Source organism: Pagrus major, chromosome 20 (assembly GCF_040436345.1).
Source record: "Pagrus major chromosome 20, Pma_NU_1.0".
Classification (NCBI taxonomy): domain Eukaryota; kingdom Metazoa; phylum Chordata; class Actinopteri; order Spariformes; family Sparidae; genus Pagrus; species Pagrus major.
The window spans coordinates 10,496,408-10,614,720 of NC_133234.1; the positions used below are offsets into that span (position 1 = coordinate 10,496,408).

At 42.3% G+C, this 118,313-nt stretch overlaps 7 protein-coding genes across 12 annotated transcripts; 4 read left to right on the plus strand and 3 right to left on the minus strand.

The window, feature by feature from the left end:
• Positions 1–1,150: 1,150 nt before the first annotated feature.
• arhgap17a (Rho GTPase activating protein 17a) lies at positions 1,151–35,706 on the plus strand. Of its 5 annotated transcripts, XM_073489135.1 has the most exons (22): positions 1,151–1,704; positions 11,958–11,997; positions 16,935–17,039; positions 17,249–17,281; positions 17,720–17,796; positions 18,489–18,600; positions 19,344–19,420; positions 19,992–20,109; positions 20,905–20,973; positions 21,172–21,253; positions 22,287–22,414; positions 24,746–24,857; positions 26,203–26,284; positions 26,452–26,532; positions 26,616–26,729; positions 26,933–27,024; positions 28,637–28,784; positions 29,089–29,373; positions 30,066–30,214; positions 30,866–31,399; positions 31,499–31,520; positions 33,145–33,233. In XM_073489135.1, exons 1-21 carry the CDS (start codon positions 1,652–1,654, stop codon positions 31,501–31,503), a joined length of 2,496 nt encoding a protein of 831 aa, XP_073345236.1. In that variant the 5' UTR covers positions 1,151–1,651; the 3' UTR covers positions 31,504–31,520; positions 33,145–33,233. The 5 variants fall into 5 exon arrangements, with proteins under 5 accessions (XP_073345236.1, XP_073345234.1, XP_073345235.1 ...); XM_073489133.1 differs by lacking the exon at positions 31,499–31,520 and having other exon boundaries at positions 33,145–35,706; XM_073489134.1 differs by lacking the exons at positions 17,249–17,281; positions 31,499–31,520 and having other exon boundaries at positions 33,145–35,706.
• A 3,100-nt stretch (positions 35,707–38,806) lies between these two features.
• Positions 38,807–80,413, minus strand: grid2ipb (glutamate receptor, ionotropic, delta 2 (Grid2) interacting protein, b). The gene is made up of 26 exons (XM_073489854.1): positions 80,317–80,413; positions 79,078–79,223; positions 75,715–75,968; positions 74,865–75,194; positions 73,734–73,888; positions 62,049–62,327; positions 58,735–58,820; positions 56,117–56,186; positions 52,673–52,825; positions 52,343–52,498; positions 51,543–51,694; positions 51,238–51,372; positions 49,874–49,959; positions 49,449–49,599; positions 48,438–48,739; positions 45,971–46,720; positions 43,753–43,905; positions 43,247–43,334; positions 42,684–42,761; positions 41,976–42,172; positions 41,734–41,889; positions 41,574–41,660; positions 41,363–41,492; positions 40,936–41,054; positions 40,088–40,252; positions 38,807–39,853 (listed from the first exon to the last, which is right to left on the minus strand). The coding sequence occupies exons 3-26, from the start codon at positions 75,958–75,960 to the stop codon at positions 39,782–39,784; spliced, it is 4,296 nt and encodes a 1,431-aa protein (XP_073345955.1). The 5' UTR covers positions 75,961–75,968; positions 79,078–79,223; positions 80,317–80,413; the 3' UTR covers positions 38,807–39,781.
• On the plus strand, positions 79,969–82,521 carry zdhhc4 (zDHHC palmitoyltransferase 4). The gene is made up of 7 exons (XM_073489855.1): positions 79,969–80,089; positions 80,377–80,506; positions 80,595–80,668; positions 80,792–80,970; positions 81,544–81,669; positions 81,775–82,019; positions 82,108–82,521. Exons 2-7 carry the CDS (start codon positions 80,384–80,386, stop codon positions 82,405–82,407), a joined length of 1,047 nt encoding a protein of 348 aa, XP_073345956.1. The 5' UTR covers positions 79,969–80,089; positions 80,377–80,383; the 3' UTR covers positions 82,408–82,521.
• Positions 82,522–83,370: 849 nt separating this feature from the next.
• On the plus strand, positions 83,371–86,785 carry pgp (phosphoglycolate phosphatase). Its single transcript, XM_073489788.1, has 2 exons — positions 83,371–84,225; positions 85,383–86,785. The coding sequence occupies exons 1-2, from the start codon at positions 83,631–83,633 to the stop codon at positions 85,706–85,708; spliced, it is 921 nt and encodes a 306-aa protein (XP_073345889.1). The 5' UTR covers positions 83,371–83,630; the 3' UTR covers positions 85,709–86,785.
• A 534-nt stretch (positions 86,786–87,319) lies between these two features.
• Positions 87,320–92,518, plus strand: bricd5 (BRICHOS domain containing 5). Its single transcript, XM_073489927.1, has 6 exons — positions 87,320–87,387; positions 87,639–87,776; positions 87,864–88,013; positions 89,094–89,201; positions 90,423–90,573; positions 92,055–92,518. Exons 1-6 carry the CDS (start codon positions 87,334–87,336, stop codon positions 92,147–92,149), a joined length of 696 nt encoding a protein of 231 aa, XP_073346028.1. The 5' UTR covers positions 87,320–87,333; the 3' UTR covers positions 92,150–92,518.
• A 94-nt stretch (positions 92,519–92,612) lies between these two features.
• On the minus strand, positions 92,613–96,492 carry mlst8 (MTOR associated protein, LST8 homolog (S. cerevisiae)). Its single transcript, XM_073489926.1, has 8 exons — positions 96,397–96,492; positions 95,926–96,099; positions 95,499–95,550; positions 94,843–95,081; positions 94,576–94,728; positions 94,351–94,475; positions 94,075–94,238; positions 92,613–93,346 (listed from the first exon to the last, which is right to left on the minus strand). The coding sequence occupies exons 2-8, from the start codon at positions 96,052–96,054 to the stop codon at positions 93,228–93,230; spliced, it is 981 nt and encodes a 326-aa protein (XP_073346027.1). The 5' UTR covers positions 96,055–96,099; positions 96,397–96,492; the 3' UTR covers positions 92,613–93,227.
• A 574-nt stretch (positions 96,493–97,066) lies between these two features.
• Positions 97,067–104,546, minus strand: meiob (meiosis specific with OB-fold). 2 transcript variants are annotated; one of them, XM_073489924.1, is made up of 14 exons: positions 104,465–104,546; positions 104,023–104,137; positions 103,750–103,807; positions 103,445–103,576; positions 103,010–103,082; positions 102,639–102,834; positions 100,940–101,040; positions 100,684–100,736; positions 100,401–100,496; positions 100,113–100,205; positions 98,076–98,220; positions 97,781–97,967; positions 97,449–97,535; positions 97,067–97,362 (listed from the first exon to the last, which is right to left on the minus strand). In XM_073489924.1, exons 2-14 carry the CDS (start codon positions 104,077–104,079, stop codon positions 97,249–97,251), a joined length of 1,392 nt encoding a protein of 463 aa, XP_073346025.1. In that variant the 5' UTR covers positions 104,080–104,137; positions 104,465–104,546; the 3' UTR covers positions 97,067–97,248. The 2 variants fall into 2 exon arrangements, with proteins under 2 accessions (XP_073346025.1, XP_073346026.1); XM_073489925.1 differs by lacking the exon at positions 104,465–104,546 and adding an exon at positions 104,356–104,419.
• Positions 104,547–118,313: the final 13,767 nt, after the last annotated feature.

Consider the following 118,313-nt stretch of genomic DNA (forward strand, 5'->3'; position numbering starts at 1 on the left):
GATCTAAGGGCTTCCAGAGACTTGGATTAGAGCTTATACCAAAGAAGCTGTATGAAGCAATTCTACATATCTTTTTCAGTTGTTTTTTATTTATGTATTTTACATTTTAAAGGTGCACTATGTAGTTTTGGAGAAGAAATTCAAACTCAGAATTTAATATTTACATTAATAATGCAGTAATAACACAAACTCAGACCACTGTTTGAAGCTAGAAAGGTGGCAGGGTCCGCCAAATATAAACAAAGTAAACCAGTATGAAAACCAGTATGATTTTTTCAGTTAATCCAGGCACAAAAACAAAATGAGTTTGTCTATTTAGTTTGTGTAGGCATTGAAAAATGAATAAAAATTAAAGAAACATTTAAACAATTATTTCCCAAAACTACTACTATAAGTGGCTCCATACATCTTGTCCAGCCCAATCCAAGTCTCTGGAAGCCCTGAGATCCCAAATTGATTTGAAAAGACTATATTTGCTCCCTCGACGCACAGTTGAGCTCGTGCACCCACTTCAGACAGGGCGCACGCTTTTAACACTTTTAGCTCAGCAGTCACAGTAAAGATTTCGTCTTAAAAAAAGATTTCATAAACATCTTTTCAAATCAATTTGGGATCTCAGGGCTTGCAGAGACTTGGATTACGCCATTTTATGTTTTGTTTTGTTTTTGTTTTTTACATTTTAAAACAAGTCCCCATCTACTTCAGTTGTTTGACAGAACGCCACAGCGCTGTTCTGCCCTGAAGCTCCAGGAATGTTATGTTGTCTAAGGAACTTCACCTGACTTTCCATCCGCATGGGTGTGAGTAGATATGACTTGTCATGACATTTTCATTTTTAGGTGAACTTATCCTTTAATGTGTTTTTGGCATATAAATGCACCATTAAAGTTAAGCCTGTTCTCTAGTTTTATTAATCTGCATGAGCGCTACAAACACATGCACATTTATGAATGAACGAGTCAATCAGTTTTCGTTATTATGGCATTGTTTTTATAGCGGTGAATGATTTTCTTTCCCATGTGTGTGTGTCCGGGCTCCTCCTGTCAGTGTCCAGGGGGAGGTGTTGCTGTCTGGCAGATGCTGCGGTGCTCCAACGTTACTTCCTGCCGCTCTCTCCCCCTCTCCTCTCCCCCTCTCCTCTCCTCTCCTCCTCTCTGTGCTGGCAGTGAGCAGAGGTGAGCTGCTGCCGCCGCCGCCGCCGCTGCTGATCACTCGGCTCCCTGCTCCGCTCTGGGGAAGAAGAAAAAAACGGATTATCCAGCTCGGTAACGTTAGCTCGTCGGCTAACGGTCAACACAGCGACCGAGAAGAGCCATGAAAAGCCGCCGGAGCCGGTGAAAGTTAGCCACGGCTCACTTGGGGACTTTAATGTGCGGATACAAACCAAAAAGGAGGTTCGCGGATCATGCCGTCGTCCCCAACGGGAACTTTCCTCTAGAATTTCCACTTGGGAAAGGCTAGCTTAGGGGCTAGCGAGGCTACAAACTATTTTTAATTGGCTTTGGGCTCCATGGCTCTCGCTTGTTTTTCCCTGTCATAGCGACAGCCTGGGAAATTAAAAACTGGGGGAGAGGCCCTGTGAACTTCATGACAAACCAAAGCCCGGCTTTGAAGCGTTACTTCGGAAGGACGGACTGGCAAGGGAGCGAAAATGAAGAAGCAGTTCAATCGGATGAAACAGCTCGCCAATCAGACAGTTGGCAGGCAAGTACCGAAGTCAGCACTGTTCACTGAAGCTCATTAGCAGACTAGCAAACACACTTTTCCTTTTCCTCTCCCTCTCCCTGACGTGACTTCCAGAGCTTAACACAAAACCCTTCACCATACTTTTACTTTGCTTTACTTTCTAGCTGTTGCACAAGTAATCACACGAGCTGATAGAGAAAGTGATGGCAAGGAGGACTCTCTCAATGCTAATGGCACTGTGCATGTAAATACAAGCAGGATGGGGGGGGATTGCTTTCCTTTGGCGTGTGCAGGCTTCCACACTGCTGTCCTTCCCAAAACACTGACTCAGACAGCAGTGTTGGCACTGTCTGCAGGGGACATAAACAGCACAGAGGAGCTCAATGATGGTGCAATTTTCTTAGTCACTCTCCTTCAGTAGGGTCAGTCACTGTCTATCACTGGGAGGTCCCATTCTGTACAAAATAACAGAAGTGTTGGAAAACATAGTAAGGTATGTGGTAGGAATGTCCAGTATGGATATCTGAGATGTTCCCACTCTGCCAACAGATACCTATAGATTTTTGCAAGAGCCTTCTCAAACTGTAAATGTTTGAGGGTAAGGATTTTAGATGTCTTCTGTATGGGATTTGAGTTTGCTGTATGTGGTGTCAGCTACGAGGTCGCAAAAATGCTGGTTTCAGTTAAAAATATAATTGGGCTTACCCTGATTGTTTTCAGTTTTCAGTAGACCGCAACCGATTTTCGGTGCCACTGGGGAGTAAAAAAATTCTGGTATTGTAACAGATATTCTTGGTTACACATAACATGATCCCTCAAATGTGGTTTTCAAACACTTACTGTAGCCTACCTGTGTAATGCAGGCAGGTTATGTTGCAGTTTTACAAAAACCTTTGCCATCCATCAGTTCACTGAAACTGTAAGCTTCATTGGGAAGTTATCCTTTGTTAGCAACATTTAAGGCACATCAGTGCGACCAAAATCTTATCCTGGAGATGTGCACAATACATTGAAACAACCTAAAATTCCCTTAATTTGGCTGAACTAAATTTTTAATAGATTTTAGTAGAACCTTCTGAGTTTGAGATTTTATTTCATCACCAACAATGAGGGACATAAGATGCTCAAGCCTCCTCAGGTAGTCCACCAAGTGCTCGCTCGCTTTACATTTTACATAATTCCTCCGTCTGCGTAGCAGTCATTAAAGAATGTATTCACCTGATACCTCGCTGTTATCCATGTTGATAAGTTCCTCATCAGTAAATCAAATGTTTGGCATACTGTCACATTGCACCACTAACTTTGATCTTAACACTAACTGAAAATGGCTGTCACACACATGCACAAGGAGGTGGAGATGTGTCAACAGATTCTGTGTGGGCCTGACGAAGCCGACATCAGATCAGTTGATAACAGATACCAAATTCTAACAATGTATTGGTGCTTTACCAGCCAAGGTCCAGACATCTGCTGCCCAGGACATGTCTGCTCATACTTGCCCCTGTGCAGCTGAGTTCAGACGTCAACTGAGGGCAAAGAGATGAGAACGAGAATTGCAGCAGGACTGATACGCAGCAGTAGATGACAGACAGAAAGGTTTTACTTTCACTCTGCGCTGATATAATGGCACTAAGAGCATCCCCATTAGACGCCCAGCTTCAACCGCCAGACATCAATCGTAAAACACATTAAATAAATTAATGTGAGTAAGCTATGTATAAGTATCTGTCTGTGTCCACTCGCCCTGAATTAAAAACACACTGCAGTGTCTGAGCAGTTAAGTGAATGGATCCACTGTCTGAAAAAGAGTATATATCCGAACAATGACAGTGTGTTCTCCAGTGTTTAGGCTTGTTAACTGGGGCCGTTATGCTGTCGTGTGATGACACACAGTGTCCCTCTGTAACTGGATATATGAAGTAGCAGTGGCTTCAGCCTGGACAGAAGGGCGAGACGTGTCAGAGGATGTTTTCATCATGAGAGCTTTTGTTGTTGTTAGTGTCTGTATATGGGCGTCAACTGTGTTTGGCACCTCAGGCAGACAGCGGGTGCACCCTGTACTGGGCAGTAGCAGATGAAGCTACAGACATGAAAACAACAATGTGTCATTTTTAAAATGTCATCTAAAAATAATTAATTACCGAGACAAAGATAATCTTGCATCCCAAAATATTTAAAGGGAATACATAATGGATGACATGGTGCTGCTAGTAAAGAGTCGACCATCAGAAAGAAATAAGAGAGGCTTTGTAGAAAAATGAAGCTCTGTTCATTAAAGCAGGATGTGGCTCTTTATCCGAGGAATAAACATTTTTAGGAAACTACTTTGGTTCTCCGGTAACTTTTAATGAGCTTTAGTCTAGAGATGCACTGACTCACTTTTTTTTTCAGTTCTGATGCAATTCTGATACCTGAATATGAATATCTGCTGATACCAATGCTTTATTTGTATTTTAAGTAAATCCTGAACAATATATCAGTCAATACAGCACTTTTCTCAACGTAACTTGAGCAGCTCTATTTGGAAAGAATTACTCATTCTAGAGATGATTAGGGTGATTGTAGAGGTAGAGGAGTGCTGGCCCTGCTTTGCTGGATAAATTGATCAAGAGTTATTATGGTTCGCTGTGCCTCCATGTCTTTCTTGGCTCCCATTTATCTGTCCAAGGACCCTTAAATCGGACTAAATTATGTTTTATTAGATGGACGTCTCTTTAATCATGGAAAATGAGACCAGCGCATGTTTTGCTTTTGTATGAAGCAGTAAAAAGCTGTAGCATGATGTGTTTGAGTTAGTATATTTTACATTGATATATAGTGCAGCCTTCTCAGTTAGCCAGTATTACAGGCCGATTGGCTTATCACAGATAAATCGGTATCAGTGTATATGTTTTCTAATATGTGGCGATATGAAACCTTATTTTTTTAAAGAGATTATAATGCAGAAAAAGATAATTTGGGTCATTTATAATGATTAATTTCACAGCGAAGTTTACTGTTTCAGTGCACTCGTATCATTTAAAGTTGCAATATGTAAGAACTTTAGTTTAAACCATTAAAAAAGCTAAAATTATCAATAAAATGTTAAAAAAGAAATAACAGTTTTGACGTTGTGTCAAAGACAACTATGTATTTTGGTGCAGAGATATCTTTTGAAGTAAGCATGCTAACCAGCTAGCCACTAGCCACTTTTTCATCTCATGAGGTAATAGTCCAGTAGTAAACAACACCACCACTCCCTCGGTGCTCCAAGCTCCCAGTCCAGAGACACTATATGGCTAGCTTAGCTAACTAGCTAATGGCAGCTACAATTAAGAGCAGTTGTTGGTTACTCTGGTAATACGCTGCCCCCTATTTGTTTGGAGTATTAATTCAACAGGTCGCAGATTCTTACATATTGCACCTTTTTAAGACCATAAAGTTTATTGCTATATTGAAATATCCTGCCTCCATAAGATATCTTTGTGTTTGATAACCACATTTGAGAAATCATTGCAAAATATGTGCGTATATCATCTGATATATTGATATGGAGTTTTTTACCCCCCAATATCCCTATCGGCCTCAAAAGTCGAGTGTTAGTCAGGCTTAAGTTTCAAGACTAAAATACCTTCCATCCAAGGGAATGTTGAGTTAGCCAACTGTTGCTAGCTCACTCACTTGCAGACTGTCTCGTGGTACTTTATGGTGGGTCGTTACTCGTAGAATTCTGGGTGGTATTTTTGACATATTATAAATCGCATGATTAAATGACTTATTCAGAACAGTCGATTGGATGTCTGAAAATGAAAATGATCACAGGTAAGCAGACAAATCAGGGGGCATTGTTAATAGACTGATGAAAACAGGGTGATTGGCAGAGATGCACTACATAGTAATTGCCTTCTTGCCTTCTCTAGTGTTTATTTGATGGCAACACCATCAGCAGAGTCTACAAAGAGATGTTTCTGCCTATAGCCAAAACTCAAGACCAAGAGAACCAGGGCAGCTGGAATACTCATAATTTCCCCTGTGCAATAAATTAGAACGGGAGAGGGTGTAATGGAGAAAACAGACATTTGTGTGTGTGTGTGTGTGTGTGTGCAGTAGTTGGTTGCTCTTTGGTATGCACAAGCAGGGTTAATTGCACACTCACATACATGCCCTGTTGTTAAATGAGTGATATGTCAGCGTTTGGATTAGGGCAACGTAAGCATGCTCTGCTTTGTCCATTAAGTGTGTGCCTGCATCTGCAAAAATTAGGAGTGCAAAGGCCCTCTGCGCTGCCCCCTGGGTTCCTGTGATTGTGCAAAGGCAGAACACTGTGTCCAGCGAGCAGCCGCTCCGAGGAGGAAATCTCTCCTTCTTCTTCTGCAAACAGGAAACTGCCTCCCAGAGTCATGCTAGTGGCTTTCTAGAGAAGAGAAGAGAGAGCTGGGGAGATTGATGTGAAGAGAGAGGTTGAAACTGAGGCACGGGGAAAAAACAGCATGTGATTGATGTCAGGGAACATGGCAAGGAGTTTTAGCTCTTTGTGGAAGCTTATTTCAGTTGTTATCTTTTAACTCTCTGGCCCTATGTGCAGGTTTACTGCAGGTTAAAGTGGTCAGATAGTAGCACATTTAAAGGAGATAACATATGAATAGGGTGTATAACCACTATCTGCATGAAGATAAACTAACAATCATGCAGAATGAAGTCCGAATTTCGCACTGTGTAGGGGATGCTTAAGAGTTTACATTTACTCTGCTTTGCTTGTGATAAGGACGTCATGTCCTACTGTCCAGAAATCAGCCTTAGATAAGTTTTTGATTTGGCATTAGAGGAAGGAATTTGGCCTGGTACAATCAAGTGTCAACATTCGTCACTCTAATGGTTGGTTGCTAGACTGTCCTATTTGCATGCAGTTGAGTCATGGTTATGCAAATTCAGTTCCGGCAATTGGTTTATCGACTTGCCATATCCATCATGCAACACACAGCCAGATCTCAGAGCCTTCTCTCCATAGCAAATGAAAAGGATCTGACAACTTGACATCCATCAACAGATCCAGTTTGCACCTCTAAGGCCGTGTTCAGACCGGCTGGAGCTCTGCATGAAAAACCCAGCCCTCTCAGGCCACGTCCACACGTATGTGGGTATTTCTTAACGCAAAGCTTTTTCTATGCGTTACGGCCTTATGTCACTGAAAACGGAGCTTTTGGAAAATGGCGCCCAGGGTGAGGATATTCATAAACGCCGTTTTCAGGTTTCATGTCTGGACGGCCAGGAACTGAGAGATTTTTTGGAACAATGACGCAGACACACACGTTTATCTGTGTTTATAGCATCATTGGAAAAAACGCAAACTCGAAGTATGTGTTATGAAATCGGAGTATTTAAGTTTATACACTGACAGAATGGATGTTGTTTGACATTATATTTGGAAAGACACAAGTCCGTGTACGTGTAGACTAGGCCTTATTCATTTGATTTGCCTGTCTGTTGACTGAACCATGCTGCTGTGCCGTGAGACATCATCCTACACAGGGCCGATCACGTGCATGTTTCCTCGCTATTGCACGACAGCTAAACTAGTTGGAGCAGTGATAACTTTCCAAAGCTGTAAAGTCCTGGCTGTTTGTATTCCAAACTGTTGTGCAGTGTGTGGGTGTCTGATAAGCCTTTAAATGCATTAATCTGTTACTCAAACTGGACTTCCTGTATTGCTTTTCGTTGTCTCACTGGTAATTAACAGGCTCTGACCAATGCAGGCCCTTTAACCCAGGTCTGTTTTTGGTCTAAATCCCTGCTAAGGCTCAGTTCAGCAGGTGACACTGATTGATCGATAACATTATACAATCACTTTGCAGTAATTAATCAGAGCAGCATGTTGCAAAATGTTGCGACAATAAGCCACGCCTTTATTACTTCAGCTAACTTCCACCACATTAGTGTGATCACTGCATCACTTCAGTTTATCTGGGTTGGTAAGGTAGTTGTTTTGCCACACCAGAGTAGCACCAGTCAGTGAATCAGCACAGACATTAGCTTACAACCACTCAGAATCTCTTAACTACAGGTGCCTTACTCTGAAGCTCACTGGTCACCAAACTGGGGTTGACAAAATCCTAAATCATTCACTTATCACCCAATGCACTGTACTAAGAGTACTCAGAGTCCATATCTAACAACAACAATCTTCTAACTAGCACAGTGTTTTGTGCTCTAATATATAGATTTATTGTATTTGGAAGTCCTTAAGTCACTCGAGAGGGAGTCTTATTGAAAAGAAACTTTTCCCACAGGGATCAGCAAAAAGGTCACTGTTGAATTAACCAGGATGGGTGACTCTGGGCGTTTCCCCTGTGTTTAACCAGGCCAGTGCCTTGAGGACATAGAGGTGTGTCGGCCGGGATCCCTTTGTGGTGCTGCTACAAACAGACGCAAGCTATGAGGCCGGGCTGTTTGTTTACAGTCGAAGTAATTTTTGCTATCATCCAAATTATAAAAAACGTCACAGGACTGTGGCAAAAATGAGGATGTTTACTTCCATCCTGAGATATGATTTAAACTGTCCCAAAGTAAATGCTGACTGTTATTAGAAAATGTTTTTTCTACAACAAAACTAGTTTGATAACTAAAAGAATTGCAGGTATGGATCATCTTCTCAGTTCTACACTGACACCTTCGTCAGAGATTGTCATGGTTTCTTCCCAGCTGTATTTTTTTTAGGCGGGTAGAAGGTTTAACTTTTCCTTTCCTGGAACGATGAGACACCCTTAAAATAGAGCCCTGTTAATTATCAATGATTTGAGTCATATTTCAACCAAAATGATAAATATTCGCTGATTCAGGTGTCTCAAATGTAAGGATTTTTTTCTTTTTTTGTCTTCAGCGACAGTAAACTAAATATATATAGTCTGTCGGTTGGACACAGACAGCTAGTCTATGACATCATGGGGTGTCTGGGACATTCTGAAGGACTGTTCTCACTTTTTTCTCACATTTTAGCCGATAGACAAAATGATGAATCATGTTAGATCATTGGTGTATAAATATCTGCCAGGAAGGAAGCATCCTGCTCTGTCATGACCTTTGACACAACAATACACATTGGATAAAAATGGCTTTAATTCAGTGTTTACCTATGTTCTGCCCGCACTTGCCCGGGTCTAATGTTAGCGTAAGAGCTCACATAATCAGCCGCATTAGGGAAGTAGTATGGGCTGAGTCACTCAATTATTCTCCAGCTCCTTTCATCTGGGTCCAGTATCCATTACCTTATGCCTTAAGCTGCCAACTGTTGCAACCCTTAGAGGCGGACCCTCCCTGCGTTGAGTGGCCGGTAACAGCCGCTCTATTGTGCTTATGGCCGCCGTATTCACTTACTCCCCTCTCCACTCTGATAGTAGGTCGCCATGGTTACCATTCTGATGCAGCAGGCCACGGCTGTGCAGCGAGGATCTCTTGTTGTGAAGAAGTCACATGCAGTGCACAGTGACACACTTTTCCTCCAACGGCTGCTGCTTCACTGAGGCGCGATGGGGTCAGCTCTGTTCACTGTAGGTCAGCTGATGCCGGCAAAACAATTGTTGTTTTGTTTGTTGTTGTTTGCACTCTGTCCGGGCTGCGCTCAGCCTATTTTTGCTTCGGTGATGCAGCGCTTTTTGGGGTTGCTTTTACAAGAACTTTGAATATAAGTATCTTCACATGTGTTCTGATCTCTCAATTACAACCAGATTAGGGCAATGTTTGTGAGAGCCATGTAAACACCCTCATTAGGGTTTAAAATGAGTAATTTCAAGGTAATTTGTGTGCATATAAACATCCTGAATGATCAGTTTGTATAGGCCATGTATGATCCACAGGCGTGTATTCATGAAAGAACAAGTCTGCTTGATGAACACATTGTTATTGTAGATTTGGCCCTCGACAGGACCACATAAAGAGCTCTTCAGCATGTAGACTTCACCAGAACATGGATTCTATACTGTGGCTTTATAATCAGGCTCTGTATGTGTGTGGCTCTTTTCCCCCCTCAGCTAGTTGGAAGCCTTGTCTGTAGGTTTCTGTGGGTTATAGGTCCTCACTCTGCACGTGTGACCTCACCAGCTTGGCGACGGCTCTCCTCCAGCGAAATCTTTCCATTCATCTCCAGCCTCAAGATTTTTCTGGTTTTGGCACTTTTAGGAGTCTTAACCCTCCCACCCCCACCCCAAAACATCTCTGTATTTATATTTCTTTCCTTTAAACCCCCGAACTGTCGTCCCTTCTCTGTCAGTCTCTCTCTGTTTCTCCCCGCTCCCTGCCTCTGTGTTGTAATTGAAAGCAGCTGTGACGAGGTTACCATAGTTCATAGAGAGCAGATTTTGGAGGAGGGCCCAGGCTTCGTTTAGAGCTCCAGTTTCCCAAAATGCAAGCGACTGTCCGCAGGGCACTTCAGTGAGAAAGCTGAAAGTGTGCACATTAGTTGGGCACAACAGTACATGCACAGTCTTCATTCTGCACAACAGTAAAGCGACAGAAAATTTAACAATAGAGTCACGTGAGAGTGAGGTCTGCTCATTAGCTCCATTTCCAAAGTGGTATTATGCAATTCACATTGGATCAGTCAGACATCACTCTTCCAGCTTTACTGTGATTCAAGTTTACAGTAAGTTACAGTGTAGGGTTACATCCAAAGAATTGCTGCAGTACTTTTACATTAGCACTAAGTCGTGTGGTGGGAACTTTCTCTTTATGTGCAGACTCTAAGCGTTCACCACCACTTACAACACTTTAACATCGAACTAAAATTGACAGTGGTTAGCTGAGGTTTGTAGAGTGGACATTGTGCAACGGGGGTCATATTTGAAGAGTTTGTCTAATGGTCATGGATTCCCATAATAGTGTGCATTAGCAAACTGTAAAAAGTGCAATATGCAGGCAGGATGGGACAGGGCTAGCTGGTTAGCATGCTAACTTTAGTTGATATCTCTGCAACATGCAGTGCCCCATACACTTTAACCAGACTTGAAATAGCTTGTGAATTTCTCCATTTGCATCATTAAACACAATATTGCATTAAAGGTAGTTCATTTTCTGCCATTTTGCTAACTAAACTCACATTACATTATTGACAATAACAATACAGTACGTCACCCAAGGAAGAGCCTCCTGAAGTAATTCATCCAATCAGCATAGTCATGTTGGTTACATCATTCTGTTTGTATGCTTAAGTTGCAAGGATCTGCTGGTTAATGAGATTATGTCAAGTTTAGAAACAGAAGTAATAGGACATTAAATACTGCAATCTGAAGTCATAGATTGTGAACGCCTTCGAGATAAAGAATAGTCAAGATCGCCAACCCCAAACACAAATTGATGCCATTATATTGTTGAAAACTTGACCTCCTCTCAGGGTAAAAGATCACTGGTACTGGATCGGAATGGTAATTATATTAGCAGTTACCCTGAGTTGAAGTATCAGAATCCATATCAGTAGAGTAAAGGTCACATTAGTGCATCAATTATCTGACAAATAGGCAGATAAAAAACCTTTTTTCCTTCTTACCCACATGTGAAACATGTCATCCATCTGCATCTACAACACAGATAACACACAGCTCTTTTGCTACATGAGTCTGTCCTACAGTCGTCTCCAGTTACTGACCCCCTGACTGCTGTGTCGCCTTTCCCTCGCAGTAGCCACAGTAGCCCCATGTGAAGGTGTTGATAAGCAGTATGAGCCGAGCCTGTGTTTCCAAGCCTTCTCCCTTTAAGTGAATCTAATCTGTCTGACCTCTCCAAGTCCAACTATTAGTTTACTATTAATAGGCTCAAGCAGAGCAGGACTGTGCGGCTACCATGTGCACGACACTGTGAGCCCGGCTAGCTGTGGCTTAAGTAAATCAAAGCACGTTGAGCAGCGAGAACATGCCTCGTCATGTATCTTAACAGAATCTCTGCTTTAGTAATAGTTGTTATCAGATATTATCCAAGCTTGTCACAGTTGATGCAGCTGCAGCAGTGTCATCTGCGGTGAGACATGTTTTGCCTCCAGCCTGTTACTTGGCTGGTTGGGCCATGGCAACCAAGCAAAGAGAGCCACCCTCTCCTGAAACATTCCCACGAATCCCCAGATCAATAACATGACACTATTTTGGTGTTCAAGCTGAGCCTGAAAACCAGTCTGTCAGGAGCAATGTCATTTGTCTAGCTACCAGACATTGTCACAGTCACTGCACGGTGTGTTGAAGTCCAACTGTTTATGCTCTGCCGTTGTCTGTCAGTGCTAATCTGTGATCTCTGTTGTCTTTTCTCACCCACAGAGCGGAGAAAACAGAAGTCCTCAGCGATGACCTCCTGCAGGTAAATCATTAATCTGACTTTAGAGACTGACCAGCTCTTAACACTGGAATGGTCTGCATCTGTTAGGCAGCAGCTGCAGTCCCACGCACCAGTTTTTGTCCCTTCTGAATCAAATCAGTCGGTTTCACAAAGTATTTATTTCCTGGCGATATAGGCAAAACAAGCAGAAATCAGTTCTACACAAATATAACACAAAAAAATAAAATGTTAAAAAATATTTTTGGCTGTTTTTAAAAGCCAGAATTTTGACTTGGTGTAGTTTATAGTGTGCCACTCTTTGTTACACATTAATGCATTTTTTTCTTTAGTAATAATCTTAATCGAATGCTATAAAAACTAGAGACCATCTTGCCATGGGGTCACAACCAGCCACCAAAATGTTCGTGTTCAGATCCATGAGTACTTAGTAGTGATCACTCCTTTATTACATTAGTACTTAGCAGTGATAACTATAGTATTACATGAGTACTCAGTAGTGATTTCTAAATTGTTACACGAGTACTCTGTAGTGATTTCTACATTATTACATGAGTAATCAGTAGTCATGGGTTGGACCGTGCCCATTTTCAATATCAACCTTTATTTTGATCTCAACTACACAACTGTAAAATTTCCTGATTGTATCTTACACAGTTGAGGTGCTATTGTGTTGACAAAAATCAGCCTGGGCTACAACAGGTGGCTCCAGGACCACAGTTTACAATGATGACGCACACAGACTGACAAAGTGAAAAACATTAGTAGCCGACGCTGATCGGCTGGTAATTAATATAAATTTAGTACTCCTACTGATTCATTTAACAATTATTGAACCCATATTTGTCTTTGTCCAGTTAGCTTTCTTCTCTCCCAGAGAACTCATCTGCTGCACATCTGCACTGACTTGTCTTAATATTACAGTCTGACCGGGGCAGTACTGGACGCAAAACAAACACTAAAGCAGTGACTGCTTCTCACAACACACATGCTAAATTTAGTTTAAATAGAGTCTGATTAAAGCTTAAAGAGCAGCTGGACCATGTGCTGACTAGACCCATAAGTATGCATGTTTTCATACCAACCATACAGCAGCTGACATCACTGATTAGATCCTGCTCTCTGGTTGACGATTGCCTTTAACCTTCAAACCTTCAAACTCTTGGGACTGTTGCTGACACATGGCCAAGAAGCACATCTGTAGTAACAAGAAGGGCTGCGGATGTGTCTACCACGTATGAGTGACATACATCTACAGTATATAGCTCTGTGTGTGCGTGGGAAAGCTGCTGGTGCAGGTGGGGTCGGGACAAAATCCTGGCTGCTCAGCAAAGACATTCCTGAGATGAAGATCATCTTTGTGTTTGAATGGGAGGCGTCATAAACAAACTCAGCTGGCTTTGCATTACTGCTTGAGAACACCCGAAGGAACAATGTCTGACACCCTTTAATCTTTTCTATTCTTATTAATATTATTCACCCCACCCTCTTTAATGGCCGCTGCATAAACAAGAGCAGCACATTGGTCTCTCTGAGGTGATACAGGCCTTCATACAAATTGTATTTGAGTGACAGCTAGAACATCAGAGTTAGAGCCAGCATGAGTTGCTGTAATGCAAGTGGACAAGCTAACAGTGGTGACTAAGCACTTAGGATACTTTTCACCGAAGAGAGGACGTTATAGTTCCAAGTCTGACAATCGAATTTCACTGTGCCTCAGACACACAGTTGTTCTGCCTTTTCTCTGGAAATCAGCTGTTGAGACTCTGTGGGCTTTGTCTCTCACTTCATAGGAACAAAGCTGTCTGATAAAAGGGTAAAGGGAGGACAGTTTGAAATCGCTGTGTCGCTCCTCAATTCAACAGAAATTCTCAGTTTATTCTTTGGTGAATAGAAAAGCCATCCTTTGATATTTGTGCAGTTTTGCTGTGTGAGCTGTGCTCTTTTCTTGGCTTCCCACTACAGATGGGAATTTTCTTCATCATTTCCCTGAATGGTCTTCCAGGGAAGTGATAGTGATCAATTTACTGTGAAATGTTCATTTAATCACTTACATCTACATCTGTTCAAGTGAACAATAGAAGCGACATCTGAGATTCGCTTTGTCTGAGTTTTAACTTTGCTTAGCTCATCGTGCACATCGGCTGCACCCAGTCAACTCTGTGTGGTCACCCAGTGGGTCCCTTCATTTGATCCCATTTACATCCCAGGTGCGAGTCCTCGGCATTTGGCTTATTCTTAGCCTCTTCATCTCAAGCCCTTTTTTGAATACGTTCCTCCAGGGTGCGAAAGAGCCACCCGGCATTCTTGTTCCAGCTGTCCATTCCTTGCTGCTCCCTTACATATCATATCAGCTCACCCACAGGGGGCATACCCACCAGAAATACACCAGAAATACCAGGGTGCCTGCTCGCACACACCCTTGTAGTTGCATGTTTATTCATTCCTTCAACCTTTATTAAAAAGATGATTTTCAATGATGTTGAGAGTACACTTAAAGATATAATATGTAACAATTCTTCTTAAAAATGTTTACAAACGACAACATGTATTTTGTTGAGTTATGTCCTTTCTCACAATGTCCACAAAGCCCACAAATGCAACTAAACATAACTTGAATGAAACTAAAACATTCTGCTTTAGTAATAGTTTAATGGTGTTCACCGCCAGAGAAGTGTTTTTTACAGCAGGAGCATTTGTGTGATTCATGTTTAATCAGGGGCGTGTTTATTCACCCAACAGCCAGAGTACTTTACTGTACATTAGCCTTAAGCCACCAAGCAAAAACATGTGGAGGATGTCTGTATCTGTGCCTTTGCATTCAGGCAAATTACTGATCTCAGCACTCATGTGTGTAACAAAGAAACTAAAAGCAGCTTTCCCAAGTTTTGCTTTTGCATTTGGGACCTTGAGCATTCAGTCACTTAAATGAGTCAAACATTGACTAAGGGGCCAAGTGATGCATGATGCCATTGTACGTAGGCTTTAAGAGTTTTGTAAATAAATAGAAACCAATGTCTGTTGTGTCTTACTGTTAGCCAATCCACCCTTTTAAAACAAGATGCAGTGGTTTCACAACTGAAACAGAGCTGTCACCAGTCATGAGTAATGTAAAAAAAAGGTAGCAACCAGCTGTTTTGAACACTTCTGCCATATATCCCAAATACAAACAAAGACTAATTTGTCTGCCATCAGTGGCTCACTGCATAACTCCACCATTAATGCATCATGTTATTTTTGTTCATTCTAGACTTGTCCAGACATGTTCACGCCCTTTCACTTGGGAACCAATAAACAAATACAGACAGAAATACAGACACCCTCTGTCTTTTCCCCCCGTCTGTCCCTCTCAGTATTGGGATTCCCTGCTCGGTGATGCGTCATGGGATTGACCATGTGTTGACGTCATCACATTGCAGGAGGAAACACACACCCTGCCGCCTGCCTTTTGCCCTAGGTTCTCCCACTCCTCCGCATGTTTTATTTTTTGATTGTATGGTGGTGTGTGTCCAAGCCCAGTCTGTGACAATGAAAGGAAGAAGAATACTCCCGGTGCCATGTAACCCAAACATTTCCAGTACACCCACACAGGAACATTGTCCCTCTCGGAGCACCAGGGAGGGGAATCCCCTGCTCGTTTTGTGCCAGGTACTAACAGGGCTGAGACTACGCAGCGTTCCCAAGCCTTTAGCCTATGGAAGCAGAGTGTTTCTCTGTGTGTATACATGTGTGAGTGTGCGTTTGGTGAAGTTTGTATTTGAGCCAGCTGTTTTGGGAATGCCGGGGCCACCACAGGTCGGGAATGACGTAAGAGCGCGAGAACAGAGGGAGGGAAAGGAGGAGGGGGGGTGTACAGAGGCGGATATCTGCTGTGGAATTCCTGAGATCCGACTCCGTTCTGTTTTTGGAACACAATTGTTTGGTATTTGGTTGATCCTCCCTTTGCATTTGTCTCCCTCCGTTTCTGCTCGTTTTGCCCTCTAGACCTCAGTGTTCCCATTTATATTTGGAGCACTGTTTGTCCCGACTCTTGAGGACATGTTTGTCCCTTGAGAGGCTCCCGCTGTCTCTCATCAGTTGGGTTTTTTTATGTCAAAAAACAGAAGACACACCTGTTCTGTTTGGAAATGATGCATGCAATCTGCTTTTGACTTTCTCACAAGAGCTGCCAACATAAACCAGTTCTTCACATTGCCACACTTTATAAAGTAGAGTCAAACAGTAACTTGCAATCATCAGTTCTATTCATGGGGTGACACAGCCAGCCTAATGTTGACACTGACTGTCGCAGTCAGACACCTGGCTTGACAAGGACAGTGAATAGTCATCCTGCAGAGCTTCAGTTGGCCTCTGTCCTTAAGCCAGAATAGCCGTGACTCCCATCAATGCCAGTATTATATGTTGACAGGCTAAAAGCACAGAGTGGATCTGTGTAGTTAGGCAAGCAGACAGGAGAAAGCCTGTGTAATCAAAAAGACCTTTTTTAAAGAAACCTCTCGGCCTCGGTCGCAGCCCAGCGGCCGTTGCTATAGAGACACTTCCGATGAGTCATGTGTTTCACAGATAACATTCCAGCGTTGTTCCGCGGGGACAAGCCTTATCCATCATGCATGACCTTTGACCTCTGACTCCCTCAAGGCAGCTACAAATTAAATCTGTGCATGGAGCTGGACCTCATCAGCCATCGACAGCACAGAAACTGTCAGGTTGGTTTATGGAGACGATGTTGGTGTCGATGAGATTAAGCTAAAAACGTGGCAGGCTGTAGTCCAGTCCCAGTACTTTCGGTTTATTACAATGAAGCTTGTGTTATGGTTTAATTTTAAAGAACACAAATCTTTACAATGAAACTTTTAAATATGAAATTGTCATCTAACCTGCAGCTTTTTACATGTTGCACCTGGCTGTGGGGAAGATATTTGCTAAACATCTGTTCTTCCTTTTTTTTGTCCTATGCACAGATTGAACGGCGCATGGAGTTGGTGCGTGTGGTGTCCCACAACACACACAAGAGGATGGTGTCATGTCTACAGGGACACATCGGGGCAGATGCAGAGAAGAGACATGTGAGACATCAAAGCCTTTGTCATAGCTCCAGTTGACCTTTTAAAACAAACTAACCAGATCAACTGTTCCAGGATGTGTAAAAAGTTAATTTTCGCCTCCCACACAAATTTTGAGTTGTCACTGTTTTCAAAGTGTCCACAGTAGGCCTTCAGTCGATGATTTGTTTTTTGTGTTTTCTACCCCACACCACCCAAAAAATGCACTACAGTCCGTACCACGCCTCTATACAGGAAATGGTCAGGTAAAAACACTGATTATTATTCCTCCACCTCTCTGGTTCTCGGCACCACTTGCTCCATTTCCCATTCAGACATCTGTCATCTTTATTCACCGTGCATGAACCTCTTGCCTTTGGGATTCTCTGGTAAAAACAGGATGTTGAACACTCATAAATGTTTTACACTATTGTGTAACTTTGAAATTGATAGACGTCTGACTTCCCTTGTTTGCATCTTTAATCCCATTTAATGTCTGTATTTTCCTCCTGTGCTCAGAAAGCTCTCTTCCTATTTCCTGGTTGTGAATTTACTGTTCAATGGAAAGTCCTTGGTGAATTTTCCATTGGCTTGAACATCAAATACTGAAACTGCTGTATGGAAATGGCTGCTTTTTGTGCATGTCTTTATGCATATGTCTAATCATTGTGTGCATCTGTTTTTCTTCTACACACACACAACAGAAAAAGCTTCCTCTGACTTCACTATCCCAGGCGATGGTGGAAGGTGGAAACCAGCTGGGAGAAGACTCCTTGATAGGGTGAGTTTGTGATTGATTGACGGGCCGGATAACCAATCGCTCCTCCTTGGCAACTGTTGTTAATGGAGCAGATGCACCCCAGGGAGTGTGAAATATGAGGCCACGCATTTAGGGCAAGCAATCTGCCCAGTTTGGTTTTCTGTAGACGGGACTTTCAGCAGTTCCCTTTCCATGAGATTCAGATCACCCATTGTGACCGAGAGCAACACGCAAAACGGGAGCAGACAGATCAGAGTTGAGGATCTAGAAAGTGAATGTCTCCAAATGTATGCAGCAGCGAGCGTGTCTGTCTGGAAGTAATGAGGAAGGGAAAGTACGCCAGTTGGTCTGCTAGTAAATGTGATGCATTCATGTAAACAGTCAGCTTAGACTGTGTTGTTCTTCATTTCAAAGCTTTCATTGGCCCAAAACCCAGATTCATGTAGACGAACTTGCACTAGGTCACTGTGTGCGCCTGGCTTTGGGCAGCTAGAAATGATGATGTTACAATAACCTGGTTTTGTTTTCCGTTATTGACTGGGAACAGAGGAAAAGCTGCTGTCCCAGATTGTCATCCCTCTGTGTTTTTATATTTTGTCAGGAAGACCTCATGTCGTCAATAGTGCTGGCATGATAATGAGACATGACTAGACAGACTTATGTTGAGGTTTTAACACCCTTCCCTCTCGTTGCGCCGATGCGTGTGTTCACAGGAAGATGATGGAAGTGTGCGGCGATGCAGAGAACCGCCTGGCATCAGAGCTGATGCTACATGAGCTGCAGATAGAGAAGGATGTTCTGGATCCCCTCAGCCAGCTAGCAGAGGTAAGAACCCTCACAGCAACTAAACACAAGTTAAATATTTAAAACACTTTCTCAGCTCTTTGCTTGTTTTTGAGTGCAGTCACACCCCTACTATTTGCTTTCTTTGGTCTAATAATAGTGGAATAGATTATTTAATAGGATTTTTGTTGTTTGGGCTGACACTGTATGGGTGCAAATGGAGTAGAGCTTTTAACAGAGGTTGAATGGACTCGAAAAGTATGTTCCACATCGACCTGTTTTGGTAATGTGATCCTGTGAGGTTGGATAAGTCAAAACAAACTGATGCCAATCCTGGTAACACTGGCTAAGCATGAGGCCTTTTCTCTTTGTCATGACAGACTGTGGGTTTGCCACCTGTTCATTTTGTTATACTAAGTTTTCCAAACACAAGTAACTTTCGACTATCAGACATCTGTAACTTTGTACCTGTAAACACAACATCCAAAATTATATTGAGTTGTTTTCATGTACAAGGTTGTACCTTGCACTTCTGGGCCGACACCTCCATTTACAGGCTTCTAACTGTGATTCTTCTGCAACGTTATTGTTAACACCAGTTCAAAAAAAAGAGTAAATGCTCCAACACTTTGAATCAACCATTCCATACCTGCAAACAGTCAGTGGTATTTCTATTATTTTCTTGTTTCAAAGAAAAGTTCAGTGGAAAAATCTTCCTCCAGGAAGAACAATCAGAACAATCGTCTCATTCAACTTGTGTGTGTTGTGGATCTGTTTTTTTGTAGGTGGACATTCCCAACATCCTGAAGCAGAGAAAACAGCTGGCCAAATTGGTGCTGGACTATGATTCTGCCAGAGCAAGGTTTATCTCCGCCTACAGCTGACTGTTTTTTTATAAAGTTATATTTACTAAATTTTAATTATTTGTCAGTATATGCATCCAGACCATACTTTAGGACTTGTACATGTCTTGCAAGCTTAGAAAATGCTTGATTTTCAGCATAATCTGGTGTTTCATCTACAGTTACTCATGTAAACCAAACATCTTTTTATATTTGAAATGAAACCATCTGTTGTCATCTATTTGTTGCCTCCTGGTGACGAAATTGGCACGAGTTAAATAATCATGATCAAAACATACAATCAAATTATTCACAATTGCATTTATAGTAATGAAGATGCTCCAAGATGCTCCAAGAGTCTTTTGAGGTTCTCAAGAAACTATCGGTTTAGTTACCTTAAAACAATTTGAAGTTATCTCTTAAAACTGTATGAACCCTGACTCTTAAACAGTGTAATAATCTTAAAAAACTTTAATCAAAGCCAACCCACTCCTGACTGTCCATATTAGGCCTGGATTATTTCTATATCTATGAGTTTGTCTCTTCCCATTTTTCCAATTTTCCATTTTTCCCTCGTCTCCCCAAACTCAGATGGTTGCAGGCAACCAAGTCAATAATCTCAGGAACAAACACTCAGGCACTGACGGCCAAGGCTGACCTACTCAAGGAGGAGATGGATGAGGCCATGAACAAAGTGGAGCTTTGCAAGGTAACCAGCATGAATGTAGAAGACTCAGGTGTCTTGAAATGGAAAATATTATGGTCTTATTTATCAAAGTCATAGCAGGGAATACCACCAGTTATGCACAGTCGGGGTCATGAAAAGAACCTTTGCTAGGTGGTTTGGAAAACTGGCTTGATGTCATTATATGCAGATGACAAGCTTTTAATAAATGAAGGCAATGTAGTATGTGGTTTATTTTCCAGCCCTGCTTCTTACACTAGTGTCTTAGATCCTGAGTGAATGTGTAGGCCAGCGGTCATTTATGGCCTTATGAGTTAACGAAACTCGAAGTAGTCAACAACTGGACTTCCCGAGACCCTCGGGCCCCCTGACCCAGTTTGCTGACACACACAAATGACTGAAAGTGCCCCGTCAGCTCAGCGTGTGTGTTTGCATCTCCTGAATTGAATCACTGGTGAGTTTCAGAGCTTAGCGGCCGCCTGATGTGTCAGGTTTTCTGTCCAGGAAGCACAGGGCCTTGTGTTTCCCCTTCACAAGTTCTCCCTCCCAGCCTCACTGAGTACTGCCAACAGCGGGAGGATTTATGACTCACACTGAGCACGGAGCAGAGGCTTAGCTGACTGCTGACGTCTGTCATTGTGCCACCTGAAATCCACATTCGTTTGATGGATGAGATGGAAGATGTTTGTTAAATTACTAAGAGTTTAGAGCAGCAAAGTGACCCTTCTTGTTCTTACTGTAAAGTCTCATTGTGAAGATCATGCTTATCATCTCTCAGTGCTAAATCTAACAGTCTAAATTCCTGTCTTTATCACGCAGGATCAACTGGCTGCAGACATGTACAGCTTTTTCTCAAAAGAAGGGGACTATGCCCGCTACTTTGTAACAGTGAGTACAGCATGTCAACAAGCCGAACATGTGTTTCTGTGGGAATATTCACAGCTGCACAGGAACTGGGGAACATAGACTTGGCCAGCCATTTTATTTACTTTGCTGTCATGTCTTTTACTGCTCGTCTGATTCGACTCTCCACCCCCCCCACCCCCCATCTATTCCTCTCTGTGGTTTCTTTTTTTGTTTCTGTAGCTCTTAGAAGCTCAAGCTGATTACCACAGAAAGTCTCTCACTGTTCTGGAGAATGTCTTGCCAACCATCCAGGCACAGCAAGGTAATAATACATTCATGCACACGCAAAACACTGCAGCGCTGTTGAAAGAAGTTACATACAAGACGGCTCTGTGTGGCGCATGATATAGGACCTCTTGACATGTTTCCTGGAGAACGCACGTGTGCCTTTTCCCCTGTTTTTCTCTGGTTCCTGTGTTGTTTGGTGTCCCTTTAAACAACCCTTTTCCTGTTGCACACTGGGGACGCTTGTGCCCAAAGGTGTTGCTAGGACGAGAAACAGTTTCTCATTCACTTTTCCAACCGGCTTGAGAAATGAAACCAGCTACTGTACCTTTCAATTATATCACTCTACTGTGTTTTTCTACCAGAAGTTGTTCCAGTTGCGGTAATAGTTAAAGGCCACAACTGAGGCCCAGATATTAAAGAATAGTCTTTTGTTTTCACCGCTCTGCCCTCCAGAAGTAATCAAATTTTCCGTTTTGCAAACATGTCTCCTCCCTAAGCTCCTTCACTAGGTTTTTTGTCTTTTTCTCACTCATGTGTACCGTGTCTTATTCAAGGACTTTGTTTTTTTTCTCTGTGCTGAACACATGTGGTCCAAACCAGACGAGCCTGGTCTACCAGCATGTGGCGATGACTCACGAGCTCCACACACACACACACACACACCCCTGGTCACATCACACCCACCTGGGTTTTTTGCGAGCTCTTCCCCCCTCCTCGCTCCTCTGCCTCCATGTTCACTTGCACATTATTAGCTCACACACACACATGCACAGATAAACACAGAGCGACGGCTGGCTCGGAGCATGTGGTTATTATTTGACGGCACCCTGTAAGGGGAGCGAGGACTGGTTTGGGAACTGGCCCCAGGGAGAGCTGTTGACCCAGAAATCTGCCATCCAGAGCAGCAACAGCCTTGTTCAGAGTTGATTTTTTTAGATATTTATTTATTTATGCATACCAGCGTGGTAGACGGGGCACACAAATATTCTGCAACAGCTTCAGATTTGAAACAGTATGAATTAAATTAAAGTGTTGTATGGCTGACTCTGTCTCTTCTTTGTGTGCAGACTCGTGGACAGAGAAGCCTGCATTTGGCACCGGGCTGGACGAACACCTGAAAAGGAGCGGAAGAGAGATCGCCCTGCCGTTAGAGGCCTGTGTCATGATGCTTCTAGAGACTGGCATGAAGGAGGAGGTAAGAAACGGGGGAGGGTTATACAGGGAGAGGACAAGGAAATATGCCCTGTAGCAATGTGATGTACAGATTAGGGGTGTCACAGTTTCAATTTTGAATCGATTAAAATCTACTTTCAATTTCGATCATGACTTGGAAGCCAACTGGATAGAGTCAAACTGTTGTTGTAAAATACCCCTATCCTGGGGACCTCCGGCCCTGCATGTTTTAGACGTTTCTCTAACACACCTGATTTGAATGTATTGTTGTTATCAGGCTTCTGCAGAGATGATTATTCGAATCAGGTATATTGGAGAAACATCTAAAACATGCAGGGCAGAAAAATACTGGCCTATACTTTCAAGTGCAGTATTTATTTTTTTTACATTAATGTTGATTCATTTTAACTGTTTGCAGAAGGGGTTGCCCACTGTGACGACTACAAAATGAATTAGCACCCACCTCTGCAGCTCTGGAGCTTTTTATTCTCATTAGAACTGAAATTGTTAGTCAATGAATCCATCAACAGAGAGTTATTTTGACAATTAAGTGATCAACAGAATGCTACCAAATAACAGTTATGACGTAATGTCAAAGACGTGTATGTCCAAAGCTCCTGTGCTAGCAGTGTAAACACCAACAGTCCCAAGGTAATCTGGCTAGCTGCATGACTAACTGAGCTAACAAGCTAACAGTGATAGTCACTGTTAGCTTGTTGGCTCAGTTAGTCATGCAGCTAGCCAGATTAGTCATGAAATATGATATGAAATATTGTATAAACAGAATACAGTTAGCAGCAGTTAGCTGTTACTCTGGTGAAATCATGCCCCTATTTGTTGGGAGTATGAATTCAACAAGTGACCAATACTTACATATTTCACCTTTAAGTCATTTTGAAACAAAAATGCAAAAATTTGTTTTCTGTAATGGCTATTTTGAATACACAAGACATGAAGGTGGCAGCTTGTGCTCTGGGAAAATGTAACAGGCATTTTTCACTATTCTCAGACATTTTATTACAGACAATTATTCCAGTCAGTTTTATCAAGCTCGTATTCAGTGGCAGCTGTTCTCAACAGACAAGCAATGATAAAGCCTCTGTACGTTCTCTTCCCAGAACCAAAGTCTTTTTTCGCAGACAGATCTTTCCCTCAAAATTTGTAGGTGGAGACCAAAACTGAGCTCAAAGTAAAGGGAATTTTGGCCTCCAATGTGGATTCATCAGCCGGCTAAAGACACAACTGCTGTTTGCTAATAAATAATGTACCAACTTTTATCAGTTTTTACTTAAATTTGTCGCATTTTGCTTTTATCGATTTCAGAGTTTTTTTCTTGAATTTTCCTTTCCACTCAGGTATTTTATGTGCAAATTGAAAATAAGCTTAAAAAGATGGAAACCCATCTTATGTCTGGGCTGTTTGTAGAAGCCAATAACTCTATTGATGTCTGTGGTCAGTTGTTTTGCAGCTTGGTTTCAGCTTTAAACAATAACCAACCATCTGACATTTGTGATTTGCGTAACTTGTTATCTTTCTTTCAGCTGATTCCCTGTACAGTATTTCATAACACAGGATGAGATTTTGTTTGTTCAACTGACTTGACAGCTCTTGTGTCACCATGGAAGAAAGAGAAGTGCTGACATAGCTCATTAAATGTCACATGGAGCTGTGGCTGCGATTAGAGGCTCCATTGGTCATTGATATAATTGAAACCAAGCTGTAAATTGTTTGTTCACATGAACATCTTAAGGCGGACAGACGAGCTGTAAACAGGGGAAACTCCTGCATTTCCAAAATACTCTTCCAAAGAAAGTGTCACCCGTTATGCTGCAGTGCTGATTTATGAAATGTTTGTGATGTCCCCTCCCCGAAACAAATTTAGAATACAATAGAATCTACTTGTCTCCTGTCCATAAATCAGATTCCTGTGTGTGTGTGTGTGTGTGTTTGTGTGTTTACATGTCTGTGCAGAGAGAGTGCAAGTGTTAGCTGCAAAGCACATTATTTGTCTCCCTATTTATTCCCTGGTGAGTCCAGTCTGTGTCATTATGGTGTGAAGACAGCCTTTTTTTATGTGTCAAAGTAAAGAGCTTGCTGTGCTGTGAGTGGTGGGTGTGTTTGTTTGCCGATTTTAAGGTTTCATTATGTGCAGCTGGCAGGGGGAGTTTATGTAGTGGATTTATACAGAGCCTATCTGTAATTGAGCGGTAAGGAAGTGTGCGTGAGTGTGTACATTTCAGTGAAAGCACAGGGTTTGTGTGCGCATTGAATGGCTTCATGTATCTTTGTTGTTGCACACTGGTGATGTTACTGTGGTTTATTTGTCCGTGTGTGTTTGTGTTTTTTGTGTCAGGGTCTATTCAGGATCGCAGCAGGGGCATCCAAGCTAAAGAAGCTAAAGGCAGCGCTGGATTGTTCCACGTCGCAACTGGAGGAGTTCTACTCTGACCCCCATGCTGTCGCTGGTACGTCCCAAACCAGAGCAATAGTTAAAGAAAATGATCTTTTCGTCTTTATTTCAACTCATTCATTTATAGACATTAAAAGCGGAAACAGACAACTTTGTAACTTTCTCTCCAAGTGGTTTCCAAGTGGTATTTTGTTGGCCCTGCTGTCACAAAGACAACCTGATCACTAATGCTAGTAGCAGGAAAAAAACCTAGATGTTTGTTTCTTTTTTTCCTAGTTTCCTTGAGGCTGGTATTCTCTTCAAGCATTAGCTAGCAGTGGTGTTAGCAATTTGGCTACAGCTGGCAGTCCGACCACTGTGTAAAGCAAAAGACGACCGTAAGAAACCCCCATCTGGATGATATGATATAGGCAGAGTAAAACAGGTGGTTGTATTAGTAAGTGGGCAGGTGTTGTTACTTAGCAACTGGGGATAGCTACCAATAGCTACTGGGGAAAATGAGTTCTCTTCCTGTTTGTTCGCACGGTGGCAGCCACGTTTCCCTTTTGCCCTAAATCAGGCCTTAATTTGTCCTTTAAAAAATCCAGCCCGGTGGCAGGCAGAGAAGCATCGTATACTGTAAGTGACCTTTATTGGGAACCAATCTATACGTGTTTCAGCAAAAAAGTTGTCTATTTCCACTTAAAAATTTAGTAGTATTTGTGTTTTCTTGTCATCTCAGAATCTACAAGTCACAGTATTAGCATAGGAATTTCTCCCTTTGCAGAGAAACTGTTTCAGCTCTACTTGAAATCAATTGACCCTACCAAAGTCCAAAAGGACTGCCTTTTTTCCCCCCGTGGTCCAATAACAGTTAAGCGAGCTTAGTACCCCGATGTACCTCGATCAACTTTCCCGTTTACTGTTCAACTTACATGTTTAGAATAGAAACTTTCTATCTGGTTAAACAGGACCAGTGACGCCATGTTTCTTGTCAAGCTTGTCCAACCTAGCAGCTGTAACTAAGGGGGAGCAGGACTCAGGATCGGTCCATTAGTCGATCTATCAATGAGCTGTCAACGATGACGTAAATGATGATTAATGCTTTGAGTCATTTTTTAAGAATAAATCCAAATTCTCTTCAGCTTCTCTAAGGTGAACATTTCCTGGTTCCTTTACTCCTTTATGACAGTAAGCCAAAATCTTTGGGTTGTGGACAAAACAAGACATTTGAGGACGCCACCTCAGATTTGGAAAAAAGTGATCATCATTTTTTCAACGTTATGTACCAAACAATTAATTGATAAACGAAGAAAATTGACAGTTCGATCGATAATGAAAATAATCATTAGTTGCAGCTGTGATTTTAGGTGATGTTTTTTGCCAATCAATCAAAAATCTGTGTGAATATGTGGTTTCAGGAGCACTGAAGTCCTACCTGAGGGAACTCCCTGAACCTCTCATGAGTTACCAGCTTTATGACGATTGGATTCAGGCATCCAGGCAAGGCTCATAATATTATTACTGCAAGTGAAATGTACCAGTATTGAGTGAATCTGTCACTGTACAGCAAAGAGTAATGATAGGATAATAAATTTGGGACACTGGGCCGTCTGGAGACTGGACTAATAATGTGCTTTCAATCATCTTACATTTTCTCTCTTTTCCAGTGTGACAGACCCAGACAAGAGGCTCCAGGCACTCTGGATTGTTTGTGATAAGCTACCAAAGAACAACAAAACCAACCTGAGGTTAGTTCAGAGAAGTCATGACAGCAGTGCTTCGGTTTCTTCTGTTGCACCTGTGCTCATAAGCTACCATGTTTTTCCTGCAGGTATCTGGTGAAGTTTCTGTCCAAACTGGCTCAGGACAGCGAGGTGAACAAAATGACTCCGAGCAACATCGCCATCGTCCTGGGGCCCAACCTGCTCTGGGCCAAGACTGAGGGGTGAGAGAAGAAGATGATATTGCCAATACATTATTTCATGTTAGTTTAAAAACGAGAAGTAAAGTAATGATCTCCGAGAGGCGCCGTCCTAGTTCAGGGTGGTGGAGATTTCTACAAACGACAGTCTGTTATTTTAGCTTCTGCCAACAGCTCATTAAGCTAGAAAGCATCTCATTTTTGCTCATCTGTACGTGTCCACCCAGGAGTCTGGCTGAGATGGCTGCCGCTACCTCTGTGCACGTGGTGGCCATCGTGGAGCCCATCATTCAGCATGCTGACTGGTTCTTTCCTGAGGGTAGGTTCTGTGGATGTTGAGCTCAAAGGCTACAATGACAACTCATCAAACAGATGGCATATATTCCCTCAAGTGCAAAAGTACATAAACCAAAGTCAATGTACTTTTCTTATATCTATAAATGATTTACATTTATCTTTATGTCTTTATCAGGCTAATGGAAATCAGTCAACCTTTAGTCCCTGTATATTAGGCCAATAAGATGGTGGACTATCTACACTGTCATCAGCATAACTGACCATCTCTGGTGCTCATACAGTCAGGGATGAAAGTTCAGTGACTTGTGCTGCACTTCGGTTGATTCCTGGCTATTTATTACCTGTTGGTATGAGTCTAAGCATGACTCGAGTCCCTTATTTGATAGTTCCTCGCTCCTAGATCCTCACTTGAACCGGAAGTCATTGTGGTCCACTGTCTTGCATCGTTCGCAAGTTTTATGTTCTGTTTTCACCATTCAGTTCAAAATCTGTGTTAAGTTAAAGGACCACAAACAACTTTTTCCATTGTCAGAAAAACTTTATCATCACGATCTTTTATTGGCCGATGGATACAATTAAATTCAGGGAGAGACTTTGTCAGCAAGAAAACATCTATCATCATTTATTTGCAGGATTATTCATCGTCTTTTCAATTCAGTCACATTAGGCTGATCGATATTTTCCATAACTTGAAATAACAATGAATCCAGATGTATATAATGAATAAATAATATAAAGGCGCTCTGCCAGTAGAAGTGGTTGCTGTGCCTCTGAGCAGGACACAGTGCGTCTAAATATAGGCAAGAATGCAGCTTGTTATTCATGTGCAGTTGTTTGTTAAACGGGTAAGAGGCTGCAGAGAGAAAACACTGCTGCTCTGCACTGATAACTGTGCGCCCCTGTTAGTATGAGCGCATTAGTGCACGTGTGGGCTTCAAAAGTCTCTACAGCTGTTAAAGTCAACAGACAGCTGATCCAGCCGCGATCTGTTGCCGACATTACTGAAACCGACGCGACTTTGTGTGGCGTTAAAACATATTTCCTCGCACGGTTTCCTTGCATCTCCACGTATTCTCGTCGGGAGCGTCTCCTGTGATGGACTGTGAAAGGCGTTAACCCCACGTAAGAATAAGGAATATGTAGGAATGTATAGTGCTCATGCCAGTCGAGAACAAATAAAACTGAACATAAGAATCTTTCAAGACTGTCACTTGACTCTCTCCCCAGTGTTCATTTTGTTTTGCTAGGCTTTGCAGAGCATGTGTGACTGGTCATATGATGTCAGCTCCTCTTTACCCATAAAACCTTGTGTTGCGGGGTTGTTTCCTGAATTTGGATCATGTTACAAACCATCTAACAAGCTGCACCAGGGCTCACTTGGATGAACACCAAGCCCCTCATGGTCTAGTGTTGAATAAGGCTGTCCAGTCATCACATTTCAGGTTCTAAAAGTAAAAAAAACAAAAAAGTCAAACAAACATCTTCTTCATCATCTTTTGCTTGTGAGTGTTTTCAATTTGCTGTGTAATTCGACAAAGGAAGTGAAGTCCCCACCCCTTTCCTGCAGTACCCTTGTACAAGTTTTAAGGCTTTGGTTTTGGTTTCTGCAAATCTCTCCTCCTCTGCTCCTTCAGATGTGGAGTTCAATGTGTCCGGCATGTTTGCGATGCCCACACCTGCATCCAACCACAACAATCACCTTGACTACGACTGTGGCACCATAGAGAGGAAGAGGCCCATCAGCATGGTGGGACCGGAGAACGACACGACGCGCAAAGACAAGTAATGAACCTGGAGTGTCTCCTTGGAAACCTCCTTGTTTCCAAGGTTTCTCTGACTCATAACATTTCAACCCCAATTAATTGCTTTGGGAATAATTTTGGCTTTTTCTGGTCCCTTTCTTTTGCTTCTCTTAAAATCCGGGTACATTTCATAGAGTCCTTGTAATATGATCCTTAACACTGTTTTTAATAACTTCTCTCTGTGCTCTGGGATTACGGTGATTCTAATCTGTCACTCTCTGATCAAAGCTTCGGTGTTTTTGTTTTCTCCCCCCCCTCACTGTCTCCCCGCTCTCCCTGTGTAGCACCCCTAACAAGCACTCGGACCACACCCTCCGTAGAGGCAGTAACACCTTAGGTAGAAAGCAGCACACTTCACCTGCCTTCCAGCCTCCTTTACCCCCTGTGGAGGCTCCGGGGCAGGGGCACGTGGCCGGGCAGGTCCCCCAGCCCTCCGCTGAGCCCCAGCCCCAGCCACACGCTCCATCAGGGGGTTCGGGGCCTGAAGCTTCCCAGCATAGCTTGGCGCAGAATCTGGCTGCTCTGGCAGCCGCTCAGCAGCTTCTAGCCCAGCACACAGAGGAGCTCAGGTAAGGGCTGATCTCTGGAGAATGACACAGCATGCCAGACAAGAAAGATACTTTGAGTGGTGAGCTTATGGGAAGACATTAGTGCCTTCTCCCTGCACAGCTGAGGTCAGTCTGATCGAAGCGTAGTGGATTGTTAATGCATGCGTCACTGGTATCTTGCAGACACAGCCTCTTCTCGTGGTCACTTTGTGTTTCTGTAGAAAAACCACAAGTTTTCTTACACCACCACCAGTTCCAGCTATGCAGACTTGTCTAAGTTCAGCCCACAGACACGGCACAACAATGGCTTCTGTCATTCTCGCAGGGCCTCTTGACTTCCCATCCCTCCGCTTTCCTCCCCAAATCTCTGGAATCAGCAGGACCTTCACACTAACTGGCCCAAACTGCTTTGAAAAGGCTGGACATTGGTGCCTGTTATGCAACCACTGAAGGGTGTCTTTGATTTAGTTGGTGAAAGGACAACATTCATATCCAGACAGATAACGCTATTCAGCTCAGCATTCTTGTGGTCCCACAGACTGTTGGGAAGGTACTTTCAGATGAGACACCCAGATTAGTTTCTCGAGGTTTACAATTCTGCTCAAAGAATCACCAAAAAACCATCCGGCAGTGGATGTTGTTGTGTAAGCAGAGCCCAGAGTGTCAGAAAGCTTGTAGGTTTAAATTCTTTCTTTTTGTCTTCTTCCCCAAAGCAACCCAAAGCTGCGTGACTCCACGCCCGCCCAGACCCCTCTGCTCCAGAGGAACGGCTCTGGAGGTGGGGGCCAGGCATCAGGGCAGCTGGGCGCTGGGACTCCCGGGGCTGGACCCATGGGGCCCAGTCCGCATATGATGCGCAGAGGTAAGAGGACATTCCCATCATCCACACCATAACAAGTATTCAGTTGAAGTAGACTGAACACGAAGACGTTTTAAAACGTGTTTTACTTCCATTTTGGGAAATATCTCAAAATTCTTATCATTTTATGAGAAGCTAAGAATGTTAATCCATAAAGTAACTCCTCATACAGTGCTGTCACTGCTAAAACGTCCACACTCACAGCTCGTCCGTCATGCAGCTGCCAGACTGGACTGCTCTGATGGTAATTCCACTGTGCACTCACTATCTTTAAATGGAAAGATTCTCAGACCTTCTCGATCACTTACAAAGCGAGGCTTTTGTGTAATGCTGGCCTACATTTATGAGCTCCTGAGGCTTTATGAACTCAACAGTTCATCCTGATGTCAAAGGTAGAGCTAGCTGGCAGGGACACTGTTGATTTGACTATTATTTGATGCACAGTTTTGTTTTTTTTGGGCTCTTAAAGAAGAAGTTTGACAATTTGGGAAAAAGGCAGCCGTGTGTTGTGTGCGGTTGCTTTTACATTTAAAAGGTACAATATGTAAGAATGGACCTCCTGTTGAATTCATCTCAAAAAACAAACGGGGGGCAGCATACCACCAGTTTTCCTTTTTCCACCAATAATCACATGATTCACCATCATTTTCTCAGGTACCAAGAAGCAGGCTCCTGCCCCTCCCAAACCGACAAACCCTCCACCCAGCCAGCCCTGTAATTCATCCAACCACGCCTCCTTCTCAGGCTCCTCCCAGTCCCTCAGCCCCACCCCCAGACCCCTGTCCAGCCACTCGCCCACCTCGCCCACCTCTCCCACCTCGCAGCCATGTGCCACACCCAGACGCCACTCCAGTAACCAGCCCCCAATCCAGGCGCCCAGCCACCCGCCCCCGGAGCCCCCGACACAGGCCAGTCCTCCACCGCAGCCGGCGTCACTCGGCGGAGAACAGAGGAGCGCTGACCCCTCACCTCCGGGCACCCCGACCCCTCCGGACACCCCTCCTCCCTCCACCACCAGCCAGGATGCAGTCGCCCCTCCGTCCCCGTCTCCATACCAGTCGGGCTCGCTCCCCCGGCCACGGCCCGTCCCAAAACCCCGGAACAGACCGAGCGTCCCACCACCGCCGCAGCCCAACACACAGGCCAGTGATACCAACGGGATCTGCGCCACTGCGTACAAGATGATGGGTGAGTGTGGACTCTCATGTCACATGTTTTACTATTAACTCACTGCTCAGTACTAATGTGCTCTCTGTCTAACAGTCCTGCGTTGTAATACCTCCACAGGTTAAAGCTGCATTTGTACGAGGTTTGTTGTTAATTGACCTTTTCACTAGCAGCACCTGCACTCGTTGTTACCCATCACCACGGCCATTTTGGTTTGCCTGCTGCCTCTGTCACATATCATTTAGCTGGCCCTGATGCACCACTGTCACACTGTCACACAGCCCTGTTTGCTTTTTAGCAAGGGACCTTATCCTGAAGTACTCACAGTGTACAGATTGGACAAAGAATATGTGTAGAGCTTCAACGATTAGTTGATCAATGGAAAAAATAAATGCAGCCCCAGATGAGGGTAGGAACAGCTACTCCTCATACACTGTCTTCTGTATGTTACCTTGTTCCTTTACTGCTGCGCAGCATGTCATTATCTACTCACCCTCATGCTGATGGAAAGTCAGGTGAAGTTTTCGTAGTCCACAAAACATTTCTGGAGCTTCACAACAAAACAGCACTGCAGCGTTCTCCTAGACAACAGACTGGGAGACTTGTTTTAAAAGGTGAAAAGAAAATGTGTCCATTCAGTTTTCCAGAATAATCCAAGTCTCCAGAAGCCCCGAGATCCTAAATTGATTCGAAAAGTCGAACTTGTGCACCCACTTCAGACAAGGTGCGTGCTAACGCTTTTAGCTTAGCAGCTACATTGATGATTTTGGCTTGAGTAAGGCTGTAAACAATGTATTTTCAAATATATTTGAGATTTTTTATAGTCTATGAAAGTTCAACCGACTTTCCATCAGCATGACTGAATTTCCATTTTTGGGTGAACTTATCCTTTAATGGAATTAGCCACATCCTGTCAATACAGCTAAAATGTTTTAGTTGGTTTACATTTCTTCATATAGATATGATATTTTTCATGTGTAATATGACGTGTTGTTATCAGGGCTGTCATTTATCACGAGTCACTCATCTTCATTCACAGCCAGAGACTTGAGTTCTTGTTCTTGTTCTTTTAATCTGTGAATCATCTCATATCGTTTGTTACCGAGTTTTTAAGCCACTGTCGCTGTGACAAGCACGTGTAACCCTGACATGCATGTTTATAACTGGTACGCGCTCGCCTCGTCACTAACGTCCCGGCAGATCGACATGTTCACGGTGTACGAACAGCTCGTATCTAACGCACACGCACTTTGGGCTCTTATCTCAGGCGATGTGTTCACAATGTAAACTGGGGATTTCCAGCTCCATTTTCTCTGCTGCTCTCCTCTCACACTTCACATTTTCCATCCACTCTCACTGCTCGCTGCCTGTAGCTCAGTCTGTGGCTGAACACCGCCCCCTGCTGTTCAAAGCCCGACAGAAGAGCCGAGCCGCTGTGAGAGCTTATGGAAAATATTACACATCTGCATGGGATGGCATAATTACAGCAGCTTTCAATGTTTTCATACTCCGGGACGAGGCTGCATGTGTTTGTGATTACGGCCATTGTTCGTATACTGCGGACTTAAACAGCGTGTGTGTCTCTGTAGGATGTTTATGTAGCGCTCTGCATGCATGAGAATCACATTAACTTTACTTACTGACACAAACGGTAACCGAGAGGATCTTTTCTAGTCGATTTATTTCTATTCAAAGATCTTTTTGCGACAGAAAAGCCTTTTAAGGTGGTTCGATTTCTCCTCACTGTCTTTTCTCTTGCTCTGTAGACCCGGCGATGTCTTTCAAAGGGCTGAGTCGAGCGTTGGTCCCTGAGCTCGCTGTAGACCAGCAGCCAGCGACCTCCTCCTCTTCCTCCTCCTCCTCCTCCTCCTCCCTCCTGTCTCTGCCCAAAGACTGTGACCTGGACACCGAGAGCACTGTCCTATAAGGAGGAGGCGACGACACGCTCCGGTCCAGCTCCCCCACGCTTCTCCTCCTCCTCCTCCTCCTCCTCCTTCATCATCATACACACACCTCATTTAATCTGCCCCCAGAATAAACCTCTGCTGTTAGGATCTCCCAGTCCAGCCTGTATGAAGGACTGTAATGTGACGTAATGCTCCTCCTGGCAGCCACGATGGAGGTCAGCTACTCTCGGTAAACAGTGGTTATGATAGTTGATTGTGTTTGTGTGACTGTTGCAACAAAATTGAATAGTAATCGTTAATCTGTTGATTATTTTCTCAATTAACCGATTGGTTGTTTGGGCCATAAAATGTCCGAAAACGGTGGAAAATGTCCACGTTGACGTCCTCAAATGTCTCGTTACGTCCACAAGCCAAAGATATTCAGTTACCAACAAACAGGAGTAAAGAAACCACAAAATATTCACACTTAAGAAGCTGGAATCAGACAGTTTTGACTGATTGATCGATTATCAAAATAGTTGTTGATTAACTTAATAGTTGACAGCTAATCTAATCACCGTTGCAGCTCTACTACTTATTCGCATGCTAGGTAATGTATGTGGCCTTCACTGACACTTGTAACAGTTCCTACACACATATAAACATCCGTAAGTCAAGTTAGGTACATGTCAAGGTCAAAAACTCCTTACTGTCTTTATCAATAAGTTGTTTTTAAGCAAAAACACCCCAAAAAACGAGCACACGTGACGGGCATTTTTCAGTATTAAAGCAAATAATAAAATAATCAACAGATTTAAAAAAGCAGCTAAAAATCGGCAGGTAAAAAATAGCAACTTGGGAAAGTGCAAGTGCCATTTTCTTTTACTATTTTTGGACATTTTCCAGACTGAGAAAATAATCAGGAAACGGTGTTTAAACTGACCTCCAGCACCACGATCTTCTCCATGTTTAGCTTTCATTAGCCTTTAGGTCCTCAGAGTCCTCCTGACCTCCATCATGGTGCCAGACGCCTCTACACTGCAACACACACCACCGCCACCTCTGTCATTACAGCGCCCCCCCAACAGATCAAGCTCCAGACAATCAACAGCAAACAGCAGAGGAGTCTCCAGCAACGACGCATCGCTTTATAAATGGAAGAATGAGGGGAGAGACGCCAAAACATGGACTGACGAGACTCGTTTGGGATTTGGTGTGAGGGTTTCTTTTTTTTTTTTGTATTTTTTTTAATGTTGAAAAAAAAGGTCTTAGAGCAGGAAATGAAAAAAATAAAAGAGGAAATTCTACAGCGCAGGGCGGGAGAGGGGGAAAGTCAGCAGGTAGAAGTAGAAACCAAAACTGGCGCTTCAAGTGTAGCTGGTGACTGCAGGTTTCCAGTCGTCTCACACACTTTGATTATTCACCCTTTTTTTTTTTGTACGGATCTCCTCCCCCCCTCACTCCTGTATTTATTTACCGATTTCACAACACACATTCCCTGTGGCTTTGACATAATTAATGCAGTCTTTAAATGTAAATCATGCCTTATCGGTTCCTCCCAGGACCACGTTATAAGCATTATATATTTACTGTATGGAGGATATACTTGGCTCCTGTTACCACAGTATTTTTTCCAAGAAGCTGTCTTGGCAACGAGTATGTTTTTTTTCAGGGATGTAAGGAAGGTGATCGGACCCGTCTTGTGTGGTTGTGTAATTTAAATGTGTTTGGGTTGATTTCTTTCGGGTCTTCTGAGCAGAAGTAGCAGGGTGAGCCGCCCTCCCAGCCTGAACACGCTCAGTATTTTTCGCCCCTTTCAACCTTTTTTGTGTTCAAACAGGCTGCGTGTGAGTGAATGTAGCGAAAGGACGATTCTTACCAGCCTCTTCATCCCGAACAAAAGACGCGTAAACAGCTGATGTTGCACTTGGCCAACAAGTGGTTTCCTAGTGTTTTTTTTTTTTCAGTCTTTCCCACTGAGCTGAGCACAGCGCTGTGAAACCTCAGTAGTGATGTGGTGTCAGACGTTTGCCAGGTGAAAAGATTAAATAAATGCTTTGTTGTATTTTTCTGTGTAAGCTTTTCTTTTTTTTTTATGGCTTTTTGGATGTGTGAGCCAATATGGTACCAGTGGAGAAAGTGTCGGATGCTTCGGAGTTGCCCTGAAGTTTCTTTTTCAGAGACGATCGAGCGTTATGATCCCCTCCTTTTCTCTCTTCGCTCCCGTACCTTCGCTGCCTTATCCCTGAGCATCAGGAGCTTTCTCGAGGCTCCTCAAGACGAACAAATGCCATTAAACTAGAAATGATAATGCTGCGTTTTTAAGCTCATAGTTTTGTATGTATGCCGTCTGGTGAGCTTAAATATGGAATAAAAACATGTAATAAGAATGCTTGGTTATACCCCCTTTCCAAAGAAAATAAAGTATATGAAGAAACTATATCTGCTCGTCACTTCTGTGTTTGTGTATATACAAATATATAAGGAAAAACTGAGAAACCAATACTGATATTGTTGCCTCGAAGCTAATGCTAGAAAACTGTATGTGCTAATAGCATCTTAAAATGTTAGCATTTTTGAGTTGTAACTAGACCAAGGTTAGAGAGCCATGCTAGCAGCTCTACTTAGACACATATGAGCTAAATGCTAACTTTAGGGCGCTAACAATTCTGATGCTAAGCATGTATGTTTAACACCTTCACCATTTTAGTTTAGCCTAGCACGCTGACATTTGATAATAAGTGTGAAACACTTGGCCACCTGTCATACTCAAAACAAATAGGGGGCAGTATGTCACCCAAGTAACCGCTAACTGCCGCTAACTTTAGCAGCAATTAGCTAGTTAGCTCAGTTAGCTGTGCAGCTAGTAGTTGGGACAGGGAGCTCAGGCAACCAGGGAAATGTTGCTGTTTACATTGTTAGCACAGGAGCTTGGGACCGCGACCGGACGAGGCTAGCTGGTTAGCATGCTAACTTCAGTAACAGTAGATCTGCAACACTCTACACATACTTCATGAAGTAGAAACTTGTTTTTTTTGTTTGTTTTTTAGCTAGCAGCTCTATGAGGCACATCTGAATGCTAACTTGAGCATGCTAACATGCTCACGATGATAAAGCTAAACATGCTGATGCTAAACGTGTATGTTAACGGTTTTAAAAAATGTGTCCTTGTGGGGGCGCTAAAAGTCTGGGGAACACGAAACTGAACAAAAATCATCCTCTTGGGACCATGAATGTCTCTATGACATCGCAATCCATCCAATAGTTTCTGAGATATTTCAGTGGTGGAGAACTGAGCTGCTAGCATGTTTGAGAATCGCTAATTTGTACACAAATTTATAATTAGATGTCTTTTGTCTGACATCTCCTGACTTCTATATATTAAACCGTCAAATCCAGACCTAAAATAATCAGGTACATACAGTAAACAAGGAATATCACGTACTGTTACCAGAGATATCTATGCTAACATCAGAGGTTATTCATCAGAAGGCACAGATGAATCGGGCAGTTTCTACTTTCAAGCATGATATTTTTATAGATCAAAAACATATCCATCGTTTGAAAGCATTGAACGAAACATAAAACAAACAATCACAAAAACATGAGCAACTTCCCATGAAAACATATAAAACAGTTATAAAAGGGAACCTGTCGGCAACCGATAAATAAACCTAACCAGACTAACAGAAATGTATTTATTTCAAACTTAAATATCCAGGGAGGGTAAATGCTACCAGCTGCACATCTTAATACATTAACTGCACCAACATGCAATCGATCTGGACAAGAAAACACTGTTACCACACTAGTAGCAGCTAGGAATGCATTTTTACGAGGTAACACTCACCTCGTAAGCCTGACTAAAGCTGCGCATAGAGAATAAATCAGATGGTAATCTTCCTGATGACACTCCTGAATAAGAAAATAAATTAGAAGTTGGAGGACACACAAGCGTATAATACAAAGTGATGAGCGGTGCATAGCAAAAACAGTCAATTTACAACCTCAACAATAATTCATTAACATAAATACAACACAGCTACAGGTACACTGTACTGTAGATGAGTCATGAGATCACCAGAGAAGCAGGAAATGCCCATTTACAGTCGGATGTTTTTCTATTTATCCACATGCGTTTGATGTTCATTCATTCAGCCGTTTCACATTAAACCTGCCTTTTATCTCTCTGCACTGACAGCAAGTAGTTATCGCTCTAATTGTGGGAAAAAAAACAAGGATTTGCTATTCCACCCACACGTTTCATGAAACAGATGATTTTGGAGCCAACTTCGCACCATGTGCTGATGTAGTCAGTGTTACCGCACTGTGAAAGGTGCAACATTGTTCATTTGAGTGATGTTTTGCAAATAAATGTGTGTTGTCGAATACACTTGGATTTGATAAGTCTTAACAGGCAGGAGAAAGGCTGACGACAAAGGACTCAACTGTTGTTTTAGAGGATTCCCAGTTCACGTGCTGCAAACTGGCCTAACTGGACAGATTTCAGTGGTTATGATCGGGATTGAGCCCAGTTGGGATGCGATGAACCTCCGTGGATGACCTCGTGTTTGAGACACTCGAGAAAATGTAATGATGTCTTCATCATTGATTACACTTGTATGGGGAGCTGAGGCCAAAGTTAACCGCGACCACCTTCTGGTTCACGAGCAGCAATGTGGCTGCTGCAGTGTTTGTATGGACACGTCTCATCGGCATCTAGAAATGCAGAAAATTATGGAGAACAAGCCGGGGCGAAATAACTGACATTTTTTCAGCCTAATAGATAATTGAGAAATTTAACCACTGCGATGAATAATGCTGAAGTCAAAACACCACTAAGAAAGTCCACAAATCTAGTTGTGCAGAGTTTTGGTTTGCTTATTTGATCTTTTATTTCTTAGATCAAGTCCATGAAGACTTTCATTTTTAGATCCAAAAATAACTAGTTGAACATGTGCAAGTTAAATACAAGTTTAAATATAAATTGTGACTTCTTAAAGGTGCAATATGTAAGAATTGGCCTGCTAGTAGCTAGTTAGCTTGGTTAGCCATGCATCTACTGATCCGGACTGGGAGCTCAGAGCACCAGGGGGGTGTTGGCGTTTACACCGTTACAGGAGCTTTGGACCAGGACAGGCGAGGCTAGCTAGTTAGCATGCTAACCTCAGTAGATATCTCTGCAACACAATACATATTCGTCATGAAGTCACAACTGTTATTTTTACATTCCAGTGATCATTTATTACATTTTTTAATGTTCTAACATATTGTACCTTTAAGTTAGTTGGATTCCAGCGTGAAAAGCTTCATACTGTATTTATTTCAGGCTATCTTTACACCGCTAGCACAGGAGCTTTGGACTGGCTGGGTTGGGGCTAGCTAGTTAGCACGCTAACTTCAGTAGATATCCCTGCAACACAATTTACAGTCAAAATTGTCCTTTTCTTTCACAGTCTGTTGATAATTTTAGTTTTTCTTTCTTCTAAATCTCTTATATATTGCACCGTTCAAGGAAAATAAAAAAACAAACTCATCAAAATCATACCTCGTCTTATTTTTATTGCTTTAACTGTAAGTTTGTTTGTTTTTATATTGAGAATTCAATAGCAGTTAAAATTCACAATAAGTTAGTCAGACGAAAATCTTACAAGTTTTATGGCCGTCTTTTGCTTCCACAGCTGCTGCAAAGGATAAAAGTGAATCTGCTGGGTGAAGATGACTTTGACTTCAGCTGTAAATGGAGTTTTTTTAATTATTTTTTTAAATTATAATTCCCATAATAATAGGTGCTATGATTTCACAGTTGGTTAGAGAATGACCACATCTATGAGTCTAAATCAGCACTGTGGATACTTGATGTTGTTATCTACTATTTTCAAATCGAATCCTGCTGTACGGGAGGCAGTGAACGCACCGCTGTGTGAACAGTCGGATCACCCGGAGCGGTCCGGCCCGAGCCGGGCTCTAAACTAAACTACACTTGTGAATCACCTCGATTCCTGATAGCTGTCTGCAGACTACATCTACGCTTAATCTTTACAATTTTTCAAATATGATCTGATAGAAAATATAAACTTTATAGAGTCATATATTAAACATAGTAATTAATCTGTAAATATTCAGACCAGTTGTTTTCATTATCGACATCTCGGAGCCATCAAATATACGGATGGTTCCTCTCGTGTGTCTTGTACTATCTGCCGTGTAAGAGATGTAAATAAAGTGAAGACCGGTTTGAGTCGTCAGTGTGCGGTGAGTTCCTGTTGACCTGTGGACACCTGAATGTTCTGCTCTACCCAGCACCTGAAATAACAGCAATGCTGCACATTAACTGTTGTGACTATCTACAGATAGATACAGTGTACTTCCATTCTGTTTGCTATAGATGATGCAGTCTCTCTTCCTCTCTCTGTTGCTTTGAGTGTCTCTGTGTGTGATCTTGGCACTTTGGTTGTGGCGAGCAGAGTGAAAGTGGAGCCAGCCGGCCTCTCGGTTTTGGCCCGACATCTTGCTTCTACCAGGCCAGAGGGGAAGACAGTCTGGGGCTTCTGGGGTTTTCTGGAGTCTGGGTCTCACTGAGAGCTCTCTGCAAGACAAAACCCATAATCTCATCTGATTTATGCCTATTTTACCGTATTATTTTCAGATTCAGAGCACATTTGCTTATTCCACAGACAGCAGCACTTTGTGGCTTTATCTCTTTATAGCTGCAGGCTGCTGTCACTCTGTGAGGGGGGGGGGGGGGGGCCTGAATCTGTCAAACATCTGCTGCGTAAATCAAAAGATGAACTGTCAAATTCATCCGAGCTGCGCAGCTCACCTCAAACTTGGTGATGAAGTCTGAAAAGATGCCGAAGAAGGCCTCTGTTTTGGTGGACTTGCCGTCCTCTCCGAAGTAGGAGGCCACCTTGGAGAACTCCTCCATGGCTCGGGTCTGCAGGGACTCCAGAGACTGGATCGCGGGATGGCTGTTCTCCAAAAAGCTCTGTGGGAGGATTTTTACACATTAAAGTCTGTTATCTTGTCATGAGAGGTACTACTAGTAATGTCTACTACTAATTATGTCTTCTGCGGCTCTGGAGGAGCTTTGTACGGGTGCTAATTAGCTGCATTATGAAAAAGTAGTATTCAGAGTTCCAGGGTGTGACTCACACATTCTTATCATTCTATGTGAGTCCCTCAACTTTATGTTTGTAGTAGTAAATTGCTGGAGAACCGCTTTAAAGTATGGCAACTCCACTGGTTTCAAAAGAAGTCCGGTTATATTGAAGCTTATGAGAAAAGGACCCTACTTCTTACTTGATTTATTACCAGAGTAAACAATTTCCTAATGAGTTTATGGTCTCAATCACTAGTTTCAAGTCTTCTTCATTACAGCATGATGTTCATTTTGTAAATTATGGTCTCATTTAGAGTAAAATAGCTGACAAAGCAGGTGTGGCTACCCTCGATAGACAAGTCCCTAGCACTGCTTGTCCATGGGTTCTCAGTCAGATCTAACCAGGAAGTGTCTCTGGTCTTTATGCTAAGCTAAGCAGCAAAGCTAGTTTCCCCAAATGTCAAGCAATCAGTAGCTTGTATGAAACAGTATATATGTAGCAGCTTTTTCAAAAACTCACAATTTTCCATATATTTGATGGGTATTATATATTTAAGCAGTTAGCGTACGCTCATGACGGAGGCAAAATGGTCCTCAGAGGTGGGTGGGATCTTCAAACAGGCCGTCCTGATGTCCTGAATGGTTGTGTGAAGGTCACTCAGCTCTGCTGTGATGGCCCTCTGGTTCACTGAACAAGACAGATGACAGATGTACAAACAAGGTGATGAGTTACCGAAGAAGTTATTAAACAACTGCGTTTGGTTGAATGATTGTAAAAGTACCAACAAGGAAACAAATCAAACTCCAAACAACCTGTCCTGTGGTGCAATGTCAAAATGAAATATAGAACTATGATCCTGTTATGAAAACAGTTATTGGAACAAAACGCAGCTTAAATCTACTTTAAAATAGAGGCTTTAAGTGAAGTGTGAGCATCAGACTGAATGAAAGGAGAGCCGAGTTATTAAAAGCCCTCCTGCTGTAACATCATCGTACCCTTGGCTGCCAGAGCCACTGTTGTGAGGTCTCTGGAAAAGTTGAGCAGCTCAGGGAAGTGTTGGCACAGAGACTTGGCCAGAATGTGGAGAAAGGTGGATTTCCCGTCCACTGTTTTGGTCGTGCTCAGCTGCAAGAAAGAAGGCGAGAATGAACGACTAAAGTCTAATATTGAGATGAACATGACATGGTTGAAGCACAGGTGTCGTACCTCAGTCAGGAAGTTGATCTTAAAACTGGTTGTCCTGTTGCTCTTGGGCTGACCATTGTTCAGGTAATTTCCCATTGCAAGTACAAACTGTGGGAAAAAACACTTAATAACCACTATTAACACTCAGGACATGCATTCTTTCCCTGCTCTAGATGTTTACCTCCAAGATTTTGGCCAGTTTCTTGCTGCTCTTCAGCTCCACTGAAGCCTTGTAGATGTAATCGTACGCGACCTTCATCTCCTCCGTCCTCTCCTGCAGGGTGGTCTTGAAATGGAGGCTCCGCAGACGGGTCTTATACTCCGGCACCATCAGCATCTGAAACAAAGACATACATTAATTCACTCAAATCGTTCTATCTTCCTTTTTATTAACTTTACCTGTGAGGTTTTCTGAGGCTGTACCTGGAAGATGAACTGGTCGGGCTCGCTCAGTTTGGCCGGGTCCTGGTCGAACTGCTCGTACTGTTTGACCTCCTCTTCATCGGGGGCGTAGAGCAGCAGCTGCTTGATGTGAGCGGGTTCCAGCCTGTCGGTGGTCATGTTCATCAAGATCTGACGCAGCTCGCTGACGGAGAGCTTCAGATGGGCGATGAGGATGGCTGCAGAGAAGAGGAGGAGGAGGAGGAGGAGGAGAAGACGTGGAAGATTTAACTCTCTTTTATCAGATTACAAAGAGGATCAGTGTGTTCCCGACTGCAGACAAAACCTTTCATCTCCCTCTGATGATGTGACCTTTTCCACTATGTATTGTTCTCATTTCTTACTAAGCTTCTGTGTCAGATTGATTATGAAATCAAAACTCCGTGCAACTTTCTTGAACAGTGTCGTATTACAACAGTAATAATGCAGGAATACATAAAATGAGTCCATGAATCTATTGCCTCTGTGCATGCCGGCAGGGTTTCAAACGTTATCAGGAAGGAACGATAACGGCGTCTTCAGCGTAATACATCATCTTGTGTTTACCAGGTTTACATTTGTGCGGGGCAGAGTGTTTTGTGCTCCTCTTGGTCAACAAAGTAATTGAAAATAGTTCAACATCATATGTTATAATCAGTAGTCTTATATACTTGAGCCTCGACCTGTCAGGTGTCTGTGTGGTGTACTCACAGGCGTTGTAGGCTTTCTTATGAGACAGAATCTCCACCACGTCTTTCTTTTTAAAGTTCTCTGGCAAGAAGGCTGGCTCTGGAGGAGAGACTGATAATTTCAACAAACACTGTAAGGGTGTGTTCTCCTGGCACCAGGGGTCAATAAACACACACACACACACTGGCTACATGTGGCAGGTTGATGGGTTAATAACACAGCGCTGCTATTTGAGTCACCGGAGGTCAAAAATGTCAGAGGTATCTACAGTAAATAAGAGAGGTGTGTTTCTCCTCTGGCAGAGCTGTGTTATTACAGAGCGGGAGGGGAGTGGGGGGGTAATGGTGCCTTGTGGAGAATGGATTTGATGAACAGGTGAATGGAGCAGCTCCAAAACAGGTAATGGAGAACAACTGTGAAAGGTACAAACAAAACAGGAGATGTCAACACAAACACAAAGATTCACTTTTACTGTAAACTAGTCCTGAGATGGAGTGTTATCACTGTATGACATTAAGCGTGATGCACATAAAGAGGCTGTTGATGACGATGATGCTGTATGATGGAGGCTGACAACTACTTACTGGATCTGCGTTGAGTCCCGAAGTGCAGATCGAGGTCCAAGTACTTCACCATGTCGGTGAGCTTGTCATATTCTGAATCCTCTCCGAGCTAAAGACAGATAAAAGACACACTCTGTACTCTCCACAGACACAGCTGAAGCTTTATAAACCATTTAATAAGCAGTGTTAGCAGGTCTTTTTATACAAACACATATCAGACATTATCCATGTCTGATGGGGTTGTAAAGTGGGACAGAAAAGCCCAGCATTTGTATTTGTAGTGTACAAGCAGCTGAGATCCACCATGTTTTCTGTTGACTCATGACTCATCGAGACACAACAGAGTACATGAGTAGGTCTCTTCAAAAATGTAGGAGGAGTGAGAACATTCACAGCCAAGGTGGGAAAATTCACAAGTTAACTTAAGTGTTTACTGTATTTACAGTTAATGTAAGATTTTTTCAGACAGAGCCGTGCATGCTTTATCGAAGAACAACAATGTAATGGAGTACGAGTTCACTGCTCACCTGACCCCATATGGTTCCCTCGGAGTTCTCCACCTGCTCCCAGCGCAGCCTCTTCACGCTCATGTGGTTGGCGTCCGAGGCGTGGGAGCCCGACTTGGGCAGCGGAGGAGGCTCGCAGGGCGGAGGCAGGGGTGGAGGTGGGGGCGGCTGTGCCTTGGAGATCAAGAAATGCTCTTAAACTTAAAAGATATTTTAAATCAGGAAGTTCGTGCATGGTGCGCATACAGCTGCTCACGAGTGAAGTTTTCAGAGAGCGAGCTTTTTATTCAAACTCTGGTGTTTGAATCATCTCAAACCTCAGGGGATACAGTGAACTCATGAGTTGTTAAATCTCTCCATCAGTCGCAGCAGACAAAATGAACATCCAATTAGGCTTGGCCCACAGAGGTGTGATCACACTCAATTTTTCAGCAGACGCTGTTGTTTGATTGAGATTTACCTTATTTTTCTTCCGTGTTTACTGTGATCTTTAGTTCTCTTCTCTTGAAATGTGCAACAGAAGCAAACAGTGGGTGAGCTGCCAAAAGCTGCAGGATGATTTCTGCTCCGTCAGTCTCGTGGTTTTTTCCATTTGCGTTCACATATTGTGAGGTGCCAAATATAACAGTAAAGCTTTAAAGTATTCGCCTGCATGGTGCCACTTCTCCACTTTTTCTATGACACTTTTGTTGCTAGGTGCTCTCTGCTGTGCTACTGCTATGCTCCCTGTGTTTTAACTTTCCATGATGATTCATTCGTGTCATATGTGATATTTATATCACTCCAGGGTTTGAACACAATGAATTTTCAAAAATATCCCCATAATAATTTACCCCATTTCCATGACTGTATTTAAAGGAGCTCTGTGGAACTGGAGGCTGGTTGTTAGTTTATGTTAGTGCACTCCTTTTTGTTGGCTACTGTTGCTCTCTGTAAGCAGAGCAGAGAGAAGCACTGAGCCAATGAAAACAAGATTAATACATGTACAATGGATACAAATTGTTGATGAAGGTTCTCAGTCATCCAGGTCATGGTAATACTAAGTGCTGTATCGTTGGCAACTGCACTTGTTTCAGTTTCTTGAAGACGTTTCACCTCTCATCCAAGAGGTTTCTTCAGTTCTAACTAACTGGAGGAGTTGCAGGCTTTTAAACTCTGTGTGGGAGTGTCCTTACAGAGCTGTTAAGGACACGTGTGAGCTCTGAGTTTCAGAGTCGTTAGGGCCACTTGTGGGTCGTTCACTGAACCGGCCTTCATGTGGGTTGCTAAAGCCCAGGTGTGAATGGTTTAACAGACAACATGTTTTATTTATAGTAAAAGAACTTCATTTATGTATCATTTAGAAACAAGCTGCTGCTGTGGAGCTTTCGTAAACTCTCTCATTTATGTCGGTACGCCATAAAGCTGTTAATTGATATTTTCAGTGATTTACAAGCATACATAAACTTTCACCTGCGCCACTTCCCAATCCTCTGTTCTACCAACAACTCCATTTGATTACACATGAGCGAAATAAACAAATATTGAACTGAGTGGTAGGAGGCGCGCTGCTGGGTCATAAAAAATGTCATTTTGATCAATAGCGGGTGGGATGCAGGTGGGAGAAATACATCTTTAATGAGGTAAAAAGACATTACCAGCTGCAATCCCCCTGCAGCAGAAATGATAGATCCATCTCTCCATTAAGAGAGCCAGCCAAGGTGCATCAGCTTTAATTCACTGATTATTTAAATCTCCGGACACGTCGAGAGGATCAGTCAGAATTTCATGTTAAATAATGTTCTGTGTTCATCTACACATCAAAAGGTCACACAGCCGAAGCAGCTGTCTTAAAGTATTTATTTCAGATGCTAAAAGTTTAATTCTGTTTCCTCTGGAGTTTCCTCTGTCCTGTCAGGTTTATAACTACAGGTTTTTAGTTTTGCTGCTTAAATGTGCCATGGTATTTGTTACATGCTATTCCTGCATGCATTGAAAATAGTTAAAATAACTGAAACTGAGTGTGTGTACGTTGTAAACCTGCTTATATAGGTGTATCTAACTATTTGAATAATGTGCTCTAAATAGCAGGAAACACAGCTGCAGTCACCTTCTGCTGCCTAAAGATACAGCAGCAGTGCGCCATCAGTGCGCCTGACCCGCCTCACTTTAAGACCAACACCCCCAGGGTCGCACAGGTGGTCATCATCAGCATTTACAGTCATCATGTTTTAAAAACTTTTGTAAAAGTAGACGTTACCTGTTGTGATTGGTGCTCCTGCCGTGTGCTCTCATAGGTCTTAGTGTGACTGGGGAGGGTGGAGTGGGTGGCCGGAGGCTGGGAGAGCAGCGAGGGGCCTTGGCTCTTACACTGGGACGGACTGTGATCCTCCAGGGATGGCGGCAGCGGGCCCTGATAGCTGTGTTGGTGGTGGAGCTGGTGGTGCCTCTGGAGGACGAGCTGGCTCGGTCTCAGCGGCTGAGGGGAGGGCTGGGGGGACGGCTGGAGAATGGGCTGGGGCTGGCTGAGCTGCCGGGGGAGGTAGCGCGACGGCTGGGAGGAGCGCAGGGTGGTGGAGACCAGGGTGGTGGTGTGGACGTGCGAGAGGCGGGTGGAGGTGGCTTGGAAGCGCTGGTGAGTTTTGTCTGCTTCTTCTCTGGTGGGGAGCACTTTGTGGAGAGGAGAGCGGCTAGCTAGGATGGTCCTTGGAGGGGGCGGGGGAGGAGGGATGATGGGGTGGTGGGGCTGGAAGGGCATCCGGCTTCGGGGGACGTGCTCTGGGGAGAAGCGGACTGGCGGCATGGGGTCAGTGAACTGAGCGGGAGGCGGTATGAGGGCCTGGAAAGGCGGGGGAGGTGGGGGGCTCTGGGTGGGAGGCGGCGGGATGGGTTCAGATCCTGACGAGTAAGTGGGGGAGGAGGCTTCGTCGCTGCTACTGTGATCCTCGCTGCTGCCACTGCTGAGCTGCCGGGGCATGAAGCCCAAGTCCTGGTCGTCCTGGAAACTCATCTGCAGGGAGGAAAGGCGCACCATCAGACCTGATAATCACAACTTTCACCTCCATATACACTAAAATCAAGATGTTGAAAAATGCATGGTGTCTGTTTTTTAGTTTTATAAGCTTGCTTATCAATCTACTTATGGAGCAGAAAAAACGTGAAAGCAACCAAATGAAATAACTCCTAATCTGCATCATTTTAAAACACATGCGCTTAATAATCAGTACACCAACCCGTCTATTAATGTAACACAAGAAAATAAAAAAATAAATGAAGTTGACTTTAAAATGCTATACTAAAAACAGTTTTAAAGTACGTGCTTCCAAGTGAATTATCTAAATATGCTGCTCTCCCAGTTTCCCAGACGACAAACACTAAACCACCCTGACAAAGACGTAACACAGCTATGTTTGTTCGATGATTAAACATCAGCCAGGTCCTCATCATATGCTTAGATTTCTACTCAATAGGCAGATATAAAATTAGACTCTACTTTATAACCGAGTATCATGTTTTACTTACAGGCACCCCTCTTCTTCTGAAACCATGACAACCACCTTGATATATCTGTTCATGTGACACAAGTGTTCATTGTAGCGTACATTAGAGCTGCTCTAATGTAAACATGCATCACTACAACGTTATGACTTTAATCAAATGTGAATTTGCTTATTATATATTTGATAATAGGCAAATGCACATAATTTTTGCTACATGTAATATTTTTGCATTAAAAGAAGTAAAACAGCAACTATGAGACATTAGTTTAACTGTCATGAACAAGTGAAATAATGAGATGGTTTTTTGGCAGTGTTTAAAATTTCAAAGTGTGGCAGTGAAGGTATAAAATACAAGTATTACTAAAGATTATTCACAGTCTCTATGGCTTACAGACATTTTTACAATGGTGTCATTAATATGAAATTATTTCTTTACATTTTTAATTTCATTTAAATTAAAAATAAAATTTAGTACCAACATTATTCCCAGCCTTATGATTCCTTGCATGATAGATGGCTGCAGCTTTGGATTATTCCTTTCACTGAAACTGCAAGTTAGTGGTCTGCTACAGGTCTCTTCCCTTTTCTGAGAGCTTTATGGGAACTAAATGATGAGGGAACACAGCCTGTTATACTTTGAACGACATCATGTGATGATACTTCATCTTTCGACTACAGAGGGATGGAAAGACAACATAAGGAAGTGGCCTCGGGTAACGTCCAGTGGCATATTTAGCTAGTTTAGTGATTCTACCGATGGTGATGTGATGAAAAATGTACAAAGCTAAAGAAGTTGAGACACCTTGTCCGTCTAAAAGCTGATATAGGGCCAACAGTTCTTTTGAATTCATCCTCCCTTGTTGACACTCTTGTTTGTGCCCCAGGTTAGGTTTGCTTGATTGTTACTGCAGATGCAAATGACACAACTTGTGTCCATTAAGTTTAGTTTGACCATAATATCCTGTGTTACCTCTCACAGGTGGTGTTCACACATCATTTATTTTTCAAAAAAGCTCCATCACAGCAGTAGCATACCACTAACTCTCACAGGAATAACTGAAGCTGTGCCCATTATTTATGGTATTCTGATGCAAGGAATAACAAGGTACTAAAACGCAACTCTACAATGTTAACATTGTCAACATAACTTAACAGGACCTAAATATAAAAACAAAGCATGTACTCTATGACTGATGAAGCAGTTAGGTATAGGCGGATCTTCCTTACCTCCTCATAGTCGTTCTCCCCGGGTACGAAGTCGTCCACCAGAGTGACCCGGTGGCCCAGCTGCTCGCTCAAAGCATCCAGGAACTTGTCCGTGTCCCGGCTGCGAGGCGGGCGGGAGAAGGTGAACAGCTTCTTGCGGCGGGTCAGCGTGTTAGGGCCGCTGTCAGAGTGCTGCGGGGAAGCCGGTGGGCTTTCTAAGCTGACGTACGGGTTGGAGTCCACACTGCTCTGGTGGTGGATCTCATACACGGGAGTGGGGAGAGGCTCCTTCCAGGATAGGGACAGGCCGGACTTACGGTTACCTGTAAAGAAGGAAATCAAAGATGGCTGCAGTCGTCTTGGTGCGCGTAGGCATGTGACGCTCGCACTGAAGATGTTTACACCTTATATATTATGCTATTTATTCCCTCGCAAAATTATGTGTGACATTCTCGATCAAGTTGTCGCCTTGAGGATGATCTCTGCTGAGAGGTTGCCATGGCAACATAAAGATAAACCGCAGGCTTATGTATACGCACATATAGATTGTAGAATTTGAATGAGTTCTAACTTAAACACATTCAAATATCTGTGGCTCTCCTGCCATGTTGACTCAGATCGGCACAAACAACTTGTTTAAACATCCAAGATGATTTTAGAAATGTTAACTCAACCGTAAACACAAGGCTGCAGATGAGGCGATCGTGCGAGCATAATTAATATATGTGAATTTTTTAGTAGGTCATGTTTGTCACCTTAATGACCATCATTACCAATCACATTAAGGCTTTCCCACATTCAGCAGCTTGTGTTTACAGCAAATCTAATGTGACATGAACATGGCACCAGTCATGTGCCATCGAGACTCAAAGTTCTCAACTTTACAGTCCTGCCAGATATGTCATCTGATTTCAATAATTCACCAGTAAATGGCACATGGTTGTGAGCCATTGATGAAAGCATGTGTCTGAAAGCATATGCGCAGTGTGTGTGTGATTGAGTGTTTGGGCGTGTGTGTCAGCCCCAGAGTACCTGTGAGAGGCGGGAGTGTAAGCGGGGAGAGAGAGCGCCCGTAGGCCTCAGTCTGTCCCGGGCCCTCGGGCTCTGCCGAGGAGCCGCCCTGCAGTGGCGACACACTCTTCCCTGCGTACACGTTCTCCAGCTCCGTGTACACACCTGTCATCTATGGGTGGAGGGCATGATCAGCTGGTTAGCGCACAATCGCTGCGACACATTTTTTGCTTTGAGGGTCTGCTGCGTTGAAGCTTTTTAGGAACAATTTTCTGATGGCAGGTTAAACTGCAGTCATAAATCAGATTTAATACCTCATGTTGAATTGCAGTAATTACGAGCAGACCTTCAAATGATGTGAGACCTGAGAGCACACACAACATAACTAGCATTCATTATGCCAGTCGCTGAATAGCTCAGCGCTGAAAAGCTGCAGTAATACCTACATGACTGAGGTCAGGGGACTCTGGGAAGGAGGTTCCATCTCCTGACTGCCTCTCCTCCGGGCTCCCATTTTCATCCACATGAATTCCTAAAGCACAATAAGGCATGAACAGTGACACATGGACAAAAGCCTCCTCCTTTCTATCCACCCCCAGCCAGGAGGGGAGAGAGGACGGAGCAGAGCAGAAGAGCGTGGAGGCAGCAGAAGGCAAAAGCTAGGCAATGGAAAACAAGGGAAACCATGAATGAACAACCTGATGCCTCAAACTGGAAACAAACCGTGTGTGTGCTTCCAAACCGATAGCTCGGGGGCAAAGACAGCTGAGACATGGAGTTGGTGTTTGAACTAGTGATGGCAATTTTTGTCTTATGTAACCTTTATGTGTACACAGAGGATTTACTGAGCACATGTCTTTATCTACTGCATGTTCTAACAATTACACACGATCCCACATGGGAGCTGACCAGTGCAAACACAGCCTTATTACTGAGCTCTGAGCAGTTCACTGATTCATGATTCAGTTCAGAAGCTCCTCTGCTGTCTCTACCCAGATTTTCCTTGTAGGACCAAGGATTCTAAATCAGAGCAGATCCAATAATACTGAATAAAAAATAAGGAGTAGATTAAAAAATAATGTATATAAAAAAAACCCAACTCACTTTACAGTTGGTGTTAAACCTGAAATAAGGGATCTTTTTGGCTGCTTGGTGGCAGCGGAAAGTTATGGAGAAACATTAACATTCATTAGGAGTCGTGTTTCAGGCAACCGGGAGAATGGTCAAATATTCACCCTCTTTTAGATGGTTTTTAGTCTCTACCAGGGAAATATCTGTCTCTTTAATAAATGCTAAATGCTCCACTGTGTTCAGAAGCTATTACTTCTGTTAATTACTTTGATACTAAACAACACACGAGCATAATTACTGTGAGAGTGTTATCTTAGCATTTAGCTCAAAGCACTTCTGTGAACAAGTACAACCTTAACAGGAGTGCTAACAAGGGGCTGTAGACTTTTATACCCACTACCAATATACTCCTTGCCCCTAAAGCTTAGCCCTTCCCCTTCATTTTGTGTGTTCACGGGGTAGTGTTAGGGCTGCATGGCCCTCCAAACAGAGGTTTTTCAGAGAGAAACAGATAATAACATCTGTAAAATAAAAAAGGGTTGATGTCCCAGAGCAAGAAGCCTCTGTGCAGTTAAGATTGTCTTAAATTCCCATTCGGGCGACAAGTTTTTGATCCAGAATGGAGCTGGAATTTAAAAGCTTCATCTAAATGCGACCAGCTCCGTGGAGATTGTAGTGATTTTGTGCTACGGGGCAGTAAATCCTTGTGCTTGTTGTTGTTACTGTATGTGCAGCGTACCCATTCCCAGGTGAGTCCCGATGATGCAGTCGTCGGAGCTCCTCTCTCGGACGCAGCTACGGTACGACGTCCCCGTCACGCGCATGGAGCTGCTCCGCCGGTGGTGCTCCGGACCCACGTCGGGCTCCAACGCGGCTGCAAAACACACACACTCAGCATTAAGTTGTTGTTATTCACAAGTTAATTATGCACAGCTGCTCCTCAGTGCCTGTGTTAATTATAAAAAACACCAGTTGGTTAATGATCGAAGCTCTGTATTTTTACATATGCTGTATGTGTGTTTCATGTTGTGTTTTTAAGCTCACCACTGCTCTTGCAGCCCAGGAAGCGGGACAGCTTGCTCTGGCAGCGCTCCTGTTCGTCGTAGGTCAGGAGCTGGTGGATAAACTGCCAGATCAGCTGTTTGGCCGGAGTGTCCAACACCGGAAACACATCCACTATCAGAGTGTCCACATTCCTGCAAACAATAACCATCCATATACATACACATCATCTTACATAACAGAGCCATGTTTACTGCTGGGTAACTGACTTAGCTTTGATTTATATTCTTTGCTCTAAAGCCACAAATATCTCCGAACGAGATCCAGGAAGAAAAAAGATTATGTAAAGGTGGGAGGATAACAGGGATGTCAGTTATGGTAGGATTTATGCCTCTGGGTGTTTACACTGTATGTACATAGTGTAGAACTCGCTTGGTATTTTGTTTTTAATCCTGCAGCATCACATGTTTGTATCATCTGCCGAGCTGCTGCTCCATCCCTCTTTCCTCTCGTTCAGCCCTTCATCCTCGAGGACACGTTACCAGAGCCAACAGGGAGGAATAAACTTCCTGCTTAGCTATGCGCATTTGCTTTTCCTCTCCATCATTCATTTCCTCCATCTCTCTCTTTCGCCTACATTAAGTGCACATTTCGCAGCCTGATATATCGACTATGGTGAAAACACAGTTTCCCAGGCAACAGCTGATTTTCAGTATATGCAATGTAAGCTAGATAGTTACCAGACTCTTAGCACAAAGGTAGTTTGACAGATGCTGAAACTGAACTTAAAGCTGCACTTTTACTCCTTTTGCAGATCACCTCTGTCCCTCTATCCCACTGACCTGTGCTGGAAGAAGGTCTCCAGGGCCTTGCAGACCGTGTACCTTTCCTGGATGGTCAGCAGGTGCTCCAGCTGCTGGCTGAAGGTCCGCCCGTGGACTTTGATGCTCGGCGGAAGAATCTCTGCCACCCACTGCAGAGAACTGAGGGCCGGAGACCTTTAAGGTGGAAGATTAGCATTGTAAGTATTGTTTCTCCTTTGTTCTCCATCTTTCATCAACAAATGCTCTTCACAGAGGGATCTCGTGTTAGTTTGTTTGTCCCTGCAGACCATAGGACCATAATGCTGGAAATATCAAATAAAAAAATCAGGTTTGTTGTTGTGTTTTGACCTGGAGCGTGGTAACGTTGTGGGGGCCATGCTTGGAGACTCCTCTGGGTCAGTTTGGTCTGAGGAGTATTCAGACGGACCCTCCTCCACCACCAGGGTGGGCATCGCCCCACTGCCCTGCAACATGGACACCACCTTCTCATGGGAACAGTTCCTAGAAAGAGAGACAGAACAAGAGAGCAGACGTGAGAGGGACGGGGGTAAATGATGGTGAGTTGGTGGACTCTGGACTATAAAGCAGATGGACAGGAGGAATAAAATCAACTGTATGACAGAGGGAAACATGTAACAGTGCTATAAGACAGAAAGCAAAAAACAAATGATACAAATGTTGGCAGCTAAGTACAAGCTTGAAAGAAGACCCTTAAAGGGTAATTTCACCAATTTTACACATTAAAAGTGTGTTTACAGGTCTTGGAGAGTACAACTGCATATGTGAAAACAGTAGTATGAAGTAGCTCCAGAGAAAGCTATGTGTAATCTGAGTAACTGCCTCTAGTGATAACACTCTGTGGCTAAGTGCATTGTGGGTAATGTAGGCACCAGGTTCTGAAAAGGAACCATTTCTTTTTAAACTGTCCAACAGTGTTATAGTGCAATGTGCAATGTAGACCAGTGTACTGCTTTTCAAAACATGGTTCCTTCATTACCCACAATGCAGCTCAGCCACTAAGTGACATCACTGGAGGAAATTTATCAGATTACAAGCAGCTTCCTCTGGAGACACAACATGCTTTATACTGCTTTTTTCACATACGCAGTAGTACTCCCCAAGAGCTTTAAACACACTTTAATGTGTGAAATCGGTAGTTACCCTTTAAGTAGAATTGATTTGAACTATAATAAAAAAATCATGCAAAAGATACATAATCACCAATCTCTAAGAAACTGAATAAAAATCTCAATTTGCCGGACAAGTTCATCTGAAGCCAAATAGTTACACTGTGAAATGCATTGATTCCTGGCACTGAATCTGCCCAGCAACATGGCAACTCCTCTTCAAGACCCTGTAAGACTCATTTCACACTTATATTATGGCACAGTGTGAAGAACATCTTATTCTTCACATGAGACACTGTTTTGACAGGGTGAGTCCGAGTCCAAGTCCAAGCCCAAGCCATTATGATGGACTGTATGATTTCAGATAAACTAATTCACTTCGGTGAAGATAGAGGATTCTTAGAAGTTTTAATACACCTGAGATGAGGATTGTGCAAACACGTTTTTATAGATACCATACACCGTATGCTCACAACATTGAAATTTCCCACATATCTTCTATATCTTTCTTTCTCTCTCTCTCTCTCTGGTGAATAACTCTTTTTTTGCTGATCACCTCCTACTGCTGCAGCACCATGTTATCACGGAGAGCAGCAAAATTATACTGCGCCAATCAAATCAGTGCATCAGGCAGCCATGGGAACGGCTATGCGATTCTTCCTTCACGTGGATATCAGGGTTGAAGAGTTAGTAATAATGTTTCTTCACACAGCACTGGATATACTGGCTGAAATATTGATAGATATACTGTATTTGCTTAGTGCATATAGGTACGATTCATTTCATCCACGCTGAATTTCTTATCTGCACACCCACGCTCACTCTCTGAGAATCCAGAGGCAGAAGGTCAAGAAGTTGTAAAGTCCACAAAATATCTACAACTACTCCCACAAGAAAAGTTCTGTTTACATAAAGGCTTCGTGTACACGTGCATCGACCCATCCACACTGTACAGGGTCTCAGGATAGAGTGTGTTATGAACAGTAAAGCTGCTTTAGGCAAACTGTCATATACTGTGGGGCTATACTTTGACTTGACAGCACAGACATTCATGTCAGGATTAAAGAGGAGAATACAGTGAAATTCAAATTTAAAAGAATAGTTTGGAAATATTCACTTTCTTGCCGAGAGTTAGATAAGAAGACTGATACCACTCATGTCTGTATGCTAATTAGGAAGCTACAGCCAGCAGCCAATTAGCTAATAAGACTGTAAACAGGGAACAGCTTACCCTGCTCCATTCCTCTCCAGTGCAAAAATCCCTGTAAAACCACAACCTGCCATTTAGAGTTTTTGTAAAGGCTAAACAAACAAGATATGACATGCCAATTAGTGAGCTTTAGAGGTGCTGGTAGATTGATTTTGTTACTGTGATATAAACTAGGCTAGCCGTTTTCACCAGCCAGTAGCTGTTTACAGAGACTTGGATAAGTAATTCAATACGTTTTGTACGTTTGTACTCTAAATATGAAGCTAAAGACAGCAGCCAGTTAGCTTAGTTTAGTACAAAGACTGGAAACAGCTGGACCCTGCTCCATTCCTTTCCAGCACACACTGGTGGGTGGATATTGTTACTGTTGGACAGAGCAATGCTAGCTGTTTTGGCTAGCTACGAGCTGTTTGCAGAGACTTGAATAAGAAGGCGAGTACCTTTTACACTAAATATGATGCTACAGCCGGCAGCTAGATAGCCTAGCCTAGCACAAAGAGTGGAAGAGGGGGAAACAGCTGGCTGGCATTGTGCAATGGTGACAAAATCTGTGATGGGGGTTATATGACAGACTGTATCTTTGCCAGACTCAGCTACCTCTGAGAGTCTTATTGTCACAGTGTCTAGCACACAACCCCCGTAACACCACAACTTGTCGTTTTTACACTTATATGGGTGTACTGCACATTAAACAAATGAGATGTATGTGTAGTGACCTTTCAAGGTGCTGGTGGGCGAGCTTTGGACAGAGCCTCGCTAGGTGTTACCAAGTCTTTTTTGCTAAGCTGAGCTAACTGGCTGCTGGCTGTAGCTTCATATTAAGTGCACAGACATGAGAGTGTTATTGATATTCGCATCTAACTCTTGGCAAGAAAGCTAAGAAGTGTATTTGCCAATACGTTGAATTATTCAGCCTGTTCAAGTACGTACTTCTGTCCATGTGTTACATCTTCCCTAAATTAGTTTTATTAGGTTTATAATGTAATTACTTCTACATTAATATCTCCCTTCAAGTCTGTCTCTTTCCTCTGGACCACAAATACTTCAAACAAAATCAAAGGAGTTAGATTTAATAATCTGTGAAGCTACATATTTGGGAAGGTTATTTTCGAGGCTGAGACTTTGATTTTCTCCTGTACTGAGGATGACTGACAGGAGACAGACGCAATGCACATACTGCTTTAAAGCTTCAAAAATTGGCTGAGAAATAGTAAAATAATGATTCAAGAGAAACTACAACAGGACCAAATAAAAGCTGCTCTGTGACAGATTATTGGCCACTGTAAAAGATGTTTTTCACAGTGGCAGCAGATGGCTTCTGCTGGAGGAAGCTAAGCCCTGCGACCTCAACATATACTTCCGAAGTTCAAGAACTTGGACAACAGGCAAAGACAAAAATACTACTACTCCTGCTGTTGCTGCTAACAACAATAATGTAATCCATTGAAGACAAACCTCATGTCCAGTCCATTGAGGAAGAGGATACGGTCGCCTGTTTTCAGTCCGCATTCTTCAGCAGGACTATCTGAGAGGGAGACAATGATGGCAGAAAATCAAACATCAATCACAGATTGAAAATGGATCCTGGCACAAAAATCACCAGCTAACAAGGTGCGCCGAACAGACGGGCACAACAGGGAAGGATGGTGACTAATTTGACGCTGTCAATCTGCGTATGGCATCCAACAAAGCCCATCAACAAACAAGATCTCCGTGATAAATCTCATTACGTAAGGAAACAGCGCTGTCAAAACAATCCCTGGTGGAATCTGTTCTGAATGCACTGTACCCGTCCACCATCGCCTCCTCATCTGTCAACTCACTGCTAAATTCTCCTCACACTAAACGTCATGTCTTTTTTTTTTTTTCAACCCGAACTTTGGATGGAACAAACTCCTTGTGTGATAACGTAGTGTTTGTGAGTTCAAGCACATTCACAGGCCATGAGACAGACTTGAAATCACAGAGTTTGCGTTTTCCTGGTTAGCAGTAAAGGATCTGTGTACAGATCACGATGAGAGACATGCTAGTATCCACCCCCACTATCTCCATATCAACCTCCATAAGGCCCACTGAGTCAGTCCGCCCTGGCTGCTTCAGCACATGATGGTGGGAGATGGTGGTGGGCGGGAACGGTGCCGTCATCATCAAATACACACACATAGCACACACCACCCTCCTCGCAGACGAACCTGGCAAATTCCCTTAACAGCAACTTCACAGCCTCTCTTGTCTGCTACTTTTATTTGTGAGAGCAATAACAGTTAATTAAAAAAACATTTTAACGGCTGGAATTTAGAAAAAAAGAAGAAGAAAGTAATTAACATAGTTCACAAAAAGCTCTTAGTGGCAATAAGTGTTTGATTTTCATGCCAATGATCTCTGGTAAAAAGCAGCTGGTTGTATTTTATCTACAAAAAAAGCATTTAGCAGTGCAAAGTGAGGGTAAACTCACCCTTCAGATAAAAAAACGAAACAACACAAAAATCTGAATCTTAGGTGACTAATAAACAGGGCTTTGTAGTTGTTCAGTTTGTTCCAGTTCTGATCTAAATCTATAAAGAAAGGCTGTTTGAATCAACACCAGATGCTAGAAATGATCTAGAACAATTCAATGACCTTAAAGGATTCATTTGGCATTTTTGGGAAATAAGTGTATTCGCTTTCTTGACAAGAGTTAGATGAGAAGACTGATAACCTCTTGTATCTGCCCAGCCAATGTAATGCTACAGGCAGTATCCAGTCAGCATAGCATAGCACAGAGACAGGAAACTGGGAAAAAGTCAGCCTGGCTGTGTCCAAAGGTAACAAAATCCATTGCTGAAGCGCAACATGAATCATATCTAGTTTGATTTATCCATAAACTACAATTTGTGTTTTTTTAATTGATGGCTATATCAAGAAATATTAATATATAAAAAACACAAATGGTAATTTTTACACGTAAGATGTAAAATGTGTAAAATGTAAAACGTGTAAAATGTAAAACTTTAGACATGTCGTCGTGAGTTTTAGGGGTGTTTTAAGGAGGATTTTATTACCTCCGCACAGAGCTAGCTTATGCTAAGCTAAGCTAACTGCTAACTGTATCCTCATACGAAATGGACTGATGCAAGCGTGGTGTCGATCTTCTCGTCTAACTCTTGGCAAGAAAGTGAAAATGCATATTTTTCAAAATGTTGAACTTTTAAAAAAATATGTTGATATTTCTATGAAGTGGCATCTGATTGAATTTTAGTTTGTAGAAGTATTACAGTGCAAAATATACCCTTATCAGTGGGTTTCCATTAAATAAACTCTGAACAATAAACTCTGAAAACAAGGAAGCTTTTCTGGGTTTCTGTGAGGAAAATTGCTAAAAAAATATTTAAAGAGAGTAAAGCGTTTTACCTGGCATGAAATGTGTGGGAAAAACAGTACATGATAAGAAAATGTATACTTTATTAAGTATGACAAAACTATATGATGTTAATGAAACATCCCCTTATTTGTTTTATATCTCATGTGTCAGAGGCTTGAATTTTTACTTGCTTTTCTAAATCACTAAATCCTACAAAACTATGTTGCATCATGACAATTTGATTATAACCCCAGCATGATCTGATAGTACTGAACAATAAAATAAATATAACAATATAAACAATATAATATATATAACATATATACAATATAAAAATAAACATAACTCAAAAAGTTACATACTAAAATCAGTTAAACTCAAACAGGATATTGAGGAAGCTGAAACTCCAGATCAGAGTCTGTGTAAAGTCTCTGAATGTAACTGCGTAGTTCTGCCTGCCTGCTATAAGTCGCTGTAACTGAACAGTACAGCTTGTTCTGAGTGTTTTCCTCTTAACATTTCATTGGTGAGTCAGACGAATCCACTTCCTGGTACACTCATACTCACACACACAAACACCTCCTGATCACCTTCAACCCCCAGCGACTGGCACCACAACAGACTCACCCACATAAAACGCATCCGCCCGTCCTCCCTCACCAGCCAACACAGAACACAAAGAGGAGGCATCTATCAGGACCGCACTGTACTGGTTTTAATATAGAAGCAGTACCTGGGATGACGGAGTCGATGCAGACGGGAGCGTGACCCCGCAGAGTGAAGCCGAAGTTCTTCTTCCCCCTGTAGACACGAACGATCCTGATAAAAGGCAGGAAGTGAGATTTACACAGTCATGGAAATAATTCCTGACTTATCATATGAATTACATAATCTATTTGAGTGTAAGTTATTAAAATATTTCAAAAAGTTTTGCACCATTATTGACACAAGCTGAGCCGATTTCTTCTGTTTTTATGTTCCGGAAAATAAATTCACGTCATCATCTCATAAATTAAGTTTGAGGGTTTGTTTTATTCTAAAATTGAACAGTTTGTTCACACTTCATGTTGTTCTAAATTGTCCTGTTTCAGCTGATGCATCAAATAACAAAAAGCTAGTTCAGTGTCACTTAAAGCAATTTACCTTATTTTTTCATCCTCAGATGGTGAGCAGAGGTTAGAAAATAAATTCAAAGCACTAATTTTCCTCATCGATCCCATAATGACTATTAATGTTGCTGGGTTTGCATGTAATGATTCATTATCATTATCAATTAACATGTCAATTATCTTTTCGATCCATTGGTTTAGGGTTGGTACCTAAAACAGGTGACCTTAAGTAGGAAAAGTGTGAGAAATCTTTAAAAATTCCCAGTTTTCTTCAAATTTGTCCAACCAACAGTCCAAAACCCCAAAATTTTCAGTTTAAAATGATGTAAAACAGAGAAAGGTGACAAAGTCTCACACCTGAAAAGCTGTAGCAAGTGACTGTTCCATATTTGATTGATTGAAATATTAATCAGGTATCGCAACTGTCGTCAATCCACTGACCAATGAATCCCTTCAGCATCAAGTGTGACGTCACTTAGCGACGCTGATGCTTAACAGCCTCTCTGTGAATGGACTGGAGGCCCAGCTGTCTCTGCTGTTTACAGGGCTGTTGTTGTTGCTTCACTTTTGTTTTCATTTGTCACTTCCTGCTGGTGGGAGTCTGAACAAGTGGAGATATGACGCTCGTCTTTCCTGCTACCCTGACTTTGAGATTTAGACTGACAAACACAGGCTTTTTCTTTTCCTTCTTTAAACATGACAATCCAAATTAGTCCAGCCTCAAACTCCACATCACTCCACCTGTCTTCCTCTGTGTTTTATTCTCCAGCTTCTGGCGTGAAATAAAAATAATTCAGGACAGACTCAATGTAGAAAAAAGCTTTGACATTTTGCTGATGGTGGTGCTTTGCTCTCCTTCACCCCAGTGGAGGAGCGCACGTGGAACCTCACGTTACATCAAAATTAAGACACTTGTGCTGTCGATCCACATTGCGTTGCCATGGAAACGACTCAAGGCAACACTGTCCCTCCATGTAAACACAGGGGGAAGACAGGAAAAGATGAAGATGGGAGGGAAAACAGACAGATTCGTTGTGTGATAGCTGTGGTTACTGGCTGGTTATGTAAGACGAGCTAAATGCAGAGGGGATTTGGGTGCTGCATGTGTGTGTGTGTGTGTGTGTGTGTGTGGAGTGTGTTGGGATGTGCAGCCACTTAAAGAGCCGCAGCATCAGCCTCGAGTGTCCATGACTATCGGGCTGCTCAAGGCCTCTGCTGATTCTCATTACACTACAGCAGCTGCACTTCTTTTAAATGGTTTCACACTATTTTCATAAGTAAACAATAATAATTTTCAAATAATCGATGAGTTGTTTGGTCTTTAAAATATCAGAAAATTGTGAAAAATGTCTGTATTTATTCCCAAGATGATGTCCTCAATTGTCTTGCTTCTCCCCAACCCAAAGATATTAATTTTACTCTCATAGGAGTAAAGAAACCAGAAAATATTCATATTTAGGAAGCTGGAATCAGAGATTTATCTTTTTTTTCCTTCCAAAAAAACTCAAACTGATCAAAGGTGTTATTGATAACTAAACATAGCATTCCATCTGACCCCTACCATTACATTCACATCACAACACCGCTGTTGTTTGACTCATCCGCACTAGCTAACGTTAACAAAAAACAGCTTACGTTAAAGGGGCACTACGTAGTTTTGGAGAAGAAATCCAAACTCACAATTGTAATATTTACAATATTAATAAGGTAATAATACAAACTCAGAAATATTCATTTTTCCATAACTGAATAAACAAGCTGTTCTCAGAGGAAAATAAGGTCCCAGATCACTGTTTGAAGCTAGAAAGGTGGCAGGGTCCGCCACATATAAACAAAGTAAAACAGTATGAAACTGTGTTGTCCTTTAAGGTCAGTTTGTTTATTCAGTTTATTCAGTCATGAAAAAAAAGAGTTTGTTTATTTACTTTGTTTAGGCATAAAAAAAATCAGTTCATGTAGATCCGACTCAAACTAATCATGAATTATTGCAGCTGTGTGTCACTTTTTAATGAAACCTTTGAAACATCAGCTGCTGGCTCATTGTGCAGAATAGACAATGGGAAATCTATAGTGATTGATTTTGAGTATATATATATATATATATATATATATATATATATGTATCTATCTACAGTTGAGACAGTCACACTCTTGAGGAGGTTTATTCTCAGAGAATGCAACACAACTTCTTCTACTGACTGTGCCACTCACAGTACACCACATGATGTAACCTCTTCAATAAAACACAATCAGCTCCTGTTCTTGTGTCACTGCTGACATGATGTTACATGACACTTGACATATTCAGCCAGCCGCACGTTTTCACTCCCGTGTCGATGAATCTGGGGGTCTTAGTTTGACGGCCTCAGCGTGTGGGTGTGTGGGAGTGCGCTGCCACCCCTGTAATCCTGCACTTCACTGTGGTGTTATTAATGGGACAGTCGTGTAATCAGCGTGTTGGTGCGTGGAGGATGAGCGGGAGAGGTTAAATGGTCAGGGGCTCTACAACAGTGGGGGATTAACATGTTGAATAGGTGAGGAGATACAGCTTTTTACTCAGTCTTAAGGAGCTAAAGACTTGATTATTTCGCTAAATGAAAAATGCACCTGAGCAATTCCTAACTTATATTGAAGGGTGTACATACATCTTCTCAAAAACACAGATTTAACGTTCTCTAAGCGCAACTTTGTGATGAGACTGTATGAGCTATACGATAGAAGAATCTGGAGATGACAGAAAAGCAGCGAGGATGGGAAAAGCCACATTTTCCTGCATCTGATACACATTTTTAAAAGATTCTGCCTGTTAATAAAGTAATTCTTTGGCTGTTGCATTATGTGTTGAGATGAACCTGTTGGGAGCCTGGTTTCCAACAGTAAACAACACTTAAAACAAAGCCAGAGAGACTCATTATCTGTGAAATTCATGTGTGCTCACCTCTGATTGGGTCCGATGGGGGGATGCGGAGGTATCCCAGAGACGGACTTCCTTGAACACCTGTCTCTCTCAGTGTCGCCCCTTCCACCAGGTTCTCCATCTCTGGGCACCGAGCTGGCCCGTTTGGACCCGTGGCGGCGATCGGAGTGATCCTCGCTCCGACTGCGCCGGATCCTGCCCTGCGGCTCGCTGATGCTCTTGCTGCGGCAGAGTCGGTTGATCACGTTCTGGGACACGGCCTCGTCGAAGCGCTGCCGGTGCTTCTTGGGAATGAAGATTCTGGTAAACATGGTGGCATGTGAGGAAAATAAAAGGGGGTGATGTTAGTTTTTTATTGTCCAAAGGATTGCCTCAGAAAAAGTAGGAAAGAGGACGGATCTACATCACAGATCCACCTCGATCCATTTTGAGTCCACAACCAAAAACCTTGAATTTCCAGTAAAGTCAAACATCCGGCATGAGCAGAAATTAAAAAAGTGCTGATCAACTCGATCGCTGCTGAAATAATCGTCTCACTCAATCAACAGGCTCCCTCCTTCAAGACTCAGATAAAAAGAAGCGATAAAGGCTTGTGATGGACAGATGAGGTGGTCTTTCCCTGCTGTCCCCAGAGAGAAGAAAGAAAGAGAAGTTAAATATGAAGCCAGAGAGAAAAGAGCTTTCTCTGAGGAGAGAGACTCTTGGCTTCACTCGCTGCTTGCTGGGGTCTCACTGCTGCAGCGTGAGGTACCAGAGCCAGAATACAGCAAGAGAAAAAGGTGTGGGAGTGAGCGAGCATGGGATTTCTCCACTGCCATCTCTCTCTCTCTCTCTCTCTACTGTATCTCATTATCACTCTCTCGCTCTCCTACGCTTCCGTCCACGCCTCACCTCTGTGGCACTTCTTTCAGCGTGAGCGCGGAGCAGGAAGCCGTCATCATCTCGGACCTCACCAATTTTACCATTGCTTAACCCACAACAAATTGATTTTTTCTTTTAGCTTTATGAGGTAAAAGACAAGCATCATTAACCAATTCAAGGGCAGGACTCTGTAGCTGGACAGGTTTTAACTAAATTAATCACTCCGGTATTTTTCCAACAGCTTCATCACATGATAAAAAAGCTCAGCTGGTGACATTTTAACGACACGCTAACAAGGGGAAAAAACATCACACGAGAACCTTGGTACTCTTCTATTTCTCTTAAAGGGGTAGTACAAGGATTTAGCGTTACACTTTCATAAAGTCAGGAAACTTGTGAGAGACAAATTTATAAACGGACAGTCCATAATTTAATTTCATGTACCACTGTGTACTGTTGTGAAATTTTAAAATTGATTTGACTGTTATATACAGCTACAGCAATCTATAATATCTCATACAGAGGAAAGCATATGTGTACAGTGTCAATGTTAAGGGCTTGTCAGCTGTATGATTTCTCTGTTGGCACTATTTTGTTTGTATTAGTCTTATTTTAGTTTATTTATTTCTATCTGTGTGATATTGATATGTAAAACTCTTGTTTTTGATGAATATTAACTTAAAAAAAAGTCTAAAATGATACAGCAGAGGTCGAGATATGCTGACTTTTAGTCCATGTTATGGATCAAGCGCCAAAAATCCAGGAGCCTACAAACCCTGTATTGCAGCTCGATAAAATCTTATATCACACTCTGGCTTTCTTGCCAAGAGTTAGATAAGTGGATTGATACCAGTCTCATGTGTGTATGGTAAATATAAATCTACAGAAAGGAGACAGTTAGTCTACCTTAGCATGCGGTGCTGCCTCGTCTTGAAGTCAATGGATTTTTCGATGGGATGCCTAACATAAGGTCTGTGGTTAACACAAGCTAAAGAGATTTTCATGTTTTGTTCTATGACATAAATTACATCAGTACATACCCCACGCTGGAATTATAAAGCGTTTACGTATCTTAAAAAAAGTGGTTGCTAACAAGTGGCTTAATGAGACTTGTAGATTGATCAACTACATTAGCTTTGTACTTCTGGTGATTGCATTTACGCTTCATAAATGATAAAAGTGGTGTTCATCAATGAAGATTAACTAGCTGAACAAAACGTGTAGGTATCATAAACCTGTGTTTGCCACAGAGCTTATTTTCTGCAATAATCCAAAATCCAATTGAAAAATCCCATAGGCTTTTTATCGAGGGAACCAGGGCGATGCTAACTTCTGTGTTAGCCTACATCCCTGCAGCAGACACTACACAGACTGAGCACAAGGGGAAAGGACAGATCCTTCTATTAGCATCGCTAAATCTCACTGATTAACACATTACATCTTGTTTGTTTAATCTGTGCACAAACCATAAAGTATATTAAAAAAAAACAGCTGTGGTTTTATGTGCCAGGAAGCAGCGGAGTCAAGCTAGCTGTTTCACCTTGTTTCTAGTCATTGTGCTAAGTTAAGCAAATTGGCTCCTGGCTGTATGCTCATATTTAATGTACAGATATGAGAGTGGTATTAATCTTGTCATCTAACTCTCAGTAGGAAAGTAATGAACAGTGAGTATTCCCCAAAATGTCAAACTATACCTTTAACAAATATCTGTCTGAGAGACGGCTTGGCCAACAACCGAACAAATGGTGTTAATGCGTTTACAGACGAGTTCTAGTATTGCATTTTTATGTTTTCAGATAACTGCATCCTGGTCAGTACCAAGAATGTATTTAGGCTTCTATACCAACTCCTACTAAACAGACTTAATGTACATTTTGTGGCACAATACACTTGCAAAACGTCATAAAGAGGAACATGTGAGGACTGTCGGTGCTGTTCCATATGAAGAACTGACTGTTCCTGAACCACAGCTCAAAACAAAAGGAGTCGTCCTCCACACACAAAGACTCAGCCGACAACAGAAAACCACTTTTAATTCAAGTGATCAAAACTGCTGCCAGGAGACAAGACAACCAGCCACCCACACAAACACTTTCTATAGCTATACTTGTGAGGATGTTCACACTCTAGCCAACTAAACGTAACCCTAGTTTGTTGCCAAGCATCCGTTGTCTTACCACCAGACTACAGAGCAGCTTCTCTTCTCAGGCTGAGACTCCTGAACTCTGCCATAAAAAATTGTTTTATTTTTCTTATGTAGCATCAAGAGTCTACAATTCACATTTCATTCTACAACCATGGTGCTGTAAAATGACAATTAAAGGTGACCTATTTGTCATTCCCTTTCCTTGTGCATGTAAGGTCTTGAAAAAAGTTACAGTCAGCACCAACAGAAGCTCCTTTTTCCCACAGAAAACACTGCTCCTGAAGTACCTGAAACGCGTTGTCACATTTGCAGGGTTGCGGGGGCGGCTGGAGCCAATCCCAGCCGACATTGGGCGAGCGGCTGTGGCTCAGGAGGTAGAGCAGTCGTCCACCAATCGGAAGGTCGGTGGTTTGATTCCAGGCCCCTGCCATGCCTGCATATGAATGGTTATCGCTCCTGATGAGAAGGTGGCACCTTGCACGGTAGCCTCTGTCACCAGTGTATGAATGTGTGTGTGAATGGGTGAATGCGGACTTGTGTTGCAAAGCGCTTTGAGTGATCACGACGACTAGAAAGGCGCTATATAAGTACAGTCCATTACCATTTACACCCTGGACCAGCCGCCAGTTCATCACAGGATGAGAATAGTATGTCTCATTTAAATTAACCTTTGAACATTTAAACCCACTAACTAAACTAGCCCTTTGAGAAGTGACAACTGGTGATATCACCTCATTTGGGAGGATTCATTATGACAACAATGTACTTGAAAAAAGGTAACATGATTTATTCAAGCCAGATCTAAATGAAATGTGAAAAATGTAGACTGAACTGGTTAAATTGAATAAAAAACAAAGCAAAATCCCAGCTGATACAACAAGCAGGTCAGAAGTTAATTGTTTGATCCCATATTTATCAAATCACAGTGGCATTAAGCCTCAACTGAGAGCAGAGCTCAAACGCACATTTGCACAAACAAGCGTTTTGAATCCCACCTACACTTGTCTGTTGTGTTCCTACAAGCTGATTCGCCGCTGATCAGATGAATCAGCCACAAGCAGACTGGGTGTAGCGGTGCCTGTGAAAAACAGCACCAGTGGAGTAATTAGCAACAAAGTCGCTGATAGAGACAAGAGAGAGAGAGATAACAGCCAACACTGTACATGTCCACGTGAAGCTAATTAAGCTGCATAAAAACAACTTTGACAGCTAAATAAAGCAATTAGGACACACTCATTGTACAGAAAGAAGGAGAGAGAGAGAGAGAGAGAGAGAGAGAGAGAGAGAGAGAGAAAATTCATAGCAAATGTGAGGCTTGGCTGCTGTTCATTTCATTATCCAGAGTTGTTTGAGCACTTTGTTAAAAAGATGCTCAGGTGAATTAGAGCACCTTCAGCCCTGTGATGTTCCTGCTGTGTTGCATTTAATGAAAACTCATTTACATGTGGAACATAAAGGTCAGCTGCTGTTATAACAGCACTGCGCGCCTGTATGAAGAGCCTGACTGTGAAAAGGACTGCACACCACATATTCACTCTTCAGCACAGTAGTTGTAGAGACAGGCCTATAGAAAAAGAAACGATGAAATACAGCCTGACAAAGTCTTTTTGAGGCTGATGCAGACATCAATCAAAATAAATGTAACAGCTGATCATTTTTTACCATCAACACATAACGTAAACATTTCTTTAGCCTTTCTGCATTGCGATTTCTTGTAACATATCAGTCAAAACATATACTGATATGGATAAATCTGTGATGCTGGCTGATAATATCGGCTATGCCACTCTAGATCTGATCTGACCAGGCAGCAAAAAAAACACCATTGACTTTGAATGATAGCTTCCCATTTTTTTAAACACACTAATGAGTAAGTAATCTTTTTATGTGATGCACGTAGATGCTGCCAAAAAGGTCAGACATATTCTCCATAGATGATAGACTGTGGTCCATACAAACTGAGGCCAACTCTTGCTGCTCGTCTTGTATTAAGATGCAGATGCTGTACACTGCAGTTGAGCTCAAATCAGCCCACTAGTATATACTGCAGGAGATGCAGTACTTCGCAAAATGCTTCTTTACAGAGTGATTGAGTAAAAAATATTATATAACTCAAAAACATACAGAAAAATACAGAGAAATTTCCAACTGGGCCCCCCTGTGGTAGTATCAAAAATTACACTGTGGTAGACAATAACGTGCTGCTATCCTCTATGCAGGAGCTCTCCATTCAGCACCACAACAACACAAACAGAACAGCAGTTATTGACATGAGTTTCTTGCCTCCTGCGTTAATTGTGTGTTTTGTCCTGTCTTAACTGCTCACAGCAGGTTCAGTGTGGTGAAAAGTAATCAAAAAAACAATTAAATACTTAAAAGTGACACTTACTAACTTAACACATTATGATCAGCTCAGCAAGTTCAGGGAGAGGTTTCCGATGTCTGAGAAAATAACCCTGATGATGTCATGGTGATGACATCAGGTTAACCTTGGTTGTATCTCGGCCTCAGATGGGTTGTTTTGTTTTTTGAGACAATTTTTATGAAATGTTTGATGTTTTATTTTGGTGTCAGTTTCATAAAAGTTGACGCGAACTGAGAGGAAACAATGTATAAAAAAGTACAGAGTCGAAGTTTACACCACAAGGATCATGAACTGACTTTAGTGAGTTTAGAGCGCCTGCATGTTTTAATAAAAATACAGATTTTTGGCACCAGTGAGTCATAATAATCATATTGCAAGAGGAAGCAGGACAATATATTGCTGTATTGATATTTTGTCCCACCCCTCGCAGAAAGTGCTTTAAATTTTAGTTACTTAGCAATTATTTTCCTCAAATATTGCCTCCTTCTTGGGGGAAAACACATAATTGCAGTTCCAAAAGCCTCTTATCTTGAATAATATTACAAACTCAGCACGAAAGAGGCCTTTTTCTGTCATTACAACAATTTGAAGGATGTTAAATTTGCATCAAATTACCAAATATACATATGTTGGCTTTCAGATACCGGTTATCCTTTTAAAAACACACAGAATGTTTTCTAACTGAATTAAAATTAGCTTTAGCATTGAGCTGTCACCTTTATGAAATGGCGGATGTCTCATTTTTTGGAACAAATCTGTTCAGTAAAAGATATAGGCCACATATTCTTGGCCCTGCTATCACTGTCTCTGCAGAGTGTGATGGGGTTTGAGGTGCACATGTCTCTGAGACGGTGCTGCCTGAGCACAGACTACTGGCTACAATGAGCAGACTCCTGAGATATTTATAAATGTTCTGTAGTGATGTAGGTGTAGCAACCCACACAGTCCCTCACTGTTTGCTATCGATGCTTCCCTGCTATTTGTCATCTATTCTTAACACAGTGCTAATATGTCTCCGTCTGTCACGCAAATACAGTTCATGTCTGTGTTAAGATGTGTGTATGTGTGTGTCGCCACCACTATCAGCATAATGCTCTTAGAAATGCAACTTTGCACCTCAGATTGCACAGACATCTGTTGAAACAGCAACCTCATCATAAAAAGTTTTCCGCGTCAACTCTTGGAAACTAGATGAGTGCTCTGATTTGACCTCATTTATAAAGAACGGAGATCTATAATTATCTGAAGGAGCTTTGTGGAGGAGGAAGCAAGCAGGGAGGAAGGGATGGATTTCTCAAAAGGGAGGAATGACAAGCAGAAAACCACAAAGGCGAGACCTCATTTCATTTCGACTGTCCAGACACGGCTTGAATGTCAAAAGTCTGAGACTAATGCCATGGCTGAACCCGTATTGAGAGGTGTGAAATAATGGAGAGAATCTATTTGTCCTGTGTCTCTTGCCAAAAAAGGGAAGCACAGTGGTGGGTCCCACATTTAAGGATAAAGCGAGTGGAATTAAAAGATAATTATATGATTCCAAAGCTGTTATGAGCATCACTGGGGTTGCTGGTCTGTGTCCAGGGTCAAAAGTACATGATTAAAAATTGTTTTGGTGAAAAAAGTCAGCACAGTGGATTAATGAGGGAGTCTGATTAAACGGTGCAATATGTAGGAACTGGCCCCCTGTCAAACTCATTGTCAAAACAAATAGGGGGCAGCAGATCACCAGAGTAACGGCTAACTGCTGCTAACTGTAGCTGCCGTTCGCTAGTTAGCTTGCAGTCCAGGCTGGGAGCATGGGGGTAGTGTGGTGTTAACACACTCAAGATAAAGAGTGAAACTGAAAATAAGCTGACAGAATTGAAAAATCATTTGACCATCATACTATATCACACTGATAAAGTATGTGGTGGGGGTACGCATATACCCATGTCATAATAAAAATAAATGCAATCGCACAAAGCATGCCAACATTTGACCTATCAAAGGGAGCCCTGGATACACGGAGAATGCATTCACAACATTTGGTCAATCAGATAAAAAGCCCTGCTTGCCGTCAGCTAACCTCAGGTAAACTGGAGTCAATTTGGGGGCGACTGCGAACCTGACTACACTGTATGAGCTTAGTACTGTGTTTTGAAAGCGTCCAAAGTGCCTATGATATGGTTTTTATTTTAACGAGGCTCTGTGGAACCTCTGTGTTGTGCTGGAAGCTGGATGTTAGCAGACTCCATTTCTAAACTAATGTTAGCTTCTGCTGCTCTCTGTTAGCGGAGCAGAGAGAGGCACTGAGCAGAGGCACTTGAGAATGTGTATAAAGTCACAAAAATATGATGGACAGTCGCTTAAAAATCTGACCCAAGTCGTTCACAAAGAAATCCACAGTCCAGCAGCATTAAACAGCTAAAACAAATCATCCACAGGCTTGTATAGGCAACCGAGAGAGACGGGGAAGGTCTCAATTTTCACATCACGTTACAATCCGTTCACATATGGCCAATAAATATAATTAATGTATGTAAATTGCTCCAAATTGTTACATATGCCCCTTTAAGCTGCTTATCAACTGCTGACCCAATACACTACATATGTTCTGTTAACAATTTGACACTGAGATTCAAAAATGAAATATCTGTTAATTAAACGTGCATCCTTTTAAGATAACAAAGAGAAATCAAAAAAACCCTCTTCGGGCAACCTTGCACTGGATGAAAAGTCAGACAATCATTAAAAGTTATTACGAATAATCTTGAGGGGGGCATGACTCATGGGCCGACTGACAAACTGGCACTGCCATGTCTTAAACCCCGCAACATAAAGCAGTGTCTAACTCTACCATTAAAGACAAATGGATTATGTTTAAGCTGATGAAAAGAGACAACTTGTTCCCCTCCAAGTTCTGAATGCACCGGCCTTAGTACTGTTTGTGCTCATCGCCCACTTTAATGAGAACAATTTACAAAGGCACTTGTGAGCCACTAATGTTTCTCATCTTTGCAGCTCAGCAGTGGTTGCAAACAAGATGCAGCAGCTGCCTCCTAGAGTTACGATTAAACACCATCATTATCAGCACTGCTGAAAGAGAAAGCTTTGTGCACAGCATGCACTGTAGGAACGAAAGAAAGCTACATGACCTTAAGGTGCATTATGTAGTTTTGGGGAAGACATTTTAATCAGATTTAATCATCTTCATTGATTGATTTTTTATGCTTAAACAGACTAAATAAACAAACTCTCTTTGTTTTCATGACTGAATAAACTGAATAAACAAACTGACCTTAAAGGACAACACAGTTTCATACTGTTTTACTTTGTTTATATGTGGCGGACCCTGCCACCTTTCTAGCTTCAAACAGTGTTCTGGGGACCTTATTTTCCTCTGAGAACAGCTTGTTTATTCAGAAAAATAAATATTTCAATAGTTCGTATTATTAATGTACTGTAATATATGTAATGTAATGTATTATTTAATGTTACCCATGCAGTTACTGTCAGACATCATGTGTTACAGAAAAAAGCCAAAATTGTCCTTCTGTTTTCAGATAACATTCACAGACAGATGAAGTTTAAAAAGAATATTTATGTACTCAGTAAGATCAACGTTCAGCCCAAAAGCACACAGGGACACGCACACATAAACACACAGGCACACACCCTCAAACACGTGGCAGAGATGACATATTAAAAGCAGAGCATCACTCATCCTACTGACAAGGAGACAATAGCACAATAGCGTTTCTTTATGTTGCTTACTGTGTTATAACAAGCAGTCTCCGCCCGAGTGTGGTCGCACCACATTAAACTATACATGAACACACTGTTTGCTGTGTACTTGAATTAATAATTTATAGATTTAAAACTCGAAATTGCCTTGAAGAAAGCTTTGAAAACAGCTTGGGAATAGAGGATTTTGAAGCAAAAAACATCAGATATGAAACATCAACAGCAGCTGTCGCCTTGCACCGTCTCAGTTTGCATTAAAAATTCACTCGCCTCCCACTTCACATACATAATTACACTAATGGCACTTTGTAAAAACAAAAATACATAAATTCCCTCAAACAAAAACCTGCATCCGCAACCGCATTTTCATAAAATACTGACACAAGCAAAATGCAATCGAAAAGAATGGAAAGCTATACTCACCCCAGACAATTCATTGTGTTTAGCTGTCACCCATAGCTCTGAAATGAACTAAAGCGCTAACTTGCACCATGTAATAGTGACACCTACTGCTTCTGCGCTGCTTCTCTGAGGGGGGTTAAAAGATATGGTGGGACCTTGGTGCATGCGGGAGGCTGTCTTTACCAAGTGTCAGGGGGAAAACGGCCACCACAGATATAGAGAGCGAGAGAGAGAGAGAGAGAGAGAGAGAGAGAGAGAGAGAGAGAGAGAGAGAAAGGGGGAACAGCACGAGCTCTGAGCAGAATAATGAGAAGAAAATCTATCAGAGAAAAAACACAACCCCCCCTAAGAGAGAGAGAGAGAGAGGGGGAGAGAGAGAGGTGAGAGAGTTGTGAGATGGGTGGGTGGGGGATGAAAAAAAACACACAGAGATGGTGTTATTATTAATTTTGGTGCTGGTGCAAATAGGAGTGTCTTTCATAATACAAATTAGGAGTTCTCAGCCGACGGAGTTTTGAATTATTAATGACCAATTTAAGGCAGAAAAAAAATCCAATTCAAGAAAGGGAACCGACCAAACTACCTCAGCGCTGACCTCATACTGCTGGAAACCCTTCATACGGTATATTAATACCGCTCAGAGTGGTGTAGTAGTGGAGGGAGCCAGCGTAGTAAGGGAACAAAAGGTTTGATTGGCTCCACTTGTGGAAGAAGTGCAATCTGTGGACAAACTGTCTGGGGACTTTGAGAGAGGCAGGAGTGCTGGTCATTCTGGCACAGAACCACCACACACACAGAACTCTGGCTACCTGAGTGCTTCTTCACGTTCAGTCCTGTGCCGTTCTTCCATTTTGTGGAAACATGCAGCCACACACCTTCAAATAAAACCTGCTGGCTGCAGCTCCAGCTTTTTGTCCTTTCTGTTTTTTTTCTGGAAGGGACTGCAGGACACCAAGCAGCATGACCACCAGAGTACTCATCTCAATTTGTCTTTGGCTCATCAGCTGCCAATCCTCATTTACCACTAAAAACTCTAAGCTCGGGCCACCTCCATGTCAGTTTCACTAACACTGATCACACTTTAAGTGACTTGGAGCATCAGTGTGGACTTACCCACCGGGTGGCAGATGGGGCCCACCTAAACCTAAAAAGTAGCTCTGAAATGGCTGGCAGCAGACGAGAGCCCGGTCCAATCCATCTGCAGCAGAGCGACCAACAGGGAAAGCCTGTTTACGTGGTCATTATGAATTAAATCCCTGCAGGTTATTTTACTTTTCACTGGGGCTACAATACCAAGAGTGAGAGTAATAACCGATCAACACCGGAGGCTTTGCAACTATCATTGGATCACAGTCTGTACTAGGAAGGTAACACAAGAGTTTTTGGGAAGTATTTTGACTTTAAAGGTGCAATATGTAAGAATTACCTGTTGAATTCATACTCCAAACAAATAAGGGGCAGCATATCACCAGGGTAACTGCTGACTGCTGCTAACTGTAAATGCGGTTACCTAGTTAGCTCAGTTACCTGAGTAGCTAGCGGTCCTATTAGCAGACACAAGTATGCCAGCACTGTGTGCTCAAGCCACCAGCAGAGGAGCCTTGGGGCGCTGGGGCTAGCTGGTTAGCATGCTAACTTTAATAGATGTCTCTGCAAGAAAATACATAGATATCTTTCACCAAACTTCAAACTTGATATTTCCTCCAATTCTGTTGATAATTTTAGCTGACGTTTGAATGTTTTAAATTAAAATCTTACATAATGCACTTTTAATAGACAGTTTGACAGCACAGGATGACAGGAAACGTGGGGAGAGACACGATGAGTCTCAGACTGCCCAAGATAATACTTTTTCTGGTCAATGGGTAGCAACTCTCAAGGAGTGGGTTGGTGTATTCAGGCAGGAAACAAGAATAATGCTCTCCAGTACACTATCATGAAACCACTGACGTTTTCTCTGAGACATGCCACTACAAAACCTGAAAAATACTGGAAACCTCATTTGAGTCTGAAGTAATTTCAAGCATTTCACCAATGATCACCAGCTATGATGACCCTGTCTGTTGTGTTTTTGGCAGAAAACAATAAAATAAAGTTAAAACAAAAAGAGCATCATGCTCTCTACAGAATGTTCAGTCATCTTCTAACCAGCAGTCTATCCTACACAATGTTTGGCAATGTATTGACATCTGATACATGTGGCTCTCACCTGATGCTGGCTATGAGCTGTCGATGCTCATCAGTGGTGAGTATGTCGGGCAGGACCGAGGCCAACCACTCGACCCTCTTCTCGGCTGCGTACTGCTTCAGCACGCTGAAGAGTTTCTCTTTCACTTCAGGCTCGTCGCCGAGAATCTGCTCAACCTGATGGAGATTGGATAGAACAGTTAAGAGTCTCGGAGCAGTTTGAGAATGAGTCAGTAAAAAAATTTAAAACAGGGGAAAATGCTGTCACCTCATAGTGCCAGATTGTTCCCATAACAACACTTTTACATCTATATTTTGAAGCAGAAACTAGTCTTACTCAGAGTAACATCACTTGAGTTTGGTCTTCTTCTGTCTTAGTCCATTTTATATTTATTTATGTATTAATAATTCACGTTTTCCCGTTCATCCAAACAATTTCAACAGTTTTTTTAACAGTAGAAACTATTTGTTGGAAATCTCACACATACTTGTAACTTTGTTGAATATTGAAGGATTTAGCAGAGCTACTGAACGCCCTGTTATAAGGAAACTCCTTAAGTTTTACTAGAACATTTACAAAGACATTTTTTATTTATATTTTGGTCCCCATGTCACTGAAAACCTGGGTTCAAAATATAAGTATTTCTCTATAAAATCTTTGATAGAAATAGCATCTCTTTGGCAACACAAGGAGGCAAGCGCGCCTCACTTTTCTCTTATGTTTGACACCTGGATCGTTGCACAGTGTGACTGGGTAACAAAACAAGCTGTCAGAAGGATATTTATACCAACTGGGATGATATAATGTAACTAAACAAGCCATCTGAAGGATAGCACCTGGTTACAATGGAGACGACTGAAACCTTTTCCCCAAAGCATGAAATGACATTGTCACATGGCTCTTTAATTCGAGCTCTTTGTCAGTGTCAAGCACCCTACCACAAATCAGGCTTCATCAGAATCAAATACAGTGTTTTTCAACTGCACTCTGCCTACTTCAGACCAGTAGGAAGAGCACAAAAAACACTTATGTCTGTTTGCTCACAGTAAAAAGCTGATTAAGAAAGAACATTTTAAGGGTTTTTAAACTAAACTAACTAAACCGAATCAGATATCGCACTTTACTGGCACTCAGCTGTCTATCTAAACGTACCCTCCGGTTGAACTCCAGAGCTTTATGTTTACGGTCCAGTCTCGCCACCTCTCCTCCCATCTGACTGTCCTCTATGCTGATGCTGTGTTTCTGCCTTGGGCCGAGGCACAGCACCCCCAAACGGAGCGTCCTCCCCTGGGAGGCCTTGATCAGTGCCGCGGCCGTCTCGTGCTGCCTGACGGGGATGCCGTTGACCTCCATGACGTAATCCCCGGCCCTCAGACCTGCGCGGCCGGCTGGAGAGCAAGGCGAGCAGTCCTCCACCAGCAGGGGGCAGTCTCCCACGATGGTGAATCCAAAACGACCATCCGGACCCGGTATGATGTCCATCTGTAAGGCAGGAAATAAATATGAATTATATTTAATTGAGCCAGAACACACCCCTCAGTCACTCTGGATACATGGTTACTGTACTATGATGAGTAACTCCACAGGCATTAAAGGTCCCATATTGTAGAAAAGTGAGTTTCCATTTGATTTTTGATTATAAAGCAGGTCTCTGTGATATAATAGCACAGCCATGGTGGCAAAAACACTGGCACCGCTGATGCGGAATAATGGTGGCTGGTGCTTCCTCAGGCCTATGAGAGCTGATCGATCAGAGCAGACTGGGATTTTTGGGAGGGAGGCCTTAAAGAGACAGGCACAAAAAAAGAGCATGAATGAAGGTGCTGCAGCAATGGAAAGTATGAGGAAAAATGTGTTTTTTAAACAATAAAGCATGTTTAAACATGTTTAAACATGTTCTAGTAGACACCAAAAATAAAAAAATGAACCTGAAAATGAGCACAATATGGGACCTTTAAACCACGTATGCATTACTGCTGTGATGGATTCAAAGCTGTCATACCTGCTGTATGCGGGACACCACTCCGATACTGGGAGGGATGTTCTTCTGAGTCTGGGCGATGGCGATGACAGCCTGGGGACCCAGCGTCGACACATTGTGACCCTCGATCTCCAGGACCTGGTCCCCGGCCTGCAACCCCGCCAGGTGGGCGCTGCTGCCCTCCTCCACGGACAGGATGTAACTGGGTCCAATCCCACCCAGCTGGAAGCCAAACTCATCGGGCCAGCCCTGATTGTTCGACGGCATGCTGAGGACTAAAGGCAGGAAAGGAAAAAGGTGAGGTGAGGTGAGGTGAGGTGGGAGAAAGGAAGGATAATCCGAGGGTGTCAGAGAGCGGACTGCAGACAAAAATGCAGAGGAAAAAAATGCAGAAAAACACACACTTACCCACGGTGGCCAATATATTCAAGTCTATCGACATTGCAAAAACCCCTTTGGATCAAATAATCCTTTGCATGCCTGAGCTCCAACTCAAGGCACTCCTTCCCTGTCTCTCCTCCTGTGTCTCAAGTTGTACTATTGAGTGCAGCTCTGTAACCCTCTACCCTGAACCATGACACACTCTCTAACCCTGACCTGGTTCACAAACTCAGCAGCAGCAAATCAAATTAAGCCATCGCATAGAATGTGACCTTAATTAGTTTGAGAGACAAAAGTTCCTCCAGCAATTTTTTTTTTTTTTTTACACAGTGCACATTCAAGTCTGCCCTGTTGAATGGTAATTATGTAATAAGGTACCAGAGCACACCACTGAGTAAGAGATACAAAATAACCAGATGAGGTAAACTAGCAAATATGGAGGCAGTGGAAGGCCAAATTTTGGACTAGAATATTAAAATGAGATTGAATTAATCCACATGTGGCAGTTTTCAAAAACATCCCTAATATGACAAATACAGAATTACACATATTGACATGTTAGATTTGGCTAAATATAATCAACCATAAACCCTCTGGCGCAGCTGGAAGCTAATGATGTGCTCCAAAACCACAGCAGGACTCACACAGTGGACGTAGCTGACAAACGACTTACAGAAATCTTTAGCTGGATACCGAGCGCCTCGTTTGCTCTGCCGAAAAGAGTATCGGCCTTTTTTGTTTTGCAAAAACTTCTTCATCTTGACCCTCAGATAGCAGGTGGCCTGCTAGCAGCCTGATGTCCAATCTGTCTTCTCAGATATAATGATAGAAAAAAAGCACTCCCCTGTGATCACCCTACAACCCAAAGTCAAACAGAAAGGGTGACGAACTCAAAATATCGCCCCATTCTTCCACACTGAAGCCACAGCCGTGTCCTCATGTGCAAAGGGTGAGTGTGCACAAGAAGCGAGCGCAGTCTCTCTGCGAGTGTGTCAAGGAGTTATTCCTGCGTCTCATCCCTGATTCATCCTAGGGCCAGCATGCCTGCACAGTGTTAATCAGAAAACTGGGACGCGTGCACCCGCGCACCTCGCTTCCTTAATAATTCTCTCTCCAAAAAGGGTATTGTGAGGCCTCATTTTTCTATAAATACACCAATGTGTCTTTTTCCTCCTCCTCCTCTCTCGGCTAGGTGGCTCTCCGAGGGACCGCTCCTGGCCCAGAATCACTCTGCGTCGATGCAAGGGAGCCTGATGAGTACTAATTGGAGCGTCTGCTTGCCTGGAATTCTGCGTGTCAGTGTGTGTGAGCACGCTGAAGTGTTCAGTCCATTGAGAAGGAGCAGGGGCAATTTAAGAGTTTAGCCTGTAGGATTAGTAGGATTATGAGCTGAATCTTCTCCTCCACCCCCCCGTCATTAATACTGAAGGAACACATGCTCCCCTCCTTCAATGACTGTGTACATTGACTATAGTGGAACCATATTTTGTACAAGTGTGCATACCATAGGGCATGTTTTATGTAGTGGTAAGTGAGAATGTGTGACAGAACACTGCAGTTTCATGCTACTGTCTGTATCAGAGGCTGAATTTAGATCAAAGAGGAAGTGAAAAAATGTGAAAGTCCAGCTGAGAATTGGTGTCATCTATGCATCGTATAGCAAACAGCAAGTATTGCTGTCTGCCAGAGAGCGTTTTGAAATCCCAAATTATTCAAAAACTTTCAAATCCATTTGGCTTAAAAGGTGCAATATGTAAGAAATGACCACCTGTCGATTGTTATGCGTTTTGATGATTGCTTTTTTATAATGTTTACTTCGTAACCCGTTTCCAGTCACACCAGGCAGTTTTAACAAAAAGGCAATTGCAAACCCAATGCACTCTATCCACCATGCAACAAATGGGCATGTTAGCAACTAGCTGGTGAACTGAGTGAGACATTTAGCAGCAAAAGACCCAGAAACATTTTTCAGGACCAGGTGGAGAACAAAACACAGCCAGTAGAGTGAACACTGCTCACAGAAAAACAACTCCAAATGAAAGCTAATATTGCTCCATGTCTGCTTGATAATCAAACAGGCTATTGCTTGTTACACATTAGGCTTAACAACCTTTAAAAGCCAAGGTTCAAAGACCCTAAACATCCATCTCCATAACATCTGTGGTACTTTTTTTTAACTTGATAGTGTGGGATGACCTCTACCTTTATCATTCTCTTTAGTTCCTGAAGTTTGGTGATCTCACATAATACACATCTAAACCAACTAACCCAAACACAGTGATGGTCAAATCAGCCAGAATAACTGTGCAGGGCCATCACAAATGAACACCAGTACCAGTCAAAAGCAGTTCGTTTTTAAGAATAACATTTTCTGACTTAAGTCATTAGGAAAAGAGAACATTGCTCACAGTGAATTTTAAAGACACGTCTGTCTGCAGTCTGTAAATTTAAAAGAGAATTCACTCCAGCTGAAGAGAAAGTGCAGAGGAAGCCTGCAGGTTACTGGAGTGTAAACTGTCATTAGTGGCAAAGCACCCAATAAGAAACAGGCCGTCCGGTACCAACTGAATAATTAAACACAAATGGCCGTATCTCCAAACAGACCCGGTTCACTTCAATCAAACTCTCCTCTTACACTGCAGTCAAGACGGGTACTCGTGTGTGACATGATGGCAGACGCACAAATCAAACTGTCTCAGCCTTTTTAGACAGTTAATAAAACTGTAATAAATCCTTCTTCTGTGAGATCATTTACACATTTGAGCATACATATTATACTTTAGATGTTTTTATATTAAAAACAAAGGAAGTGAAAGAATTCATCTTTACAACAAAACTAGCACTTCATTAGTCATGAATGAGGCGAAAATTATTCAGGAACACTTCTCAACCCTGAACAGTAACTGCAAATACACTCCATTGATAGTGAGCGCCCACATGTCTAATGTTCAGTCGGAAACATCTAAAATGATCAACACACCAGCACAGCCACACACTCTGTACCTTTTTAAACAGCATCCATAGATGTGCGTGCAGAGCTCCTGAGTGATGCTCCCCTCTCCAGCACTGTGAGTCGTAATATGAGTGTCGGGCCATGTCGGCAACCAGATCCAACAGGTGTCTTGTGATGCCTCGTTGCATTGTGTGGACTGGATGGCAGTGACAGAGAGAAAACGATACTCAGTTACTTAAAGTTAGTTACTTATGCAGGATCTGAAGCCAAACTGTGGAAAACAGCCCAGTGTTTTGAAGCGGTCTGATTTCATGTCTGACTTGGAGGGATTAAAGGATACATTCACCCAAAAATGAATAAACAGATAAACAAACTGACCCTAAAGGACAACACAATTTCATACTGTTTTACTTTGTTTATATGTGGCGGACCCTGCCACCTTTCTAGCTTCAAACAGTGTTCTGGGGACCTTATTTTCCTTTGAGAACAGCTTGTTTATTCAGTTATGGAAAAAATGAATATTTCTGAGTTTGTATTATTACCTCATTAATATTGTAAATATTCAAAATCTCAGTTTGAATTTCTTCTCCAATACTACATAGTGCCTCTTTAATGTGTTTTTTGAATGTGATGAACTGACCAGGGGAAAGCTTAAATGCATCACATCTCCCTTTCACTCAAAAAAAGGACACATTTCTGATAAACACAGAGGAGACTCAAAACTTTTAAAGTCCGTCAATGTGAATATGTGGTGTTTACAGTTGAAAGGATAGATTTTATGGAAAAATAAAGGACTTTTAACATTATGTGTAACTATTAATATCATGTTTATATCGACAGACACTCCTCCTACCTCCCTGCAGCAGCATGTTAGCACCAGGTTAGCACAGCCCCTCAGCTGTTAGCTTGGAATTTAGCTACTTCGATGCTAAGGAAGTAGCTAGCTAGCAGTGTTTACAGAGCATGTCCATGGACCGAAAGTGAAGCTGGCGCTATCCAAATCAACCATGTTGACGTGAGATAAAACACTGAAAGGCAGCTATGTGTGACCTCGACTAGAAGGTAAAAGAAAACGATAAGTGTAAACAGCTTTAGCACGTAGAGAAAGCGGGAACAGATAGGCAGGTTTGCTAACACTGTGCTCTGACGTAGATTAGCATGCTAACGTAAACTTGTTCATTTGAGTCGTTTTCGCAGACACACCCTGCGTTATTTAGCTCAAAAGTCTTCACAGTGTTTACACTAAATGCACAGAAAAACTTAATAGGGCTTCTTGTTGAGTTTGCTACCTGTTCGTTGAGAGTTTCGACCATAAACACCTGTTGTGTTGTGTCTCTTGACGCTGCCAGGTGAGACATGGATTTCCTCACCCTGTTCGCCATCTACGTCGTGGTGGTGCTGACATGTATAGTGCTCGTCTGCAGGTACTCAGGCCAGCAGCAAACTCCATTTAGTATCGTCTTCAACTGTGTAGGAAGGGTGAGAAAATAAGCATTTTAACTGTGTTTCCACGACCCGACACTGTGTGGCGCTGTTCCACTGGTTTTTACATCAAATGTCTTCACAGGTAGTTTCACCTTTCACACCAAAATGGCTCCAGAAGTTGTCACAGTGGAGCTTACACAGGCTGTTCCATCAAAGGTTTGTAGTTAAATGAAGTCAATATATTCTGTAGTATGTTCTAATGTTAGATTTTTAGTGTCAAACAGCTATAATCCTGCGTATTTGCCTTCACTCTTCTTCGTCATTCGCTTCTAATTGCAGGAACAACATGTTCATCTATCTGCACTTCCTGCTGGAGGCCGCAGTGTACGCAGAGTTCACCTACGAGGTGTTTGGCTTCTGCAGGGAGATGGACACCACCCTGACCAGCCTGTCGGTGCCTTACGTCCTGCTGGCCGTCAAGACCTTCTTCTTCTACCTCTGCATCAAGAGAGATCCAGGTCAATTTAGCTCAAGCGTATTCAAAATGATCTCGTCCCAGCATGCTCAACATCCATTCTTCGTCAGCGTGCTGTCATATTTTGGAGTCTGAGGAGTAATTACACGTCATTTTCATTTTGTCACTGGGGGGGTAAAACAATTTTATGGTTATCAAGGGACAGGCGGCACAGCGTCACCCTTGGTGCAGTAAAGCAAGCAAATGTATCCTCATGTGAGTCCACGTCTTGGGAATGCCAGGTGTAGCTACTGAGCTCATTTCCACTCTCTGTTCTGTCTTCTGTTATGCTCCTGACACCAAACTCAACTCAGAGCACCTGTCTCTTTTCACATTTTGGTTTAGTTTACATTTGTTTTAGAGCTGCACAGTTAATAGAAATATTATCGAGAGTGTAATATAGCAACGTGCAATATCCAAATCACAGCAGCTGGAATTTTTTTGATAAAGGTATAATTTTTAAAAGTACTGTAGTGCTGCAGAGATGCCCGGCCTTCAAATCCTGCTCTCCTGTATATGTTTTGTTTTACACTATAGTACGTTTTTTTTCTCAACTCTCTCCTCTTGACTCTTGCAGGCACAGTGACAAAGAAGAAAGTCGCCAGCCAGCTGCACATCTATCCGTATGACAGGAGGCTGTTTCACCCGGGAGTCTCCTGTCCAACCTGCCAGCTTGTCAAACCGGCTCGCTCCAAACACTGCAGTGAGTACCAGCTGTTCGCTTCCCTTTGGGTTTGATAATTAAACAAACATTGCACTCATCGTTGCTGCGCTCGGTGCTCACAGGAAAACACTGTCTGTGTTTCAGGGGTCTGCAACAGGTGCGTCCAACGTTTCGACCACCACTGCGTCTGGGTGAACAACTGCATCGGTGCTCAGAACACAGGTTACTTCCTGCTTTACCTCTTCAGCGTGTGCGCCATGGCAGGCGACATCGCTCTGCTAACAGGAGACATGCTGCTTCATGCCGTGCTGAGGTCAGGGCTTCTGTCGGCCAGTTATATAGATGATCACGGCCAGCAGCAGCCAGCGGGGCCTCTGTTTGTTGTACAGGTGAGACCTATGACTGCTGACATACTGTGTATTACATATGTTGTATCTCATGTTGGACTTGATTTTAATTTACCGTCTGTTCCTCCAGCATCTGTTCCTGACCTTCCCCCGGATCGTCTTCATGTTGGGATTTCTGGTCTTCGTCTTCTTCCTCCTGGCGGGTTACGCCCTGTTCCATTCCTACCTGGCCCTCGTCAACCAGACCTCCAATGAGTGGTACAAAAGTCGAGGCTACGTCTGTCAGCACTGCCACCCAACTACAACGGCAGACCACCTCTGTAACCCGGCGCCAGACCACTCTAAAAGATACTACTACAGCAGAGGGCTGCTCCGAAACCTGGGAGAGATTTTCTTCCCTCTGAAACCTGTTCGGAAAAAAGACAACTGAATAAAGACACTACCTTCTGCGCTGTTATGCTGCATTTACTGTACATCTCCTTTTGTTTACTGTCCTGAAGAACTACTGCTGACTAATGAAATAAAGTTTATGTCAGTGATTTCAGTACGGGCTCTGGTGTCCATCTCCCACAAGGTGTCACTAACTGAATCCTCTGACAACATTGGCATCAACACAGAAGTAATCCTTGTTGCATCGGATTATTGTTAATCAAATGTTCTACCTGACAGCTTAGGCCACATCATTTAATTCCTTTTTATTCTTCGCCCCCCATCAACTAAAGCATTAACGCTTCCAACGCTGGAGTAAACAACATACATGCTCTCATTATTCTCTTGAAATTTCTTTAATACATGATGAAGGAATTGGAAAGGAATTAATTTTTTTTTAAAAAATCATGCATGGGTATATTTTAAGGGTAGGTAGAGGGTAAATAAATACATAAGTGATTTCTAAAGTTAAAATTACAAAAGAAACCCACTGAATCATGCTTAAAATACCAAACACTTGTCAGATGCTGCAACATATTATTCTCCTTTGTATATTTAAAGAAAAGAAAAGATTAAATCTACTTCCTGGAATCTTTTGTCTAGGACACAAAGGCATGTTTTCAAATGGTGATCTAGTTGTAGGTATGCAAAACATTTCCATACACAGTTTACAGACCATACATCGACAGAAACATAAAAGGAGTGTTCAAGGTCAATAGGAATTTTCACTCTTCATTCTATGTTTAAAGCTTTCATAGCATTAGGGGTAGCTTTTTCCCCTACATTTCTTTAGCATAAGGCTCCCATTGTTTTCTTACTTTTTTTAAATTTAGTAATAGTCATGAAACTTATAAAAACCCAGTGTCGTGTCTCAGTTATTTGAAACGAACATGTTTTGAGGCGAGGATAGTGATAACCTCTTGACCGGAAGTGGGGCGGCTCTTCTTCGTGTGTGTGGTTCCTGTCGCTTTAAGCCGGTGCGGAAGTAACTGCAGAATTGAAGCAGCACTCAGAGAAAGGTCAGGCTTTTTATCAGGCACAACTGCAAGACGAACCAAACCGGTTGTTCTGTTTCCCCCTCACAAATATAAAGCTCAGTGTTTACGTACAGCGCGACGTACTTTATGACAGCGCCTGCCACCCGTCCTAACTCCGCTCGCAACGTGCACTGACGGACAGCTTTTGGTTTTGAAGTGTGACAGCGGCTCTGCTGAACTCGTCCTGATGTCTGGGTCCAAATGTGCTCGGCTGACCGGAGCGTTAGTGAAACAACTGCTGGAGTCGGTGGACTGCGTGCTGTTTGACTGCGACGGGGTCATCTGGCGGGGGGACCAGGCCATCCCCGGCGCCGCGGAGGTCATTAACCTGCTGAAGGAGAAGGGGAAGAAGGTCTTCTTCGTCACCAACAACAGCACCAAGACGAGGAAGATGTACGCCGACAAGATGACAACTCTGGGGTTCAACGCGAAGGAGGAGGAGGTGTTCGGGACGGCGTACTGCTCCGCCATGTACCTGAAGACGGTGTGCAAGCTGCAGGGCAAAGTGTACCTGATAGGGAGCAACGCGATGAGGCAGGAGCTGGAGGCGGTGGGGATCCAGCAGACCGGGGTGGGGCCTGACCTCATCACCGGGAAGCAGCTCGACTGGGCCAACGTGAATCTGGACCCCGAGGTGAAGGCGGTGCTGGTCGGCTTCGATGAACATTTCAGCTACATGAAGCTGAACAGAGCCCTGCAGTACCTGAGCCAGCAGGGCTGCCTGTTCGTGGGAACCAACAGGGACACCAGGCTGCCCCTGGAGGGAGGCAAGGCGGTGCCAGGTAGGGGGGCTCACTGGATGCTCCTGCACACATTATACATGGTGGTTTGATGCATGTTGACCAGATTACCAACAAGATTGCCCTTAAATACACAATGAATGATGCAATTATATTCCATGACCTGATAAGTTAAAAAAATTTAAACTTAAAGGAGCAATATGTAGTTTTGGGGAAGAAATTTAAGTCACTAGAGAAAGATCTTCTCATTTTTTTTTATGCCAAAACAAAGTAAATAAACAAACTTTATTTGTTTTCATGACTTAAAGGACAACACAATTTCATACTGTTTTACTTTGTTTATATTTGGCGGACCCTGCCACCATTCTAGCTTCAAACAGTGTTCTGGGGACCTTATTTTCCTCTGAGAACAGCTTGTTTATTCAGTTATGGAAAGAGTTTGTTTTATTACATAATTATTATTATTATTGTAAATATTAAAATTCCGAGTTTGAATTACTTCTCCGAAACTACGTAGTGCCCCCTTTAAAAGTTAAAGGGTATATTCACCCAAAAATTTAAATTCAGGCATTATCTACACACAGCCATGCCGATGGAAAGTCAGGTGAAGTTTTGTAGTCCACCAAACATTTCTGGAGCTTCACAGCAAAACGGAGTTGCAGCGTTCTCTTAAACAACTGAAGTAGATGGAGACTTGTTTATAAATGTAAAAAACATGAAATCCAAGTGTTCAAAAGCCCCAACATCCCTTACTGATTAGAAAAGATATTATTTCCCCTCCTAGACACTAGGGGTGTCACGATTCTCCAAATCCACATTTTTGATTTTGATTTTTTAATCAATCAGGTCATAGAATAGAAGTTAATCATTCGTCATCTGGCCATGTCAGTGCATGTCTTTTCTCTCATTGTGTTGAGGTTAGGATGGAGTCAAGGCGATAGAGCTGAGGCTTATCAATACTATAATCGTACACTCTCACACTATGCATACACTTGTCAGATGCTACACTTTCTCATTTGTATAAACCAAATGAGATGAAATCTTCTTCCTGGAAAGCCTTTTGTCCAGGACACAAAGGCATGTGTTCTTGTTGTAGGTATGCAAAATGTTTCTATAGACAGGTTTTACATGCTTGAACCTACAACAATACAATGACAGAAATATGTCAAGGTCAAGGTCCCCTCTTCTCCTCCTCCCAGGTACAGGCTGTCTGCTGCAGGCTGTCGAGACAGCGGCCCAGCGCCAGGCCCAGACGGTGGGCAAACCCAACCACTACATGTTCGACTGCGTGGCCTCCCAGTTTGGTGTGGAGCGCGAGCGCTGCCTGATGGTGGGCGACCGCCTCGACACGGACATCATGCTGGGCTCCAACTGCGGCCTCAAGACCCTGCTCACTCTCACGGGAGTCAGCACTGTGGCGGACGCCGAGGCCCATCAAAAGAGCGGCTGCACGGAGAGGCAGGGGATGGTGCCAGATTATTACGTGGAGAGCATCGCTGACCTTCTTCCTGCTCTGCAGGGATGAAACCACAGTGTAGCTCGAGGAGTATTCACATCTAAAAAGGGAATATATTTTGTTAATGTTAATATGACAAAGATCATCTCTATAACAAAGTCACAACCAAGCTGCCAGCTGCTGCGTGACAGAGGAGAAAAAGACTATTATTAAACTACACCATTACTAAAACCTGCTAAGCTAATACTATATTGATATTTTATTATTAATAACACAAGAACAACGTTTTCCAGTATTGTTTCAGTGTATTTTAAGTGTTCAAAAGACTCAAGGAGTAGAGTGTATGTTCTTTTATTTAGTAAAGTGAGTTTAAAGGGGCACTACGTAGTTTTGGAGAAGAAATTCAAACTCAGAATTTTAATATTTACAATATAAATGAGGTAATAATAAACTCAGAACTATTTATCTTTTCCATAACTGAATAAACAAGCTGTTCTCAGAGGAAAATAAGGTCCCCAGAACACTGTTAGGAGCTAGAAAGGTGGCAGGGTCCGCCACATATAAACAAAGTAAAACAGTATGAAATTGTGTTGTCCTTTAAAGCCAGTTTGTTTATTCAGTCATGAAAACAAAGAGTTGGTTTATTTAGTTTGTTTAGTCATAAAAATATCAGTCAATGAAGATTTTTCTCTTCCCAAAAAAACTACATAGTGCACCTTTAAAGTCTTTACCCTGTCTGTGATGCAATCTCCTCTGAGGCAACCACAAGTCAAACACAAAGAGGGAAATGAGCACGCAAAATGTGTGCTGACAGTGTGGTAATATATGTGTGTCCAGTTTACAGCTCTGCTCCAAAGTCTATAAATAACAGCCACACAATGGGGCTAAACAGCACTGAACGGGTCTGGGTTTTTTTTAATGTTATTTACACACCTCACACTCGCAGTTACTTTCTCGGGATGGTGCAATGATACCTTGTTTTCTCATGTCATTTGTGAAACCGTCATTAACAGACTGCCATACATGTTGTAAAGGTAATCCAATCTTCCTTCTACCATCTGTTTTTTTTATGACTTGTCCTCGACTCCCAGAATCACTGAAAGCAATCTTTGAATTCGTAATAAAACACAAACTATCTTCACCAAATCAGCGTCTGCTCTCTGTGGTTTACTTCAAAGTGAACACAGCAAACTTCCCTCTAAGTCACCTTGGGCTGTCATCAGCTAGAAGCCACAACAGTCACAACCATGCGCTTATCACCTCTCACCTGATGAGAGAGGCTTCCCAAGCTGCGCCTGCCTCACCCCTTTGTCCATTGTCTGGTCCTGGGGAGGGTGGCCAATTCCTCTAAGGGAAGTGGAAAGATGGATAATGTTTGAGAGGCATATTAAGTCGTATCAGGCAGGGGAGACATAAAAAAAGGAGGAAATTACCGGAAGACAGAAGTTGAAAATTGAGTCTGGCAAAACGCAGAGTTTTGTGTGAAGTGGGTGACTGTTTTGGGAGGGAAACGGTGAGGCCAGAGGAGGAGGAGGAGGAGGAGGTGGGTGAAGGGGGGAGGAGGAGGTCTGCAGGGACAAAGAGAAGCTGGCCAGGTGTACTGAGTCTCAGTCAGCGCTGGTCATGATCGCAGCTCCATGCCGATAGCTGCGAGAAGGGAGCAGTCCGAGTGAGGAGCCGTCAAGGGACACAGGATGGTGAGGTGTTGGAAACATTCAGACAACCGTTTGGAGGAAGCACAGTGCACGGTAAGCACATGGCTTTTAATTTGAAGAGTAGGTTCTGACCAAGGAAAAGTGCATATTAGCTGGAAAATGGGTTGAGGCAAGGAAACTTGCTACACTACAAGCATAGAGTAATAGGATGTGATTTAATGTTGATGCTTTGAGTACAAATCTCAGCAGCCAGTCAAAATGAGGTTGAGGTTTGTGTTTATGAGATGATGAGCACCGTTTTAAAAGCCTGTCACTGGTCCTTGTGTGTGGACACATCTCTTCAGGATGGGGACTCTGCTGCGTCCTCCCAGTCCCACTTCCCACACAAAGCATTCTGGGTCATCCTCTCGGCCTCTCTGCTCCTGGTCATCGTTGCCCTCGGCTTGACGGGGCATCTGGGGCTGTCGCAACCTCACTCTCAGGTATACATGGCTGTCGACCCCTGAATATTGTCCCAGCGGGTATTTCTGACCTTGTTTGCATCAACATGTGTCTTTTGCTTTTGTCAGTCTTCACAGATTGTCCGGATCACCGTTCCAGATCAGACTGGAGTTCTGATCAACCAGTCGGCCGTTGTGGACCAGCAGAATGACCTGGTGACCTTCTGTGTAACCTCACCAGCAAATCAGACGTCCACTGTGCTCTTTGACATCAAGCATGTACGTCTAAGTGATACGCATGAGATATGTGATACCGTACCGTCTGATATCCATGTGTTGGTGTTTTTCCTTGGAACATGATGATTAATGTTGCTCCAGGACTATCACTGTCTGCAACTGACCAATCATCTTTTTGTAATGTTATAGCTTTGCGACTCAGTAAAAAGTGAACAAGGGAGAAGTTATCCTTTCTGATGTTGTGGTTAACACAGTAAAAGGGTCTACTTTAACCTAAACCATCTCTTCCTGAAGTATTTTAGTTCCCTAAACCCTAACAAAGTACTTTTGTTCACTAAACCTAAACAAGTAATTTTGGTGCCTAAACCTAACCAATCTGCGACAGAAAGCAGGGAAAGAAAAAATAAATAATCAAAATTGAAGAAGTGAACTTAATTAGTGCAAAAATAATTAGTCTACATTATAACATTCAGTCTCAGATGTGACACAACCCTGGTCCCCTGGGTGAGGGTTTATATACTCAGGCCATTCAGCCACAGCAGCTTGCTCATAATGCATATTTTGTTGCTTTTTGGCTCTGGAGCAACATTAATTATGATTTAACTTAATGTTACACTTTGGACCAATTGTTTTTGCACCAAGTTCACTTATTTTCCTTTTTTCTCCTGCTTTCTGACGCAGATGTGTTATTTTTAGGCACCTTTAGAGAACTAAAAACTTGCTTACGTTTAGGGAACAAAAGTACTTAGTTAGTTTTTCCAGTCAATATAATAATAACACAAGTTCTGTTCACAATTCTTGGAACCTTTGTGCTATCTAGTGAACCAGCCACCGCTTCCAACAGTTTTGGGTGGAACCATAGTAATCAAGGATGTGTCATCAATAGATTGTGCTGAACTGCCCATGATGGTTCCCACTATTTTTTGGCTTCTGGCTGGGAACCAACTTACCAGGTTTTGAACCAATTAATTTTCAGTTGAAAACTACTGAACGGTACAAAATTAGGTGCACAAAATGGAGCAGAACCGTTCCATGTTGGCAGAATAGTGTGCATGCCGGGAAAGACAGGGTCTGCAGATCCTGTTAGGGAAACCTGACTGATTGTGTGCTCTTGTGTTGCAGGGTTTGATCTGTTACAAACCTGTGGACCAGGAGAGCTGCTTCCTGCGAAAGATGGAGAAGTCCGACTACGACAATGTGCACTCCCTCCTCCACGAGTCGACATACAAGGTAACGGGTGGCGACATTTCAACACGTGAGAACTGAGCAGCCGTGTCATACAATAGGGTTTCCCTCACTGCGTCCAGGACATGTGAGACTACAAAGCTCGACATGAAAAACGTACTAAAGGGTGAATAAAAGAGAAAGAAAGTCGTGGTTGCCCTTTAAGCTCTGCCAGGTGTTTCAAAAGCCGCCCAGGCTAATGAGTGAATTGGCATTTCTGACTCATAACAGAAGCAAATGCACCACTGAGCCAGGACCTGCTGGGTCTCATAGGTTTTTTTGCATGAGTTCCTCCCTGCTCCGTACAAAGAGAGGGGTGAAAGGCAGAGTCTTGAAGAGTAAGTAGTCTCCCTCTTTGCCTCCACGGCTGAATTCCTCAGCACATCTGATCCCTCCAGGCCCCCTTGGTGTTGCCCGGGATCTTCTTACAGGAGGCAGTGAGCCTGAGCCCTGATGTGGGCACAATGGCCACTCTGTGTGAGGGATCATTGGCTTTTAAGACTTCTCTGTTGGATTAAAATACAGCCTGTGGCGAATACCTGGATCTGTAATATTGACATCCGTAGTCAGTCTTGACTCTTAATTGTGATTTGACAATATGTGCAGGTGAAAGACCACCGCTGAGTTGTGGGACCTCGCAGGTAAACTGAGATGGAGTCTTGTTTCTCCGTCTTATCATCTTTTGCACAATAGCTCATTTCCACGCATCAAAAGCTGAGTCTCTGAGTTTTTGTGATCCGGTCTTGCGGTGTCACGTATCTCATACAGCTCCTCGGTATTCGTAGCTGTTGATTGCGGTCATTTAATCTATGATAGGAGGTCCAGGCCCTGTATGGATGGAGAGTAGCTGTGGATGGTCCTTCTATTCTGCAGCACAATGGGCTTCTTGGTTGTAACGTGACCCACTCGAGCATAACAGCACTTTAAGTGGTTCACTATCAGAGCCAATCAGAAGTGTAAGTGGTGCAATTACACACAGCCTTTGTGACGAATAAGAGCGCAAATGTGATGCCGTGTTGACCTCATCAGCGAAGATATCGGGCTAATAGCAGCTCGGGTTTCAGTCTTCCTCATATCTCCTCGCTTATTCATTTTACATTCAGTGTTGAGTCGAATATGATTTCTCACACTTCTTAAATGACGCCGCAGCTTCAGAGTCTCTATTCATTCCTGCAGTTTCTCTGTTGTTGATTCTCTGTTGAGATGTTGTGATACCGTCCTCCGCAGAATCATTTCCAGCTGTCTGGGAACGAGACCCAGAGGCAGACAGAGTTCCTGGGAGTGCTGGCGGCCAGTCAGGTGGACGTGTCCACGCTGGAGGAGCCTCTCCAGGCTCTGTGTCAGGACAGGTCTATCCACTGGACAAAGAGGGCCGAGGGTAAGAACAGCCAGACCTCACAAGGCAATAACATCAAATGTTGTGTTAAAATAAAGGCTCTGACAAATGTGACAATGATCACAAACCGTTAAAGAATCTATATCCCCCGTCACGCTGGACAAAAGAAACACTAACACCCACCAACATCTGCCTTTTGTCTTGTCTTTGCAAATGACTCTGCAGCAGTCACCGGTGTTTACAGCAGTGAAGGAAACATACCACCGAGGTGAACTAGAGAGACTACAAATGCACCATTTACTCTCGTTTGATTGACATTTGCTAAAAGCCACAGTGCCCAGCTGCTTCATTAGCCACACCCTTTCTAACAGTACATATATATATAAAACATATACCATACTATATATTTTTAACTTGTTTTTATATATCCATTTCTTTCGTAGAAACAACTGGGCTTCAAGCAGACTGCTTAAGACATGGTTCAGTGAAAGACTACAACATTATTGGTTTTGGTCTTTTAATTAGATTTACTGAAAATAAGAAAAATATCAAATTTTTCAACCTTATCTTTTAAATCCTTGTCTAAGTAAAACAAACAACCAATGATTTCTGATATGGTCTCATGGGAGTAGCAGAATTTCCCCTGCCTAGAGAGAATCAAGTAAAACTTTATTTAAAATCAAACTAGTTGGGCTACAACTAATGACTATTATAGTTGTAACTACAATATCCCTCAGTAGAGCGCATACCTCAGCCAAGGCCCAACAGTCCCCTAATCCAATATCAAATTTGATAGCCTTGTATCACTCTAAATTTTAAACCACCCATAACTGCTTACCATAATTTAAGATCACCAGATCTAGGACCTGCACTCACTCCTAGATACCAGTCACCAGAGAAATTAACGAAAATGTTGAAAAAAGCCCTAGCTTGCAATTTTAAAGAAAGCGAGTAAAACAATTCCTGCATCCGTCCCTTTATCAAGAAGACATCTTCAAAGTATTTGTTTTGTCTGACCACAACACCTAAGGATATTAAATAAAAGATAGTAAACCGACAAAGCATTTCAGCTTATTATGGAGTCAGTATGCACTCCTAATGCATCACTTTGGAATTTTGGGAAAATGGCTGAACACACATCATGGTGATCCACTGTAAGTTTTTATTTTGACATTTTGGGTGAAAATGAATGAATGAAAAAATGTCATCTTATCATAATATTAGTTAAGTATGCATGCTTACACACCAGTGGAGCTCAGGGATCCATTAGTCAGTTCCCACAGACACTGTATGCACAGAGCTTTTAAATTTAGTCAGCTGGCAGCGTGTCAGGCTGAAACCTAAGCTTAATCTATGATGCCCAGTGACCTTTACACTGATGCAGTAAATGACAGGCTGAACGTTACACTTGTACTCACTCAACCGTCTACACTGGGGTACAAAAACACAATAATCAGGCCATTAACTGTGCCTGAATGGTTTCTTATGTTTGTTGTTTTTTTTGTGTCCTGTGTTGTTTTCAGGCCCGGGCAAACAGAGGCTGGTCTACTTCTGCATCGACATCTGCTTCCCCAGCAACATCTGCGTGTCTGTGTGCTTCTACTACCTACCAGAGTGACTGTGTATTCTCTTCCTCTCCTCCCAGCACAAGATCAGGGAAACAAAGTTGTCTTTTTAGCTCCCTCTACAAGAAAAAAAACAAAAAACCGACAGAACAAAAGCCAGCTTTGACTGTTTCCTTTGTGCCATACAGCCGCCAGTAAACCAGTGAAGCAGCCAACTCTCCCAGTCCGTTTCCATCCTTCCGAGAGAGAAGAGATGGAGACAGGCTGTCACGTTTATCGCCAGAGCCCCGTCGTCACTCCCTTCATGTGTAATACCCTCTCTGGTGGCACACTTCAGAGATTACAGAAGAAAGATCCCCTTTTTTTGTGTTTCCTGTAACCCACTGCTGCAGTGTAATTATGTGTAACTGTTCCTGTTGCGATCTGAGTGTTTCAATCCATCTAATAAAAGACTGTTGTGGATTTTTTGGCCACTGTTTCTTCGTTAGAATGAAAAAAGGAGAAAACACAAACTAATTATTTCTATGAATGACGTCTTTACTGTGGATTCTCTTTATGTACATCACTTTCTCTTGAACCTCGCTGACCCACATGTGATTATTAACAAGAGCACAACTTTGAATTAAGAGAATTAAATGAATCAAACATATCACACATGAGAAATACATAAATTCCACAGCACATCCAGGTTAAAGTGAATAATGTGGTCCTTTTGATATAATAAATATGGTGCTGTATAAAACTGAGTTGAAGGTGAAATGGAAATTAAAAACAAAGGGATCGATCATTCTCACATATTTCAATCAGACCCATTTTCATACTGTTGGTACATACACTTTTCCATGTGCCCACTTAAAGTTGCTGCAAAATGGTGTGCTGTTCCTTTAAGCAGGATTTGGCCTGTACTCTCCTGTTTATACTTACAGGTACCTGTCAAGGAAGAGCACTGTAGACATCCTGGTGGCTGAGATTCATCGTAATGTTCAAACACTTTCTCAGGATGATCATTTCTGGGAAAAATGTTAAAGAACTCCAACTGATGCCAACGGCACATCTTCCAAAGAGTTCTCGTTCCACCTCTGCACGCACCGTCTCCTCACTCTTTCTTCCTCCTCCTCCTCCTCTTCCTCTTCAGCCCAGCACACTGTCATTGAAGGCCAGACACACCACAGCCTTCTGGTGGCCGCTGTATTCCCTCTTGATCTCCCCGGTCTCCACACACCACAGACGAGCCAGGTTGTCTGAGGAGGCTGTTGGATGGAAACAAAGAGTCAGAACCTGATATTCACCTAAAGGTATATTTACACTCCAGTTATCAAACCTCTACCTGCTTCTCTAACAGCACTTAGTACTTTCGGAGCGGTATTTAAGGAAACAACGTTTATTGAGAAAAAACTTTCACAAACTGTTTCAAATCCTTAGCAAAATGACTAAAATGCATCCTCTTTGTTAATCCTCCACCCCTGTCCTTTGCTTAGGTTTTTGCCATTTTTGGTAGATTAATTAACTTAAATTTACATCATTTGGAAGTGATAAATTTGATCAACCTTTGTATTTCCACTGGAACCATTACTCCCCATTAATGATCTTTTCATTTGCTCCTGAAATGAGCAGCACTTTGTAAAGTCTGTTTCAATCTGAGCTCTATACATTCATCATCAGCCACCCCTCTGACATTTTTAAATGTTACCACTAATGATGGTTTACAGGTACATGTGATGAATTAGTGGTACAGGCGCTATAAATGGCCTCAGCCATGCGTCAGGGTCACGTTAGGACAGCTGATCTGATGCTGTTGCAGAGCCTCGCTGATGCAACACAATCTTTTCAGTTTTTCTTCTTTACCATTCCTTTTATTGACAGATAAATCTTCACAGAGTTTTATGCATCTGGCCAAGACAATTTAATGAGTGTAAGGCTAGTCGTTGACATTGTGTTGCAGTGATCACCCCTTTGCCATGTTTGCTCATGTACTGACCAGTGACAATATACTGGGAGTCTCCAGAGAAAGCGCAGTCCCACATCCAGCCTCGAGACGTCTCTCCTGGATTGTTGCTCTTGATGCTCAGCTCCGTCATCAGCGAGAAGTTGGACGTCCTCCAGATCTTACAGGTCTGGTCTGCTGAGCAGGTGGCCAACAGACTGGAGATGACAACAAACAGGAAACAATCAGTATCACTTGAACAACATCACGGCAGGAAATCATCTTTCTTATCATTGTTTTAACAATAGAAAGTCTTATAAAGGCACTCACGTGGAGTCAGGGCTGAACTTGCAGCGGAGGGAGTAGCGTTTGTGTGCAGGAATCTTAGTCTTAGGAATGAGCTGAGTCACCTCATCTCCGATGCCTCCAGCGAGGTTCCACACATAACAGTTCCCCTGTTAGAGGAGCACAAAAGGAACGAAAGAGGCCGTTTTAATCATTTCACTCGACTTTAAACAAAAAAGGGCAGCCTGTTCAAACTGTTTGGATACCGACCGAGCTGTTGACTGCTGCCATGTAACTGGCATCTGGGTCAATGTGAACTGAGTTGACTGAGACCTCTGGCTCAGGAATCAGCTGTTCATTGTGGTCGGTCTTCAGATCCCAGATATGAATCACTCCGCTCTGGTCTCCAACAATCAGCTCCGCCTAAAAGAACATACAACACTGGCTGTTTACAGACTTGTTTGAGCAGTAAGCACATACTCTAATTGTTTGACAATAACGTTAAAACCAAACATACATGCTAGATCCTCGTCTCACCTGATTTGGATGCAGACAAACACAGTTGATTGGAGCATTGACCTGGAATATCCTCTGACACTGGAGATTTCTTGACCTCAGATCCCATATGCGAGCCATGCAGTCTTCTCCTCCCGTGTACATCCAGCGTCCATCTTCGTGGAAGCCCACAGATGTGATGTTCTTGCTGACGCCATCGTAGTTGATCACCGGGTTGGGGTTGTTGGAGTTCAGATCGTACATGCGGATGTGCTGATAACCTGAAACAAAGAGTGTGAATTTATACGAATACAATATTAATGAGGTAATAACACAAACTCTGAATAACTGAATAAACCAGCTGTTCTCAGAGGAAAATAAGGTCCCAGAACACTGTTTGAAGCTAGAAAGGTGGCAGGGTCCGCCACATAAAAACAAAGTAAAACAGTATGAAATTGTGTTGTCCTTTAAGGTCAGTTTGTTTATTCAGTCATGAAAACAAAGAGAGTTTGTTTATTTAGTTTGTTTAGGCATAAAAAAAAATGTCAATGAAGATCCTTCTCTTCTGATTATAATGTCTTCCCCAAAACTACACAGTGCTCCTTTAACTGTGCAATGCAAGCTGTGTATAAAGCATGACACTAATATGAGAAATAAAGAAGTGAGGAAATGAGGTTTGAGAACAGTTCTCAACCAACCTGCAGCTGCGATCATACTCCTGTCAGGTGTAACCTCAAGTGAATTTACTTGCTGGAAGCAAATGTTAAGGAAGTGGATTGTTTGGTTTTAGGTTGTTTCTATATTTTACAGTTCAGTTCAAATTTGAACAAGTCTCTCTTTGTGCTAAAAAGCAGAGGGACACACTGTAGTGATGATGCCATCTACAGACAAATCATGGAGCTGCTCCAGAGACAGTAAACAACAGCTCCTTTAACAGCATCCATGTCAAATTTACTGAACCATGAGGGAATCAGCTCCTCAAGATGTCAGCGGAAACTCTAAATTTGACTTTGGGTTTCCATGTAGGACAGTATGTCTGTGTTTATGATCTGTCTACTGTCCAAAAACATTTAAATATCACATTGATTTGTCGTTGTAACCGTCGGTTAGTCAGAGTAAGGATACAGAGTCCTGGTGCTGGACCGTCCTGGTGCAGATCCCGCTGTGGGCCTGCCAGAATCGGACCGTGTGGTCGTATCCAGCCGTGGCCAGAATGACCGGGTCGCTGCCCACCGTCCCCTGGTTCACATTCATGCTTCACTGCTGGCTGTCACTGCTCGGAGTGAGGCATGTATGACACTGCAGAGAAATATAGGAGACAGTCAGCTGCTGCAGTTTTCTGACTGCTGTTAAATGTCAACTTTCAACAGGGACGTGGTTTATTGTGATACTGTGGAAATAAAAGACAACTTCTAAGGTTCAGGCTAACGTTAGCAAAGCAGCCTCGCGATGTTAAACGGCTATGCAATTCAGACACTTTGCTGACGTCTCTACTTCAAAGCTAACACATTGTGACTGACACGATATTTCACTGTGTGATAACATTTCTGTCAATTTAAACTACGTGGCAGCAAAAATGTGACAAGTTTTGATTACCTTCAGTTGTTCGAGTTGACCACAAATCAGTACGTCCCCGTAGTGTGTCCCCTCAGCAACAAACGACGGTGATTAAAAGGTTCCGTGTTGATAACCTGTGCTTTGCCGCCACCTACTGACTGATTTCTATCACAGCAAAATGGATATTGTAAATGTAAATGTTCCTAACCAAAATTAATAAATCATAATTGATCTTCTTTTTTATATTTTGTATTAATAATCAGAATCTGCAAAGTAACCAGCAACTGAAGTTATTAATTGAATGTATTGAAGTAAAAAGAAAGAAAGAAGAAAAAACAGTATTTGCCTCTCAAATGGAGTGGAGTAGAAGCAGAGAGCAGCAATACATGGAATTACTCAAGTATAGAAGAAAAGTACCTTTAAAGCTGTGCTGAGATGCAGTCTATCAGCACAACAAAGTGTGTTTTCTAATATGGATATTATTTTAAATAGAAAACTGAATGACGTGTGGTTTAAGCATGGATGTATTAATAGATCCATGGGTTTAAGTAATAACTGAGTCAAAATATACATGAGAAAATGTAACAACATAAACTTAAATTGAGTTTTATTTGTAAGTGTGGTGTTTTTTAAATTAAATATCCTTTCATGGAAAAATATATTTGACATAACATCGACAAATGACTGATTTACACTGGTACAACAGAACATTCTTTAATAAATATATTTAAATAAATAAGTTAAATAAATACATAAATAATGCAGAGAAGGCATCTATCCTCAAAACACAAAGTCCACATGTGTAAATGACTATGGTCATTGTTAACATCTCAGTCAGAACAGAACCCAAATACAACGTGTGCTCTCCTGCTCAGTCGGTGCGAGTTGTGATCACAGCCGCTGCAGCAGGGCAGACATGTGCTGCTTCACCTCTCCTGGATCAGCCAGTGTGCAGGCCAGGATCACCCCTCTGATCCCACTCCTCATTGGAGTGGACGGGAGGATCTACAACATATCATAAGAATCTTTAAACATGTGTTTTTATAGCTAACCCTCACGGCAGCAGAGCACTGAAAGCCAAAGTACAGTACCTTCACATATATTTTGCATCTCTCCAAAAGAAACTTCCACTTCATTGCAGTCCGCTGGTCATCAGTCAGCTTGGTAAACTCGTCTGTCTGCAACAGATGATGTGAAGAGCACAGATGCTAAACCTTTCATAACACTAGTTTATTTGATTTATATAAAATCTGACACGACTTTCTGGAGCCACACAGAACTCAAAAGCTCTCCACAACAGCATAGTCGGAAACATATTTTATCATGAACCGGTATTCTTCTCTCCTCTCTCATGTGATCTTATTCATATAAATACATGTAGAATTAAGGCTGAATAATCATCCCCATGTGAAGTTTTACTAACTGTGTAGCCGAGGGCCTGTTCTGCCACGGGGCTCCTGAGGGCGCAGCCGTGCAGGGTGCCAGTGTGGTCTGTGAAGTCCACCAGCAGGTCGAAGCCTGTGGAGGCTGAAAAGGCCTGATCTCTCCCTGGACACAGCTGGTTGGTGCAGCTCTGTGCATCTTCAATCACCTGAAACTTACACCTGGAGCTGAGACAGGAAAGAGAACAAACTGAGCAGAGAATTGTTAGATGAATGTGTTTATTCATATGATTGACGTGGAACATCAGAGTTGTGTTCATATTTGTGTGAGCTCACCAGCGAGTCCTGATGACTTTTGAAATAGAAGAGTCGAGGTCGAGTTTGGAGATGAAGCTGTATGTGATGCCAAAGAAAGCCTCTGGGTTCTCCTGAGCCTTCTCCTTAAGCTGAGTCACCGTGTACACATCAGTGATGGAATCCACTGCAGAGACAGAAACAGCAGCACAACCTCACACATTAATGTCTGCAGTCTGTCTCTCTCACAGGCTGCTCTTGTCAATGACAATTATCAGAAACAATTAAGGACAGGATGGTGATAAACGTTCTATCTTTTTTAAGAAGTACAAATGAGAGCACAATGTCCACCTTAAGTCCAATACATGATGGGAGAAAAACTACTCGTATGATGAATAACAAAGAACAATTTTCTAAAATGATTTCAGTGACGATTTAAAAACAATCACACTGACCAAATGTACTCTCATGAAAAGAGCAAACCAATCAGTCTGTTAGTTCCTCTATCAATACTGCTTGATTCCCACAAAATCAAATAGCTCTCAGCCTCCAGGCTCATTTGGTCTTACTGAAGATGTAAATCTTTAAAACTGACTCATGAATCAGTCCAGTTGCCAGGATGTAATGTTAGCAGTCAATGTTTTTGCAAACTAAAGATACGTCCAAGGTTAAAGTTTGTACCAAATGTGGCAGATCACTTTCACATTATATGCTTATTAGCTGCCTTTCACACCAGGAGGCTGAGGGGACGATGGTGCCATTATTACAGCCAACAAGGCTGCCAAACGGCCGACCGCAGTGAGAGTCACACCAGTGGATATTTTTAATGACACCTGGGGAAATTTCTCACTGTTTTTGTGGTGACAAAATGAGGTGTTTTGTTCAGGAGACCTCAGGATATTTTGAGTCATTTTTGTGGAGTGAAAAGCGGGTGTTTTTTTAAGGAGACCTGCGGACATTTCCATCCAATTCTTAACCCAAACCAAGTGGTTTCTGTGCCTAAACCGAAGCAGAGCAGTGTGACGAGAGAGAAATAGAAAATTCAACCTAAACAAATGTAAAGTTACAACATAAAGAAACGTTCAGTTTCAACTTATCTTTGGTTTCACAGAAATGTACTTAGCCAACATTTATTCTGGCGATTGGGTTGCATAAATATATAGTTTACTTTCTAAAAAAGGGTAAGTCATTTCTGAAGATGGATGGGCACAGCGGTTTTTAAGAAATGTTACTGTAACAGGAGTGAATTGTGCTTTTGTGCTTTTGAGTATGATTTTCCAGCCAGTGATTTGGTGCTAGTGTATTCACAGCACAATGGCGATATATATCGAATCGACTCAAAATCAGGTACTTGTTGACATTTATTCAATTGAAACAGTACAAAGACAAATATACAAACTATAATTCATGTTTTACCTCATCAACTTCATTGTTTTTTTCTAAATATATGCTTATTCTGCAACATATTTAAAACAGGGACAGGGGCAACAAAAACCTGGGAAAGTTGTGGAATAATCCAAAAACACAGTTCACAGGTAAACAGGTTCATTGATATCAGGTGATAGTATCGTGATTGAGTGTGAAAGGGGCATTCTCAAAAGGATCAGTCGTTCATAAGAAAGGATAGGGTTGAGGTTCACCACTTTGTGAAACACACGATTGTATAAAGGATATTACTACATAGGCTGAGAAACTGTTTGTAAATGATTACATCCTATTTTTATTTATGTTTTACACAGCGCCCCGTCTTTTTTGGAATTGGGGTTGTAGTTTTGGTCATTTCATGAGATTTGTTGACAGTGACAGAACATCACAAAACTTGTCCTTTTAAAGCATGAAAAAATATGATTTGGGCCATTTTGTGCCCAGAACTGAATCATTTTACACTTTACAAGTTACCTGTATCATAGATTTTAACATTATAACCCGACAACTCCACCCGAGGAAATTCAAAAGAGAGACAAAAACTCAAGAAATAGTAGAAATAAGAGCCAAGGTCTAAAAACACGAGGAATATTGTACCTAAAGACACAGCAAGACTTCGACTCATTCTAATAGTACCAGTGTAAGAAGAATTACCAGTCACATCTTCTGGCTTCTCATCTTGATCCAGTGCACCAGACTCTGATGCTTCTTTAGCGTAGCTGAACAGCAGGCTGGCCTCTCTGGTGTCTGACGGAAAATGATTGACAGCAGCAAAATGACAATATTCTACTTCACAGCAGGAAGATGATGTGTTTTTCTTACACTGCACACCATGACTGCTTGGGTCGCTACCAAAATAGCATTTCATTTCACTTGATCAATTGAATGCTAAATAGTTTTGTCAGATCCTGAGTGTCTGTGAATGCTGCTGTGATATCTTACCGGGATTGACAGTGATAATGGTTTTCGAGTTAACAGTGGCTGCCATGCTGTTGCGAAAGCTGTCAAAGCTAATCTTTGCATCGGCTATGAAGAGCACTTTGAATGGAGAATAAAAGTTAAAACAACAGTAAGTTATCTTAAACATAAACACACAGTTACAGCTCAGATATCCGCCTCCACGCCTCTCTTCAGTACAGTGTGTTAATGGGATGTGACAGGCGGGAATAACAGTGAAATAAAGATTCATGTTGTGGCTGGGAACGAGCAGAGGTTGTTAACCTACCCGTCTCCTTCGGTATCAGAGTTTGCACAAGTTGAATGGCCTCTCTGTCCCAGCTGTGAGTGAAACAGAGGTCAGGGGGAGCACAGTGAAAATCAAACACACATGCAGGTTAATTTAAAGCTTCATGTCACCAGAGTACACTTGCGGTAACTTAAAGATACATGACAGAGATCCATTGAGATGGAATATGGCACAAAAGCAACACAAGTAATAAATCTTTAGTCATTTTCCAAATGAATAAATGAGCGTGACGCACCAGACGAGCGGGAAGGAGGAGACAGAGTCATCAAAGAGCTTCACTTCCAGCCTCTGGCCTTTGCGTCTGTCTGAAGTGGTGAAGTGCTTGGGTTCTCCGATCTGTACAATGTAAACAGAATCATCTGAAGTTCCTATCACAGTATCTCCACTTCCTGTCAGAAAAGCACTGACATGAAGTTCAGGCTCTGGCCCCTCTCTGAACTCTGAGGCAGATCTTTGGGGCCATTATGGTAAGTCGGCATGTTCCACGCAGACAAAACAGACACAATGTGGTCTATTAGGCAATTTATATGATACGGATTAGGTCCATTTATAAACTTTGATATGCATGATTTTTAAATATTTGCTCAGCATCCGCACTCATTGTCAAAAACGTCCCACTTCAAGCTTATCAGGCTTCCCACTCTAGCCTCAGTGAGAGCTTCCAGGACCTTTCCATGACTGAGGTTCATAATGCCACATTGGACGACGTTTTAACAACCTTTTCCTTCTTGTTAATGTTGTTTTTGAGTTCAGGAAACTTTAACAACCCATTTTCCACCATAGTCGAGCTCACTGTGGAGAAAAAGACAGTTGAAAAACCACCATTTAATGCGATCAGTGTGTAGAAAAATCATGGTTTCTAAATGAGTCGATCAATTTTCCTCATATTCCCTGTTAGAAAAACACCTCTAAAAATGTTCATTACCAGTTGGAACCATGATTAAGTAAACGACCAACACTTCTATGAATGTTAATCATGGCTGTTGGCCCCCGAAATCTTCCCAGCTGGATTCCAACTCAGTTGGTCATTTAAACATAATACAGATTTGAAAAAACAAAAACGGGGCATTGAAAAAATACAATAATAAAGAAAAAAAGTAACTGCCCTCAGTTCAGAGCTGTGAGACATGTTTTTATGAAGAAAGTGGTTACATTTTCTCCACAGCTACAGTCCCTGTTAGTCCTACTGGATCAAAGTGCTGACACCAATATTTTGCATTTTATTAGAATTGTTTCGTTTCAAGATGTTTTGTGTCTATATATAGTAAAATTTGATGAAAAAACATGCCTGATTGACTTATATAACCTTTAAGCTTAGGTTGAACAGATTTTAGGGAAATTAAGCATTTGATGATAATCTAAGAAATTAAATTACAATAAGCAAAAATACTAATGTAGGCACTGAAAGACCATTTATATAGCAGAGTTCAAAGGGTTAACAATCAACCAAACCAACCACAGAAGAGGAGCAGATACCTTTTTCTTCACCAAGACTGACTTTAACACACCAGTATGGAAAGAAATTATCTCTTCTGATTCCCCCAAACCACATAGTGTACCTTTAAACTTAAAGGTTTAATATTTTTGGAAATATACTTCTTTGCTTTCTTGCCGAGAGTTAGTTAGTATGTCATGTCTGAATGTGGTTAGGTAACACCTCTAAAACTCATTAAAGAATATGTCATATCTTGTTCTGGCCACGAAACAGCCAGGCACATAACCCCCATTGTTTCACTCTCTACATGTATGCAGAAAAGCATTCTGGGAAATGTGACAACATTAATAAAACCAGATGAGGCAGGTTGGTGGAAATGTGGGCACACTAAACAAGTTAATTCAAAGACTGTGAAAGTGAAAGTGCGAATGCATTCAAATGTGAACTTCTCCTTCAATGCTAATGAACACTGACAGACCGTGGCCTTCAGGCGCCTTACCGACTTCACTGCAGCCAGTACATTTATCACCGTGCCATCCAGCTTCTGCCCGTTGGCCACGATGTCTCCCAGAGAGTAAAAATCTCTGGAGTCCTTCACTGGCAGGTGGATCAGCGGCAGCAGCCTGTCCATGGTGTCAGTGTCAGCACACAGATACACCTGGGAGTGAGCCTCCGCCACCAGCAGCCTGTAGAGGCTGAGACAGCAGATACAGGCACTTTGAACCAGTAAGTCTGTCAGACATTACACACGGTTACATCATATTTCACACAGCATTACACTGTGTTAACATCGCTACCCTACAGGTATCTAAAAGCACCGCAGGGTGAGGATGACTCTTCTGTATAACATCTATTGCGAGTGTTAATTACCTTGGTGTTGTGGGACAGAATCTCTCTCCTTTCTCTGGGTCTTTGGTCGCAACTAAAGGATTCTCGATGGTTACTGAAAAAATAATAAGAAACAACTTTGTTCAGGGAAATCAAGTTCATGTTTTTGCGCCGGATTTCAGGTTATTAAATATTCTTTTAAAGTTTGTGTTTTTTATATTTGGTGCAGCTTGATTTTCATATGACAAGATGCAGATTTCACTGTAATTGAAGATTTTGCAATCAAGAGCAGTGACTTTCTTAGTTTAATTTGATGACATTCAAGTACTCAAAATGGGAGGGTTTAGGAGTAAATAAGATTAGTGATAAATCAGGAAACTATGCAATGATAATTATAAAAAAAATCCATGCACTTCTGTGGCAATGAATAAAAAAGATGTTTAAGACTTGCGGGAACTTCCAGAGTGATTTCCTCACCACAGTCTCCAACGCTGAAGCTGCCGGAGAGCACGTTGATGTATCCATCGTTTCCCCAGGCTGTCACATTAATAAAGAAGTCAGGAGAGTCCTTGACTGTGAAGCTAAAAGTGAATCTGTCCACACCAATATCTGAAAATCAGACATACAGGTTAAGTTAGTGTTGCAGGTCAATGGAAAATAAGAGGAGACGAAGGCCCAGAGAGTGGGTATTCATTTATCTGTTCTCCAGAAGAGGGGGCTGGTGTACAACACACTGAGGTGTCAGTGACAGCTTGGGTGAGCGCCTATAGAAAGATACTTACTTTTTCTGTCAGGAAAGCTTTTTACATCAGATTTCCCAATGACGATGCCGGCCACTTTCTGAAAAACATTACAAGGACGACGACAGTGAGCAGACTTGTATATTTTGAGAGGTGAACACGGCTTACAAAGCAAACAGGCCTGGAATAACATTAAACACTGTTACACCAGTGTCTAACCACAATTAAATTGTATCACTCCTTTAAAGTTAAGGGCTGTTGTAAAAGAAAAACACATTAAATTGGTGTAACTGGCTGAAAATGATCTGGACTCACTGGATGGGAGAAGTTGGGATGCAGCTCAGAGATGGCGATGAAGGTGTGAGCAGCCATTTTGTGTCTTCATTAATAAACCTAATATCTAGAGCAGTTTTTATAACATTTACAGACCCTGAACGATGAAGGAAAGCAAATAAAACAATGTCAGTTAGCAGTTTGGTTTTAATTCCACTTGGGAAACTGTATTAGACCCTCTTCTGTTTTCTACAAGAGGTTAGCTCAAAACTAATACACAAGAGTAGCTTGTTGACTAATTTCTTAGCTAACAGTGAAACTAGTAATGTTAGCTGACTTGTTCACTGTCCTCACTCCTATACATAGCCTACATACCTCTGACTGACGACATGAAGTGACTCTTTATAAGAATTATTGCTCCCCTAGTTGGATTAAATCAGCTTGTACCTCAGATATTAGCTGTTTAAAGCAGTCTTATTTGTACCTGGGTCTGTTTTCCTCGCAGGCTTTTCGCGGCATTGCGGGGCTCAGATGCTGCCTTCAATGCAGTCGTAAATATAACAATTTCAAGCAAAGCTTATCTGCAGAGAAATGGATCAGTAAAAAATGTTTGTTTGACAGAAAGAGGGTTTGTCACATGCGTAGGTTTTAGCCATCTGTTTAATAGTATCCTATAAAACTCTGTATTTATTTGTTCATTGGTTTATTTGAATGATCCGCATTAGATGATGGTGCGGCAATCAGATCATCTTAATGTGGTCCAAACATGAGTCTAAAAATGATTTAAAGGACACATATTATGCTCATTTTCAGGTTCATAATTGTATTTTACTAGAATAGGTTTACATGCTTTAATGTTCAAAAAACACATCAGTTTTCTCATGCTGTCCAGTGTTGCAGCACTGTATTCACCCTCTGTATGAAACACTCTCCCCCCTTACCAATACCCAGTGTGCTCTGATTGGTCAGCTCACACACGCCTGAGCCAGCACCGCTAACAACAACAGAGCAGATGTGATAAGTCAATTCTTACCAATTCTACCAAATTATCCACGAGGCATAAATAACGCAAATGTGTGACATGGTGATGTAGTGTGATGTCACAAAGTCACGGAATTAAAGGTGGGACTAAAGACGAGGCGTTTCATGAGCGGTGTTTTCGTGGGAGAGAGGAGCTTCTGTTAGTGCGGACTTTGACCTTTTTAACTTTCAGTATCTTTTACATGCACTATAGCCTATACAAAACACTGAAGGAAATGAATTACCACCTCTCACTATGATCAGTTAAAATCTTTAGGCTAAAACACCCTTCACACGAAGAGACCTGCACTCACCTGATGTTTTGCCAGACTTTACGTGATGTTGCCTAGGAGGAAATCTATAATTTCAACACACATTCAGTACGGTAAACATCTGTACAGCTGTGCAAACATGCAGGAAATGGGACTGAACAATACAACTGCTGTCACTGATGGACCCGTTGACTGGAAGCTGTCACTTATACACACATTCCCCTCACGCATGATATTTGTACACAATGTGAGTCACTTTTTTTAATACAGTGAAAAGCATCCCTGCACCTCAGACTTTGATATCGCCTTGATAATCTGTCCCAGTCATCATTCACAGCGGGGGATTTGTTTCTCAGACAGTTTTGCTGAGACGGCTCTGACAGTTTCCTGGTTTGTTTTGATAGCACAAAGCTGTATCTGACATGCGATACTGTCTCATACACCTAGCCAGGGATCAAAAGGTGTAACAGTAAACCATATTCAGCTTCCTACAGCCTTGTTCCTCTTCCACGGTGACTAATCCTCGCAGTCGTGCGTTTGGATCTGATATCTCAACCCTGTGACTAATGTTGATTTTCAGGCAGTAATACGTCTGTTGATGTGATTCTACGGTCAATGTGTTCCTAATCACTGATATGGAAGAGAGCAGCAGCTGCCGTGAAGGCATTCATAACACAGAAGCACAAAGTCAACACAGTGCGATTAGTCCTCTCATGTCAGCCTGGTGTGTAATGCTCCATCAGTGTATCGATGGACTTTGTATAATGTTGTTTAATGTGAAAACTGGACTGATTGGATACATTTACCTACACAGAGGCATCGATTTGCTATTTGCGCCTGCACCTGGCTATTCAAATGAAACAAAATTTCAAATTCTAATTTCATTAGTGTTTTTCTGACTACAGTTTGTGAGTCCATTAATCACACCGTGCTTCACTGTAAAGCGTCATCAGATAAATCAAGTTACTTTTGGTTCAGTGATTCATCCATAATGAATTCATGCCCTCTGTTAATCGGTCATCAATCATACTCTGATCGAATAGCCGGTCGGTGATTTAAATAACATATTTGAATTTTTTTATAAGCAAGTCTTCTGGTTTGTCCCTTCCGATGGCACGACTTAATTCAGAGCCGAGCAGGAAGCACCCACAGGGTGTCCTCTCTGCAGGAATGTACACTGATTGGGTGGCCTCTCAGCCGCAGGTCGGCTCCCTGGAGAGCCGGCAGCCGTCTGACCACTCCTTGGCTATTAATCTGCCATGCATGTCAGTGCGGGTTATATGTTGTATGTATACAGCTACAGTACATTGTCAAACAGGCGTGATGAACACAGGGCCGTTCAAAATTCAAAACGATGCCAAGTAACTGCATTCAAAGGTGATAGTTTGTGTGGTTGTGATGTCCGTGTTGGAGGTCGTCAGCACTTGCTTAAGCTGATTAAAATATGCAACTTATCCATCTCAGCTAATATAAGCTGACAGTTCATTTCTTTGTTGTTCTTCAGTAGGAATTCTGATACATCGATCACCGTCTTGTTGTGAAGACATTTGTTGCTTTTTAAAAAGACTCCACATGCTGCTTGGAATAATGAGACGAGCTTCGTTTGGAAACACAAGGATCGCATCAGAAATCCAAACACCACGTACAAAACATGTTTCACAAAGAATGTGACTGTTTTAAATAGTTAAGCCCTCTTCTTCTTCTGTTTACTCTATATATGAATGTTTTAAATGAAATTGTTTTTATTGGTTGACTATATGTGCCAACAATTATATGCTCTATACGCTGCCATTTCGGCCTGGCCATAAGAAAACGTATCTCAAGAGACTTTCTGAGTATATAAAGGTTAAAAGGCAAGTAAAGAATTGAAAGAGAAAGGTGAATTTACTATATATAAGTAGGTGATGTACACAAAAACTTTAGCTCATAGAGCTTCAGACCATATGCACAACAATCAAAATTTGAATCCAAAACTTAATCATAAAAAATATTAGAATATATAAAAAATATTCACTTTTGCAGATGCCAATACAAAGTGAACCACATTAAGTGTGTTTACAGGTCTTGTTGAGTAATACTGCATAAGTGAAAATATATTATAAGGCCTTTGTGGCTCCAGAGGAAGCTGCATGTAATCCGATAAATTGCCTCGAGTGATGTCACTCAGTGACAAACTTGCACTGTGGGTAATGTCGGCGCCAGGTTTTAGAAAGAAGAAGAATGTGTGGAAGTAACAAGGTGATATCTGGTTCTGCTGTATCGATTTTGATCATTTGTTTTTTAAGCTGTTCATAATGAGTCCAACAGTGTGACAGGAGCGCAATGCGCTTAAATTACACATAATGCAATTTAGCCACTAAATGACATCACTGGGGGCAATTTGTCAGATTACATGCAGCTTTCTCTGGATTCACAACAGGATTTATACTACTTTTTTCACATATGCAGTAGTTCTACCCAAGAACTGTAAACAGACTTTAATGTGTAAAACTGGTGGAGTTACCCTTTAAGTTCTCACTGATATTACAACTATTGTTGTTATTACCAGGGCCGCATTAAATGGAAAGATTACTATGGGCACAGGCACATTTTGATATTTGATAAACAAATATTTGATAATACTTAACTGCCACATGATTATTACTATCCTTAGTATTTAAGTTTAAGGCATATATTTTAGCTTCTCTTTTATATATTTATATCTATATATTATATAATTATTTAGAGGACAAATTATACATTTATACTTCGGTATTCATACACAACTGGCTAGTCAGGTGTCAGGTATGAAAACTTTATGTAAAGTATGTTTAACAAATTAATGAATAAATATATAAACATTAAAATAAAGTTTTAGATTAAAGATTCTTTTGTATTTTTGTATTTGTAGAATATTTTAAATATATGTTAAACATGATTTCATGTAGGCAGTTGATGTTCTTCTCGCCTGTGTTTAGATCCTGCCCAGCTTTCACTGCATGTACACTGCATGTTGCTTTGCAAAACATGAGAATATTAAATATGATGCATTGATATACTAGACAAATAAAGTAGCTCTACTTAAACCACCTACAACATTAAACTACTTCTCACATGTTAATGCATCAGTCGTAAAAACACAATCCAACAATCCACGAATATGATACTGAGTTACATAACCCAGACAGTAGTCATCCTGTATTGGTCATCAGTGCCGTAACTTTTATAGACTTTGAGTACATTTTTCTGATCATGTGTTCTTGCACTTGAGCGTTTTTTAATGCAACTGTCCACTGGACCTCCTCGATGGCACCAGACAGGAGATTTGTGGTTCGGCTGCACACCCTGTGTAAAACATAAGAGTTGAGGAGGGAGTACAGACAGCAGCGGCTGCTCAGAGGCATGGCAACACAGAAACAACACAAGCAAGGCCAAGTCCTTTCAGAGCTGCAGGGATTGAAAGGATGTGACGGCTACAGATTCCCTCTGTAGTTTTCTGTGTGTTCTTTCATTGTCCAACAACAGAGCTGCACGGACGTGTGGTTTAATCTTAATGACCATTTGTAAACAGGAAGTCCAAGAGCTGGTGTTTACACTGCATCCATATGTGATGCACCAAAAAACTCTTCACAGTGGGGTTTTACAGTATGGTAATTTGCTGCGGAGGAAGTGGCCAGACAAGTTGTATTATTTGGGGTTTTAGTTCACATGTACGCACACATATGTATGAGACAGTAGAGCTTTTGTTAAGAATGAAATAAGTTGTGTCAGTGCACCAGCTCCTGAAAGAGATATCCTGTAAGGATCTAATGGAACCAATCATCATTCTTTTATTGAATCCGATCATTAAAACATATTGGGCTGTATGAGCGCTGCTGCTCGGTGAGCAATATCTTGGCATGGCCCGGACTTCTACATCCAAGTATAGCTTTTGCAGTCGTTGGCAGCAGCCCGCGCAGTCTTTATTGGCTTCCAGAAGTGGAAGACGTCCAAACTACAAGTATGCGTACGCTGTAATTTCCCTGCCACCTGTGTGACTTACTATACTGTAGCCGCTGCACCGTTGGGTCCACTCACAGCCATTGAATCCAGCTGGCCTCCGGTAGAACAATGCACTCTGTCTCCTCATCCCCGTGTCCAGTGAGGGGGGTGGTGGTGTACGACTGTGGAGGAAACCTTAAATGATGTTAATAACATGCTGTTGAAAAGCAGCAGAAAGAAAGAAATCAGTGGCACGCATGATGTCAGATCCCATCATTATGCCACCATACTGAGGTAATGGGAGGAACATTCTGGCGTTGGTCGTGTTATTGCCATGAGTCGTCTTGTTTTGCAGGTCCAACCGCGATGAGACTTTTAAGACAGGAAATATTATATTACAGGACATTAAAATGAAAACTAAATGAGGGGGAAACTCAAAGTGACATTTCTGATGCAAAACATAACCGAAATACAACAAACCCTTTTGTGTTTTCAGTGAACGTTTCCAGGCTGTTACCCGCTAAATGAAAAGCTGTTTTGATGCAGCTGTGGTTTGGGCGCTTTTATGTCGCAGTCAACACAAAACAGGTATCACCACCTACACACCCAGCTCAGGCATGTTTTCTGTCTTCCGGGCTGTCTGGCTCGCACAGTTATGGCCTTAATCCAAAATTGCGGTGTCCTCATGCATGCGTTAGAAAGAGCGGGGGAGGGGCAGGAAATTCAGTCTGCGGCATGGCTTCACAAAAACCAGCAACCATGGTCATCAGGGAGGTTGAGCCAAGAATTGGCTGTGTATGGATAATGTCAAAAAAAAATGACTGTTGAACATTAAAACGAACAATTAAACTTCCCCTAAAGTTTCCAAGTAGTATCATTGTTGGCGCTGCTGTCACAAACACAACCAGGTTGTTTCCTCATAGTAGCGGCAGGCAGCAACACAGGACGAAACGTGGGTTCACTCCTCAAGCAGTTCCAGTGAAACTGTCTGCTAACCGTTCTAAATGAATGCACGACAGCCTGTATCTAAAATGAGTGGCATTGTGAGCTGGTTAGCTAGCTCGTCTTGGTTTTAAAGATACCTTCAAATTAGATTTAGTGTGTCTTAACTGCACGCAGTGTTATTGACTATGAATCTTGCCGGCATAACGTTAGCTTTTCTGGCTAATGGAGACGTGAACTCAGATAGAAATGGCGCCAGGCTGCCAGCCTGACTGGATCGTCATTCATACTTTCATTTTACAGGAGATTTTGTGCAAAAAAAAAAGCATTATAATAAAGTGAGGTTTATAGGGAACCAATCTAATCGCCAATGGTGTCATTATTCTATAGCCACATGTACTTCATAATAATACGTTAAAGTGAAAAACTTAGTTAAAAGTGCAATATGAAAGAATTGGCCAATTCATTTTCAAAACAAATACAGGGCAGCATATCACCAGAGCAATGGCTAACTATAGCTGTCCTTAGCTTAGTCATCTTAGTTAGCCATGCAGCCAACAGCCTGGACTGGGATCTTGGGGCACCGGTGGAGTGTTGGTGGCACGGGAGCTTTAGACCGAGACGGGCCGGGGCTAGCTGGTTAGCATGCTAACTTCAGTGGATACCTCTGCAACACAATTTGTAGAAGTCACAACCTGAAAACTGTTATTATTTACTGTATTTATTTATTTTTAATCATAATTCTTACATATTGCACAGTGTGTCCATATATATTGCCACTCCAAACCCGTTTAAAACTGTGTATAAAACACACCAAATATCAGTTCTTTGTGTACTTACCACTAAAACTTTGACTTTGACATTAAGTATGTAGGATATACTGTATAGGGTTAGTCTGTATGGACTTAGGACACAAGAATAGAGTCGACCATGTGAGGCTGTACTACGTGGCGCCTTAACATCAGCACGTTAACATGCTACCGTTAAGCAGGTATAATGTTTGCTATGCCAATATTTGATAATTAGTGCAATCACAAAGTACATCTGAGGCTGATGGGAATGTGATTAGCTCTGCAGTTATTTGGTCATTAATCAAACTACTGGAGAAATTATTCTTGGACCTGTTGGTGGTGTTGGAAGGAACATGAATAGAGCACAGTGTAATGGGATAGTTTATGGACAGTAGTGAGGTCTTTGTTTACTCATCCTGAATCTGATTTTCTCAGTGTAAGTGAGTGTATAGTTGAGCTTCAGCAGCTAGTGAGTGCATTTTATCATCCACGCTGTGTATTTAATATGTGCGAGTGAGCATATGTAGTTTTTATTATCGAGCATCACTCAATTCAAACCTTTTCTGCACGCAGACAGAAAAAATCCTCCCTGATATACTGCCACTGTCGATTTAATGTTACCCAGAGAAATTTTCACCCATTCGTCATTTTAACTGTGGAAGGGCCCAGAGCTGTATTTCAGCTACATCAAAGCCCGTCCTGCTGTCCCAGTGTATCGCAAACGTCTTCACAACATCCACTCTTTAGGCAGTTCCCCTCTGACAAGCCCTGACAGAAATATCTCGCTCCAGATTTGACCCTCCGAGTCTTTTATTTTTACAAAATCGTCAAGAAAAAAAATCTTTGAAGTGTTTTTTTTCTTCCTCAAATGAGGGGAGAGACACATTTCTTCAATTAGGAACGAGTGATATATGCAACAGAAGCTTTCATTTCTTCTGCCGCATGTGTTCCACTGAACAATGAAATCATTATATTCTGGAGCATCGCCCCAAAAAGTGGTAGAAAGCAGGACACAGTTTCACGCTGTTATGGCATTTATGAGCTGATTGTTAAATGATTTCAGTGTTGCTGTGTTTAGGTGCTGATTTTACAGCATGAAGGACTGATGTTCTGTGTCAAGCATCATCTGTAGGGCCTGGACATATGCAGACAATCTGCTTTTCTGTTACTTATAATGGAATATTGTATCTGGGGAGTTTCATTAGAGAGTGAAATATGCAATGTTTGAATAAAAGTGACGTGAAGTCTAGTAAAATACCTACTGTTTGGAATATAAAACTCATTATGGTGGATTATTGGATTTATTTTAATAGTTTGACTTCCCAGTACAGAACCAGATTGAAGAATGAATCATTTGTAAAAAAAAAAATTTCCAAATGTGGAATGAAAACACTGGAATTTTTGTCCTCTAAGTTTCCACGGTTAGAAATGTTCGGCATTTTTATTCATATCCATTGTTGGTGTTCATCATGTGGTTATGTGTCTCAGTTTTTCCCTTTTACTTATCGTAGCTATGAACTGTTTCCGAAGGGTTTAAAATGCAGAATAACAGAGTCATTTATATCGTGATGTCTCGAGATCTCAAGGTTATTCTGCCCATCGACAACAGATCTCTGCTGCTGCGCAACGGATGTTGAGCAGAGTCAATACGTTTCTCTGTTGCTCAAGCTAATGTATCACATCAGACGGAAAGGCCATTAATCTAGCAGGAACACCACACCACACCACGTATCTGATCTGTATTATTTGAGACGTCCGTTCAGTCACTGGTGACTCATTGAACGGTTGCCAGACGTGGGACTTATGTTCGAAAACAGAACTGCTGTAAATAGAAAACACACAGTGGGCCTGTGTAATTGACCGTTTTCACACAGCGGGACGCTCAAAGGTTGTACTGCTGTGTTCCAGGTTGCAACCGTACAAACACAGGTTATCTGACAAACTGTTATCATTTCACCTACTCCAGTTGGTTTTAGCTTTGGGCGGAGTGAGGCTAACTGCTTCCCCCTGTTTCCAGTCTGCATGCTAAGCTAGGCTAACCCTCTCCTGACCGTAGCTTCATATTAAGCAGACAAATATGACAGTGGCATCAATCTTCTCTACTAACTCTTGGCAAGAAAGTGAGTACGGCAAGCGTTATTTTTATTTGACATAGTTGTCTTGCTTGTAAAAGTGGCCTAATACAGCCAACAACTTGTTAGCTTGACTCTCAGCAGGAAAGCTAATAAACGTGTTTTCCAAACTCTTCCTTTAACTCGTGTTTTAAACAGAGCGGTATAAGTGTATGAAATACGTAAATGACAAACTTTCCCAAACTTGAGGCTTGTATATCAAGAGAAGAATAAAGAGAGACCAGATGTTCTGGTCAAACTCTGCAGGAGTGAGTTATGTGTGAGACACTGCAGCTCTGCGGTGCTTCTCTAATAACTAAATTACAAATTGTATCTAATGTAATTATGAGACTGATGCAGGAGAAATGCATCAGAGTCAGACAATGCCGCTGCTGAAATGTCCATAATGAGGCTTGCATTTCAGCGCTGCACTGATGCGTCAGACGCCTGTAAGAGCGAGCCATGCCGCTCTGAACTCGCATCCAGTTGGACGTCACTTAGGCCTTCTTCAAACCGAACGCTGCCATTAGAGGGAAAAGGCTCCGTCTCATCTGACTCTCCCAGTCTTCTCTCCTTGGGATGGCACTAACATCACATATGGAAGACATCACGCTGTTACAGAGCTGCTCTCCTCACCGAGCACTAATAACAGTGTGGCTATGGGTTTAATAAAAAGGAATGGAACGAATTATGGCCCCATCCCAGCCAGGGCCATCATGTACTGCAGCGCATTAGCGTGGCCTCAGCAGCCAGTCCCGACCAGCAGAGACTAGGAGGGATGACAGGGAGAGAGGGGGAGGATGTGACTGGGAAGGGCCAAGCTTCCCAGCAATAACCAGTCGGGCTCTCGGGGCTCGGTGCTGTGGTGGAGAGGGGGAACACACAGAGAGATATAGAGAGAGAGGCAGCCTGCGGGCAGCGCAGAGACCGGCTCTGCCTGGGGGTAATGGGATGTCAACAGCAGTTTGACAAAGGATGTTAAGCTGGGTCTTGATTAAAATGGAAGCAAGAGTATGTCATGCTCAGCTAAATACATGAATAAATGAAAAACGCAGGGAGTCTCCGGGGATTTAAGAGTGAAGAGAAGGAGAGGGAAACAGGAAGATGCAGAGCTGCAGGAATGTAAAAATGGAGACGGGAGAAATTAAACGGAAGGCGAGTTATTAACTTCAGCGAGTGATTGATCGAGTTAGAATCTTAAAATAATAGTCAAACGGCAGAAAAGAGCAGGCTCGACTTGTTGATTTTATCTACAATCTCTCAAGTGTTTCTCTCTGCGTCGGGCCCCCAGAGAGGTCGCAAGATGAGGACGAGAGAGGATTGAAAACATGTTCTGTTGTGTTGTTTTTTTCCAGACTTTTCTATTATCTAAAATAAAATTATAATTCTAAAATACTAGACAGTTTTAGCTTTTTATGCTTGCAGAAATCATTCAAATGTAAAAATCTGAAAAGGGCAAACTCTTGTTGTTGTATGATTTAAAGTGTCATTTTAAGTCACAAATAAGCCACTTAGACGTGCAGATGAGACGGGAACACACGCACAAAACGTTGCTGCTATTGATTTAATCAAAGCAAAAATTCAAATGATGAAAAAAATGACTTATTTCCGATTGAAAACAACATTCTCTTCAAACATGCTCAGATTTAGTTTCTAGTGCGTTTCAACTACATATTCTGTGGGTTTATTTTACATGAGAGATGTACAGATGGTTACTAGATTAGCAAGACTTTCTTTCATTCACCGAAGTCAAGATTAAACTGTAGATTTCATATTTTGGCAGTTTTCCGAAAGTTGATGGTGGATCTAAAACGTGCTCCCGTCAGTGATGGTGCAAAAATGAATCTGACACAGCTTCAATCTTTGCTGTCAGTTTAAAATGTAATAACTGCTGATAAATGAATGCCACCTTCAATTCAAACCATCGCTTCTGGTTTCTCCTTCAGAGATCCACTCTAGTCAAAACCTAATCCGTACATCCTATGCAGGCCACCAAAACATAGCTCCGTCAGGCAGCTGTAAGCCGTCCATCTGTACCAGAGACACTTCACATTCCCAGAGATCAATGTGTGGCGGCCCGGACGAACCATAATCCCCCCCCCCAACCGCCAAACCCTCCCATGGTGCACAGTCAATCCCAGCGCTCGGCTCTGAGAGGCTGACACTAACGCGCAGGTAATAGAGCACATCGTAACCAGCGCATGAACAGCCGCTGCAGGCGTGATCAATAGGCAGCTAAAGGAACAGGTAATATGATATTGATGGACCCACAATTACAAGGACGCTGAGCAGATGTATGGGATTTTATGTGTGTTTGTGTCTCTGCAGCCAGCCAGCCATGCATGCATGTGTGTCTGAGTTAATATATCTTTTTACAACACAAATGTATCTCCGGCCAACTCGACACGCTGTTGCATTGGAAACAGCCGCTCTCCAGGCTGCAGCTCGCTGGGGCTGATCAGTCTGACACACCGGGGCAGTCAGGAGGCCTAAAGGAAATCAATTACACTGTTACTGTTTTTAATATCAGGGCTGCATTGGCACTTATTCATAAATGAGTCCCCATTAACACATATATCAGCTGTTACTGAGGAATAAACAAGCAGGGAAATTTCCCAAATGATCTGTTATAGTTGGATTAGCTTTCGAGTCGCTCGTACGAAAATGCTCTGTGTTGTGCAGAAGCATTTAAGTGAACCAGTTCAGCTGACAGGACCGAGCAGCAATGAGCCCTTTCAATGAAAATCCTTGTAGATGTAATTATTCCGACATATAGGTATGTAATCCCGAGGCCAGAGTGAAATACCAGAAGTCCAACTCTGGTGGTCCAGGGTATAACGTCACTGACAGTGAAGGGGAAAACGACTTAGAGGTCAAAATAAATGTCCCAAAAAGAGAGCGGGAGCGCAAATCAGGCGAGCTGGTGTCTCCTAATCCAAATATAACAGATGTCTGTGTGGGTTCATTGAAACAGAGCAGTTTGAAAGGCAGACAGAGACGGTGAGCTGGCATGGAGGTCCATATCGAGTGACCACTCTAGTAAAAAGGTGAAGGAGACGGTAGCTAAATGTTGAATTTAACCCAGACGGTCTTTCTCCCAAATATAAGTCTGCTGCCTTCACAGGCTTAATCCTGAAACAGTGACTCACAGGTCAGATTCAGAGGATGGAACACAACAGAGACGGCGCACTTGTCCTGATGGAGCCATTAGGATTCCCCTCATCGCTGTAGGTCTGAACTAACCTGTCATCTCCTGCGCTGGCAGCTGACCTAAGGACAGACATCAGGTCTGCCCACCCATGAAGCACCAGCACCCACTTTCTCCGCCAGCTGCGCCGCTCGCGTCTTCATCTGCTCCGCTGTTCTCTTAATCAAGCTTGATTGACTTTTTACAGTAGTATAAATAGACAAGCGGCAATATGGTCTTTAAGACAGTGATCACTGAGAGGGAGCTACAAGGTGGTCCCAGTGGTGGGGCTGAGACCCCCATGAGAGGTGACATGTCAGGGTGAGGCTCCCTGTGAGTGTCAAGACAGCTATGTCAAATTGAAAAAAAAACATCATTTTGCCTGGAGGGGTGTACCTGACCTAAATGTTTAGATCTGACAGTAGCTTTTTAAAGGTCATGTTGACAACATTTTAAAAAAATAATGCATATACAGAGCTTGTAGAAAGGTGCATAATAAAAGTATCACTTTTCCTTAAAATATGATAATGATTGTGAATTAATCCTTTTAAAAAATCAAAATGATTGTTTTGTTCATCTCTGTGTAGGAATTCTGACAGTTGGTTCCGGCTTCTAACAAGGTTTGTCAGCCAATAGTAGAGCGCCGTGGGATCATGTGGTATCAGTGTTTCCTTAGCATCAAGTTGCCAGTTTGTGGGGGAAAAAAAGTAAAAATGGCTGAGTCCTATGCGCCCTGCATACTGTACTGCCCTAATGTTAGCTAGCTAGTGTTAGCTTGCATTAGCAACAGTAACGTAAGCTGGCATGAGCAACGTTGACGTTAGTTAGCATTAGCAACATTAACGTTAGCCAGTGATAGCAACATTAACATTAGCTAGCATTAGCAACGTTAACATTAGGGCACATTAGCAATATTAATGTTAGTTAGCAATAGCAACATTAACGTTAGCTCGCATTAGCAATGTAAATGTAAGCTAGCATAAACAAAATTAATATCAGCTTGCACCAGCAATGTTAGCTAGCTGGCATTAGCAACTTCAGGTAGTGCAACAAACTGGCAACCACTTAAGGGGGCAGATGATTGGATCAACAGTGGTGTGATGTGAATGCAATGAAAGTGGGGGATGGAAAGCCTCAGTTTAGTTGCTGAATGTTATCAATAAAACATTTAAAGAGCAATATTGTGTTGAATGTTGCATGTGTCAGTTTCAACAGATGTCTGAAAATCACCATCTTAATAAGAGTTTTCAAGGTAACATAATGCTGCAGAATGAAGTCGTGTGTAGAGGAGAGAGAAATCAATCATGAGACTAAATAAACCAAATATGTCGAAAACTGCACTAACACGGAGACAGAGAAGTTAAAGTTAAACCCACAAACTAGATTTATTCGGCTGGTATTTACTCCATGGTTATTGTATCTCATTATAACGTGCTTCTGTTATTTTGTCTAACTCGCTGGCCTACACAGAATTTATATTCAGACGTCAGAGAGTTTTATGACACTAGATGAACAGTTACGTGATCACCGAAGTTATTAGAATTCATCCTGGGCAGGAACGTCGGCGGCCAACCAAAATGCATGAAGTCTGCCCAATAGCTGGCTTATAGATAGAGATATTTCACTCAGCCAAAAACGTCAGCCTTGTGGTGGCACTAAAGCAAAAGTCAGAGGATCACTAATGTCATACGTATCCACGCTCTGTTAACCATGAACATCTCTGCACAAAATATCATAGCAATCAATCATTTATTAAATCTGTGGATCAACCAACCAACCGACCGACATTTTCATTCCCAGAGCCGTGCTTCTAGCATGGCTAAATATCTTGCATATGCTATCAACACATTTTTAACACTTTCAGTGCAGTTTACGTTGTGCAGCCGCACCAGTGCCTGTATTATCTCTTTCTAAACATTTTTCGACAGTGCTGTGGATGCCTGAGTCGACCACGAGGCCCATTACTCATTTAATTTAATAAAAAGTTGCTGATATCAGTGGTGATGTTTGTCTTTCCAACCTATTCTCATCTGCTGAATGCTAAATCACT

Bases quoted from the DNA above. Each gene is read 5' to 3' on its own strand.
- arhgap17a (XM_073489133.1), top strand. From the start codon at position 1,652: ATGAAGAAGCAGTTCAATCGGATGAAACAGCTCGCCAATCAGACAGTT. The intron at 17,282-17,719 runs GTAAAAACACTG...CACACACAACAG, and splicing joins TCTATACAGGAAATGGTCAG to AAAAAGCTTCCTCTGACTTC. The intron at 30,215-30,865 runs GTAAGAGGACAT...TCATTTTCTCAG, and splicing joins TCCGCATATGATGCGCAGAG to GTACCAAGAAGCAGGCTCCT.
- grid2ipb (XM_073489854.1), bottom strand. From the start codon at position 75,960: ATGCCGTCGAACAATCAGGGCTGGCCCGATGAGTTTGGCTTCCAGCTG. The intron at 43,906-45,970 runs GTAACGTCTACT...TTGATCTCCAAG, and splicing joins AGGAGCACCAATCACAACAG to GCACAGCCGCCCCCACCTCC. The intron at 42,173-42,683 runs GTGAGTACACCA...TCTTCTCTGCAG, and splicing joins TAAGAAAGCCTACAACGCCT to CCATCCTCATCGCCCATCTG.
- zdhhc4 (XM_073489855.1), top strand. From the start codon at position 80,384: ATGGATTTCCTCACCCTGTTCGCCATCTACGTCGTGGTGGTGCTGACA. The intron at 80,507-80,594 runs GTGAGAAAATAA...ATGTCTTCACAG, and splicing joins TCTTCAACTGTGTAGGAAGG to GTAGTTTCACCTTTCACACC. The intron at 82,020-82,107 runs GTGAGACCTATG...CTGTTCCTCCAG, and splicing joins GGCCTCTGTTTGTTGTACAG to CATCTGTTCCTGACCTTCCC.
- pgp (XM_073489788.1), top strand. From the start codon at position 83,631: ATGTCTGGGTCCAAATGTGCTCGGCTGACCGGAGCGTTAGTGAAACAA. The intron at 84,226-85,382 runs GTAGGGGGGCTC...TCCTCCTCCCAG, and splicing joins GGGAGGCAAGGCGGTGCCAG to GTACAGGCTGTCTGCTGCAG.
- bricd5 (XM_073489927.1), top strand. From the start codon at position 87,334: ATGGTGAGGTGTTGGAAACATTCAGACAACCGTTTGGAGGAAGCACAG. The intron at 87,777-87,863 runs GTATACATGGCT...TGCTTTTGTCAG, and splicing joins TGTCGCAACCTCACTCTCAG to TCTTCACAGATTGTCCGGAT. The intron at 89,202-90,422 runs GTAACGGGTGGC...CGTCCTCCGCAG, and splicing joins TCCACGAGTCGACATACAAG to AATCATTTCCAGCTGTCTGG.
- mlst8 (XM_073489926.1), bottom strand. From the start codon at position 96,054: ATGAATGTGAACCAGGGGACGGTGGGCAGCGACCCGGTCATTCTGGCC. The intron at 94,729-94,842 runs GTGAGACGAGGA...ATGTTCTTTTAG, and splicing joins TTTGTCTGCATCCAAATCAG to GCGGAGCTGATTGTTGGAGA. The intron at 93,347-94,074 runs GTCAGTACATGA...TCCATCCAACAG, and splicing joins CTCCCAGTATATTGTCACTG to CCTCCTCAGACAACCTGGCT.
- meiob (XM_073489924.1), bottom strand. From the start codon at position 104,079: ATGGCTGCTCACACCTTCATCGCCATCTCTGAGCTGCATCCCAACTTC. The intron at 100,206-100,400 runs GTAAGATATCAC...ATTTTCCGTCAG, and splicing joins CATTATCACTGTCAATCCCG to ACACCAGAGAGGCCAGCCTG. The intron at 97,363-97,448 runs GTACTGTACTTT...GATATGTTGTAG, and splicing joins GATGCAAAATATATGTGAAG to ATCCTCCCGTCCACTCCAAT.